General features: G+C 47.9%; 7 protein-coding genes across 11 annotated transcripts in view; 3 read left to right on the top strand and 4 right to left on the bottom strand.

The window, feature by feature from the left end:
* Positions 1-22,092: 22,092 nt before the first annotated feature.
* Positions 22,093-36,192, top strand: YWHAB (tyrosine 3-monooxygenase/tryptophan 5-monooxygenase activation protein beta). The gene is made up of 6 exons (XM_080627655.1): positions 22,093-22,271; positions 29,918-30,218; positions 31,178-31,301; positions 32,281-32,444; positions 33,776-33,871; positions 34,354-36,192. Exons 1-6 carry the CDS (start codon positions 22,102-22,104, stop codon positions 34,408-34,410), a joined length of 912 nt encoding a protein of 303 aa, XP_080483781.1. The 5' UTR covers positions 22,093-22,101; the 3' UTR covers positions 34,411-36,192.
* A 3,080-nt stretch (positions 36,193-39,272) lies between these two features.
* On the top strand, positions 39,273-49,155 carry PABPC1L (poly(A) binding protein cytoplasmic 1 like; the record flags this gene model as incomplete). Its single annotated transcript, XM_080628103.1, has 14 exons — positions 39,273-39,465; positions 40,202-40,395; positions 40,809-40,924; positions 41,649-41,788; positions 42,369-42,463; positions 42,735-42,872; positions 43,375-43,470; positions 44,316-44,582; positions 45,123-45,213; positions 45,473-45,601; positions 46,832-46,971; positions 47,289-47,382; positions 48,180-48,310; positions 49,072-49,155. 14 exons carry the CDS (start codon positions 39,273-39,275, stop codon positions 49,153-49,155), a joined length of 1,908 nt encoding a protein of 635 aa, XP_080484229.1.
* A 1,488-nt stretch (positions 49,156-50,643) lies between these two features.
* On the bottom strand, positions 50,644-56,961 carry TOMM34 (translocase of outer mitochondrial membrane 34). Of its 2 annotated transcripts, none has more exons than XM_080627634.1 (7): positions 56,817-56,961; positions 56,634-56,733; positions 56,287-56,439; positions 55,492-55,652; positions 55,080-55,224; positions 54,342-54,468; positions 50,644-50,768 (listed from the first exon to the last, which is right to left on the bottom strand). In XM_080627634.1, the coding sequence occupies exons 1-7, from the start codon at positions 56,929-56,931 to the stop codon at positions 50,694-50,696; spliced, it is 876 nt and encodes a 291-aa protein (XP_080483760.1). In that variant the 5' UTR covers positions 56,932-56,961; the 3' UTR covers positions 50,644-50,693. The 2 variants fall into 2 exon arrangements, with proteins under 2 accessions (XP_080483760.1, XP_080483759.1); XM_080627633.1 differs by lacking the exon at positions 50,644-50,768 and adding an exon at positions 52,771-53,824.
* Positions 56,962-56,986: 25 nt separating this feature from the next.
* On the top strand, positions 56,987-106,738 carry STK4 (serine/threonine kinase 4). Of its 4 annotated transcripts, XR_013957844.1 has the most exons (12): positions 56,987-57,114; positions 59,672-59,752; positions 60,582-60,710; positions 62,609-62,723; positions 63,268-63,432; positions 63,838-64,005; positions 64,555-64,692; positions 65,344-65,472; positions 67,738-67,924; positions 81,970-82,127; positions 103,500-103,838; positions 106,251-106,738. XR_013957844.1 is itself a non-coding variant. In XM_080627635.1 (11 exons), the coding sequence occupies exons 1-11, from the start codon at positions 57,083-57,085 to the stop codon at positions 103,656-103,658; spliced, it is 1,461 nt and encodes a 486-aa protein (XP_080483761.1). In that variant the 5' UTR covers positions 56,987-57,082; the 3' UTR covers positions 103,659-104,648. The 4 variants fall into 4 exon arrangements, 3 of the variants coding, with proteins under 3 accessions (XP_080483761.1, XP_080483763.1, XP_080483762.1); XM_080627635.1 differs by lacking the exon at positions 106,251-106,738 and having other exon boundaries at positions 103,500-104,648; XM_080627637.1 differs by lacking the exons at positions 63,268-63,432; positions 106,251-106,738 and having other exon boundaries at positions 103,500-104,648.
* Positions 106,739-112,919: 6,181 nt separating this feature from the next.
* On the bottom strand, positions 112,920-118,361 carry KCNS1 (potassium voltage-gated channel modifier subfamily S member 1; the record flags this gene model as incomplete). Its single annotated transcript, XM_080627765.1, has 2 exons — positions 117,369-118,361; positions 112,920-113,375 (listed from the first exon to the last, which is right to left on the bottom strand). The coding sequence occupies exons 1-2, from the start codon at positions 118,332-118,334 to the stop codon at positions 112,920-112,922; spliced, it is 1,422 nt and encodes a 473-aa protein (XP_080483891.1). The 5' UTR covers positions 118,335-118,361.
* Positions 118,362-133,338: 14,977 nt separating this feature from the next.
* LOC308226270 (caltrin-like protein 2) lies at positions 133,339-134,217 on the bottom strand. The gene is made up of 3 exons (XM_080627841.1): positions 134,086-134,217; positions 133,778-133,939; positions 133,339-133,573 (listed from the first exon to the last, which is right to left on the bottom strand). The coding sequence occupies exons 1-3, from the start codon at positions 134,147-134,149 to the stop codon at positions 133,569-133,571; spliced, it is 231 nt and encodes a 76-aa protein (XP_080483967.1). The 5' UTR covers positions 134,150-134,217; the 3' UTR covers positions 133,339-133,568.
* Positions 134,218-138,223: 4,006 nt separating this feature from the next.
* MATN4 (matrilin 4) overlaps positions 138,224-139,531 on the bottom strand; it is a gene marked incomplete at both ends in the record, with an annotated part of 6,277 nt that continues 4,969 nt past the window's right edge. Inside the window, 4 exons of the mRNA XM_080627940.1 lie at positions 138,224-138,274; positions 138,423-138,538; positions 138,904-139,056; positions 139,396-139,531. The exon at positions 139,396-139,531 is cut by the window's right edge and continues 278 nt beyond it. Coding sequence (XP_080484066.1) covers positions 138,224-138,274; positions 138,423-138,538; positions 138,904-139,056; positions 139,396-139,531 — 456 coding nt within the window. The remainder of the gene's footprint in view (positions 138,275-138,422; positions 138,539-138,903; positions 139,057-139,395) is intronic.

Genomic DNA, 139,531 nt, shown 5'->3' on the forward strand with positions numbered 1-139,531 from the left:
AGATTATCTAAACCACAAATCAAGCTGGTGAATTCCTCCTCTAGAGACCACTGGACGCAGGGAAAACAGAGGAGATCATCTAAATAGGGCCATAGAAGAGGGGGATGAGCACACACAGACCTTCCTGTTCAAGCACAGAGAGCAGCTCCAAGTGCTCTCCATGGAAGTGGAGGAAGTCAGAGGCAGGAGGTGATGACAGGGAGGGGTTGAGATGTGGAGGTTGGTCCTTCTCCTCCCGACCTTTTTTATTAGAGCTATTACATATTTCTTATGCTCTTTTCTAGTCTCAGGAGAGCCAGACCCTGCTCTGTGTTTTGGAGAAGCCATGAGCTGGACAGGGGCAGGATTTCAACTGGGGACAAGTGTCTTGGAGGAAAGATTAACAGTCTGGTATTAAGGGCTGGGATGCTCATGCCTCCTGCTCCCTGTGCCCTTGCTCCTGCAGCGCCTGAGCAGAGGTGTGAAGAAGGGCAGCCAAGGGGGTCACTGATACAAAGAGATATAAACAAAGGATAATCTTTCAGGCAATAATTCATCATTTAAAGCCAAAGCAGAGAAACAGTTTCCCAGCTAGCACAGCATTAAACAGATGGACTAAACCACTTTGGCAGCAAGCAGGTGTATTGGGGCTCAGAAAACCCATCCAGCCACAGCCACAGGGCAGTTATCTGATGACTCAGGTGTTTCCAAGCCTGGATGGCTAAATCCCTCACTGTAGCCATTGCTTTTATTGATTTATTTGTTTGCAGGAAGGGCCAGTGATGTCTCTGGAGGATGCCTGCAGTGGTACAGCCCATGCCTGAGGAACAGATGCTCTTCTGACAAATCATTTCCATTTGCAAGACTTCACATCAAGAGAGCAAACATGAGCCATTTGTGCTGCCTTCACCCCAGCCTCCTCCTCTGTCCTTGGCTCTGCCCTGGCCTTGCCACTGCCAGAGGTATGATATTGTTTCAGTGTCAAAGCATGCAATAACTGGTTTAGTCTCCTGCTGATTTGCCTGGTTTGCTTCTGGCAGAGCCCTTAGTTCATCCAGGTCATGTCAGAGGTGGCACAGAAGCCAGCAAGAAAAGGGGGAAGGCCCAGGAGGAGTTTGGTTAGTGCTGCAGTCTGGCACTTACACATTCATGAATTTTCTGAAGGCAGAGAAGGGGCTGTGGCTCAATTACTGGGGTACAGCAACTCCGAAGCCATGTGGCATGAGTGCATCTTTCCTTTCCCCCTCTACCCAGGAGTGACCCAGGCAGAGGGAAGGTGGGTGCTGGGGCAGCCACTCATCTGCTCTGAATCCTGGCGAGGAGGAGGAGGAGGAGAAGAGCTCAGAGCTACCCAGAGGCGGCTGATGCTGCTGTTGCTGTTGGCAGGCTGTCACTCTGACACCTCACTGCTCAGAGCTCTGACGTCAGATGCCTCTGACAAACTTTGCTGTCAGTCAAAAGCCTTTTCACAAACAGAGGCAGTGGCAGTTTGCAATGCAAACAACAGTCCTCGCCCGGCTTCTTTCCCTTCTTTGCTGTTTTTAAGCACACAGTTTTAAATTTTAAATCTCTGGTCCATTAATGGCCTCCTGAGCAAATGAACCTTCCCGTGGTCTGTAGTGTTGTGTCCTCTCCTCTGCCTGGCTCCTGCCTGTTGCCACAGCCCTCAAACTAGCCCTGGCCCTAGGGAGCCTCCCTGCAGCAAACCAAGAGCCCAAAGCCTTGGCTCCACCAAAACCACAAATCTCTCAGGAACCAGGAGTATGGGAAATGGTGACCAGAACAAAAGCCTCATCTCCTGAGGCTGACCATGCTTAGCAGGTAGCCGAGATCCTGCAAAGGCTCACTCATTCCACCTTCCCCTCCCATCCATTTTTCTTTTTCTCCCTTTCCTCCTTGCTGGAGGAAGCAATGCTGGCCCTTCTTTGGAGATCCTTGGTCCTGCAGTATGAGGCTCTGGGGAAAGGCAGAGGTGATGCAGTGAGGCAGCGCAGATGGGCCAGGCAGCCAGGCTGGTTCCCTTTTCTCCTCCACCCTGAGCTGTATTGAATCCCAGGAAGTGTAATATTTGCTCGAACATGTCGGTAAATCCCCCCTGCTCTACAGGAGGTCACCTTCCCTAATCTACGATGTCCAATTGCGTAACTGAGATACTGAACAAATAGCTTAAATTTAATCTTTGTTTGCTTCATCTCAAGCGTGGCAAATCAATTCCTGGGCAAGCAGAGCTTCAGTGCAGGGCTGGGAACACACACTGGTCACGTCAACCTCCAAAAGAGCAGAAAATATAAGATAAATAAACCAAGTGAGGTTTTACTGCCTGTTACAGCACCTCTCCTTGTCAAACATCATGCCAGGGCTGGGATTTCAGTGCCTGCAGCAGCAGATTTGCAAGGCAAGGTCCTGGGGCCAAGGCAGGAGATGTCAAATGTCAGATGGGTGTCAGTGTCATGTGGCACCAGCTCTCTGAAACTCTCCCACCCCATCCACTGCCAGCAGGAGTGTGGCTCCCCCAGTAGACTAAAGACAGCAGGGAAAGCGACAGGATACAGGGAAGCAGGACTGCAGCAGGGCTTGGAAGGCATCCTGGTGGCGATGCAAGTGATGGGAAGCAGAAAGTGATTTGATTCTCTTGTTTCCCTCCCTGCTCATTTTTCTTTGGTTCATTAATGACCTTTCATACAACAGCAGGGATATTAATAGGATGCTTCAATTCCAAATGTCCCCATCTCCCCTCCCTGCTCCGCCTCTCTCACCACTTTCTGGCACTCTGACTTCTTTCACATTAATTAAAACAAATAACAAGCTTACACATCTCATCAGGGGAATTAACCTGAACACACCAGCTATTTATTGCCCCAGTCACTGCAGATGGAGCAGAGCAAAACCAGCTCTTTTCTCCCTGCCATAGTTTCTCCCTTTCCCAGTTAGAATAAGGATGTTCTTTAAATATCCATCCCCAGCCATCACCATGGTGGGTAGGAAATGCTGTGCTTCTAAGGAGTCCTGCCTGCTCTGCTTACCTGTGCTGAGCTGCTCTGGCTGGTGTCAAGCAAATGTCATGAGCTGTCACTCTCTTCTGCATGGCACGGATGTCCCAAGCCCTTTGAAGCCTGGTTAGCTCTGCCTCACTCCCTTCAGCACAGCTCAAGGCTGCATCTACCCCAGCTCTGCAGCAAGGTCTCACTTACTGCCTCTTTTATCTATTGCCCAGGGCGCGGGAGGGATAAATAGTACCTGGCATGCTGCAGTTTGCAGCTTGCCCTTTAAATGCAGACTCCCGCAAAGCCCCTCTGCATCTGGGGCTGCAGCTCAGCCCTTTGCAAGGCAAACACAGTTCAAGTCTTATTGCTGCTTGTGGCTTATTTCAGACACCAAAAGTTAGGAGTAAATTCATGTTGCCTCCTCCCTTAGTAGAGTCTTAGTGTGGGCACCCATCAGACAGCGGAGACGGGGCCAGGTTGCAGTTATCTGAGGGCTCAGACCACTTTCAGAGATGGAAAATCATTCCACAAATGCATCCCAAGCAGCTGGGGTTTGCCTGGGCACGCACGTGTGTGTCAGGAAAGTACCTCCATGGCTCCAAAACTGGTGCTGCCAGGAGGCAACAAGAGCAGCAGCGTGTGTTTCTGAGGGAAAAACTGCAGAAATTGGACGAGAAGGAGCACATGCTCCTCTCTCTGGGGCTGCAGGGAAGCCCTAAATCTGCCCCTGGAGGCAGCCGGAGAGCAGGAGACTGCTCCCCACCCCACAGAGCATCTTCTGCTCAGGAACTGAAAGCGTCAGCCTCAAATCTCCTAATTTACCCTGAGTTTTTCTCTTTAATAGTATTCATAGTAGGAGCCATCTGGACCAGGTACTTTATTAGCTTAGAATAATTCAGCTGCTTGGTTAATCTCATCCCATTCCATAGGGTTTGCTCCAGTTTCCTTGCGGTGCAGCCCGGGACAGAGCAGCGCTGCCGCCCTCACTCTCCTGACTGACATCTGTCCATCAGCCCGGACCCTAGTGGGTCCCTGGAGTCCCTTACAAAGCGTCCCTGACCCCTGGCAGAGGCAGAGCTTGGCAGTCCCCAGTGGCCCAGCCATACAGTGCCACATTCCACATCAGGGGCCTTCCTCACCCTCCTGGGAGCCCAGCAAGCAAGACTGCTCCTTGGTCACGGCTGCTGCTTGCTGTCCCGAACACTGGCCTTATTACAAAGCCATAATTGAGCCCTTATCAGCCTAAATGATTAAATTTCTCTCTATTAAGAGAAACCAATTTGCCAGCAAGTTTCCTTCTGCTCTGCCTGTAGCAATAAGTGGTCTGCAGCTGGTGCCAGGCTTTCTGAGCATGCATGGTGGGGATGGCTGTCATGGACATCGTGTTCCTGTCCACTCCTCTCTTTTCCCCCTTCCCTCTGCTCTGCCGGAGAAATAGCAGGAACCACGTGAATGAGATCATCTGCTCCAAAATTACTCACACTGAATTAATCACCAACAATGGCAGCAACCGCAGTGGGAGTGAGCCAGGGTCACTGGAGAAGGCTCTGGTGCCTCGCGGAGGGGAAGCAGCCCCATGCAGGGTTGGTGTTTCCTGGGCAAAGGTGCTGGAGGCAGAGGCCCTTGCTTTTCCCTCTCTCCTGACCCAGGGCTTGTGCAAGTCATATAGCAGAACTTGTGTGCAAAGCCCAGAGGGCACAGTGCTGTGCACAGCCCTTTTATCCTCCCAGGAGGACATTGGGAGCAGGCGGTGTCAGCAAGGTGTGTGAGCTGGTCCAGTGCTGCATCCCTGCAGAGGTTGTATTGCAGTGCCAGGGAAACAGCACCTGAGGACATGGGAGAGAGCACCAGGTCTGTGTCCTGATGGCTCTGGCGTGGCTGTTTCCCAAGAGAGTGCCTTCTCCCATAGCTCCCTCTATGCAGAGCCAGCGCCCTGCACAACAGGGACTAAGTTATAGAAGACTGATAGAAAACTGGCTGCCAGAAAACATCAAATTCCTTCCCTCTGTCACCATAAATCAGAAGTGTTTGTCCTGACAAGAGAATCAGGCTTCTCTCTAATAGGAAGCCAGTCATGAGCTAGGTGAATATTCCCTCCTGTTGCCTTCCTGCTGCCCGGAGCAGTGGGCAGTGGGGAGGGAGGGTGGTGCTGGACTTGGAAGGATGCTGCACCCTAGCACGGCTGGCCCAGGAGTAGCAGCCAGCTTTTGTGAAGCTCTGTGACAGGAAGGGGACTTGGCCTGGGTCAGCCTGTAGTGGCAGGTGATCATAACCATGGTGACAAGGAGAGCATTTTCGTAGCAGTAGGTTACCACTCTGCTCCTTGAATGTTTAATACATCCCAGTGCCTGTCGTGCTCTCAATGGGTGCAGCATCAGGTATCCACACCAGGGGTGCTGCTCCAGCTTTTCCTTGTCCTCTCCCAAAGGAAAATGCAACGGGGAAAAGGTCTTTGGGACATGGCACAAGCTGGTGTTGCCCAGACTGACCCAATCTGGGAAACAATGTGAGTCTCAGCAGGAATAAAGCAATTGCACTGGGATGGAAAGGGCAAAGCAGCTAACGAAGCCGAGAGGAGTGACCCAATGTAGAGCAGCTGGTGAGCCAGCAGCACAAGTGAGAGGTGACAGGGAACAGACCATTTCTCCTGCTGCTGTGTCAGCTGTCACAGTTCCCCAGTGGGGTCTGTGCAGCCTGCATGGAAGCTGTGCCCACAGGGACATGTCATGGCTCAGCAGAGGGACACAGCCTCCTCCCGCTGCCACACCAAGCACCAGATGCCACCAGAGCTCTGGTGCAGCTTTGATCCTCAGCCAGCAACTGATGCAGCAGGGAGCCAGAACAGCAGCAAACGCATTTCTTCACAGCTAAGCCTGAAGTGTTCCAGGTGCCATGGGTCTGACTCACAAACATCTCAGTGTGTACTTAGTATTTTGCTCCCTGTCCCAGACTGCTCCTTCCTGCTCCCAGCTCCTGGCCTCTGTGGTTCATTTAATCACTTGTGATTATATCATTGTTCATCTGGCACAGACCTGCATTCCTGCCAGATAAAATGATGGTCAATTCTCAGGTCTGGCAACAGGATTGAGTTATTTCCCACAGAGGATCTCAAAGCATTTTGCATTTGTCACACCACTTGCAGAGGTGCAGGGACATGAACAGGTTTGTTAAACATTATCTAGCAAGATGAGCACTCGTGCCCAGGTGACTGGCACTAAGGATGAGCTGCAGGGAGCTGCTACATGGGGACACAGGGACCAGCACTGCCTGCGTCAAGCCACAGACACTCAGTTTTACTTCCCCAAGTATTTTTGCAGGCAGTGTTGTTCCAACAACATGACAATATCCGTCACACACCCGTAGAGGGATGCTGCACTGTTGCTGGGGACAACCATCTCCATTCAGCTCCAAGCTTAGCTCCCAGTCCTGGAGTCAGTTATGGAATCAGCTGCATAAAGCCACCTAAATCTGAGATATCAAAGGGGAAAAGCATTTGTCCAAGCTCCTGCTCACGCCCCTACAGCTATAATGCTAACTCTAAATCAGACATTTGCGTTGCACACCTATGTCCTTGCACACCAAGACATGATGTTGGTGTGTTTGGATTAATTTATCAGATGGAGGATATTCACCTGCAGACCCAGCCCTGGCCGTGAGCCCCCAGCAGCTCCCCATCTCCCCTGACTGCTGCAAAGCCACTCCATGTATCCAGCCGGGGCTGCAGAGCCCAGCAAAGCCCAGCAAAGCCCATTAAAACCCACCCAGCATCTCACAGAAGGAGCTGGGCTTCGGCCCTTGAGCTCTGAAGTAACAAGGAGGTTGTGTCCCTGCAGCATGTTAATACTGAGATCAGTTCAAAATAGGGATGCTCAGACACATGCTTCCCAGTGTGAGTGCAGGCAGGAAGGGAGGGCTGTGTGTACATGCTCAGGGCTTCTTTGGGGTTTTAGGAATACCAGGGAAATTAAGTATTTTTTGCCTCCTTTTGGTGCTTTCTGGAAAATCACATGCAGTAATGAAATGCTGGTGTGTGAACTCTAAGCAGTCAGTAGCCTAGATAATGAATGTCCAAATGCACTTTGTTCGTGTTTTGCCTGCTTCAAAGAATCCAAACTATTTTTGGGGATTTATGCCTATCATAAACCCAAGCTCCTGTCCCAAACCAGACATAATAAGGTATGACTGAAAATATAAAGATTTAATAAAAACTTGGCAGTAATTTGGCTCTTAATCCCAAACACAATCTCTCCCCTCAAATAACTGCAGTCCCTGCAAGATTAAATTCTCCCTACGTATTGTTTGTAAGTCTGATACCTTCTATCAAGCTCATCTGGGTTTAAGTTCTTAAATCATGGCTCTGTAATTGCACATCTTATTCAGTCTGTGATGCAAAGAGATCACAGGGAAGCTTCTATAAAGACTACTTCATATTTGGCAGTAGTGTGACACTTGTATGTATTCTGGAGGCTACACAGTGTAGGGAATGCAAGGGGCCAATGCCTTCTAAAAGCAAGAGGAGGCTGTGGCTCATGTTGTCTTTTACCACTGAGCAGCAGGTCCCAGAAAAACGAGGACATCTGCAAACTGTTCTTGAACTGGCTGCTTCCTAAGTGATGGGGAATCTGTTCCTCAGGCAGAAAGGGCTTGGGAAAAGGTGGGAATAGTCACCCCCCTTGTCCTGGTCCTCATTTTCTTCCAGTAATTAGCAAAATCCCAATTCACAATGGATAACTGAATAGATGTTTTAAGTGTGGGCTGGGAGGAGAAACAGGCAGTGATGAAAAGAGGTCTGAAACTCAGGAGACCTGGTACAGCACCAGACTCTTCCAGATGATCTCGGGCAAATCCTTTGATCCTTGTATCCCCCTGGAAACACCAATAAGGAGCCTTTCCTCTCCCCTTCTCTCCTCAGCTTGGACTGCAGCCCTGCAGGGTAATGCAGTGCTGAGCTCTGGGCTGGCAGGACAATGGTCCACATCCACCTGGAGCTGTAGTGTGAAAGAGACAGGGCTTGTGAGAGGGGATGCTCACACTCTTGTTTTTAACAGCCTTCCTCAGGCCAGGAATGTGCAGTGTTCCCTTCCCAGTATTTGGATTGCTTTGTGCAGTGAGGGCAACTGGCAGGAGAGGCCAGCTGCAGTCAGGGCTCAGCCTCCTTCATCTCCTGCTACTTTATCCCAGACCTCCCCCTCACAGGGTCTCATACAGGAGCCTTTTTCTTCCTCTGAGGACTGTTTCAGGATCCAGAAGCACATTGCTGAGGCCACAGGCAAAGGCACAGGGAGGGGAGATTACTGAAGGAGAAGACTTATGGATGAAGCTCAATCCTGATTCCCTGTTTGGATCAAGAGGTCTTGTCTACATCAGCAAGAAGGTCCCCATAATGTGGACTCTTCTCAAAGCAGCTGCTGGGGAACAGTGGGAAAACACAGCTTCAGCACAGGGAAAATGTCCCTCAGCTGTATTGCACTTTGCCTGGACAAAAGCAGGATCCCACAAAGGAACAGTCATTGCAAAGGACCCACTATGTTGGTTTTGTCTATGCAAAGCCCTCCAAAACCCCTGTTTCCCTGGAGCTTGATGAAGAAACACCCTGCAAACTGTGCTGCTGCAATAGGCAGGTCCTTTCTGCATGTTGCTTACTCAGCAAAACGTCACAGCCTGGTTATATTTAAGTTTTCAGCCTGAATATCACTGTAACCTCCCAGGCGATCTGCCTGGGCAGTGCCATAATTAATAGTGCCCTTGCTCAGAGTACAAGTGGAACATGTGATGGCTCAGCTAGCTATAAATCACGACAGAGTTTCCATCTGGTCCAGCATCTATTTATACCTCACCAGCCCCAATTAACTTTGAAACTTGGGACTTGTGGTTAAGGAGAAAAATTGTTCTTGAAAAGTGTGATGGGAAATGCAGTGATATGGATGGAAGGAGGAGATGGTGGTGGCTGCTCACTTCTCCGCAATGGGAACTGCATAGCCCCATGCTCCAGAGGACACCAAAACATAGCTCCAGAGACTTGAGATGGCTTTGAATCAATTCAACACCAGCTGCAAAATCCCGTGGGAGACACAGAAGTTCAGGGTTCATAATAAGTCCTGGATCCTAACACACATCCCCTAAAGCCAGCCAGTTGCCCTCCTGCCCTGGGCACTGCCAGCCATGGCTCTGGTCCCATGTCTCAGCTAAAGCCAGCAGCTCCACCGGGCCAAAGGGATTGTAGATAGGTCTGGCAGCACCAAACAGAATGAGCTCTTTGGAAAACCATCTATGGGTGGTGGGACCAGGGTGAGGGTCTCCTCCATGAAGAGGCCTGGTCTGCAAGGCTGCTCTCAGTAGAGATTTGGGGCACTGAAGCCTGACATGAGCCAGCCGAAGGAACACAGCAAAGTCCTGAGAAAATGTCACATCATAATCCTGTGTTCATCCAGATTCCTTCAATACAGGCACAAAACTGAGCCAGGAGGGCTCGGCCCAACTTCAGAAAGCTCCTCAGCAGAGACTCCAGCACTGCCTCCCTTAGAAAACATGAAGGTTTTCATTCTGGTTTAGAGACCTGCAGGGCCACTTTCCTGATGCACACATGAGCACTGTTAAAGAGCACAGCCTGACCTGCTGCTTGACAGCTCTGAAGTATCTGGAGAAGTCTGAATTCAGCAGGTTTCATCCAGCTCTGAGAAAGGTCACAGAAGTAAGGCTGAAGCCACTTTGGGTCCGCCTCTGCAAGCACAGCCCCTGCCACTGTTTTCCCAATGCTCCTCCTGTAACAGCAGGTTCTTGCCACCAGCTGAAGGCTACAGCTCCCTACTCTGTCCTCAAACTATTTTGTGGTGCATTGATGCAATCAAGCTACATCTTTCTCACCAGGTTCTGGGGCTGGTTTGGACTCAAGTCCTTATTTGCCATTCCAGCAGTGTTCAGGTGTGGCTGCAAAAACTTACCTCAGGACTGGAATGGGTATAGAATGACCCAGTACAAAGAGGCCAGCAGAGCTCCTGTGGACTCCAGTGTGAGGGGCTATGGCTGGATCACACTGGTGAGGGATGGTACAAGGAGTACCTGGGCCATAGCATCCCTGCACAGATCCCAGCTCCACAGGGCAGTGGAGTGGCTGGGGAAGACAGGATGTGGAAGGCATTCTGGGGACCACATCTCTCTCTCCATCCATGCTGGATGAAAACCTTAGTGAAGGGCACAGTGCAGAGATGTTGTGCTATTGCCTTCCTAAAAAGAGTCAAATTCTGCATCTGGTTCTTTGGTACCAACCTCCTCCGTCCCTCTCCCTCCTCTCTTCCCTCCTGGTTTTCAGCTCTTTTGCTTTTCAGCAGTATTACTCCTGGAGTCCTGGCTGGCTCCCAGCTCAGGTAATTACACGCTGTCCTCTGGTATTTGAACAGCATATTTGTTACCCTTGATTTCCTGTCCTACACGCCTGTGCAGTGTTACAGGCAGCCTGCCACCCTCCACGAGTGTATTTCCCTGGCAAAGGCAGTCATTCCAGTGTGTGTCCTGCTCCAGCACTAAGTAGGCATTTTGTAAATATGGGATTATGGAGCTGCCTTCCCCAGGGAGCACAATGAGCTGTAGGACTGGACACAGTGCCTTGTGCCAGTGTGGGGCTGCAGTGCTATCTCCATCCCCAGCAGGACCCCACTGAGCCTGGATTATTAGCTGAGAAAGCTCCCAGGTCCCTCTTTAAAAGTCTGTGGCTCACACCATGTCACCTCTTCTTTCCTTTCTGTTTACAGGATCAATCTCCAGCACTTACTGCACACACCTGGTAGGAAGGTAAGAGAAACAGAGTTAAGATGTCTGCCCTGCTTTAAAATTCACCAAGAGATCATGAACAGAGCAGCCATCAAGCCCTTTGCCTGCACTCCAGGAACTCTGTCACCACTGAGCGGGAGCTGAGGATCCTCCACTTACCCCTGGGCTTGTTTCCACCACGCTCCCAGGCGCGGGTGGATCACCATGCTGCAGCTTGCTCTATGGCAGTAAGAACAAGCTCTAGGGATGGAGAAGTCCTACTTTCTAGCAAGTCAGATCTGTTCTTGTGCTTTACTGGACTCCCTGGAAAGGAACCTTGCAGAAAATTTGCAACAGTTTGCTTTTTGCCTCCGAGTTTCTAGAGCAGAGCTGTCTCATTAGCTGAAGGCTCCCAGCACTGCAGGGAGAAAGATGTTCTTAGAGAAAAGTGGAGCATGGTCCTGTTTCCTGAGGGTGGAAGAGAAACGCCCTGGATGGTGGAACTCAATGCTATGCTGCAAGAAGCCACCTTTGCCCCTGCTACCTGACTGTAAAGCTCACTCTGCCCTCTGGCAGGAAGGCCAGATTGGCCCTGACACAGGAATCATTTTGGAGCTCGATGCCTTCTGCCTTGTGGTGTGCACACAAAGCAATGCAATGATATCAGCTTCATGCAGCTGCATGTGAGTCGCAGTTTAGAGGGTCAGGCAAGGGGCAATACTACACTGACAGCTCCTTCTGCCCAGCTCCGGCTGGCTGCAGCACGGCTCCAGGCTTTGCTGAAGTTGGCACTGTGCTGCTGGGCTGCAGGTGATTAGTGTGAAACACTAGAGAGGAAGAACTGAATTATAAAGCCACGTTTTCCTTCCTGTAAGTATTCCAGAAGATTGGCATTCTTCCTTTGCAAAGTCTCTGGATTTGAGCTGGGTGGTAAAGAGATGCCAAGCAGCCTGGGAACCAAGCAAGCTGCCTGGCGCAGGTTTGCTCCATGTGCAAGAGTGGTAACCCAGAGCAGCCTCTCTCTGCCACCGGTCTCAGCTTCCCAAGTGAATGGAACACTCCAAGAGGATGATTAGGCTGGGCCTGCTATTTTCTCACTCAGTTCCCATGAGGCTTCCTCATCCTGGTGCTTGCAGACTCTGCTGGCTCACAGCTTCCCTGTGATTGGGACCGCCTGGAGATGCTATTATTGCAAGGGCTGAGCCCTGGGGCACTCAGAGCAGATGGCTGTCTCCAACAGCAAGAAAATTGGGAGAGGAAAGGGAGAGGGTGGGGAAGAGTAAAATCTGTGACACCCTTAGTGTTCATCAGTTATTGTTTCTTCTTAAAACAGCAAATTCCTCTAGCTCCAGAAGAGTTGTTCTGGGCAGTAAAGAAGGCAATAGAACATATGTGTGAGAGTGGCCCTGTAGAAAACAAAACACCAATTCCAAGTTTTCTTGTGCACCCGTGGGAGGGACCAGTGTTGTGACTGGAAGGCAAAATCAGACCTGCAGCGTCTCATGCGGCAGCCAAGGCTGTCTGGGCTGCAGAAGATGAGCAAGGCCTGCAGAGGAATCAGCAGTTTGATAGACCCCTTGCTGGCAGTGAGAAAGCCACAGAAGATGGAACCGTTTTGCGCCAGGGAGATGGTGTTGTGTGAGTGCTGGGTGCTCAGCAGCCCTTGGCTTCAACTGTGGCAGCCACTCATGGCCCGGTGCTCACAGGATGCTGTGCAGTTCACCTGCCACATCTCCCGGAGCACGCTCGCTCCGCCTGCGTGGGGTGAGATTCGTTACTGGCCTCCTTCTCATCGAGCTAATTTGCAGCCTTGCTTTGCAGAGCAGCTCTGCGCTGAGGCTGTGCTTGGGGACGGCTGGCGGCAGATGGTGGCGAGGCAGTGCCACGTCACCAGCTCACTGAGACATTTGGCCAGGCTTCCTGACAGCCGCGTCCCACCACGCAGGAGCTCAGCTTTCTGGCAAAGCCAGCTCTCCCCTTCCGAGCACTCTGCTCCCCGTCACTGCGCGGAGCCGGCATCAAATGCTTTATCTTTGCTTCCTTGCAGGCGAGAGGCTTGTTGGTCGATGGGGCTTCTGCCCAGGACCAGGGGAGTCTGCCACCACACAGCCAAACAGGGAGCGATGGCCCCTACCAGTCTGGGGGACTGCTGCATCACTGTGTGCTCCCTCTGGTGAGGAATATCTTATTTCTATGTTTTGGGGTAAAACCCAGTGCAAGCAAGCCATAACTGATGGTAGATATGACATCTAATGATGGTCATGGGAATGGTAGTCATTAAATTAAGATTTCATGAGACCCCACACTGTTATAAATGTTGCTGAGCTCATTTCCCTCACTGGGCAGTGATTTATTTCACAGGCTTGATGAAATGACAAAGCTAAAAATGTCACTGAGTTGTAAGTAAAGTAGCAGGTACAGGAGAAGGACACGATGGATTTTTCTACCAAGGCAAGAGCATTAATAGATGGTTTTTTTCCTGATGTTCTCATTAGTCCTCTCTCGTTCATCCTCAGGACCTGCTGAGCGCAAATGACACCACCCAATCTGCACCAGAATGGAGAGCAGATGCCCCCATACAACCTTCCTGCCTCTAAACTCCCTATAGATACCCATTTCTATCTCGCTCTTTAGTAGCTTATGTATTCAAGGGGAAGGAAACAAGAGATCAAAGTACTTAAAGAACCTTGTATTCTCACATCCAGCCTTGTCTCCTGAAATTTTTAACATCTTCCAGCAGGAATGGTTTGGAGGAGGCAAGTGGCAGCACCAGTTTGCAGGACATGATCCTTTCTCCCTCTCCATCCATCAGTGCAGTGGATTACATACACAAATGATGTCCTGGATTAATTTGCCTTCCTTTCTGTCTGTGAGTAGGTTGCAGACTCCTCTACTTCCTTCAAATCTAATCAAGAATATGTTGGGTTTTTTCCTTGAGTCCTTACTCGAGGAATGGATGCCAAAAAATTAGCTCTGTTGCTTAGATGTGACTGATCATGAATGACATTAAAGTGCTTCTGTTCCCTTATTGGACATGCTGGCTGATTCCTGGTACGCGCTATTGAATAACTGCTCTGACAGAGAAGAAATAGCAACTGAATGGCAAGCGAGTCTGGAAGATCCAGGGAAGAGGCAGATTTGGGTACGTCACAGGACCACAGATCTCCTGGTTTCCCTAATAATCTATTATATGTGTAGGAGTGCACTTAGACCAGGAAGGGGAGCAGGGGGTTCTTGAGGCTTTTCTCTGAGCTTCCCAAAATCCCAACCATGTGTTAGGGGTACATCCAGAGCAGTCCCAGGGTCCAGCAGACCCCAGAAAGGAAGGACCTGCTGTGCCCACTCAGTACTGACTCACTCTGCGTGTCCAGCAAAGCTGTTTTGCTTGGGTTGTATCAGATGTATCACGCAAGAGCACAGCCCATGTGCAGGAAAAAACAGAGAAAAGAAATTATGGGAGCCCTAACACAATAGTCCATCATAGCAGAAGGCTTCATATAAGCCGAGATATAGTTGATCATCATAAAGGTTGTTCAGAGAAGAGCTAGCCAAGAATGGGAGATGCAAGGAGGTTAAACGTGGGCTGAGGGAGGCCCTGTGAGTATCAGAATGTTAGAAAGGTGTTTGTTTCTAAAACACTTCTGGGTGGAAGGATCACAAACTGCACTTGAGCCATTTTCTGTTTCTTTCCTCTTAGTGAGCTGTTCACATCTTTCTCCTGGGTTGCACACAGAATCACAAAACCTGCTGAATATTATGGCAAAGCAATTAAATGAAGGGAGAAACACTGTGTGTGTATGGAAACTTGCATCACTGCACCTTGCTGAGCAAAGCCACTAAACCACAAATGAGGAACAGGAAAAGAAAAGCAATGTGACATTGCACACCACATGCAGATCACATGGCTATAGCAGCTTGACAAGAGCAGAAATACTTGTCTTTATTCTGCTCTTCCATATTGTTATTCTGAGGAGCTTATTAATGCTGAAATGTTGGCTTACCCATCTCACTTTGCTTTCCTGTTGGGGTAGCAGTGTTGCTGTACCCTGGTTTAAGAATAAAGCAAGACCAACTCTGGGATGTAGAAGTTCTTCTTCAGATCCATCTGTCCAGATTCCTTATTTCCTTGCACCATCACAGCTACAAGGCCTAGAGAACCTCCTCTCTGTTTTCCAGCCAAATCAGTTTGATAACAGATACTGTCTCCTGCACCACCGGTGCCTTTCCTCTGTCTGCAGCTGGTGGGTTGCAGGTTTGAGTGCAGCTCTGGGACATCTAGTGGCTGGTAGCACTTGTAGTTCAAGGGCTCATGCAGTTCTGCAAAGCTTCCTACAAGAAATCTGGCAGAGAACGGATTTGAAACAGAAAGACACACTCTGTCTCAGCTCCCGGGACCACAACTGCAGATGACTTCACTCCCTGATACATTTATGTTTGCAAAATATTTAGGTATGAATTTATGATGCGTTTGTTATCCCTTTGCAGCTCAGAATCCCCCAGCTTGGGGAGCCATCTTCTGCTGGTTTCATTTCATCATTTCTTTACCACACTTTATTAAGGGATTTTTGGGTTTCAGAGCAGCTGGCATTAACATGGATAATTAGATGATGTTTTGGCAATCTGAGGGTAAATGCATTTACACGTTCCCATGTCCTGGCCTTTGGCTGAGCTCTGGATATTTGATAAATGAATCAGGCCTGAAATAAAGATGTTTTCCAGAAGCTGGCAGATCTTTAATATGAATAGGCAAGTATCAGTTGGGATTTTCAAGAAAGCCTCAGGCTGTTATGGACCCCAATCCTTATTTCTGTAGGATTCACCTTAGACAAGAACCTGAAGGAGTCAAAAAAGAAGCAACACTCCTGGTATATTCTGAACGGGGATAGTCTCAGATGACCTGTAGCATCCTGGCCAGAGAGCTGGTGACAATTAGTGACTTCCTGGGAATTTGAGCAAAAATCCAGCTATATCTTCTCTTCAGCCTTCAATGCAGCCTGTTCCTTCTCATCCTGATGACACCTGTTAAGCCTGGGCAGAGGGAAGAGTGTATCTCAGGGGAGGGGAATGCCAGGCTGCCAGGAGAAGTGATAAAAGGTGGGTATCAAAGATAACTGATCTGGGGAGTTTTGCCTGGAGTCAAAGGGCAGTTTAAATAGTTTCTTAAAAAGCACAAGTGAATCTGCAAAAAGCCAGCTTGCACTGAAGACAAACCTCAGGCCATCATGAAGAAACTTCTTGGTCACAGTGTTCTTCACTTGTGCCTGGGATAAAAACATGGTCTGTGCCTGGAAATCATAGCCTGGTTTCCAAGTCCTATTCAGTAAATAAGCATCAAAGCTAAAGTGAGTCTCAGTTTTGGATTCTCTTTTTGGTTTGCCAGATCAGACTCCCTTACAGTTTGGCAGGGAGATGGCATCTTGTTTTCTAAATACCCACAGACAGAAGTTGAGATTTTCCTGAAAGGCTTTACAGCTTTGTGGAAAAGTAGATCATATCTAGTAACATATTGAGTTTGGTTACTGAGATTTCAGGAAGATCAGTCCGATGAAATGTCCTTACTTTGCCCTTGGGAGAAATGGTACTTCCATTGTAACAAAACAGCTCTTTCATATGGAAATAGCAGGTGGCAGGAGTAAAAACAGACTTTCATTTTCAGGGAAACAGACGGAAGGACTCCAAGAAAAGTGGAATAGCAGGGCTAGGCTGGAATTGTTCACAGCTTTATTCTGCAAAAATATTCCATTTTTGCCATGATAGAAGTGAGAGCAGGTGTCACCCCATACCCCCTGTGTTTATGAGTTCAATCAGGTAATCTGGTTGACTCAGTATACAAGAGCCTACTGCAAAGACCTGTATTGAAATGCAAATCAAGAAGAAATCCAGTTCAGTTTGTGCCTATCCCAGAGCTGCACAAGGGGGGAGAAAAAGCAATTAAGAGCACTAAATATACAAAACAATCCTTAGTGACAGTGTCAGGCTGAATTCCCAGCTCTCAGTGTGTGGTGATTTATTAATCCTTTCATCAAGCATGTGCCATCCTCTGAATTCTTTTCCAGCTCCGAATGCTGGTAAGTATTTCCTTGGAAGCTGTGGATTGTTCAGCCATTAATGGTTTAGTGGTAGGTGCTTATTAAGAAAAAGATACCTTGAGCCACAAACAGGAATAAAGAAGAGATATCCAGTGATATCTACAGTGATATCCAGTAGATATCCAGAGATATCTACTTAAGAGTTCTCACCATGACTTCTTGGAGAAAAATAGGGGGGTTGAGAGTCGTTTGCATGTGGAGGCACAGGAACGGTCATCTCTTCCACATTGATTCGTCACACACTGGAACTATAAAGAAACTCTTCAGAGCTCTAGGCAGCTTGTACAGTTCTTTAAGCTTCAGATTTTTAGGCCTTCAGATAGTTCCTATTTAAAAGGAACAAAGCAAACACCAAAAACCCAGGCTGGACTTTGAAACTGATACATATTGCTATGAGAGAAGCTGCCTTTCCCCAGAGACATTCAGAGCAAACATCATGCCAGGCTCCCCTATGCTTTATACCAAAGAAGGAGCTTCACCACTCTGGGTATTTAGGAGAGAGGTTTCTCCCACATTTGCCATAATGGGCCTAGACTTGTCTGAGTTGACCTCACCAAACCCCAAAGGGATCCATCCTCCTGCCTAATGGAGGTTTCTCCTTTGGCTGCATCTCCCCATGAAGAAGCCCAACTGCCCTGCTGCTGCTGAGGAGTGAAACGTTATTGAAACATTACCAGACCTAACTCTGATTAGAACGTGAAGGTATATTTCTTCTGTAGCTAGTTTTTTAGCAGAAATCATGCTTAAAGGCACCTGGAAGATAGCTGGTAGTGAGAAAGCTGGAGCTCTGTGAGCCCCAGGCAGCCAAGCCTTGGAACTGACACTGGCTTGGAAGAGCTTCGCAGCAGACTGGTATTAAATACCAAGAGAGAAAAAGAATGAGGAATCAGGAATGGAATAGTATTGGTATTTCCTAAAGATCAGAGTATAAAATGAACGCTTGCCATGCAATTTCAAAATATCAAGACATTTGCCTTTCTTTCAGGCTTGTAAGAAACAGCTAATAAATAAAGATCAGAGCCTGAGAAGTTACCTTGTCAAACCTCTCTTAACATGCTGTTTGAAACTGGATTTCCTTAAGGTCTTTGAGTTGGCAGCTTCAAAGGGCTTGCTATGTGTTCCTTGGCTTGAATTTGTTTTAGGCATTACCTGGCATCAGATGCACACAACAACTCGACAAGTCTCAATGGCTACAGAATTTAGAGCAATATATTCTGTTCCATTTCTGCTTGGATTTTGTACTGCCACTGTTTGTGAGCCAAACATAAATTACCTGAGTTTAATTCATGAGCCAGAGTTCAGAGCATTTCACCAGAAATAGCATTCTCTGTTTGGGACACTACTGCCAAAATTGCATTCCTGGAGCTGAATTCCTATCCCATCCAAGACATTCGTTCTACCCATATTTCCCATCATGCTATTTTACACTATTTAGGTCATTTAGAATTTCATGCTCCCACACTTATATGTTTCTTTGCAATTATGCTCTTAACTGTGTTCTCTAAAGTCACCTTAAGACCTTTAAATACCTTCAAATTAAAATAGCCATTTGACTTCAGTCCAAATTGCATTTAATAGAAAAGCTGTACTAAACCACTTGCACTCCTTGGACAGAAGGAAGAACTGAAAGATGCCCAAACAAAGTCTTATTTAGTCTACCATTTAACTGGCAGGGCCCATGAGGAAAACCTGCTGCTCTTTGCTTTAAATGTTGCTTTAATTAAAGCTAATAATAATGCTAATACTAATTCTATCTTATGCAAGATGTTTAGCCCTGATCCCAGTTTGGTTGTAAATTTAATTCTAACTAATGGAATTCTGGGTTTAATTTCATTACAGCTGTCTGTATCGTCACAAGCACATTATGTACAGAGAAAATACAGACATGAAATGTAGAAATTTTTCCCTTGGGGATTTTTTTTATTTCCTATTGAAGAAATATTCATGAAACCATGAGCTGTTGTAAACCACTATGCTAATTCCTTTTAGGATCCATCACTTAATGTGTTATCATAGAATCACAGAATGGTTTGGATTGGAAGGGACCTTAAAATCTCATCCAGTCCCAATGCCCGCCACAGGCAGGGACACCTTCCACTGGAGCAGCTTGCTCCAAGTCCGTGTCCAACCTGGCCTTGAACACTGCCAGGGATGGGGCAGCCACAGCTTCTCTGGGCACCCTGTGCCAGCGCCTCAGCACCAATCTACCCTGTCAGGTTAAAGTCATTCCCCATTGTCCTGTCATTATATGCCCTTGTCAAAAGCCCCTCTCCAGCTTTCTTGTCAGCTTCTTTAGCTGCTCTAAGGTCTTCCTGGAGCCTTCTCCAGGCTGAACAACCCCAACTGTCAGTGATATTGTTATTTAGTGACCTATGAGATCCAGCTCTACAAGAACTTACTCTCATACATAGAGCAGAAGACAGAGAAAATGAGTAACAGAGGAGTCAAGAAACGAAATATACTTAATCAGTAATGATTACACTTTTTGAGTGTTTTTCCTACATCATGAAAGTGTAACACCTTCCCTTTTCTTTCAGAGGAAGACTGTTGGATATCCAGGAAGACACCAGTTGCAGGGACAGCAATCATGCAGTGCCATCAACTGTTTGCTTCTGGTATGCACATCATCTGAGACCTACTGATTTCAACAAAAATGACCGAAAAAAAATGCCAGAATTGAGCAACTCATCAAGATTTTATTTCTGAAACAAATTTCATCCATTTAAATACAATATTTTGCTACAAATCTCACGATCACTTCTCTCTCGCAAGAACGCGAACACCTGAGGGCTGTTACCTTGCTGCTGAAATCAGCAGTTGAAGCTGCTCAACCACTTGTGCCATCTGCTGGAAACAACGTATTTTAGCTGCTTGCACAGGGAGCACAGAGCTAGCGGCCGTCTTTGCTTGCCACAGGCCACCCTTGACAATGAGCTTGTTCCGCTTCTTTTGACTATTTTCGATTCTAAGTAAATTTAATGCTAGAGGAGCATTTTTGAAGATTGAAATTCTCTCTCTGGAGCGAAAACAGTTGCAAAAGACTGGAACAAACTGTCCCTGCATGCCTCAGCTGCAGGCTAAGAGGCTTTTTTCAGAGGTGAAGTCTATTATAAGGCCAGGAAAGAGCATACTTTGCACAGTTTTGGCAATGAACTGCTCCTCTAACAAGGGGTCTCCATCTCAGCCATGGGCTCCTTTACTGGAGCAGAATCCTGTGATTTCCTTCCTTGCAGTTTTATGCCTCAGGTGTCTGCAGCTCACCATGAGCACACCAGCAAGCACGCCACACACAGCCGCTCTGCCCTCCATAGAGCAATGACTAGTACAAATACCATTCGTACTTCTTCACTCTTCTTCACCTGCAGTGTGCCTCTGGGAATACGCAGAGCATGATTTCTACTGGAGAAACTGTGTTGGACTTGTTTATTCATGGATTGAGCCTGTTCCTGAGATAAAGGTTGTGCTTTCACCAGGTTTTGGATCTCCTGTCTCAGATCCTTTGAGCTGCACTTCCTCTTCTGGAAGGTAACACTGTGAAAGACTTGCTGCTGTTGCAATGTGTTTCAGAGCTTAGTTTGGTGTCAGTTCCAGCCTTCACCCTTCTGTGCCTGGAGAAACTGCAGGTCCATTGCTTATCACTTCCCCCAGACCTGGCATACAGGGCTAGGAGGACCCCAGGTTAAGAAGAGCTCATGGAGGAAAGAACTGCTGAGTGGCAGCCTGCTCTGTGAAAGCAGAGGGTGGTATTTTCACCTCTGTCACTACACAGTGCTGAATTGCTCTACCTGAATATTGAGATGGAGGGTACATGGTTCAAAACTACCAGCTAAGAAGGACTGCAAGCACTTCAGAGGTGATGATTAGAATCTGGTCTGGGCAGATTGGAGTATGAAGGGAGCTGGGTGCACCTCGCTGGAAGCAAGAGGAGTGAGCTGTGACAGCACAGGCAGGGCAGGGATGAGCTGGAGCAGGCAGCGAAGTGAGAAGGTTGAGGGAGGTACAGCAGGTGACTGACCGAACGGGTGTTGACAGTACACTTATACAAACCACGTGTTGTATGCGGATATACATGAAAGGGGTGTTGAATGCAAGTAATTCTGTCACAAACCAGCACTTCCAATGCCTCAGCAGGAACACTGGGAATGCCCCAGACAGAAACCAGGAAAATGAGGGCTATGGAGAAGATCAGGGGGAAAAGCGAATTTCACCAAGAAAAGAAAAAACAAGAGAGAGATGACAATAACTGATCTCCCTGAATCAGTGTCTGCAGCTTAAGATAACCAAGTGCCAAGTCATTTTCTTCCTGACTTTCCAAAGTAATTAACCTTTGAACCAAGACAAAGCAGGAAACAAATGAAGTCCTTTCATCACCAAAAAGGAATCTGACAGTGACTCTGACAGGACCATGATTGTATCTGAAAGTGTAAGAGAAAATAAGGCTCCAGCATACTGTAATTGAACAGAGTGCCTCTCAGCCCCAATAATAACGCTTGGACAAGTGGTGCTGCTATAAACTTGAGACTTGGGAGCAGGGAAGGTTGTGCGTTCAGTCACTTCTTATCCAAAAGGATTACATGCATTATAAAATTGAACTCTTTTCCTTGGATTCCTTCTTGGAGACCAAACTAGACTTTTCCTCATCCCCAAAAAATGCTCCCTGTCGCCATTTCTCTGGTAAATTCGCTCTCATTTTATTACAGATGCATAAAACTTATCTAGCTGATAAGGATCTTGGTATTTTACAGTGAAAATACGCACTATGAATTGTGGGGAGGATACGCCACTGAAGTGCTTAAAGGTGACCTTGCAATTCAAAGGATTCATGAACTTACATGACCACATGGCACCCATTGCCTGTGCTCTGTGGAGATGTTCCTTACTGCAAGGTTCAGCCAGAGAACAGTACTGAGAAATGGCAACAAAACCAAATCCTCTGCCTTCTTGTGGCTCGGGAAGCCGCTGCGCTTCCCAGCCGGATCAGCTCTCCTCTGCCCTGGATTGAGCTGGCCTTGCCCAGAGGCACACCAGGGATTACCCCACGGCTGTGAATCGAGCTGGAGCAGCACACAGCGCTCGCAGCGGGCAGGGCGCCGGGGTGTGACAGCACGAGCAGGCCTCGACCCGACAGCTCCGCGGCCCCCCCGCGCTGAGGAGCGGAGCCCGCCCCGCTGCCTGCAGGGGCCTCTCCCCCGGGGGGCGACGGTGGGGCCGGGCCGGCGGCAGCCGAGGGGCCGCAGGGGACTGAGCCCCTCCTGTCGCTATGGCAACCGAGCACCGGCTGGCGCCCGCCGCCCGCCGGCCCAATGGGGAGAAGGGAGGGGCGGTGGTGCCCCTGGCGCCGGAAGGGGCGTGTCAGCGGCGCCGGAAGCGGGCCCGCTCGCCGCAGGGTGTGTGTGCGTGCGCCGAGCGGCCGCCGCGCTCCAGTCGCCTCGCCCGCCGGGATCCAGGCCGCGGTGCCGCTGCCCCCCGCCAGGTGAGGGTCTCGGGCCCGCCGCCGCCTGGGCTCCATTCCCTTCGCCCGCCGCCGCCGGCGGGACTGGGCCGCGCCGCGCGGCTGCGGCTCTGCGGGAGCGTGCGGGGGAGGCCTCCGCGGCCTGTCCCCACCTCCGCCTCTCCGCAGGCCGGACCCGTTTCTCCCCGCTGGCCGGCCCGGTGAGGGGCTCCCAAAGCAGCAGCGGGCCGCGGGGTTTGCCTCTGGCGCGCTGCGGGAGGCTCCGAGCGTGAGGGGCGTGGGGGGGGGCGCGGCGGGTCCTGCCTCCCCCTCCGAATAACGGAGTGACCCTCCCTCGGCTGCCGCTGCGAGGCCCGGGCGGTGCCGCCTCCTCCCCCCCAGCTCCGGGCACTGCCCCGCCCTGGGTGAGTCACTCGCTCCCCGAGGGCGAGGCCGACCGCGCACACCTGTACCGAGCGTCCGGGGCAGGGCCGGTCACAGCCCTGCCCTTTCTGAAGGCTCCCGCCTTCACCGCCCCAAGCCCAGGAGAAGGGGTTGGGGCGTCCTCAAAGGATCCCCAAAGCGGGAGCTCTGGCTCTGCCGGAATGTTGGGCCCTGGGAGGTGCCATTTCTGTGCCGGTTGCTGTGAGCCTGCTCACGTAAGCCTCAAGGCCATCACTAAAATGTCCTGAACGCTTCAGAAAGAAACAAAATGATTTTATTATTATTTTCGAATTTGGGTCGTTTGTGGCTATTTGCAAATAGAGATGTGCTTAGGGAGGGTGCCAGAGGGGAAGAAGATTGCTTCAAGCCAGTCCCAGCCTACAGAAGGGCTGGGCAATAGCTCGCAACTAACAACTGTAGGTTTTATTAGAGATGTGTACAACCAGGCATTAATTGGGATGATCAGATATCAGTGGTGTGCATTCACTGTGTTAGCATACACGAGCAAAAATGCATCTGATGCAGTGATCACAATATTGATCTGTTGCTTTCAGCCAAATTCCTTATTAATAGTTAAAATACCTTTTCTAGTGGTAGGAAAGCAAAAAGCACATCATGCAGCACTGGCAAAAGTGAATTCCTAGGTAAAAATAGCAGAGATTTTGAGAACGTTTGTAAGGTTTTGTAAGTTCAGCTGCTGTGGGAGTAGTTGTCTTCACCCATTCACTGCTGCAGGACACCTCAGTCAGAGATATTTAATATTTTGTGGAAAGCAAAGCCTTTATTTTATAATAATAATGAGAGATCAACTGGTTTAGAAAAGAAAATAAGCATGCCAGGGCTTTTTCACTCTTCATGTTAAAGGACTGGAGAAATATACTGTGTATAATATTTTGTTTATTAAATTGGTGCCAATAAAGTGATAGACTCGTTGGACAGATGGGCCTGGTGCAGTTTTCTCCACCTCATTATGTCAGTACCGCATGTTCTGATCTCTGCTATTTTGATGTTTTCTCTTTTTTTCCCTCTGAGCAAGGCCTTTGCCAGTCTGCAGCTTTTTGCACTGCATGTGAATAAACTCTGATGAGGAGGAGTTGAGTAAATAATGATTTGAATAATGAGGTAAAAGCTAGTACCCTAATCAGTCTGGTATTCTGATACCTCTAGGATCAGATATAAGACCAGGCGTTATCATAGCATGTCTCTTCTATGGCCATGCTTCTTGCCCCACCCTGTAATAGAAATGTTCTCAGTTTAGTATTAACAAATGCGATTTACCTGTGATATGAATACATTAGTTTGGCGTGAACTTTATGCCTGGGGGAAGATTTCTGGGGATAACTCACTATTTCTGCCTGGACTCTAGCCAAAACCAGTTCTGCTAGTTGGAACAAAAAGGTATTACCATGTAAGTATGTTGTACTTTGGAACCAGGTGCTTGTCTCCACCTGCAGCTGTCCAATGTGAAGTGCCATGGGTATGAGCAGCCCAATCCCTCATTTAAATGACATCTACTGTCGCTACGTTTAAGTTGTCTGTACAATATCCTACATGCTATTGGTACTTGTCATCGAAATTTCTTAATTGTCTGTGGAGCTTGGAAATTGTTGAAGGTCACTTTATTCAAAAATTGTATTGGCCTTTAGGAAGCAATAAGTAGCAATGGCAGGAGATGGCCAGAGCAGGTTTAGGCATGGCTTTAGGGAGTGTTCATTTTATCTGAACATGTGCAGAAAGGTTTGAGCTGAAGGCCAGGGCAGACGTTTAATCAGGAGATGCAGAGGAGGCTGAAGTTACGTGCTGCACAAGGTCAGCAAGAATATCACAGCTATGAAGTAATTTTCCTTTTTCCCTCATTATGTTTGCAGTATATTTTACTGAACTTGTTGTTTAAGCTCTTGTCAGGAAGATTTCACTGTTCAGCTCTTACCAGGCACATTAATTTTCTTATCAGTTATTTAGCAATAGGCTTTGAGGGAACCAAAATAGAAAAACACAACTAATAAAATCAAATGCCTGATAGTGCAGTCAAGCAAGGGATGTTTCTTGCACTCCATTTAAAGAGCTGATTCCTTTCCTATAAAGAATATCTCCTGGGAGCGATGTCAACCTGACAGTGAATGCCATCAACGTCATCCAGATCCTTGGGTCAGCATGTGTGTACCTGAATGATGGAGAAGGATTTTCCATTTGGTTTAGAAATAGTAACTCCAAAGCTCTTCCTGTCTGTAATTATAGAACTGTAATTCAAAATACCACTTACCTCATGTGAATGTTTAATTTCGGAGTGAATTGCCCATCCAGGAATCAAATAAGGTATGTTCGCGTACTGTTGGAAGATGGAACGACAAATTCTGGACCAGTCTGCTGCTTTTCCTGTTACAATTTGAATGGACTTGCAGAGTTGGTGAATGAGAAGTATGGTCTCGCATCCCATCTCAGCAAATGGGGTTTTACGTTCCTTTTGCACAGTGTAATGTGGAAGTCTGTTAACCCACACCTCTACTTGACTCATTAGGGACCAGCATGTCAAACCAGTAACCACACTGCTTTCTCACCAGTGTTTTTTTTACAGAGTGAAAGTGTTTGTCTGATAGATTCTCATGCTTGCTGTAAAGAGAAAACCAGTACACAAAATCAATGACTTAATTATCAGAAGAACAGGTCATCAGCCTCAGCAGACTTCAGGCCAATGTAGGCTTATTGGTGTTGTCTTGTCAGTTCAATATGTTACATAAGGCAGAGTTTTTTTTCAGTCTCAGTTTTCGTTTGATTTCTGCAGACTTTAAACACAGTTGCTTCTGGTCTGTTCTGGCTTTGTCCTAAACAGCTCATCGAGATTGGAAGCAATATGAAGCAGATGGGGTAACTGCTGAGTAGTAAGATGTAGTTCTCCAGCTCCTGCAGTCTTCTGAAGAACAGTATCTGTATGTCTTACTCCTCAGCTGTTACTGATATGTAAACCTCCAGTTCTGTGTGTCCATCCACTCCTGAAAGATCTGTGTTCTGAATTCAGGTGCTGTTCCCAGGATGGTCACACTATCCCCTTCATACTGTGTCTTCCGCTGCAAATAACAAGGCAGTTATAGACTAATGTGTTTTACAGGTTCCTGATACATTTCAGCCTTTTGTCTACACAGGCATAAAGCTTTTCCGGGGGTGGGAAGTAAGCACTTGTAACGTTTAAAACCTGCATACATGCTCTTCAGCATTTGTAAGAGAGATTGAAAGAACTCTAGGCTGTATGGGAGGTAGAGGTAAAAAAAGGTAATAAACCACATTTTGAGTGTGGGATTTAGGATGATACAAATTTCTGGCAGCTGCTACTATCAGCTGTGACTGCTGGTGGTTGGTGTTCCTTATTGTAACTAGGGTCCAGCCACTTCCTTTTGGAGGGCTACTCAGTTGTGGTTTGACAGATTCTTAAGACAGTGTCTTAAGAATTTGAGATGTATTAATGCATCTATTATGAAAACCTTCTGCTTAGAATGAGCAACTTCCAGGACTCCTCTGTGGCTGTGATCTGCACATGTCTGCTCCTTTTTCCATCTTCCCTCTTTTCCCCTTGCCAACATGGCATGGCTTCCTTAGTGCTAGAAGAGATCATTCCTGTCAGCCTTCTGTTCATCACCTCTGTGTGTATTGCTCCTAGCTGCAGGTAACCTTTGTTAGATGGCTTCTGTTTGTGGCCTAGGAGTATTTTTAGCTCTAGGCTTTGCTTGTTTCAGACTGTGGCACACAGATCCATTGTTAGTGTGACTTTCATCTTCTCTGTGGGAGGGACCAGTTATAACTGATAGTTGCTTCTTTGCCTTTTCAAACATCACTCCTTTCCTTATATCTTTTTTCCTTCTGGCAAACACTTCCCTCTTTTGGAGCTCAAGCCAGCATAGCTCTGCAAAGCTCTCTCCAAGCTTCTAACAAGGTAAGCAATGGAGAATCAAACTAGGGTTTTAAGTGTTCCTTTATGCAGCACCCTGTGAATGAAATCATGGCAGGCTTACTGTTAATTGCAGATATTTTGGTGTCGACCATTATTTTCTTACTGCATTTAACTTCTGTTAACTCCATACTGTTGAATAATGCTTTGTGTTTCATAGCAAACCTCCTAGCAGTGCAGGTATTAAGGTTAACTAAACAGCTCAAGCCCCTGCGTACTGAATTTTTATGTCCAGATGAAGCCAGTGAAGTTCTGAGGACCTCCATCTTCAGTAATTGGCTTGAGTTACATCTAAGATGTGCATAAATTAGATTACTGAAGAAAGTTGTTTGATGAGAAACAACATTCTAATGCTTTGTGCTGGTATTTTGCCTGTATAATTGATATGTTGAACTGGTTTCTGGATCTCTTTTATCCATGAAGTCTTTATGCCCTTGTAGTTCCCTTTGTTATTTCCTTCATGTGTCCTTATATGAACCCATTGACTGTCCTGAACTGACTTGCATCTAAAGATAAATATGTCATTGAGCTTGATAAAACAAACTGCACCATTTCTAAACTAAACTATAATGTTTGTAAACAGAATTCTGCACTGATAACTTGTCTAGGAATTAGACCACTATTGGCAAAGTGCAGATCAAAATTAAAACTGACCTTTCAATGGCCAAATGTAAACTTTGTTGGAGTTGCTTGCCTCTGGACTTCCACAAGCAGGCTTTTCCTACGTAATAATCACATTCCATAAGAAGAAGAGGAGAAGATAAGACAGCCGCAATAGAAATGCTTCTAGAAGCTGTGCAGACTGTGAGGAAACTAGAACTGCTCTGAAACGATTTTGTTTAAATGTCCTGTTATTTAAAGTTGGCCCTTGTAATGTAAAAAGCATTCTTCCGGTGTACTTTGTTCATGCTCAGATTTTAGTGAGAAGGTAAAGAAATGCCTCTCACAAATTGCTGCCTGCATCAAGCGCATAGTCTAGGTTTAGTGCTGAGATAAGGGAATGTTTATGAGGTTCAGCAGACTCCACAGTGAAAAGCGGGAGGGTTCTCTTGATGGTAAATGGTCTGATGATTTCCTGAGGCTTGTTATGTGTTGGTACTATGAAATCCTTCAGAGCAGGGGAAAAGATGCACATCACAAGTTCCACTTACCCCTTCGTGTCCTCAGGAACTATTCTTTTGATAATTCCGCAGAAAACAATGGTAATACAACATGCCCCATGGTAAAAGCCTCTTGGGGAAGAAAGAGCCAAATTAATCATGCCTTACAAGACCTTGTCACACTGCTACCTACAGTCAGTCTGTCTTGTCAGAGGTTTTGGTGTGAAGTCTGTGTGTCACCTTTAAGTAGGTGGCAGAATCCACTAGTTTAAATTTGAAATAGAACTAAACTACAGCCCAGTTTTGCTTAGGAGTCTACAAGAGGTCTCTCTCTAGGAGGCTGGTTTTAGTATTGCATAGCCTTCCTTGAGTGCCTTACGTGGCTGGATGCATTAGGCCAGATCTACAGAGGATCAAATGCAAGCAGGAGTGAGTGTGACTTGCAAACGTACAGCAGGTAGGACATTTGATTGCTGGGTTTACTTGAGCTTTCATGTAACATAACGTTGACTTTTTATCTTGGATGATTTTTTTTTGCTAAGGTGGAGTATCTCCATCTGGAGGGATTGAATATGCTCATCTCAATATAATCGTGTAGTTAGGACTCCAGCCTTGGCAATAACGTACTCTGAAACTGCTCATGCACACGATGGGAGTCTGGGGGGCTGCAACTCATTGTCCTGGTTCAGGTTTTAGGGTAGGAAACTGGTTTCTTTGCATGGTAGTGTGGTAGGTGATACTTGGATTAAAATACAAGCTGAGCAGCGTGTGTGAGACGTTCTCCATCAGGAACCTGTCAGACTGGGATCAGCAAAGGAGAGAGCCAGGAAAAAGGCTATAGCAATCACTTTCGGCCTGTTTGTTCATTATAATAGGGCTGTAGATGTTTGTCTAATGAACAGAAGTCTATGAACAGCAATTGTAAACTTACTGTTCTTGTTTGCTTTTTATTCTTCTTTTAGAAGTTGTTTTCAGGCTGTTAGGTCTCAGCCTGAAAACTTCTTACCTTGGACATTGAGTGTCCTGGCTGAGATTTAGGGAGTAGGAGAGGAACATTGTTGCTCAGTACTGTCAAGAATAAATTAGCCTGTCCCAAAGTGAACCTACATGCCTGAAGAAACTCTACTGAAGAAAGAGTTCGGGGTGTCTGGGAGTTCATGAGGTATTGAGGTCCACTTACTTTGATAAAGGCAAAGAAACTTGTTTGAGTTCTGTGAACCTGGCCCTAGGTGGTTGAGTATAAGGTTGGAAGCTCGATGGCTGAGTTAATCATATGTTAGCATCATCTTGCAGAAATAAGCAATGCTGAGGCTGCCTCACTGCCATGTTCTGTACTAACTTCATTTTTCATTGCTTAAGCTCTCCAGGGGCCATGTAGTCACGTGATGTGTTTTTCTTGGCTTCAGTTGCTAAATTGCCTTATCAGAAATGATAAACAAGTTGTTTCCGTGTAAGCAATTAGTTCTGCAGTAGTGACCATCATGTGAGCCGTGTCCGTTGGCTTTTTTGGGAATGTCAATGTTATTTAAAAAGCTTTTGAAAATGTGAGGCTGCAGCCACCCTTGTCGTGTAGAATAATCTATGGAATGTACGTTGATGCATGTATTAAACTCCAGTTTTCTGGCAGAACAATATAAATGTACTTCCCATAGTTGCCAACAACTACAGCTTTCCTGGGTATGGTTTATTTTAAACCCACAGAAACATCTCTCGTAGGGTGCAGGAATCTTCAGTGTGAGGAGGAGCTGTCCAGGGTTTCAGTGCTTCCGAGGAGTTGATGCTGTGTAATAGTGGAGGGAAAACCAACCAAACAAAAAATCAAACCACAGCTGTACCTGCTGGTTTCTGGGTTAGAACGTGCAGTGTTTCCTAAGCTGAGTGTGGCCAGTCTAGGAAAGGGGAGACATTTACATAAGGAACATATTGATGTGCTTAATGCCAATATGAATTTTGGTACATTTTGAAGAATAATGCTCACATATCTTCAAGATTGTGATTAGTCATTAGCACACATAGAAATTATGCATATTTGGCAAAAGGTCAGGTAAATTCTTAAAAAGAAACCCTTTGTATTACTTTTCTAGAGTTGATAATTTCCCACTTATTGGTGACTGTGAATTCTGCTTCACCCTTCAGCGTGAGCTTCCACAGTGCAGACAATCAAAGAGACTTTTTCTCTTACTTGTATTCCCCACTGATTACAGGAGAGCCATGGATAAAAGTGAGTTGGTACAGAAAGCCAAACTGGCTGAACAGGCTGAGCGTTATGATGACATGGCTGCTGCTATGAAGGCTGTCACTGAGCAAGGACATGAACTGTCCAATGAAGAAAGGAATCTACTCTCAGTTGCCTACAAGAATGTGGTTGGTGCCCGTCGCTCGTCCTGGCGTGTCATTTCCAGCATCGAACAGAAAACAGAGAGGAACGAGAAGAAACAGCAGATGGGAAGAGAATATCGTGAGAAAATTGAGGCTGAATTGCAGGATATCTGCAATGATGTTCTGGTAATAATCCAACAGCAAAAATAACAGTAGTTGGTACTGCAGCATTCTTCAGAGAGGCTTAAGGAATCTTGTGCTGTAGATACTGCAGCACCTTAGCAAGAGAATAATTTTGCATAGCCTCAAGCTTGAGTACAATTCTAGCTCCTAAGTTGTCTAGTTTGTTTCTTAGGGAATTTGTTAAAGCATTTCTATTTTGTCAATAGAAAAAAGCAAACAAGGCAGTGTTGAAGGCCCCTAGATGCTGGCTAGGGATCACCATGAAAAGAAATTTGAGATCTGGGGCATTGGCATGAGTCCTGCCTACCATTTAAATTCTTAAATGCTGACATTCTGAGGCATGTTCAGTACTTTTTGGGATGGAGAAGGTGTGTAATTCTTCCCCAAACTGGTTTTGCTATTTTTTTCACTTAGACAAGGGATTCTTTTCACTGCTGTTCAGTTTGCTAGAGATCAGTCAGGAGCAGTTGCTGTCGGTACTGTCTTACATCTCTGAATGAACATGTGCTGACCACTGTTCAGCTTTTCAGCTGGAGTTGCAAGTAAATCAGGTTTTCTGTGGGTAATTTCATTGCTCTATATAGAATTCAGGTTTGTGGCAGCAAAAGTGACCTGACCTATGGTAATGTCAAGCCACTGCTTTTCATTAGCTTGGTTGTGGACATAGGTTTGCATCAGTATGCTTCAAGGAAGATCCTTGCAGTCTTAAGCCACAAGGTTCTGCAGGAGCAAATTGTGGGTAGCCTCAACAGAGTGAGTTTTCTGCTTTCCAGGGATTAGGTTACCAGTAATTCTTCTTTTGTTCTGAGTTTAGACAACAGTAGGCTAAGCGATTAGCGCTTGAGTATATATCAGTCATTGTTAAAACATAGCAGTTTGTGCTTACCATTGTAATGAAGGCTGTTTCAGACATTATTTTTATGACTTGGGAAAGAAAAAGAAAGTGATGTTTCCTTTCTCAGGAACTTCTGGATAAGTACCTTATTGTCAATGCCACACAGCCAGAAAGCAAGGTCTTCTATTTGAAAATGAAAGGCGATTACTACAGATACCTCTCAGAAGTGGCATCTGGGGACAATAAGCAAAGTAAGTAGAGCTGAAATCTCTCATTCTGCTGGGGGCCGTGCAGAATACTTGTGTTCTTTTCCCTGTAACATGAAGTATTTATTTCTTTTTGCTGCTGCTCTCTAGTATTGAAGACGTGCAGTGCAAGTCACTTGTAGAGAAAGACTTCATTGCAATTAATAGACATTCATCAAACCTGTCAAATTCTGTTTGCAGCCCCTAACCTCAGTGATTAGTTTTTCAAGCATATTTGTCAGTGTAAAATCCTATTCCTGGAGAATGTGGTTTTTTTCTCATGGAAAACGCTTTCCTATCATATCTTGTTTAAACTATGAATTTAGCTCTCAACTTCTCACTGCTTGCAAGCTTTATGAATGCAAATATAGGATACTGGGTTGCTGGGTCCAAAGCCAATTAATCCTGAGGTGATAAAGCAATACTGAACTGTGCCTGAATTTCTGGTGTCTCATGTAGTCTGTCTTGCAAACTCAGTTTGAAATGCCTTTCTAGAGCTTATTGTTACCCATTAGCCAGGAAGGAACTGTTGTCTTTCCTCTGAAATGTGAAACTGAAATATAAAGTTCATAACCCAGGTGTTAAATGTTTCCTCCAGTTTAAAAAGGTAGTTCAGATACCTCTTCTCTTTGTGATTTTTGTCTGGATTTATTATTCAGAACTACTGCTTCCTCAGCTAGGCTGAAAGGAAGTATTTAATCACAGTATACTTTGACTTAGGTAGAGCTTCTGTGCATTCAGATTGGTTGGAATTTATTTTGAGTAAATTCCATTTTAAGTCTCTATAAAAATATTGAACTATTTCTGCCTTAATAGTTCAGCCAGTGGTAGGCTTTTACATCTAAAAGCACTGAAAGAAGCATCTGTGCATATGAAATTGTCAGAATTTTTGGTGGCACAGTAGTCTAGACCAAGACTCTAAAAGCTTCCATCATGAAATCCATGATGTATTGTGCATTAATATGATTGTAATTACTTCTTGCAGCAACGGTAGCAAACTCTCAGCAAGCTTACCAGGAGGCATTTGAAATTAGCAAGAAAGAGATGCAGCCAACACACCCCATTCGACTTGGTTTGGCTCTAAATTTCTCTGTCTTCTACTATGAGATCCTAAATTCTCCTGAAAAGGCGTGTAATCTGGCAAAGACGGTAAGCAGACTTTTCATATTAACTATTTTTTTGAAGCCTAAGGAGATAATTACATGGTTACAGTGGCCCTTTTATAGGTTATTATGCTTTTTCATTACAAATTCCTTAAAAATGCTGACGTCTTTACTGTTATCCTAGTATGTTTTCAGGTAAGTTAGCTATACTAGCTAAGCTTCAAGTAAAGCTGATTTGCTAGCACAATTGATCCAGTGAAAGGGAAGACAAAGTGCCTCTTCTTAAGTCTGTAATTCTCTTAGAAAAGGCTTGTGTCACATCTGAACACACTTGGATTCATTTAGCACTTCTAAAGTGAAACATTTAGATTTGAACACTTAGCAAATACATGAAGAGTCATCTTTGTGACTACAGTTGTAGCCCTAAATGTCCTTGTGTATCTGCGTGCATGTGTGCCTCTCTCTCCAGAGACCAAAAAGACTGTGTGATGGGTTGTGCCAAATAAATAGCTAGTCGTTCTTTTTCTTGGCCTTCTCCCTAAAATAGGATTAGAGCCTTCTAAATGGAGCTTTTTGCATCTGTGAAAATTGTCTGGTAGTAACCTGAATAATAAATGCACCATTGGGTGAATCTTTGTGTTCTTAAAATGCACTTGGATAATACCTTGTAACAAGGAGTGATGTTTTGCTGTCCCAAACACTGCTGCTGTTCCTGCTTTTTTAGTTAATGTGCTTACATTGGTTTGAAACCTGAATGAAGAAATAGCACTTATTCATGGCTCTCAGGCTTGCAGCGTGAGCTTTCATGTGTAGCAGATCAATGGGAGAAATGGCTTTATTAATCTCTAGTCAAACATACCTGTTTTCCTATGCTGTTTTGAAGAGAAGTCCAAAACCTTTCACCCCACCATCAAAATCCCCGTCTTCCCTTTTCTTGCTTACTTACTCATGTACTGTATATATCAACCTAATGGTATCTTTGTCTTTTACTGCCAATTTGCACCAGCAAAACCTTCATTTTTAATGAAAGTATTGCTTTGAAGTGTTGTTCTTAAAGCTGACTTCAGGCTGCATGAATCATTCTTCAGTGTGGCAGAGAGTGCACTTGCCTTTTCAGTACTCAATGTTGGCATGATAGTGAAGTTGTTCTGGGCTTTAGCCTGGACCCTGAAGACTTCTGGTTTCCCACTGGTTGTCAAGTGATCTGGTGCTCACTTTGGTTTACGTTTCTTTTCTGTTGGTGGAAAAGAAATATACTGGGAGGTTTTGTCACAGAATTTGAGTAGTTGAATAGTGATGTGGCAAATGTGTAAGCTGTGTGTAAGCATAAGGAAATCCCAGAGCAGAGTGTGAAAGAGCTGTCTTGCATATTTGTAGGCGTTTGATGAAGCGATAGCAGAGCTGGACACGCTGAATGAAGAGTCTTACAAAGACAGCACGCTGATCATGCAGCTGCTTAGGGACAACCTCACTGTAAGTATCTTGGGGCAAACCACTCCATTGTGCACTGTTACTTAGGCTGCTGGACTCTTAAGTGTGACTCAACATCAGACAACTTATGTTGTTTTGTGCCATTAAAAGCCTTTTCTGAAGCATTAACTACATGTGCTAACTGCACTGCTTTTTGTAACCAGACCAGTTAACTTGCTTGTTTAAACCACAAATCACTTGTTAACCACTGTAACAACTCAGAATCTTCTTGGTAGCACAAAGTGGAGTTTGTCTGTTTGCAATAGCCAGCTTTATGTTGAGCTTGCAAACTTCTGCTGCCTTTTTGTTTGTTATCCTCTATTCATTTTCCAGTTCATTATTCCTTAGCTTTAACTGTCAAGTTCTGAATTGCTCTTAGCTGAGAAAATTGCAGAGTTACTGCTCGTTGTGGTATCTTCCCTTTCCTGACAGTTGTAATTAACTGCATGCTGTGAGTATGAACATGTGTTTGTATTTTCTTACAGCTATGGACATCGGAAAACCAGGGAGATGAAGGGGATGCTGGGGAGGGAGAGAACTAATGGCTGTCACGCTTCACTATATGTTCAATGTCACCCTGTATCCTACACATATATCCCTTTGTGCGACAAGCAAAAAGAATAGTACATCGACTTTCACAACCTCAACGTAGCAAAAACTGTCTGTGGGGTAAAACCGGTTGGTTGGTGTTTTGTGTACTTCAAGCGGAGGTCGGTTATTACAATGGCATTCCGAACTTTCCTATTAGGAACATTTCCAGTTATGATTACCGTGTTTATATTTTTAACTGAACACTGTGATTATGGGTTTTGTGATTGCAATTGACTTTACAAAACTCCTATTGGTAGAAAAGTAGACATCAATTATGGAAACTCCGTCGAGCTTCAATTTGGCACCAAAATAGTCGAAGTACAATTCTGTTGTAAAGTTGTACAGAAAGTTATAGAGATTCTATTGTGACACTGGGGCATGGAAAGAAAACAATCCAGTATATGGCATTCCAGTTAGTGACACTGCTATGGGTTAGTTTAACAGGCACACTCTGTAGACATTTGTAACCAAGTCTGAGGCACCGCTTCCAGTCAAAAGCTCACTTTGTCCATCCTGTCTTTCTGGGATGGGATTTGTTTTGGGGAGGAGGGTAACGGGGAGTTAGAGCTTGATTTCCAAACTCTTTACACTGGCAGATAACTGGGATTTGACTTATAAAAGTGCTTTCATGCTCATACAACATGCATGACTCAGCCCCTTCCCACAGCAATAACATAACCTAATTACACCTTACATAGTCTTCAGTAGTGAGGATTCTTGGTTCACTACCATGGACTTGCAATAGGAGAAGATTCAATTTTTTGAATGGCCTTATTAGTTTGGATGATACCATGAAGTGATCTGCCACTTTTGCATTACTTTACTCTTAGGTGAATCAAAATCTCCATGGTATTCCCATTTTGAATTTATCCTGAGAACTTCTGAAGTAATCCACTGAGCCACCTTTCAGTTCCCTTTATAGCAGTTTTTCTCCCACTGGACTCTGTTCATCCTCAACCCTCTCACATGTTAAAACTCCATTAAAGCAATTTTGGACTCCCACACGTGCGTCATCCTTTCTTTGATTATGGGTGATGTCAGGATGGTGGGTGAGACCTGCTCAAGGACAGGTTTCTTTCTTGGATGTTTGAGAACTGCCAGGGCTGTTGCAATCTTCAGCTCTTGTCTGCTATTTTTTGGTAGTACCAGGATCTGGCTCAAACGTTCAGGATCTCCCATTTATCATACTGGAATGCAGACCTACACATTGTGACGCTTGTAATATTTGAGCTCCAAACCTCACCTAGTTATGTTTCAAACATGTCCCATTAAAGAAAACCTAATGAGAGTTGCGTGAACAATGCAGTGGAAAAGATTAGGGATAGTCACCCATCAGTCTCACGGTATCATCCCCCTGCCTTCACATTCCACTTAGGTATAGGCTCCATCTGTTTGTCTATCCATCCGTCTGCTGAAGAGAATTTCATGCACTGATTTTAAAACTCCCCTCTACTAGCTGAACAAATTGTGCAGTTAATACTTGGCGCTTGATAAATGCAGTAGTGAATGTGGAACCGAGCCTGTCTGTATATCTGGTAGCTCTTTTCGCTTTGTTTTTACTGACCAGTATTCTGCCTAAAGTTTGCTTCTGTGACGGTTATATTGCCTAGCACACACGTGGTTGTGAGAATAGTATAGCAAAAAGAAATACCTGGTTATTGATGTACTAGATTTGTGTATGTCTTTTAAACAGTTCTAGTTTCACCTTACACAAAATAATCAGGAAAAGTGTAAAAGAGTTCAAAAGTGAATAATAAAAAATTTTATCAGTTGTTTGTGTCTCTTTTCTTTGCTCTTCTGGAGTCAAAACCCCTGTGGTTGGAAAAGCACCGCTTACTTATATTAAATGCTCAATTCTTGGATTGTGTGGGTTGATTTGGGGTTTCCAAATGCTTCATTACTCAGTCCTTTGCAGAGAGACTTACACACACACAGTGTTAGGCCAGAGTCTAACTGGCTGCTGACTGACTACTGATCTGTCCTGTGCCATGGCTTTACATAGTCATCCCTCATTATACCTGAAATCACTGCTGCTTTGTCATTTTCTTCATGCTTTATGGACATACCTGCTCTTAAATCGTTTCGTAATGTTCACTAACTCCCAGTCTGACTTGTGCTGGTGACACTGTCAGCTCTGAGAAGAAAAACCCCAGGTCCTGCTAGTCCTGTTCATGGGGCCTCCAGTTAACATCTCCCATCTTTATGTCTCTAGGGGGGAAATAATCAGTCTGGGAGACTGATCAGCACTTGGGGACCTTTGCTGAGCCTCAACTCCATAAAGTTGAGGAAATATTTGTATTTTTGAAGCAATTCTACCTTTTTTGGGAAAGGGCACTCCAGCTCCACTGGGAGCCCGGGGGTGCTCCACGTTTAACTGATGTAATTGGTGCTGCTGCGGCTTCTCATTCCTGGCACTGGTGCTCGCCTGACCTCTGGGTGAGGCGGCTCAGTGTGGGAAACCACCAGAAGGCTTTTCCGAAGGAAAAGCTGCTCCTGATGGTGCTGCCGCTGACCCTTCCCAGAGTGTGAAGTGCGGTGGAGCTGAGTGACCACACTGGGATCGGGTGGGCTTGGAAGTGAGGTGTGTGCTGCCCGGAGCAGGCTGGTGTGTCTCCCGAGCAGCATTCCAGATTCAGTGGTAGCAGATGAATTGCCTTTGTTCATGGTATCCAGCAGCCCCCTTTAGCTGCAGTCAACACAAGGCACTCATCCTGCTGCAATCGCTTCCTCCCTTCAAAGTGCAGAAGTAGAGGGTGTGTGTCCGAGGAACAAGTCCAGCTGAAACATGGAGGTGCTGGTGACAGGGGCCCAGCACAGCCCTGCAAACACTGGGGGAGCTGCTGGCGACACTGCCCTGCCTGCCCTGGGCCTTGGCATCTCAGCAAGCTGTTTAATGACAAATCATCACCTCTGCTATACATGCAGCACAGCTGGGCGTGATCTCAGTGGATGAAGGTGACCATGCAACACTCATGTCATCCAGACACAAAGTGATGGCAGAGGGTGGGTTACAGATCCTGTGGGCCCCCGTTGGGTGTCGAGGGAGCTTCCTTAGAGTCATAGAATCACAGAATCAGCCAGGTTAGGACAGACCTTTAAGATCATCGAATTCAATCATTGCCCCAGGACTGCCAGGACCTGCGGAGTCTGGGACTGCGTAAAGCCCAGTGATGATGGGTTCGTACCGAGCTGCTGGTACCTTGCTGGTTCCTGCCTGGATTTCTTAACTTCAGGGAATCACCTACCAGAGCCTGCAGGCGGTTTCCCCATCGCGGGCGGGTGGGACACGCACCCGCAATCGCTGTCAGCGTTCAGGGGCAAAACAGCACCCGCACCTCCCGTTTATCCCCAACGACACGAGAAGCGCAGGCGGCCCCGGCGGCCATTTGCAGACCGGGGAGACGCCGCAGCTGGCTCCGCAGGGACACCGCTGCTCTGCCCGACCCGACCCGACCCGGCCCGGCCCGGCCCGCGGGGCGCTGCCCGCGCAGCTCGGGGCGGGACGGGGCGGGGATGGGCGGGGAGGGTCCGGCCCGCCCCCGGCGCCGCCGCGGGAAGAGGCGGGCAGTGAGGGCAGGCGCAGCCGGAGCGGTGCTGAGCTGTGACCGGACCCGAGCTGAGCCCCGTCTGCTGGAGCGCCCGGCGTGAGTGCGGGGCTCCCGGCTCGGGCAGAGTCTGCTGGGGCCGAGTGTCCGGTGGTGTCTCCGGTGGAGCGGGGCCGGGCCGGGCAGGCTGCTCGCTCCTCGCTCTGCTGCTTCTCTGCCCGTCGCGGGCTGTTTGTGCTCAGCCCTTTCACTGCAGGGGCTCGGCGGCCGCAGGTCCCGCACTGCTGCTGGGTGCGCCCCGCCGGGGCGGCTCTGCGTGCCCTCGGCGCCCTGCCTCTTCACCTCCTCCCCTTTACTCTGTGCCCGGCTTTGCGGGCTGCGGGAGCCTTGGGGGTCCCATCGTGGCTGCCCGAGGGGCTGGGTCAGCTCACGGACGTGATGCGCGGCTCTTGGTGTCCTGCCCGCGGCGGTCACCGGTTTTGGACTGAGGAATTGCTTAATGCGCGTCTGTTATGTGCGTGCATTGATTTGGGGCATCCTTAGGGTACCGTAATTGGTGTTTTGGGTCTTCTGAGCTTGAAGGTAAGAGCCCCAAAGGTGGGCTTGAAGCTTTTCTGTTCCCCGAGGCAGCACCCTGGGGGGCTCAAGCAGCGACTGTCATCTTCAGGCACAACCTTGTACCCAACTAAAACCAGCGAGAGACTGAGCATCGATTTTCCTGCTTTGGGGATTTCATCATCAAGCTGAGAAATTGGGAAGGGCTGGCTAAAACCCGTGTTTGCCTTGCCGGAGATGCTGGGAGCATTGGTGGCAGCAGGGTGGGCTGCTCCTGGGCAGCACTGTGCATCAGAGTGAACCGGTGCTCCCTCCCTCTTCTCTTCCTGAGGGAGGAGTTAATATGGAATTCTCTGGTGGAGAAGGGCTCTGTCCCTTCCGAGGAGTTAAACTCCATTTTATTTCTCTTGGGGTTTGAGTGGGGAAAGGAGCAAATGGAGATGTGTGGTGTGTGATGTCCCTCCGACCCTGGTGTGTGAGGGCTGGGATGTGCACATCACCACAGCTCAGCTTTTGCACCAACAGTGAAATGTCCCTTAAAAACTTGGGGACTGCAGCGTCCTTGAGACATTCCTGGTCCTACTGATGGGAAGGGCATGGATTGCACTGCTGTGGTGGGGCCAGCCCTGGTGTGGGTCTGTGGTTGCTGCGTGCAGCCTGCACCCTGCAGCCTCGGGTCTGTGTTTCTCCACAGCAGAGCTTTGTGGTTCACCATGAACGCTAGCGGCCCTGGCTACCCCTTAGCCTCTCTCTACGTGGGAGACCTGCACCCGGATGTGACCGAAGCCATGCTCTATGAGAAGTTCTCACCTGCTGGGCCCATCATGTCCATCCGAGTCTGCCGGGACGTCGCCACGCGCCGATCGCTGGGCTATGCCTACATCAACTTCCAGCAGCCTGTGGATGGTACGATCCCAGTAACACAGCCCCAAGGAGCTGCCTGGCAGGGGGGGCTTGGGGTGTGCAAGAGATGGCAGTGGGAAAGGGAGGAGCAGTTGTCTGAATGGTTGTACCCATCAGCTGTTGGGGCTCGGACTGATGCATCTGCTGATGTTGAGTTTCGGTTGTAACTAATCCCAGTCTGCTCTCAGCTGGTGACCCATCCCGCTCCCATCTCTTCTTAGGGACTGGGAGAGGATGCAGTAGCTGGGCTTTGGGCTTGTGGGTTGAGGAAGGTGCCTTGCGAGAGTTACCTCCCTCGATGAGCTGGCTCATGGTGCAAAGCAAGATTCCTCTCCTGGCAGGCATCACAGTGATACAGAGCTGTAACAAAAAAGGTGTTTCATGCTGGGGATGGGAAGGTGTTGGGTTAGTTGCCCTGGAGACCATAATCTGTACTGGGAAAATGAGTTTGACATCTGCCAAACTGGAGTGTGCAACGCAGTGGGTGATCCCATGGGAGTCAGACATGCTTTGGAGATTAAAGAAACAGTTAAAAAGGAAGGAGTGATGTGGCTGGAGGGGAGGAGAACAGCCCCTGCCTGGCCCTGCTGTCCTGGGAGGCAGAGCCTGGCCCATTCAGGTTAATGAGCCCTTGTCCAACAGTATCGCTGATTCCTGTGCCCATCTCAGCTGCTGTAGGATGTGAAGGGGATCTGTCTCTATTATCCTCTTTGCCCCCCTGTATTTGCTTCTTTGCCAGCTGAGCGAGCCCTGGACACCATGAACTTCGAAGTGATCAAAGGCCGTCCCATCCGCATCATGTGGTCCCAGCGGGACCCCGGGCTCAGGAAGTCAGGGGTTGGAAACATCTTCATCAAGAACCTGGATGACTCCATTGATAACAAAGCCCTGTACGACACGTTCTCTGCCTTCGGAAACATCCTGTCATGCAAGGTACACGCACGCATGGGCGCTGCAGGGAAGCGCTTGCTGCAGAGCTGCCCCAAGTTCTCAGCAGTGTGCTCTAGCCAGCTGAAGTCGCTTTCTTGTCTTGCTTCCCACAAAGTCTCCTCTAAATTCCCACCTGCTTTGAAGCCAAAAGGCGCTGCTGTGTTTCCTCTGGAAACAGGAGCTTTTCCTTCTGTCCCCTCTTCTTCCCAGTCCCTGCACAGATATGTCTGTGTTCTATCTGAACTGAGTGCCTCAATGGTGCTTGGGTCTTGGTGAGCCACAAGCTCCTGGGAATGGGGTGTCAGGGAGGGCAAATGCCCCTGGGAGTTGAGGGTGGGTTTTGCTGTGTCTTACTTGTGCAGGTGTGGAGAAAACCAGTGTCTGTCCCTTCCCTCCACCTCGCTCGGTGTCTGTAGGTGGTTTGTGATGAAAACGGATCCCGTGGCTATGGCTTTGTTCACTTCGAGACTCACGAGGCAGCAGCTCGGGCCATTGAGACCATGAATGGGATGTTGCTCAATGACCGGAAGGTGTAAGTGCCGGAGGGGAGAGTGTCCCCTCCGCTCTGCGCTTGTCTCTGCTCCTCCCTTGCCTTGGTGCATGCTCAGGAGCTGCCACCTCCTGCTGCTCTCTGCTTTCCTGCCCTATCCCCACTGGGCACAGCAGCTCCAGGGCAGGGAGTCACTTGTGGTCAGTGCCTGGAAGTGTGATAGTGGTTTGGAGCCATTCCTGCTGCTGGGGAAGGAGTCCAGCCCTGGGCTGTGTTTTATCGCTGAGGCAGTGTAGAGTACCCACAAAGCAGGGCTGGTCCTCAGTTTTTGTCTGTCAGCATCAGGTAATCTGGGCAGGAAGAGGTTTTGTTGTTCATCAGCTCTCTGTTAATGTTGCATCATCTTATCCTCTACACCCCTGTCTTGGCAGAGACAAGCGGCTTCCCAAAGGGCTTGGGGATACTTTGGAGTAAGAGAGTTGGCACTTGGTGGCATCCTTTGTGGGAGTTTTGGGGTGACATCCCCAGCGTGGGGCTGTGCGCTCCCTGTTTCAGTAGTGCCAGGTGGGGTTTAGATAGGGAAGCACTGGAGTGGGATGTGCTGAGGTTGCTGCATGTGCAACACATGGTGGGTTTAGGGGTGAGCAAAGCACAGCCTGAGGTGACGGGGTCTCTCTTGGCCTGTACCAAGACAGAAGTGCCTGCATCCATCTCCCCTCCGCAGGGAACGGGGAGGGTTTCAGGCTCTTTTCCTTGCTTCCTGCAGGTTTGTTGGCAATTTCAAATCCCGCAAAGAGCGTGAGGCAGAGTTTGGGGCTAAAGCGATGGAGTTCACCAACGTCTACATCAAGAACTTTGGGGATGACATGGATGATGACAGGCTGCGGGAAATATTCTCCAAGTTCGGTGAGCAGGGTTCTTGAAGCAAAGCATCCTCACAGCTGATAAGGTGGAGTTGTGGCAGTTGCAAAGAGAGTGGGGGGGAGTGCTCGATTCAGACACTGAGCCCCTTCTCTTGGCATCTGACTTGCTTAAACACCACCTCACTGAATGACAGAGTGGCTTAAATCATTGGGATGTTGCATGGGTTTTGCTGCTGTGATGGAGGAAAACTTGTATTGGGTTCTTTCCTGAAAAAAAATACGAGTTTTTTTTACTTTCTTGGGTAACAAAAGTGAGTTTTCTTGTTTATTAGGTTTTTAACTGTCCTGAAACCAGTGTGCTGTCTGGCTATGGGAGCCCTGGCAGTGAGAGATGCTGGGTCTGGATTTAAAGCAAAAAAGGCTTTTCAGTTTAGTCCATTACTGGAGGATGCCTCTTGTGACAGTGCTTAGTGTTGTGCCAACCCGTGGATCCCGCTGGCTGTCCTCCCACTTGGCTCTTCCGTGCTGCCATGACTGTCCAGTCTCCTCACTGCACTGGCATCTCGGTGCTGCACCCCTTTGGTGGGCACCCTTCAGACGGGCGCTTTCCTTCCCTATTGCAGGAAAGACGCTAAGTGTCAAAGTCATGATGGACAGCACCGGCCGCTCAAAGGGCTTTGGATTTGTCAACTTTGAGAAGCATGAAGAAGCCCAGAAGGCAAGAGGCTCCTCACTGCCTGCCTTAGACCTGAGCTTGTTGCCTGCTGATGTCTCTCCTTGGAGAAGGAACCTCACTGGCTTCCCGCTTGCCTGGGTGCTGCACTGTCAGGGGTGGCTGGATGGGCAGATGTGGCGGAGGGGAGCAGAGCTGCTGCCCTTGCCCAGGGAGGGCTCTGCTCCTGGTGGGGCTGGCCTGGGGCGGTGGGTGAAGGGTAGAGCCGTGGCTGTTGGCTTCGCACTGTGCTCAGAGCCCTTCCCTCCGCTGGCAGGCGGTGGCTGACATGAACGGGAAGGAGATCAATGGGCGCATGGTGTACGTGGGCCGAGCGCAGAAGCGGCTGGAGCGGCAGAGCGAGCTGAAGAGGAAATTCGAGCAGATCAAGCAGGAGCGAGTGAGCAGGTACCAGGTAAGGGGACAGCGGGATGCTCCGTCCTGCAGGTCTGCACCAGCAACAGGCACTGGGCATCCAGCAGCATCCTCGTCTTGGGCACAGCACAGGGCTCTCCAGGGCAGACCAGTGTGCTGGGTGCTTTCTGCAGTTAAAGACCTGTGCAGGGGTCCAGTCACTGCCTCGTAATGTGCTGGGAAGTAGTATTGGGAAAGAGGAGAGAGATCTAAACCCAAGATGATGTTGGCAGTGAACAAATGGGTCTGCTCTTTTCCAGGAACTAAAATATTAGTCTGGAAACAAGGCAGCTTCCTGAGGTCTTGGAGCAGCTTCATAGCCATGGTCTGGGCGCCTCTTCGCTTGGGGTGTCCCACCTATGAGTAGAGCCCACGTGTGGTTGTGACTCCTCTTGTTAGTGGGATGTCCCATCCTCTGCCTGAGCTGCTGCTGAAACAAGCTTCCAGCTTGAAAAGCTGCCATAAACCTCACGAGCCTAAGGTGCTTTTTTGCCTGTTTGCAGGGTGTCAACCTGTATGTGAAGAACCTGGATGATGGGATAGATGACGAGAGGCTGAGGAAGGAGTTCTCTCCATATGGCACCATCACCAGTGCCAAGGTGTGGGACTGGGGCAGCTGCTGGGGCTCATGGGGTGCGCTCAGCCCTTGGGAATGGATTGGGATTGTTATCCTGTTGAGTTACGGATCCCTGCTGATGACTTGTATCCCAAGCCAAGTGTGAAGCCGTGCCCCTTGTACCCCGCGCTGTCCTGTGAGCTTGTTGATGCACCAAATGTTCCGTAGCTTTGCTGAGTTTCCCCAGCCCTGGTGAGGTTCAGGGTGTGGGACCTTAAAGCCACATCATTCTGAATGCTGCACAGCTGCTGTGTGGTTTGGGACTGATGTGACAGGGATGCAAAAGGAAATGACCCACAAGCCACCTCTCTCTGAGGAGAGCAGGGTGACAGGCTGGTGTTTTGTCTATTGGAGAGCCATAAAAGTGGCAGTCTTGCCACCAAGACTGGTGTCAGCCTTCTCTTGAAGGCTGTGCCTATGGGTGCAGAGGGATGCTCTGGCTTTAAGGTCAGCTCCCTGCAGCCTGCCAGGAACAGTGTCCCGCTGAACCCAAAGCATGCTGGCTCCTGCAGCATTAAGCACTGCAGCATTGCTGACCCATGGGTCCTGTGGGGCTGTGGCACAGATCCTCTGGAAGATCAGAAGCTGCAGGTCTCTGGCTGGCCCGGACTCTGCTGCCTTCACTTCCCAAACCTGCTGCTTTTGCCCATTTTCCCATTCCCCAGAGAATCCTCTCTGTGCAGCCCCAGCCATCCCAGCCTGCACTCGGGGGCTGCAATCGGGTGCCTGTAGCTGGCAGGTCCCATGTCCCCCCCCCACAGCGCGCTGTGCTTCGCGGGTGCTGCAGTGATGTGTGGACTTAGCTGTCTTGTTCTAATCTGATTTTAGGTGATGACAGAGGGTGGCCACAGCAAAGGGTTTGGCTTTGTATGTTTTTCCTCCCCAGAAGAGGCTACCAAGGCCGTGACGGAAATGAACGGGCGGATTGTCAGCACTAAGCCTCTCTACGTTGCACTAGCTCAAAGGAAAGAGGAGCGGAAAGCAATCCTCACCAACCAGTACATGCAGAGATTAGCCACCATGAGGGCCCTGCCTGGCCCTCTCCTGGGCTCTTTCCAGCCCCCCCCGGGGTACTTCTTACCCCCTATTCCTCCGGTGAGTCCCAGATCCCAAATGGCAGCATCACACAGGGGCCAGGATTTGCCCTGGGCTGGAGGAGGGAGGTGGCCGTCGGGCTGAGGAGCATCTCTCGGGTTGTGCAGACTGGCATGTGGGATTGATGGGACTGATGGGATCAGCACCAGGGTTCTCCATAAGCAGTGGGGCTTGCCAAAATGCTGGTAGGATGCAGGTGCCCCAGGCAATGGACTGCAGGTTTAGTAGCTACTGACTGCACCCCAGAGGAGGGAACCAGGGAGGAGTTTGGTGGGAGGGTGTGAGCATGGAGACCAGGTCTGCTGATGAAATGAGGGGAGGGAGAAGGGTTACAGAGGTGCCAGAGCTTGTGAGGAGGAGATAAGTGGAGCTGCTGGAGGACACAAGGCAGCAGGGCTGGAGGCTGATCTTTCAAGTGCTCTGGCACACTGCAGAGCCTGGGTTTGGCTTGCGGGCCGTGCGGCAGCGGCTGGGATGCTCTGGGTTAGACGTGGCTCAGCTCGGCTCCCAAGTCACCTTGGATGATGTGTTCTTTCCCAGCCACAACCCAGAGCTACTTTCTACAGCTCCAGCCCAGTTGTCCCGGTCCGTCCTGGCACTCGCTGGAGTGCGCAGCCCTCCCGGCCTCCCCGTGAGTCAGGCTCTTGGGGTGGGCTGGGCTCAGCCGGGCACCGGGGGTCTCTCAATGCGGCACACAGTGTGTATCCACGAGGGGCTGTTGCCTGGAGAAGTACACAAGGGTTTGGTGCAGGGGTCACGGTGATGGGCCCTGGGGGATAAGACATGAGGTTGACCTCAGAGGTGAGGTGCTCCTGATCTTTTCCCCTGCTGCAGTCACACATCCACCCATGCCTTATGCTGCCTTTGTTAATCACACTCCGTCTCTACAGCAGCATATCCTGCAGTTACTCCCATCCTGAGGGCTGCCGTGCAGCCCCGGCGCCTGCTGTCCAACATCAGCACCGTGAGACAGGCATCCACCCAAGTGCCCCGTGTGCCCCCCCAGGCACAGAGAGTGGGTAAGTGATGGAAGGACCCAGCTCGGGCATCACCCTTGGCAGGGGAGCACTCTGTGAGCTTGGGTCTGCCTCCTATCATGGATTGGTTTGTGGGAGTGCTCATGGAGGAGCCTGGATGGTGCTCGTGGATGTGGTGGGACTGGAGCAGTGCCTGTGCGTAACTTTGGGGGAAGGTTGTGGTCTTTCAGGTAATGGGATGGGTCTCTAATATGTGGATTGGTGTTGGCTGCTGCTCACTGAGTACGTTCAGCGAAGATGATGGTGATGCAGCCACGGCACCCTAGGCTGGGTGCTCAGACTGAGGTGGAGGTTGGGACTCTTGGGCAGAAGCAGAGGTTCTCGCAGGCTGCTGCCAAGGGCAAGCCTCCAGTAAAACACATTCACCTTAGAGGTGTTTGGAGCTGTGGCCTGAGAGCCAGGCCTTGCTGGTATGCCCAGTGCTTGGTTGTGCTGTCCCGGTGTCCCCTGCACTGTGCCAGCATCACGTGGCTGCGCTCCTGCAGGGCTGGGGATGTGACCTAGAGCACTCCTCACCCCGAGAGTGCTGCAACCCTGTGTCTGCCTTTGTGTGAGTGAGGAAGAGGAGGATGCTCACCAGGGCTTACAGTGTTAGCCGCCCCTGGGGCTCCTCTGTGGACAGGCTTTGAGGGGAGGTTCAAGTAGTGCAGAGTGGAAGCTGCTCAGCTGGTGGGTGGGTGAAGGGCTGGTGTCCCCTAAAACATAGAACTGCCCAGTGCAGCAGCATCTCCTGCAGCCCCAGCTTTGTGTGGTTCAGCCCAAGTCATCTCTGGCATTGGGTGTCTTATTGATGAACTGAGTGGGTGGATCAGGACTGTCCTTGGCTTGTCCCTTCCCTTTGTCCTTGTCCCTCCTTTCTCTGCTCTCGCTTCTCTGCAGGAGGGGTGACTCAGGGGACAGGGACAGGGGCTCTTGCAGCCAACCCGCCTCATGCTGTCCCTGTCCGCTGGCTGCTGATGCAGAGGGGTATTTCTGGAGCTGAGGGTGCCTTTGCCAGTTCTCTGCCCTCTGCGCACTCAGACCAGCCTGGGCTGGGTGGCCGTGCCCTGCCTGTCCTGGAGAAGCTGCCTTTCATTTGGAGGCTGTTTTGAGCCCGGGAGGGGGTTTTTCAAGCCCTCTGCCTGAGCTCACTGCCCTGGTGGCTTCAGCCTCCTTGAGCACAGGCGCGTGTTTATCAGGCTCCTCCTTACTGATGTTCCTGTCCCATTGCAGCCAACATCGGGACGCAGACGGTCAGCGCTCGGGTGCCCTCCTCGCCCACCCTGCCGCGGGGCACCCCGCAGTACAAGTACTCCTCAGCCGTCAGGAACATCCAGCCCATGGGGCACATGGCGCCTGTGGTGGCCCCGCAGGTAACCACAACGTGCATCAGTCCTGGTCCTGCTCTGGGTTAAAGTGGCTGCTGACCCCAGGCAGCCCCATGGCCCTGTCTGTGCCTATGGGAGGGATCCTTCCCAGGGGGCTGCTGGGGTAACTGGGGCTATGGATTCAGTAGCCACACTGCCGTGATGCCTGGCTTCAGCTTGCCTGGAAGCTGGCGTTTGGGTGCAAACAGGCAATGCCAGAGTCTGCATCAGCATCTCAGAAGGTTGAAATACCCTTCCTGCAAGTGAGGTAGCTCACGCATCCCTTCCAGCCTTTGATTGCTGCTCTTCTGTTTCTTCTCCAGGTGGGAGAACCTGCTGTGCATGTTCAGGGGCAGGAGCCCCTGACAGCATCCATGCTTGCAGCAGCCCCTCCTCAGGAGCAGAAGCAAATGATAGGTGGGTGTCACGGTTGCTGTGCTGGAGTAGGCTCAGCTGTGAGGCTGTGCGTGCATGAGAGGGCATGTGGACTTGGATGCACCAGGGAAAGCGTAGCTGCTAGGAGAAGCTGTGGAACTGTGTGGGATTGCTCTGAGATGCTGCTTAAAAAACCCAAACTAAACATTAATGAATTCAGGCTCTGTTGAAGGGTGTGGAAGCAGCAAACTCACTCCTTGTCTGTATCAGCTGCCTGGCAGTCAGTGTCTGAAGCTCTGCAGGAGAAGCAGGGCTCTGTGCTGCCAGGGCGTTTGTGATTGGAACCCCGAGCCATCCTGCGTCACTGCTGCCAGGCGCTGATGAAGAGCTCGGTGGCTGCAGGGGTTAGGGTCAGCTCTGCTGTGTGGTTTGTGGGCTTTGGGTGCTGGCTGGCATCCCAGTGGTGGAACTGAGTGTGCCATGATGTTGAAGGGGTCTCGCAGCTTGTGCTTGCCCTGCTCTGCCTGGGAAGAAACTGCTCCTGCAGAGGCAGGTCCCTTCACGTGCATGCTGCAGCATGGGCAGCATTCCCCATTCCACTGCCCTGCTCCTATGGCAGTGCCTGCTGCTGCCTGGCTTCATCCGGCTGCCTCCCTGCCTGCAAACACTGTTGCTGTGAGATGCTGAAGTTTGCTTGTGAGCAGTGATTTTTCCATTGTCATCCTTGTATCCCTTTTCAGTTAAAGGGACAGAAGTGGGAGGGCAGGAGGGCTTGTGCTGGGTTTGGAAATGCTGGAGTACTAGAACAGCACTAATGTCCTCCCTGCTGTTTGGAGCAGGTGAGCGCCTCTACCCTCTGATCCACACCACGCATCCCACACTGGCCGGCAAGATCACTGGGATGCTGCTGGAGATAGACAACTCTGAGCTGCTGCTGCTCCTGGAATCACCTGACTCCCTGCACTCCAAGGTAAGGAGGCATCAAACACATCACATCCCAAAGGGCAAACTCCCTGCTGCTGCAAGGAAAGGTGACCGTGGTGCACAGGAAGAGTGGGAAGAGAAGGAGCTGCTGGTTTGGGGGGTTTCAAGTGAAAAATGAGCAGGAAGGGCCCCGAGTTGATTGTTCTGCACCCAGAGCCTGAACCCTTGCCCCCCTTCAGAAAGAGGAGAAGCTCAGAGCAGCTCCCTAAAAGCACAGGGAAGTGCTGAGAAGTGAGGGGGGGGGGAAAGCAGAGCAGGTGCTGCCTTGAAGGAGATGAGGATATGCTCTTTCCTGAGAACAGAACCCAGACAGGCGCTGCCTGTCTGCAGCGTGTCTTCAGTTTCCTCCTTAATCCTGGTGAATATTTCTCTTTGGTTCCCATCAAAACAGTTGCAATGAATTGACTGCACCTCCACTTTGCTCCTGAGAGGCAGGGCTCACTTTCATCCTTTCATTGATGATTTTTAAAGGAGCCTGGGCTCCTTCAGTTTTGCCTATGGAGAAGTCAGATTTCTCTCTGGCCAAGTCCTGACTCCTATAAGAAGGTGAGATGCTCCAGCATTTCCCTAGGGAAGACACAGAAGAGGTCTTTGGGCTGATCAGTCTGCTGCAGAAGCAGCGGCTTGGATTTTGTCATTATGATTGAAGTCCTTTATGTGCCAGATCAGGGCCTGGAATTTCCTGGGAAGCACGCTCCTACATTGGAGCAACTCAACTCCCTCCCCTCTTGTGCTCTCTGTTGTAAGATTGAGGAAGCAGTTGCTGTTCTCCAGGCACACCAGGCTACAGAGACCTTGCACAAGGGCAGCGCTGGGTTGTTCCTGCAGTAACCCAGGTAGGTGCGGGACCTGCCGCTGGTGTCAGCGGGTGGTGGTGTGCTCAGGGGCTCTGGTTTCTGCCTCTGGAACTGGGCATTGGGTTTCTTGTCCAAACCAGGCAAGGCTTGATAAGCATCTTGAGTATCTTTGTAATATCCCGTTTCTTCAATTGCATCTTTCATTTTCCAGACTTAATCATACTGCAGAGACATGGTTCTGTGTGGGGTTTTCTTCTATATTGATGAGAGCAATGTCTGTGCATCCAGGAAGGAAGATAGGAAAAGACCTGTCTATAGACCTGTCTGTAGCTCTAGTGGGGACCAGCACAATCTTTCCTGGGACTTCCCAGTGGGGTTTTTTTGTAGAACCTTACCAGTCGATACCCTACAACATATCAGTGGTGCTGTGTGGGCTTCATCAGGAGAGCTGCCCCTGCTATTGAGGCTGGGACAGACACATCAACAAGCAATTCAGACTCATGCACTCCTTTGAATAGATTATTTCTTGGCATGTGGTCTCAAGGAAACCCTGTGTTAACCCACGTGCAGCTGAATTTCATCTTGTCTGAATGAAAACTTCCTAGCAGTTGAAAATTGCATGTGTGGGTTCTTTTGTTTCCTGTAGACTCCAAGAGAGCCCTGAGAACGTTGCCTTTGAAGACCAGCAGCAGCAACCCCACCGTGCCTTGGAATCGTGCCTGTAGAGTGACTCTGGCTTGTCTTCAATGCCCCATCCTATTTCCTGTGTGTATTGTAAACCTTGCCAATTGCTTCCTCCTGCACCTATAAAGAAATTACCCCTGTTAATTCTCTTGTTTCCCCTGAAAGCACATAGCAAACAGTAGTGTGGAACCCAGCCTGGTTCAGTTGCCCAGGAAATGGCAACTGATGGTGAATCATCATTTTAGTGAATTTATTGGGTTCAGTAGTTTTATTTGTTCTTGTAGCTGGCACTAATAAAGAATTGATGCTTTCACCCCTCAACACATGGGTTAGTTTCCTTTGCAGAAAGACAGTAAATACTTTTCTCTGTTTCATGCAGAGGGAGGGAGGGACTGGAGTCGGGCTGCTGTTGTTGGTGTTTGAAGCTTTTGATGCTGGTGGAGCAGCAGTCCTGAGAGCTGATGGGAGGGCACATACAGGATTAAGTGAATGAATTCCCAACCAACAGGGTCTCCTTGTCCTTTATGACTCTAGAAGAATGGCTTTAAGCAAATTTCATACAACCTACATGGGTTTTATCCTTTCTAGGTAGCTGGTTTTAACTTCCTTTTAAAAGGCATCATCTTCCTGTGGTTTTCCTTTTGTAATGGACCCTATAAGCCTGCAGGAGTACCGGCACTAAGCATCTTCTGCTGGTCACCACACCATGTGTGTATCTGGTACATGGGACCCAGCTTCTGAGGTACTGTGGAGTAGCTGTAAATCAAAAGCTGCTTCTCCTCTGTGCGTTCCTGACCAGTGGTTTCAAGGAATTACTGACAGGACTGAAAACCTTCAAACCTGCATCATCCCTTTGGGTTGCTCCTTGCTTGCAGCTGGGATCCATTATCACCGTGTTCTGCTCCCTGGGCCTCTCCCAGAGCATGCTGCTGTCATCATCCTGGCCTTTATGTTCTGCTCTTCCTAGTTAAGAAAGGAATTTCAGTCCCTAGATGCTTCGTGGTGCTTGAGACTAGCGATGCATTGTCCTTATTTGACTGCTTCCTTGAGCTGACAGGAGCACACCTCCGTCAGCACCACCCACCTTGTGTGCTGGTGTTGCCATCTCCATCTTCCTTCTGTGCTGTATCATACTCCCAGCTCAACCCGCTGCTGAGTCATCCCTCCTACCTCTTGTTTTCCTTCCAGTGTTTTAATAGAGTCGCTTACACATTTCTTCCTGCACAGTGTCTGCTCAGCTGGAGCTCTGCCCTGCAGCTTTTCATCAGTCCTTTTTCTTGCCTTTATTTTGTCAGTTCTTCTTCTGACCTCCATAAATAATTATTTTCCACATAGTGGACACCTCAGCCTGAACTGTGCATTATTTAGATATCTCGTTCTCTGTGAGATGCTTATAAAGGCTTTGAATCCACTTAATATACAAGACCTTCATTGGTTATTTCTCCCAAAGTGTAACTGGCTGGAAGCTTTTATGCTTTATCGCTAAAGGAAAAATAGATATTTGCATGAGTGTAATGCACATAAGGAGCTGGAGGGAAACTGTACAGGTGCATTCTGCTGTTTGCTGGCTTGTCTGCAACCTTTGTTCAAGTGTAACAGGGAAGTTCAGATGTGCTGGGGACACTGCCATCACTACTAGATGGCTTGGCTGGAGAAGATGGCTGTGAATCTAGCGGGAATGCAGATTGGGACCAAGGAACACAGGGACATCAGAATAACTTAAGAAAGGATGTGAACAAGGACCAGAGGTTTATCAGAAAAGGTGCAGCTGTAGCTTGGGTCCCCATGAGTACTGCAGAACTGGTTTGCAGAGTAGCTTCCCACCTGAACTCCTCAGGGAAGCCTGAGGCTTTAGAGAGCTGAGGCAGGAGCTCAGCAATGCAAATGTAAATCTGGAGTCTCCAGTCTGGAACAGCTGCTGTGGCTCTCGCAAGGGGTGGATGCACGTTTGCCTCCGTGACAAACACTCACTGGCTGCCCATGTGGACAGCACTACCATTGTGTAATGCATGAACAGCAGCACTGTCGCTGGGACAGAAGGGGAGATAGCAGCAGAAGTGACCCTGAACTTTGAGCACAAGACTCACTGCTTCATGTTTGTCTACCTGCAGGCATTTGGGGGAAAGTCTTAGAGATGAGGTACGAAAAAGCAGTGCTGTTGCTGAGAAGGAAAAGAGGTGAATGCTGCTGCTTAGAGGTGTTGTCACATATTGCTAAACAGTGCAGGTATCTGCCACTCTAGATAACCACAGGGCTGTTCAAAGGATAGCTGTTCACTAAGTAAAGCCAATCTTCCTGCTGTATGCTGTGACCTTCCTCTGCTTATCTGTGTACCTCTTCTGTGCTTCCCCACCCTGACATCTATCAATCAATCAATCACGCCTACTTGCTATGAGCTCAGGCAAGCACTGGTTGCATGGGAGTTGCAGTGCTTACAAGTGGAATGGAGGGAATGGCATGATCTGTGCCTCTCAGTGAGTTGTTTTAAGCTCTAGCCCATTACAGCTGATGGAGTACAGCCCTGGGACCTACAAAAAGCTACTTAACATCAGACTAAGGTAAGAAGTCTTTAATGGCATTAGAGGGATTGCCAGCTTCCTAAATTCACTTCAGTGGGGTACCTGCCTGATACACTGGCTCCTGGGAGAAGCAAGGTGGGAAACAAAGGTATTTGAACCCTCACTTAAGAGCTAGCTTTTGGCTCCTGGTCTGTACTGTGAGTTGGCTCAGCTCTAGTGTTGCCCAGCATCTTGACCTAGATGCACTTAAAGCACTCTATCCATGCACAGTGTGCAAAGCTGAGCAATTGTCAGAAACCTTCATGGACTGTCACTATCTGACAGAGTCAAGGCACTATACAGCAGTGATTGAAGACCTCTGACAAAAGGAGGAGGGACAGTATGAAGTGGTTAAAATGTTCCAGTTCCCCTATACCATCAGCCACATAACACACACAGCTCTAAAGTGAAAATAAACATGGCTTTAATGAGAAACAGTTTTAATGGTTTACAGGATAGCTCCAAATATCTCTTCACCTACCATTTCAAGTCAGTGCCATCAATACCAGATAAGCAGAAGAGCACAAAAAGTATAAACATGCATTGAAGTAGTAAGCCAGGCCTCACTGGGATGTTAACTGAATATCCCCCTCCCTGTAACACCATGTAGCAACTGCTCCAAAAGGCACAGAGGAGCTAGAGTGGTTTAAAAAAACCAACCCAAAACACAAGAAACCAACACAAAATAACAATTGTAAAATTCCCAAGCACCCATAATCTTAAAGAAGTAGTGCACAGTGTAACAAGGCAGGCTTCACTTGCTGCTATCTCCTTAAATGTGCAGAATAATTAAAAGAAAGTTGCTACTGTAAACACTGCCCAGCCACACTAAGCAGCAGAAACTCAGCTGAGGGCCAGCAGGCATCAACTGGGACAGAGAACAAGCTTGGCCCTATGCAAGTAACTGTGCTTCTGTTACAAGAATGGTGCTTGGTGCTAGGGCGACTGCAGCAGTTCCTGCAGCATTTAAGTAATAGCAGCACAAATGCAGCAGAACTGTCACCTGAATAAGGACAAATAAAATCTCTGCAGCTCTTCAGAAAGAGAATAGCCACATCACATGCATCTTAGCTAACATGAAAAAGAGTCCCTGAGGCTGATGGTTACAGGGAAGTTAACCTATATGCCTCTGAGGGAGGGGCATTAAAACTGAATGATCTTAGAATCAGATAATAAAGAGTTTGATACAGATTGTGTGTCTTAACATTCATTGTGCTGCCACAGAACTCGTTACATCTCAGCAGCAGTGGATGATGGATTTCAGTACTGATCCTGATTAAGACTGGTCCCTGTAACAACACCAGAAGGGAAAAAGCTTTCTTCTGCAGTGGAAAACAAAGCTTTCCTTGTTGCTTGGTTACCCTAGGCTCTGTTCAGTTCCTGCAGTAATCTCAGTGCAGCTGTGTTCTTTGGTTCAGTTTTCAACAAGCTCTTGATATCTGCAATACTTGACTTGTAATCCTAGAAGGAGAGTATTTCTGAAGTGTTAATGTATTAAAAATTCGGTCCGAGGAATTACTACCCAGCAACAGAGGCAAAGGCAACACAACTAAGCCTGTGACTCCCTCTCTGCAATTGCTTAAGCACTGGCATCAATGTAGCTGTTCTAAAACATGTTCAAACTAGGGCTGAGAAGACAATTTTGTCACTCAAGTGGATTCCAAGTCCAACATGCATACAATATCATCCAGTACTGCCTATAGAATCTCTCACCAGACATGAAGAGGTAAAACTCTACACAACACGTAGCTGCTCTCAGCATCTCTAGAAGCAGGACCTGATGCTGAGAAACTCACGAGATCCAAATAGCAAATAGTGATGTGAAAGAATATCCCCCCTCAGCCAGTACAGATCCCAGCTATCTGACAGCAGATAGTGTCTAACACAGAAACAAGTTCTAAAGAGCATCTCTGGTTCTGATCATGCATGAACAGGCTTCTAGTCCTAGCCTAGAAGTGTTCAAAACCTCCTGACTTACCTTCAGTTCTTTCAGTGCCTGCGCACGTCTGTAGAGCGCCTTAACATTATTAGGATCTAATTTCAAAGCTTCTGTGCAGTCCTCTGCTGCCTCCTTGTATTGCTTCAGAGTCAGGTAACAGAGTGCTCTGCAATACAGATACCTGGTTAGAGACCTCTGGCTAGAAGCAGCATCTGCTGCTGCAATACATGTAGCAGATCTCAGCTGACCCCAGTGCAGCACAAAGCTGGACTCCAAAACTGTGCTGTCATCTTACTCCTTGAGCTCAAGTTTCAGTGAAAAGCAGAAAAAAAAAAAAGGAGTTTTTCAGTCTGGAAAATAAAGAGGATTTTTAGAACAATCCGCTCTAAAACTAAGAACCTGTATTTCAATATGCAGGTTCCTGTCTACACTAGTCAGATGTGCTCTGCTTGCAGCAATTGCCTTAGAAGTACTTTAAGTATAGCAGTCTGCAATTTGTGGCTCATGGGGCAGCAGCCACTACTCAAAATACCGCAGTCCTGGCAGACAAGCATTAAAGAGGGAAATGCCTGAGCATCTCCAAGGGTTTTTGTAGTACCTGATCATAGAACATTATAGAAACTACAGGGAAGACTGCTCTTGGGGTGAACATGCATGGTGCTTTTGTTTTATTCATTTGTTTGGGAGCAAACATTAGCCAGCTCTGTTGCAAGTACCATGTTGGCTTTTATAAAGGGCCAAGAGCAATGAGCTCTTAGGCAATGAGCTGGGTAGTACCTGTTGGTGTAAGCTGCACATTCCTGGTTGAGCTTTAAACTCTCACTGTACTTCTCAATTGCTTTCTTATGGTTTCCTTTCTTTACAAGTTCATTTCCTTCTTCCTTCAGAGTTCGAGCTCTCTCTGGGTTAGCAGCAGCCTTGTCTGGAAACAGCATGAAAGAATACAGAATGCTATAAAACGGACAACAGCAGCGCAGCCTCCCAGAAGGCAAATATCCCCATACCAGAGGTGAGACACAGAAACATCAGAGAATTCAGAATCAACAGAAAAGGCTGTGGCAGAACCAGGCCCAGATTTCTCCAGGCCTCAGCCCCAGCTGCAGGCACACCAAGCCGGTGTGGCAGCACTCTTGCTCATCAGCCTCCTGAGCCACAGGGCTCTCTGCTCTGCCCAAGGGCACACTCTCACCTGGTTCTCTTTGTGGTGCAGTTGCAGGAGGAGTGTTTGCCCCAGGGGCTCCGGCAGAAGGAGCGCTCCACCTCGTCTGGGCAGAAATGGGGACTGAGGGGATTGGTGGGAGCTTCTGGCGCCAGTTCACACCATCCTTCTCCAGGAGGGCTTTAGTCATCCTGCAAGTAAGAGCTGGCACTCACCCGTCTGCTGGCAGGGTACGCCATGTAGTAGCCAGTCCCTTTTTAACCTGTCTCATGTATCAAGAACAGCATCTCTCCAGTAATCCCTTTACACGTGCATCTAAACTAAGTTCCTTCTACAGCCAGGACATTAATGAAAGGACCTTTGTACCAGGCAGGGCTAAAAATATCGAAGGGCAAGACTGTTAGTGCTCGGGCGAGCGAGAGATGTGTGTGTTACTCCTCAGTCTGGCAAGTGAAGAAGCAAAGCAGACAGGTCCAGGCAGAGAAAAGGATAACAATAGCCTGTAACCCCCGCCAGCACAGGAAAGCTTAAAGGGCAGGGTGCTGGAACGTGCAGATGATTATTTCCTTCAAACCAGGCACTGAGCAAAGCAGAAACAACCCTATGGAATTAATTCCCAGCCTCCACCAGCGTCTTGAAAGGAGCTAAGGGCACTAGCAGACAAATGGAGCATGGCCAGGCCCCGTATGAAACATCAGAGGCCTCCATTGCTCCGTTCGTGTGCTTGGGACCCACCTTGCTCCTGACGCAGTGGCAGAAGCAATGCATGGCTCACCGAGCTGCCGCGTTCCCAAGCCTTTGGGCGCTGCCTGCAGAGAGCATTACCTGTTGACACCATCGTGTGCCGCCTGTACGGAGCAGTCCACCTGCAGCACCGTCTTGTAGTCCACGTAGGCCTGCGGGTACCTCTCCAGAGCCTCGTACGCCGCTGCGCGCCTGAGGAGGGGCTTGATCCCGAATGGAACCAGGTCGAGAGCGCTGCGGCACAGAGGAGAGGGCGGCCGGGACGGCGTCAGCCTGGGCGGTGTGGGAGCCCCGGCACGACGCGCCAGCCCAGGCCAGCGTTGCTCCCTACTGGTCGCCGTCCCCGCCGTGCCTCCCGCCGTGCCTCCCGCCGGTGGGGAAGCAAGCGAACGAGCCCCGGCCCCACTGCGGGCTCCACCAGCGCTCACCTATTGCAGTCGGCGACGCAGAGGCTGCAGGCGCCGTCCTTGAGGTGGCAGGCGGCGCGGTTGGCGAGCAGCACGCTCCGCTCCTCGGCGGCGGCCTTCCCTGCGCCGGGGCACAAGCAAGAGAGGTGTTGAGCCGGCGTCCGCCCGCTGCCCGCCTCCCGCCCTGCCCGGGTTGTGCCGTACCTGCGGTCTCCAGCAGCTCCAGCGCACGGGTGTAGAGCTCCGCGGCCGGCCCGTACTGCCCGCGGCGGAACTCCTCATTGCCGGCCCGGCGCAGGTCGCTGGGCGATGCCGCCATCGCGCTGCTGCCCGCGCCGGGCCGGGAACGCCCCCCTCTGCCAGGGCGGGCCGGGCGCTCCCCGCTGGCTTCCGGCGGCGGGCGGAAGCGGCGGTACCATGGAGGGGTGAGGGAGTGACCGGCCGGAGGAGCGACCGCCGCCCGCAGCGCCATGGAGGCGGTGCAGCTACGGAACCCGCGCCGGTGAGCGGCGGGGTTATCCCTGCGGGGACCGGGGGTGCTGCGCTGCGGTCGGCCCCGGACTTGAGGGGTGTTGGTGCGGGGCCTGACGCCGGCGGGAGCGGGGCGGCCGCGCTGGGCTCCTGCCACACCGGCCCCGAGCTGGCGGGAGGCGGCCGGGGCAGCGCCGGGGCTGTCGGCGTTGGTTGCTTCGCACCGGGGCAGCGCCGGTGGGGCCGTGCTGGGACAGCGCTGAGCTCAGGTGGTGGAAAAATGGCTTAAAGTGAGGTAGCGGAGAGGACGCTGGGTCCGGCAGCTGCGGAAGCTCCCTTCGGTTAACGTGGTTGTACCGAGGGCGCGCTGGTGTAGCGGCTGAGCCCGCGGTTGCTTACTTTTCCAGCTCTTTGGGTGAGCTTAGCGCGGGTTTGTCACCGTCCCGGTGTCCGTGCTGAGCCCAGTCGCGCCAGCAAAGAGCGAACCCGGTTCGCTGAGGCGTTTTGGGGCGATCTCTGTGTGAAGCCGTGAGCTCCGTATCTCGGGCGGCCAGGCTGCAGCGGAGCAGGGCTGCAGGGGAGTAATCTGGAGTCAGCGGCAGTGTGAATGCCCGTCGGTCTGTCAGAATGCTATCGGTGGTTTGCAGCTGGGTCCCGGGGAGCGCTTTGGGCAGCGAACAAAGGAAGCTGCTGGCTCCTGCCTGCAGTGACAGCCGCCTTTTGTTAAGCAAACCAGCAGCGTGTCTCCTATTAAAGAATAATCTGGTTTTATTCTCTAATTGTTTAGGCCGGTGTTTAACTGGAAGGTGATTCAGATTAGATCTGGATAACGGCTTAGACGAGATGGGGGTTGTGTTGCTGTTCTGTCCGCGTTGTATAAACACGCCGTGGAGAGGCAGAGCGCGGCTTTGACAGCAGCGAGTGCGCGGGACGACCTGGGCAGTGCAGAGTCAGTGTGCTCCTGCACTACAGCAGAAGCGAGGCAGTTTGATGCAAGCAGAAGTTGTCCGGTTGTTGTGTTTGGTTTGTGAAAAGCCTTTTCTTGTTTGTTTTAATCGGATATGGGCCTCATCTTAATGTCACTAAAAAGGATTTGCCCCTTGCATCGCTGCTTTTTGGGCTCCTTGGAAATGGTGGCTTGTGTGGTCACTGATGCGTACAGGTTTTTTTCCCTTTCCTCCTCTTCCCTTTGCCTTTCTCCTTCCACGTTCTCACAAGGACAAGTAACATTCTGTTGGTTAATGCTTATCTTTGCAGGGAAGCTAGTGACTGCTTCAGTATTTCACCACTTCCTGAGTCTGCTTCTTTATGTTTCCTTTGCTTCAGGAAGCCATTGTATATACTCCATGCGTGAGCTGCACCTCCTGTATGGCTTTTGTACGTAAACATAATAGCCAGGGGTCAGTGAGTGGTTTCTCATTCTGTTTAAGAAACTGGGGAGAAAATATATTTAGCATGAGAATTCGCATGTCCTGTGGTGGAGTCATGATCTTAAAAGCAGTAAGAGCTTTCAGTAGTTATTTGCAGTTGCAGGCAACCACGCATGTTTCGTTTTAAGTGCTGCTCGCTGTGAGACCAGTAAGTTCTGAAAACTCTGAGAATAATGAGTTTCTGTGTTTCAAAAACTTGTAAAAGCTGGTTTGGGGCATTCAGAGGGTTTTTTTGGGTGGTTTTTGTGTTGTTTTGTTGTTGTTGTTTCAGACTTTAGTTGTGGGAAAACCAAAGAACACTCATTTGTGGGCTCTTGTTCGACAGTAAAATGCTTCATTTTCAGCTTATTTTTTTCCTATGTAGTCCTTAGCTGTTTCAGGAGGTTTCTTGATGAACAGCTCTTGGTGTGGTAGAGGTAGACTGAAACAAATGTGGTCGATTCTTGTTGCTTTGTGGATGGAATCTCCCTGAAAGTTGCACTGGAGACCAGTGAGGCTGAGTGAAGGATCACATAGCATCCCTTCCCTACGAAGTATTTCAGCTGACTCTTGTTATTAATACATTTAAGAGGGATGGACCAAGCAGCATAAAGATCCTGAAAGATCAGTTTCCTTTTCTTTTTTTCCTGTTAGAACTTTCCTAGTATATGTCCAGGCTCACAAATTTAAGATGTGAACTTCTGGTATTAGAAATGTACGGACAAGATGAGTATTGCGTCCTTCCTTCTAAGAAATGTATCTCACACATGCTCCAAATGCATTAGGGAAGATGATGTTCCCTTTTGCATGGCCCTTAGCACGTATTCTTCTGTTCAAGACTTTGAACTTTAGCAGGTGTATCCAATAGCTGCAAGACTGCAGTGCTGTGCTGGGATTTGACCACCAGCATATAGATCCTGAGGGGTGTTTCTTCCAAGAAGGACTGTGATTTGTGTGCCAGATCGAATCCTGTTCTCTGTAATTCCCAGTCCTCTTTTGCTGTTTGATGCTAATAACATTCAGTCTCCTGGTCGGGTGAAATAAACTTAACTTCATAATCAATTTACTTCTTGCTAAGCCTTGCATATGTTTAAATGGTGCTGTTTATTCTTCTGTTTCAATAAAGCCCAAACTGCTGTACAGTTAAATGTAATAATTTCTCTATTCTTTCATATGCAGGCAGCTGAAGAAGTTGGATGAAGACAGTTTAACCAAACAACCTGAAGAAGTATTTGATGTATTAGAGAAGCTTGGAGAAGGGTACGTGTTCTATTCCATGTGCCCAGTGTATGTTTCTCTGAGAACAGATTAGTGTAATGGGTATGTGTTCAGTGGTCTCTGGTTTTTCACTTTTGTCTTGATGCTGTTGTTGCAAAGGTATGGACTAACATAGCAACAGTGCTTGGTTAGTAACAAAATAAAGAATTTGTTTCCCAAAAGTACGATATCTTAACCCAAACAGTAGCTTACTGCTCAGCAGTAGGGAGTTAAAACACTGTTAAAAGATGCTAATTTGTAGTCGATAGGGCTCTGTGGGATCTCAAGAGGTTTTGTAGTTCATCCCTGGTACCTCCTGTGGAAGCTGCGGAAATTAACTTCTGTTTCTTGGTAAGGCAGAGCAGCATGTGAACACTCAGTGAGTGACGTGTTTGCTGCCTTAAGCAATTCATTTGAACAAAACCCGAGTTGTAAATCTGCCTGGATGTGGGAAGAAGCTGGAAATAAGATGGGTAATATCTGACAAGAACAAGCAAACCTCTGTGACCAAAGCTGTAGTTGTTACTGATGCTCAGCTGGTACTGTATGCTGGAAAAAGAGAGAATCTGATTTGTTGGGTTTGTGTAGGTTTCCTAGTTTTCCAAAGCTACAGGCAATGTGATGGTGGTTGGCTCTTTTCTGACCATCTCAGTGTGCTGCAACTTACTTGTATTAGGTTTAGAAGCTAGTGGACTGATTATTTACATTAAAGCTCAAAATACTCTCAGCAGAAGGACCGTTAATTTTTCACCTGATGGCTGCACTTGCAAAAAGCATTTGCATTTTTAAAATGTTAATGTATTCAGTGTTTGTTTAATATTTTGTTTCATAGTTCCTATGGCAGCGTTTTCAAAGCTATTCATAAAGAAACGGGTCAAATTGTTGCAATTAAGCAAGTTCCTGTGGAATCTGACCTGCAAGAGATCATAAAGGAAATATCCATAATGCAGCAATGTGACAGGTAAATGTGTACTGCAAAACCCATTATCGTATGCAAAGAAAATGGCATCTAGTCAAATAAAAGCCATGATGTTGCCTTAAATGTTTTTTAAAAGGCTGGACTTGTACGATCAAGTTACCTCGTATCAACTGAGTCATGTTAACTGACCATTTGGGTAGTGTTAATCCCAGCACAGGTAAGACAACAAAAATGTAGCAATGTAGCTTGCACTAAAAGAGCATTAGGCTGAGTTGAATAACCTTGCACTTGCTGCCAGCACAAAGCTGAGCATGTGAGCGGTTACTGCAGTTCTCCCCATGTGCTATCACTTGTTGAGCATTGGTAACTTGATGGTGTGCTAAAACAGCAGTTCCCGTGTCCAGAGAGGTAATGACTTCTAAAAATGCTTCAATGTGGACATAGAAAACTGTTAGAAGAGGTTTTTTTGTTGGCTTGTTTAAGGGGCACGTGGACGAGAGCCACTAACGCATGACTGCTCTTGCATGTGCATAATCAATGTGCTGTCACCTGCTTGGGTGGCAGAAGTGTCCTTCATAGCCGTTTTCTGCCTGTGCAGGTTCTAGCACAGTACAAGCTGTCTGCTGATGTGAGCATCCCCAGAATAACTTGCTGGCAGCTCTGTGGGCTGATGGTTGGCTCCTTGGGTTGTCTTTGCATGTTTCTTATGGCAAAAGATGTCGTAATAACTTAATGAAGAGCTCAAGGGTGTGGAGGACCTTCTCTCAAAGTGTGTCTTAGGCTTAGTTTAAATACACTATTATTCTTCTGGTATTGTGAATCTGGCTTTAAGAAACACTACCTTTGGACATCAGGCATGGCAAGCCATTTAAAATAAATTGAATTAGCACTATGAAACTATGGGCCCAGTCGCTCACTCTAACTGTGCTTCACTCTCACTATCTTTAAATGAAGGTGACTGGTGGCAGACAAAAAATATAACTTGAAAACAATTTGTTTGTGAAAAATCTTACTGTGTGACTTGGAAATCATTACTAGGAGTCTCTTTCTTTAAAGAAATTAAATATTAACATTGCAAGGACCTTACAGTTAAGAGCAGCAGAGGGAGCGAGTCACTGGAGCCTTGATTAAGTAGGGACAAGATTAAGGGACATTGTGCACTGCGACTAACTTGCCACTTTCACAGTTTTTCCTTAGAAAAAATTCAACTGAGGATAGATTAAGTGCACTTTTGTTTCTTAGCTCTGTTCCCATAAGATCAGGAGCAGTCTTTCTGTTAGTGTTCTGCTGTACCTTTCCAGAGGACAGATAGTTATTCTGACCAACGTACTTTACTAGGTTTTTGGGTTTTAGGCAGCCAGAGATCTGACTGTGAGAGGCAGTCCTAGGTTGCACTGGATTCCTAAAATACATCCTGGACTAAGTTGTGGAAACAAGTGGTAGTGGGGAAACATTCATATTAATTAACATGATAGCTATTTTCCAGTGAACTTTGGACCTTATTTAATGTTTCCACTTGGTTGCAAATGCTCTGCAGCAGCTTTACTAGGGACTGCTGTGGTCTGTTTCTCATTCCCTTGTCTTGCCTTCTTGCTTGCCACAGAACTGACCTTGTTGTAATCCAATTCAGGGAGCTAAACCAGATTGAAGCTAATCACTTCTTATTTCTATAGGATTTATTTTCAGATGGTTTAGCTCCCTGAACTGCCTTACTGGTGGGTCAGATGAGCACCACTCTGGGGAAGAGGCTTGGCAGGGCTGCAGCAGCCTTGTGCAAGTTCAGACTGGTTTGGAATACTTTTGATCAGGGTTTCAGTGGCACTTCAGCTCTGAATTTCTAAAGCATACTTAGGGACTCTGCAGTGTATTGTGCTTGTTCAGTTATGCTGGTTACTGATGTCTGATCCTTTGTTTTCTTCTCCTTTTTTCACATTTCCTAGTCCTCATGTGGTGAAATATTACGGCAGCTATTTTAAGAACACAGACCTGTGGATAGTCATGGAATACTGCGGCGCTGGATCTGTGTCTGATATTATTCGATTACGAAATAAAACCGTACGTCCTTTCTTCTTTGAATGTGTAAATGGCAAATAGGGGTGTCCAGCAGCTCAGGGGGGCTGAGTAGTTTGGACGTAATTCTCATGGTGTTCAATGCCTGATACAGACATTGGCCAGAACTTGAGATGCAGGTCCTTTGTTCCTCTGAAAATAAGAAAGTTGATGACATTGATCGAGTTTTGGTTATCTGGATAATGTAATCAGTAGAGCAGATTTTCGTTTGTTGGCTTTCCTGAAAACCCAGACCAATTCCAAAGTAGAATCTGTAGTCTGTTTGACTTTGCCTTATTTTGGTTATTACAGGATAAGAATGATTAGTTGAAAAAGGGTTATGGAATGTGAAATGGTACATGTGTATGCTGACTGGCATCTAGTTCTACTACATAATGCTGTAAGTCACTGACTAATTTCCCATTAGTATAGCAAGCTTTAGTGAAGGCAATTAAATGGCAATTAGTGAATCTCAGGAAGCATAGACTGAAACACAATAGTGCGATGTCTCAGCAACTGATGGCTTGGCAGTAACTTTTATTTTCTTTAGCTCACAGAGGAGGAAATTGCTACAATAGTGCAATCAACACTGAAAGGACTAGAGTACCTGCATTTTATGAGGAAAATACACAGGGACATCAAAGCTGGAAATATATTGCTAAATACAGAGGGACATGCTAAACTTGCAGATTTTGGTGTGGCAGGACAACTTACAGTAAGTAAAACCAAGATGCTTGTGTACACGTCAGTTTATCTTTTTAACCTGCATGTGAGTATGACGTGCTTGTGGAGACTTTGAGGAATTGTTCTAAACTGGGTTTTAGCACTTTATAGCAATATAATAAGATGCTAAACCAGCGACAGATTAGAGCAGAGCTTCCTCTGTGGAAACCTTTATACCCAAGTAATGGCTTGCGGTAGCATTTGCTGATTTCTTCAGGATATCTGTAACTTCTGTAAGCACATTTCAATTCCTCTTTGCAGCTGTCTGTATCCCAGTCTTGCTGAGCCTAATAGTGTGCATGCAAATGGAGGATAATTAGAGTGATAATTCATTAATGAACATTTGTGGCTAATACAGTTGCCTTTGCCTGGATCTTTATCCTGTTCTTCCTTTCAGGACACCATGGCAAAGCGGAACACAGTTATAGGCACCCCATTTTGGATGGCTCCAGAAGTGATTCAAGAAATAGGGTATAATTGTGTTGCAGACATCTGGTCTCTGGGAATCACTGCAATAGAAATGGCTGAAGGCAAGCCACCATATGCAGATATTCATCCTATGAGGGTAAGGACTGTGGCCTTTTAAAAGGTATGGAAAGGACATCTTGCTGTTATAGCTGGCTGAATAACATCTCAGTGTGCTGCCTTGATTTTAATTTGTTTTCTGACAGTTGTTTGCACTGTTGATTAAATGAAAAGCAGGTCTTTGAGAAAGAGAATCTGCATGGGAAAGAAAATCATAATCCTCTTCCATTAAGACATAGCTGAAGCTCCCTGTGTTAGGTGTGAAGAAATATATTTTCAGCTGTATTATCCAAAGTGGTTTTTTTTCTTTTAATGCAAGCACAAGTATTTTAAGACAAAAAAAACACATTTGCATCTCTTGGGGCACAAAATGCCTCAGACAGAAGTGTAAGCACCTAGTGAGAAAAGCCTGGTTTCTTGTTACTTGATCCCTCTTAGCAAATTTATGTATAATATTGGCACAAACTCTTCAGAAGCAGCAAACTCAATGTCTATTGTTCTTTGGTACCAGTGTCTCTGTGTGTTCGTGTTGTATTGCTGAAAAGCATTAAACTTTGTTTGCAAATCTGGACTATTCTTCTGGTTTTAGGCAATTTTCATGATTCCCACCAATCCGCCTCCAACATTCCGGAAACCAGAGCTCTGGTCAGACAATTTTACAGACTTTGTAAAGCAGTGTCTTGTCAAGAGCCCGGAGCAGCGTGCCACTGCAACCCAGCTTCTCCAGGTGTGCCTTTTCTTACCAGTACATAAGCTCTAGAGAAGGCTTTCTAGAGCAGGCAGTGCCACGTGGCTGTTGAGATCTTGGTTTCATTTCTTGCTACTCCTGCTCACTATAGACTTTACTTTTTAATATGTCATTTTGAAAATCTTACACTCAACTTCCAACTTTTCGGTTCTTCTCTAAGGACCAATCTGACTTCAACTTCCCATCTGTGTCTTCTCTGGGTTGGGTTTTTGTTTGTTTGGCTTTTGGAGGGGTTGTTGTTGTTTAGTTTTGGTGGTTTTTTTACTTTCAAGTTCTCACCGGCACTGCCAAGAAACTGCCTCTTGAAAAAGGAGAGGCTAAATGAAAGTGATTGCTCTGAATGGTCTCAATGGTGATGATCTGTGTGACTGGTTCTTGACAGCTAAGCTGCTGAGGAAAGTAAGTAGAGTTGTGGAAGGGAATGAGCCAAAGGTCTCACAGCAGTAGTAGGGCTTTTGGGGCATGGTCTTGTTTGGAGGTCTCCCTCCTCTGCCAAACAGAAGTATTGGATTTTTATTTTAGTAATGTATTAAACCTTAATTTTGATTGGAAGTAGACTGTAGTAACAATGTTTTACTGTTAGATCTTGGCTCGGGTGCAGTGCTTATTTGTTTTCAAAATCGTTTTCAGCATCCTTTTGTTAAAAGTGCCAAAGGAGTGTCAATTCTGCGAGACTTGATAAATGAAGCAATGGATATCAAGCTGAAACGTCAAGAGGCACAACAGCGTGAACTGGATCAAGATGATGAAGAAAATTCAGTGAGTATTTAACAGCAGCTGTGTACAAAGTCCAAACTCTTGCTCCTTTCATAAGGCTTAGCTGCTTTGGTTTTTGTTTTGGCAATATTTTATCCAATTGCCCTTGGATTTTATGTAGTTACTGAGGTTTCTATTTAACCCAATGCTTGGTCCCTGCTCAGTCTTTGTAGAGTGGGATAGCAAGCATGCATGCCTTGCTGTTTAGCTTGTAGTGTAGCTCCAAACTTGTGATTGAATAGGTCTACAAAGGAGTGTATGCAGAAGACTTGATATATTTTCCCAATTGGATTATGTTATTTATTCAGTAATGAGAGTTGTTCATTGTAGATTTAGATCTCAGATTGCTCTCCTGGTATAAAATAATAATATCAGCTGTGATGCACTATGATACAAGTATGTTGTGTTGTTTTACTATTGTTGTGCTTTAGAACCTCCCTTATAGAAACTTTCTACTACACAAGAGCAACCGACAGAAACCTGAGGTGAGGGCATGGCAAGTGTCCAGGGGATTGCTGTGAATTGAAATTTGGGCTTCTTGTTTCAGTGGTTACAGCATGTGAATATGGAAAGCATGTTGAAAGCTGTTTTTCGAGCCTCTGCCTGCTTCAACCTGAATGAATGAAATGTGCTACAAAAGGCATTATATGCCAGACCTTTTCAGAGGTTAGACTTAAACAGCATGGTCCACAGTCTGGATGCTGAAGACATTGTTCATCTAGTTCTCCAGTTTAGGACTGCCTATTTATTCAGTGTGGAAGTAACTTTACTGGTCATGTTGCCATGATGTTGGCTCTAAGAGTATTGTCCCTACTCTGTATTTCTTCATTTCTGACTGATCTGGAGTCACATTGCTGAGAGGTGATGTCTATGTAGTGGAGTTGAATGGTCTCTGTCAATGTGTGTGTTCTCCTGAAGCTTCTCTACTTCGTGTCTGATAGCAAAAAAGTGTTCCTAAGCACTTCCCAAGTGCTATGGAAACTCCTGCTTTAGTCCTTTGTTAAATGATGTGTAGCTAGCAAATCTATTACTTCCTCTCACCCACTCATCTCCACATAAAATTACTTTTCCTCCATTAACATTTCATGTAGTTTTCTCTCCTCTTGCTACTGGTTTTGACGCTGAGAAGTAAATTACATAGACACCCTTGACAGAACAGATAAAATGCATGGACCAGAACATGGAGGGGTGTACTTCCTTTCAGTGGCATTGAGATGGAGTATTACAGCTTGATGTGCAAGACCTGTGTTTTTCCTCTAACACTAATACAGATCAATAAGGCCATGGTCGCACATAAAGAACTGTGAACTTTATCCTCACAACCAAAGTTGAGTATCTCATCTAAGGTGAGATGCCTGGAAACCCTGCTGTAAACCTAGGAAGTGACTTTTGTTCTTTTAGTTGAATAGCTGATCCACGTTTCCAAGACTCTAAGTAGGTTGTGGAAATTTTGACCTTATTCTTCATGAAATCCTAGTCACAATCTAAACTTGGTGAAGCACACAGTACTTAATGAAACTGCCACCTCTGCCTGACTGCCTGGGCCAGGAAGTTGTCTGACCAGAATTCGTTTCAGGAGCTTGTGTTTTCCTACAGAGTCAGTCTCTTGAGCCTTGATAGCAATAACTCAAACTTGTATAGCATTAGTACCTGTTAGGAAGTGAAAAGATAAGAAATAGTTTTCATGCAAAAAAATTGCTCACTTTAATAATTTCTTTCATTCCTTTTAAAATAATTTCAAATTCAGTTCATTTTTATTCAGTGCTTCTGAAGTTGATAGCAGGTAAAATTACCTGAATGTTAAAGACAGGCTCCTAATAATTTTTCTTCAGTGTGCCACATGCACTCTAGACTTAGACCTATTGCTAATAACTAGTGACTCCTCAGTGAACTGTGCCACTTGAGACAGGGGTTTTAGATCAACTGTTAAAACTGGTAACATGACTAGGAACAGTAATGACTGAAGGAGTGTAGTAATCTACTCTTACAGACGGGTCACCAGGTCAGAAATGAGATACAACTTGCATTGAGAAACTTCTGCTGATCACTTATCTGTTCTCTTACTTATTACACTGGCAGAAAAGTGCAAAGACTTTCCATTATCTGTTTGGAGATGACAGGGAGAGAATTAAGTGCATAAAACAAAATGTTGCTTCTATGTGTATTTGTAAATATCTCTGGATTAGTAAGACTTGTCTGTAATCAAGGACACATTCTTCATGGTCCTTCACCACCATCAGTAAAAATGGATTTGACGTCCTTGTACAGGAAGAAGATGAAACTGATTCAGGTACCATGGTGAGGGCAAGTGGAGATGAAACTGGTACCATAAGAGCTGTCAACACCATGACTGATGGAGCCAACACAATGATAGAACATGATGGCACCTTGGAATCCCAGCTGGGCACAATGGTCATAAACACTGAAGAGGAAGAAGAGGAGGGCACCATGAAAAGTAAGAAAACATCTTTAACTTCTAGAATATTACTTAAGACGTAATGCAGCCTATGATGTATATTTTCCAACCTGCTTTGATTTTTTTGTGGTTGCTTTCAGTTGCAGGGAGCTAGAACTCTTAGGTGAATGCCCTCTGGCAGTGGAGAAGAGACCCTTTCTAGGTCCAAGTTTCATGCCATTCTTTTTAGTCTTGCACTTGGTATAGCTGATGAGTTGTGCACAATTTCCACCAGCTTCTGTGGTGAACAAAACCCATCTGATTCTAACTAATGTGGGGGGTTTTGTTGGTTCTTAGTCTTTTTCACAGAATGCAGATGAGTGAGACTAGCATAGCGTTAATAGAATAAATTGCGTCGCTTTAGAAGGTGATCTGGCATCTGAAAACAGCATGTATATGTTGGAACTGATGCCTCAAATTAAGGGCTATGTTTATAAAGCGACAAATACCTCGCAGGTTTCAAGCACAGAAAGGCATGCAGTGGGAGGAAACAGCATGTCTCTAGACTGGTGTGTTTCTTTAGCGTTACCTTAATCACTAAGGACAACTGAATAAACTGTGTTGCTGTTCTGAGGCATTCAAGTTGAAATCTGTTCTACCCTAAAATAGACAAACTTACAAAAACTACAAGCCTTGTCACAGGATGGAAGGTTTTTAAATGATGTAACTCATGGATGTTTGCTCAAGGACTGAGGAAAGTGCTGAGTGGAGGCTCAGCAGTGGTTAAATATGACTGTCATAGGCAAGGCTTGTTCTCTTGCACTCCTTCCAAAGACTTCCTTGGCTATCTGATTTTGAACCTTCAGCTATTGTGAGAGAGGAGAAAAGTTCTCAACGTGAGTTTTCTTAGAATTTTTCTGTCCAAAGCTTTTTCCATGTGGGGGCCTTCTAGAGCTTGTGGAAAGATGCTGGCTTTGAGAGTGAAATTTCAGCAGAATCTGTTTAAAAAGTTTTCAAACTTTGGCAGCCACTGATTCAGCACATGAAAAACCAGATGTGTCAGCCCGTGTAGCAGGTTGTGGCAGCAAAGACAATGGAGTAATGCTGTCAGGCTTTGTGGAACAAGGTAGCTTTGGCAAGGAGACAAAGGAGTGCTTAGAGTAGCTAAAATGTCACCCAAAGAGTGGGACCTGTCAACAGCCTTAAACCTAGTGCAATTGCAGTTTCTTTACAAATAGACAACACTGTTAGTTTCTCATCACCAGTGTGTATTGTTCCATTTCATGATTCATGATAACAGGGGGTTTACTATTTGTGGTGCTCCTGTCCCAGCTACCAAAAAAGGTGTGTAAGAAAGTGCCTCTTCAGTTGATCTTATTGTATTTTACAACTGCAGCGCTTGTAACTCGAAAATATCTAATGCTGACTACAAACTAGTGTGCAGAGATTTAGAATCATAGAATCATAGAATAGTTAGGGTTGGAAAAGACCTTAAGATCATCTAGTTCCAAACCCCCTGCCATGGGCGGGGACACCTCATGCTAAACCATGCCGTCCAAGGCTCTGTCCAGCCTGGCATTGAACACCACCAGGGATGGAGCATTCACAACTTCCCTGGGCAACCCATTCCAGTGTTTCACCACTCTTACAGTAAAGAATTTCTTCCTTATACCAAATCTAAACTTCCCCTGTTTAAGTTTGAACCCATTGCCCCTTGTCCTATCACTACAGTCCCTGATGAAGAGTCCCTCCCCATCATCCTTGTAGGCCCCCTTCAGATACTGGAAGGCTGCTATGAGGTCTCCACGCAGCCTTCTCTTCTCCAGGCTGAACAGCCCCAACTTTCTCAGCCTGTCTTCATACAGGAGGTGCTCCAGCCCCTGATCATCCTCGTGGCCTCCTCTGGACTTGTTCCAACAGTTCCATGTCCTTTTTATGTTGAGGTCACCAGAGCTGTACACAATGCTCCAAGTGAGGTCTCATCTTTGAAGAGATGCCTTTGATAATATCTTTTGCAAGGGCATAGTCTCATTTTGAGTAGAATCAGTTACTAGAATATAGCAGTGTCTTCAATATAGTGTAGTATCTAACCTCGAGAGGGAGCTCCAGAACAAGCTCTACATCTCTGTGACTTGAAAGTCGAGTTATTACTTTAAAGCTTCCTTAGACTTCAGACTCTTAAGCACTCTTCAGCTGCTGCTGCATCATGGTATTCGAAGCTGAGTATGCAGCAGAAGCGCCTGAGCAGCTCTGCCTGCTGGAGGAAGTGTTCTGAGATCCTAGGTGCAGGTGATGGTCGACATTGTACCACATTCATGTCGATGGGTGCCACGCAGTGGTATCCAGTGAAACCCAGCTGTGCTCGGCACACTGCTGCAGGCTGTGCTGTGTTTTCATAGCTGGTACCTGCATTCCAAGAAATGTGATGTTAATGAGTATTACTGTACCAGACTAAAACTTCATTTTTAACAGCATATTTTCCTCCTTTGCCAGTACTGTAATTCTGGAATTCAGGCTGCTGCACAGAGCAGTTCTGTGTGTGTTTCTCAGCTGCACTGCAAGGCAGTGTCTTTGAGCAGCTTGCCCTTCATGTGAATTGCCTGTAGCTCCATTTTTCAGCTTGCCATTTCGATATTCTTGTTCTCATAACATTCTGTTAAATTGATTTAATGGTGAAGCTCATCAGCCTGCTGCAGAATTCTCTGGAGCAAGTTCTTTTTGTAATCTTAAATATAAATGTAATAATGCTGTTTGAGGTTGAAGAAGCTTCATTGATTCGTATTTTTAAAGACATCTCTATTTCATTTGGCAGCTTGTGTTATGACTTACAATAAAATCTGGTTTAGGTCAATAAAAAAGTTCTGATTTTTCTTGTATGGCATTAGCAGAAGAACTTAGCTTCCTTACGTGTCATGGGTTTTTTAACTGCAGGCTTCTGAGCTTGTTCTCTAACCCTTCTTCCTACTTCCAAAAAATAAATCTGTCTTCACCAGTTTTTGGTTTGGTTTCATTTATTCTTAATGTAAAAAGTGTTTATAGGATACTGAAATACAATGCTTTCGGTAGGATTGTCTTAGAAATGTTTAGCGAATACCTTTCAATAGCCTTGAAAGTGATTCTTGTCGTAAATCAATTAATGACTTTTCAGGCTCAAAGGAAAAGCATTCGTAAATCCCAGTATATTACATTGCAGGGGAAGTTTTGTTTTGTGGTCAATTGAGCTGATTCCGTTTGCTTAAATTCTTTCATTTGCGTGGTGTTTTTCTGGGCCCTCAATATAAATACTCTGTCAGCATTAAAAATGTCACCGTGACGTTCTCTTATTTGTTTTGAAAGCACTCAAGTGATTGCCTGAAACCGCAGATACTAAATTGTGCTGCGATGCATTTTACTTATAAATCGATTGCTAACAGATTACTTCTGGATTGCAGTTAAACTATTCCAAGGAAACTTTGGAAGTAGCTGAAGAGCTATGGATGAACAATGATTTGTAATAAGACATTTCCATTGCGGTTGAAAGCTGGAATAACTTTTGAACTGTTAGTATGTCTGAAAGAATCTTTTCCCCATTTTTCTATGAGAGAATACATAGTGCTAGTAAACAGTGCAGCATTTTTTACTCTTTTTGCTTTTTCTGCTTTATTTGCTATAGGTCTTTAGATAGTGGAAACTTGGCATGAGTTTTTCTCTTCAATTTAGAGAGTGGAACATAATTTTATAATATAGCAGATAAACATATTGCCTTCCTTGGACACTGCAATACAATCAGATCCAAGTGAAATAGGATCTAGTTTGTCTAGTACTATAATCTGTCCTATTTTCTGCTTTAAAGGGCCTCTTGCTTGTTTAAGCACCAAATAAAATGACACTGGAGAATGCAGAACTGCCAGCGGTGGTGTGAGTTGGATTGTCTGGTTTTGGGATTGAAATGAATGAGGGATCTGGAGATGGTGGAAGAATTGTGGGTGTGGGGCTTTATTAATGCAGCACGTATTCAGTAGTGTCTGCTGCAGAGGTAGACCAGAAGCTCTAATAATGCTGTTGCCTCTGTCTTGATAATGTAATGTGCAGGTAAAAGTTCCTCATAGTTTGTGAATGTTTGAAATAAAGAATTCTAGGCTTCGTTCTCATAATGCAGTTCTGGGTGGTTTGGGTTTTGTTGTGCTTTTAGCGTGCTGACACTGCTAAGTGTGGTTGTGTCCTTTCAAAAAGATATTTCCCCTTTTGGGGGGAGAGTGGATTTCATTAGCAAATTAAATGAGGTAAGATGCAAACTTCACAATTTCCCATTAGAAAAATGACTTGGAGTAAAGCTTGTTGGTCTTGGTGGCTTTATGAGACATCCAGTGGGCGACACTTAAACCTGAACCAGAGAAGTGTTACTGCCAAGACTTAGGAAGCTTTTTTTCCCCCAATAATTAGCCTGTGACTTTTCAAGTAAAGCAATGACTGTAAAAGCTGTAACATGAACAGCAACAGGAATATGGAAGCTTTATGCGATTGTGTTAATACTTTAATTGAATGAAGTATTACTGATATGTAGCTGAGGTCTTTGGTGTAATATCAGTATTTGTCCAAAAAAGCGCAGATTCATGTTACCCAAATATCTGATGCAGGTACTGTAGAGAATTGCTCTGCCTCTTGTCAGGATTTACATCATGTGGATATCAAAAGATGTTGGCTGTGTTTTACCTCTGGTTTCCTCTGTAGACAGTAGCTCTTTGTAGCAGCTTCCCAGTACTTAGTGTTATTAATGTCCAATGGTACAGTTCTGTGTTTAAAGTAAATTGGACCATTTAGGCATCATTGGGCCATTGAACACTCTTAGCATTATGCATTTAAGTAACACACTGTTTATAGAAACTCCTACACTGATTAAATTCTTCTTGACTGTAATAAGCATTGTACTGCTACTCTCGAGATGTGGGGAATACAAATCTTCACATGTAAGTGTTCCAGCTGTGCTACTTTCTGACTTCTATTTTAATAGCATCCTTGCTGGCAAACTTGAAATACACAGTGACCAGCACAGTTCAAGGATATCAAGTTGTGTGGACTGCAGACTGTGGTTCTGAGCAATGGGAGGAGTTGTATATGCTGTCACTTTGTTGTGGGGTTTGTTTTTTCTCTTTAAAGAGTGATAGGAGCTCAGTGCAGGGTGTTAATGATTGAAATAGTGGTTCTGTGCAGCCTGAAGCGTGAAGTGATAGCCGGGATCTAAGTTGGATGCTTGTCCACCTTTGGTTGTCCTGAATATTTGACAAAGCGTTAACACTAAGACAGAGTTAATAATCTGTTAATATTTTTGCTGAGACATTGAAATCGAAGAGATGTATGCGTTTAACACAGCTATTTTTGCTGTTCCTAACACTTTAAATACTCCTGCATTTGTGATGAGGGGGATAGAAAGTAGAGGAGTTATTTCTTTCGTTCTCTGAGAAGCAGCTTTGTCTTGAAGATGGGAAATAGGACTAACAGAGTCCTGAATAATATATAGGGGACAGTATGCTTCAGGAGACTCAACCAAGAGACAGAGTAAATCACTTAGTCGGTATATCCATGACCCATACCCATGCATATATTTGCATGTACAGGCAAACTGTAACCTACCTGTCTCTTCTAAGAATAAGCTTACTTTCTACTGGATCAAACTAAATCCTGGAGAAAGCTTTCCTCCTGAGCAGGAATGAGAAAAACCCGATGTAAAATCCTTAACTGCAGAAGTTTAAAACCAAATGAATTTTTGCCAGCAAACTTTTCAAGCTTCAGGAAAAAAATATTCCTTGCCATGTTGTTTTCTGTTCTCTCTAGATAAGCAAATGAGTTTCTGGGTTATGAATAGAAAGGGTGTTAGCAAATGCTTACTTGGTTATATGCCCTTTGGGGATTATCGTGGTTTAAACCCAACCAGGCAGCTTCTTCACTCACTCCCCCCGCTTCCTCCCCCCACTCCCGGAGAGATGAGAAGGAGAATTGAAAGAATGTAACTCCCACTGGTTGAGATAAGAACAGTTTAGTAACTAAAGTATAACACAAATCACTGCTGCTACCACCAATAATAAGAATGATAAAGGAAATAACAAGAGAAGAGAATTCAACACCTCATGACCCGCCGACCGATACCTCACCCCCACCCCGCAGTGAACCAGCCCTTCCGGGTACTCTCTGTTCTACATCCTGGGCATGATGTGCTGTGGTGTGGAATACCTCTTTGGTTAGTTTGGGTCAGGTGTCCTGTCTCTGCTTCCTCCTGGCTTCCCCTCCTCCCTGGCAGAGCATGAGGCTCAGAAAGTCCTTGGTCAGACTAAACATTCTGACCAGCAACTAAAAATGTTGGTTTTATCAGTGCTGCTCCCAAGCTGAAAGTCAAAACCACAGCACTACACCAGCTACTAAGAAGGAGAAAAAATGACTGCTACTGTTGAACCCAGGACAGGCAGCCTGAGCTGTTACCCACAGCGTGCTGGACCTGACGACAGCATACCTGTCGATGAGGTTGTTTCCCTGTTAAGATTCATTAGAACCTGAGCCAGATGATGCAGGGTATGAAATGTTCACTTCTTTCTTGATGCACCTTCACATCTCCTGTCTGTGACATGTTCTGTGGTTGCTGGACTAAATTAGCAATTCAAGCTAATGAGGTGAAAGACGTAAGGTGTCCACTGAAAATTTGTGCTGCAGGTTTGTTCCTCCATTAGAAATACATAACAGCTTTCTTTGCTGAGTTTTTATGTAAAAAAGATTCAAAAGGAGATAACCTGGTCTTTAGCAGCTCTCATTATTGTGAGGATTTCCTCCTCTTTCAGAATGAGTCCTCAATTGTATACACTACTGCTTTGAATGAGTGTTGGTCCTCTTCTCCTTCGATGATTTTCATAGAATTGTAGAATCATTTCATGTCTTATATTCATTAAAAGAGAATAGTTGGGATACCAAGCATTGATTTTTATGGTAATTTAGGAGCTATTTCTTGATAGCAACACCTGTCAGGTATACTCTGGTTTGATTTAGTTTGAAGTAGACCATAATTATGGGAAGACTTGTCCCCATAACATTTCCTATCTATTGAAGCTTATGTGGTCTGCTTTTCATATGAGGAAATCTCAGCTTGTATCGCCAGTAGATGAATTCATTAACGATGGAGCACTTTTTGCTCTGGTTGAATAAATTGGCATCTCTCTGCTCCACTGCATAGAATCATTCAGTCCTGATCATACCGTACAAATTACACTGTTCAGCTCCTAAAGTTAATCTGTGATCTCTTAAGAAACAGCCTGAAGCAAGTGAAACTGCTGTTCCATTTAAAATTTAATATTAATGAAGCATTGCTTGCACGTAATCGTCAGGCAGTGTTTTGTGCATCCTAAATACAGGTGCATTTTCAGTCTTAAATTCAATCTAAAGCAGACAGCAGCTCACCGAGAGTGCTGGTGACTGAGTCTGTGAGAAGTCAGTGACAGATCTGTGCTTATTTAGACCTCTAAAATGAAAGATGACATTGGATGAGAACTCCTTAAAAGTACTAAAAAGGGCAAGGAGGGAAGGTGAGCACTGTAGAGGATGATGGTTTGAATGCCAAAAAGCTGAGGCTTGCTCAAGAGCAAGTGCGTATACACTGGCTACCCATAAACTGCAGCCTGGAAATGCGAGGGTTTATGACTCCAGAGGAACAGCAAGCCTGTCAACAGCAAGGACAAGGCACCAATTGTTTTACAATAGACCTTGATCCCTCTGCGAGAGAGACTATATAGTCTTGTATATGGTAGCAGAAGGCTGTGCTGCTTGTCCCAGCGGATCCTTTCTGGCATTACAGCTGAATAAAAGCAGGTAATAGCTCTGCTTCGTCAAAGTTAACGTGAGTGCTCTTCACTGTGTCTGCAGAGCTCTTTTGAACTCCTGCTTGCGGGGGTGCAACTTCTGAGCTTTGTGCAGGGTATTTATGATATTCCTAGCACAAGTCAACTTAAAACTTGTGTTGCTCCTGACACCTCATTGACATAAACCCAACTGTTATCCATTGCTGAGGCCAGTTGTCCTTCTAAAGGTTGAAGCCTTCTGAAATCTTGACAAATACATGTTCCCAGAATCAGGTTTTAGTTTGATGTTGCTAATGTAGTAATTGATCACTTTGTTGTTGATTTACATTGCCATCTTTGTATATGAATTTGTAGCATGTTCTCATGACAGTTCCCATCCATAACTTTAGCTTCAATTTTGTGAAGGGAGGAAATCTCTCACCATGGTTTCCAGGATAGGTATTGTAAGTATTAACTGTATAAAATGACTTGAGTAGAGAGTACACAAAAAAGTGTTCCTGAAGTTATCTTACTTTCTCTCATGACAAGTATTGCGACTCTAGAATATTCACCCTACAGGGATAACAGCAATCTCTTTCAAGAGGAAAGAATAATAAGTCAAGGATCTTCTGCTGTCAATTTTGAGTAGCGAATAATAATTCTAGAGAAAAGCAGAAATTTTGGTTTCATTACTCAGCAAGCTTGACAGAAGGACTTTGTAAATCCCACTTTCCTTTTGAAGGCATCCTTTGAAGCTTAAGAGCTTCTGAAAACTGTTGATTGTGAGAGCTAATTTGACAAAATCAACAAAATGAGTGCTTTGATTTCTGGGATTAGATGTTACTGAATGATCTGGTTTTGTGGATGCTCTTTACTGCTGGGAGAAAAGAAAAAGGTAATTCTCCTGTTGGTTTAATTGACTGTGTTGTTCCTTCTTTATCATTCTACTTTCTCTGCAGCATTGTATGGAAATACAAATGGCCTGAAGGCTCTTAACACCCTCTTTGTCATCTTTGATGTAAGGCAGTATGTTGCAGTCAGCCACTACCCCTGACCTCTTCCCTTCCTTCCAGTATTGAGGCTGGTGATGTTTTTGGGAAGGGAGCACGTTGCTGTTTAAGTTTTTCTTTAAAACTTGCCCTTGCTATAGCCTGGCAGAGGAGAGGCTCCAGCGTGCTGAGGCCACTGGCTGCTGCTGATGTTGTCTTGCTGGCTTCTTGCAGTGCCCTGTATCTGTCATTCGTCTTTTGTCTGATCTGGACTGTTTGTGCTTTGGGTAAGGTCTGTCCCATCTTTCGTGGTACCACATGCAGTTAGACTTTGCTTTCCAGTGCTGAAAGGGTACACTTAAATCAGTGGTAAGCTTAGCATGGTGCTCCCTTAAAAGTAAAAATCTGAGGGGATATTTGTTCACAATTTACAGCATTCTCTACCTTTGGACCAACCAATTTCACCTCTTCTGTTCTCACACACAATACTGGTGTTCGTAGACTTCTCTAAACATGACTTTCTACCAGCCAGCACTTGTGAGCTTTCCATGGAGGGCTCCTGCCAGAGCCTGTGGCTCCCTACAGCCAGCCCAAACCTGCAATTCTGCAGTCAGCTGGACCAGCTCCAGCAGAGCTGTGGTGTTCCATTTGTGTAATTAATACAGCTCTTAAACGATGACTGCATATCTAAATGGTAGACCGTTAACGGCTCCAGGGACTTCTCGTGGCTCATCCTTACAAGCAACTCTTTAAGTTCCAAAATAAATGCATGATGAAGCCTTTCTTGTGACTGCAGGGTGACCTTCTCATAAAAGGCTCTTCTCTGCCACAGCTGTGATCTCACTTTCTGTCAAACCTTCATATTTTAGTCTAACCCTATAAAACCAGGAAGTTAAATGCTTTTTGGCACGGACACATTTAGTGCTCTGTCATCTTTCAGCAGCATCTGCTTCTGCAAATAGCAGTGATCGATTTTTTTGTCTTCAGCTGCCTGCTATCCAAATTTTAAAGATATAGCAGTGTGATTCTTGTGTTGAATTAATAGCAGATCATCTTTGGAAAGATGACACTGATGTTAAGCACCTATATTAACGAAAAGAATTCAAGTTGTGCTGAGCTGATAATTGATTTGCTATAATGTCTTTGTCTCCAGAAGTGTTTCTGTTGGTCTTGCTGCATATGTACCCCTACTGAGATCATAGCAGCAGCTACAGTTTCAGGCATCTTAAATCTCTGTTCTGGCTATTTTTAATTTTATCTCTTTTTTTCCCCCATTTTTTTGTCAGTTGGCAATCTCTATTTTAATCAGTTCAAACAAAAACCAAACCAACACTAAAGATGCAGTGTTACATGTTGATGTGTAGAAATGTACTAAAACTGGTGACTAAATGTACTGAAAATTGGTGACTAAAGGTTTCAAGTGCCTTAAGTGAGTGCAGAGTTAGAGGTGTCTGACGGGGTGTGAGGGATGTTAGTCACTGCTCGGCAGGGACCTTTGAAGGGCATCAGTCTGCTTCCCTGTGCCATGGCTGGGACCAAGTGCAGTGGTTGCTCACAGCCTTGCGTAGTCATTTCATCCTTGCTGTGTTGCACAACCATTCCTGTTGTGAAAACTTTCTTCAGCTGAGTTGCCTTTGCTGCTGTTCAAATCCTTCCTCTCACCCTTTGCTTGGCGAGAGTAGGGCTCTGATGTCCCGTTGGGGTGGGAGACCGCAGTGAAGTCTCTCCTGCCCTCCATATGCTGAACAAACCCCCTTCCCTTCCACTCTCTCACCATGGCAGAGACCCCTTTGGTGTCATGACAGCCTTGTACTGCAGCCCCCCACCAGCTTTTTGGTCACTGGTAGGGGTGAAAATCCAGTTGTACTCTTCAGGATTATAAACTCACCACCACTGCTTCATGTGCTTCCTTCATCTGTTTCATTTCTGCATGAAAACAGACATTTCATTAAATAAAGCTTGGGTTTGGCCATGCCTTTCAATAGTGCAAGTTGCCAGGGGAGAGGAACCTCAATCCATCTCACTGTTAGCAGTTTGATGCCAGTGCCAGCAAGAGCTGCCCAGAGTATGGAAAAGGGATTGCAGGTCAGCTGAAGAGCAGCACAGAGGAATTCCAGCCACTCCAGCAGCAAGTCAGCTTCATGCAGGTATCCAACTTAAGTACCTGTATGCAAATGTATATAGAGTGGGGAATAAACAACGAGTTTGAGATCCTTAGGGCAGCATGGAGGGTGCGCAGCAACCCTGGACTTCAGGAGAGCAGACTTTGGCCTCTTCAGGGATGTGCTTGGTAGAGTACCATGGGACAAAGCCCTGGAGGGAAGAGGGGCCCAAGAAAGCTGGTTAATATTCAAGGATTACCTCCTCCAAGCTGAGGAGTGGTGAATTCCTACAGAGAGGAAGTCAGGCAAAAATGCCTGCATGAATAAGGAGCTCCTGGACAAACTCAAGCACAAAAAAGAAGCCTACAGAGGGTGGAAGCAAGGACAGGTAGCCTGGCATGAATACAACCCAAACCATTCCATGATTCTAGGATAATTCAGCAATGCTACAATAGGTTATTGTTCAGTAGATGTAACCAGTTGTTTACAAATCCTGCAGTTGGTAACATGCAAGTCGGGAGAAATGAGCATGGTTGTTTCAATGACACTGAATTAAGCTCTGGCATGAGCAAACAGTCTTTAAGGAAAAGAACTGAAGCAAAACACTTGCTTTCAGAGTCTCCTTGCTGCAAACATTTGTTTTCAAAACATAGAGTACAGACTTGATAGAGATCTTCTTTCTTTTCCTGGGAAGCCTCACTTACTGAGACCTAGGCTGGCTGTGTATAGGTTAGCATCGGTAGTTATGAATTCCTCTATTGCCACAAAACTTGTTGGTGTTTAACATTGCTGTGATTGGCCATAGCAACTCACCTCCTGCTTCCCGCAGGCTGGACTGCAGCAGAATCCAAGGGGTGCATTTACTTTGTTCTAAATAAATGTTTTATCACTTAGCAGTAATTGGATTGCTATTGTGTTTCAGTAATTATTCCCAACAGCAAATCTGTTCTCCATTTCATAGACGTGTTCCCTGAGTGACCTTCACGCAGCTTGTTTTGAAGGTGTCTTTCTTGATCTAATTCTGGATGTTGAGGGGTTTGGTTTTGTTTCTTAAAAGAAGGGGAGCTGCTGTCAGGGGTAGAATAATTTGTCTTTGCTCCAGTTGTTACGGTGCAAAGTATAAGCACTTCAGTTCATGCTTGAGCTTTTAGCTGACCCTGGAGAGGCAGCACGATGCAGTGCTGTTTCAAAATGCATCGTGACATTTCGTGCTGTGTAGAACCACGCTTCTCTCAGTATCACAACCCAAATACCCTGCCAAGGTTTCTTATACTTCATGGAAATTTGTTCTGTAATGTGTCTGTAGACAAATAACCTCCTAAAGTATCTCACAGCTGACCAAGGAATTCATACACTTGTCTGAGGATCAGACAGAGTCTGTCAAGGAAGCTCTGGATCACTCAATAGCAATTTTATGTGCAAGAGTAATACTCAGTGATTAAATTTTAATGGATTTTCAGAGCAGCTAATATTTTTTCAAGAGGAAAGCAGTGCTGAATGTCCTTAGCGAGCAGTCTTGTGATAACTTGCCTTCTCTACCTACTCTTGCAGGAAAGTCTGCATTATGCAGACTCCACAAGCCCAGGAAAGAACAGCTCCAACCCCTGTGGGCTTATCTGAAGCTCTAAACTTGTGGTTCATTGCCTGCCTGATAGACTATATTTATTTCAAATGTATGGCATTCACAGTGAACTGATTTCCACAGTCCACAATTAGGCTATTCTGATGCCATTTTTGTTAACTCTAGTCCTACTCCTGCTTTCTGAAAATGCTGGTTTCTGTATCGCCTAGGACATCCATTTCGAGTAATCTCCTTCAGTGTCTAGAGAAGCGTGTTTTGTCAGAACAACAACGTTTTACTAGGTACTATCACAGTGCTTACTTCCATTATGCTCACAGGTTTTGTGAAGCATTTTATCATAACGAGCAGCACAGTGGTATTAAGCTGTGAGTAGATTTTAGTGGCATTTGCAGCTGTCATGGTGTTGTGGTGCAGCCTGTTAAAGCGTGTTTGCTGTGCAAGACTGCCGCTTCATTTAGATTGAGACTCTTTACAAGACACAAGCTGCACTCGAACACACAAGCCAGGCCAGGTTTAAGTGTGAGTAGTCTGGGCAGCATCTGATGAACCAGTTGCACTAGTAAAGAAATCACATTTGGAGATCGCAGAGAGGTTTGGGTTGGAAGGGACCTTAACCTCATCCAGCTCCAGACCCTGCCATGGGCAGGGACACCTTCCACTAGAGCAGCTTGCTCCAAGCCCCTGTGTCCAATCTGGCCTCGAACACTGCCAGGGATGGGGCAGCCACAGCTTCTCTGGGCACCCTGGGCCAGCGCCTCAGCACCCTCACAGGGAAGAATGTTTTCCGAATATCTAATCTCAGTCTCCCCTCTGGCAGGTTAAAGCCATTCCCACTTGTTCTGTCCCTACAGGCCCTTGTCAAAAGTCCCTCTCCAGATTTCTTGTTGGCCCTTTTAGGCACTGGAAGCTGCTCTCTAAAGTTATTTTGACTTCTCTGTTTCTCTTTGTACCATTACCCATTTCTTATTACCACAAGTTTCTTAAATGCAGTGTGGAATTGAATGGTTAATCTATATATCTGGCTTATTGGAGTAATCCTCTAAGAAAGCGTGTTCAGAGTACTGACTGACTGCTTATATAAAGAAAACAAGAAGCTTTGCAAACTAATTAAGCCTTTCTACCCTGAAATGCAGAACTACTTCTACCCAAGGGGAGTTATGTGGTATTTGTATGGTAGACATGGTTTTGAAAGCCTCACTTGTGTACTGTTCTATTCATAAAGATGAGTTTCTGCTTGTAGAATAACGCTTTGTTAGTTTTGGATCTTTGCATATTTTGCAGTGTATGCAACCTGGCTGGGATGAAAAAACCCAGCCTCTCTAGTTGGTAGCACTTTAATTCTAGTGTTCAGTGCAGGAAGCTTGGTCACCTGGTCGCATGATTTGATGGATGGATTGCAGAGGCCAAGGCCTCCAGCATTGTAATCACTTGTGTGGTGGGCTTTAAGCTTCCTTTTTCCAGTTTCCTTAGTGCACAGCCAGTTTTATGATTGAAAAAATAGTACTTTAGCCAGCACTTTATCAGTGCTGCGTGATTTAGTGTGTGCTAAAAAAAATAAAATCCCTTTTGGATATGATATATAACCGAAAATATATTTTTCAAAACACTTGTTTGATTTTATTTTTACTATTTCTAGGGAGAGATGAAACAATGCAGCCAGCCAGACCCTCATTCCTGGAATATTTTGAGCAGAAGGAGAAGGAGAATCAAATCAATAGCTTTGGGAAGAATGTGTCTGGCCAGACAAAGAATTCATCTGATTGGAAAGTACCACAGGATGGAGACTACGAATTTGTAAGTCTATACTTTGAAATTCAATCAGTGTGACAATCTTTAAGAGTTTTAGTCAGAGCTGCTATAAGGTTATTTCTTGTTTTGACAGACTAATGGAAACTTGAGGAGATTCTAATTGCTAATGCTTTTGGATAGAGCATTTTGAAGCACTCATTTACTTTAGGTATTTCTTGTTAACAGGAACCAGTCATTATCTGTATACTTGCCTTGTTTAAAAGCAAGCAAAGGAACAAAAATGAAGGTACAAGACATCTTCCTTTACTTCCCAGTTCTGCATTTAAAACAAAAAAATAGAATTCCAGATGGCAGTTGGAAAATGCAAATCCAGAATGCGTAGTGTTTGACAAAGAACAGTGTCAGAACCATTGAATTTCCATGTTTTTCTCCAGCTTTGGCACTGGGCTTTGTTCTGTTATATAAACATCAAACTTGTCTTCATTCTTGCAGATCTTCAGTTTCAGTCTTTCTAACTAAGATTCACGTGCTCAGAATTTTCAGGAACTTTTCAGAAGCCCAGAGAAAGATAATATATAAATTTGGTATCATTTTTGTGAGGATGGAAAATTTCCATTTGGGGTTCAGAATGCCACAAGATTCATGCTCTGCTGAACGCTGCTCCCTCCGCTGTATTTTCTTTCAATAACACTTCACTGCAAGCACTTTGTACTTTAAGTGTGTTGTGCACCTTTATGATGTCTGTTGGTGTTGCCCGTGGTTCAGGTTGTCACGCTGCATTCAGTAGCTGGCGAGATTCACTCCACCTTTACAAAGCAGTGTGGAAAGCGAAATCCTGCTGCTAGTCACGACTCTAGGAAATGCTTTACTTTGGGCTGGGATAATAGCTGGAGCTTTTCATTCTCTTTGTGCAGCTTGTATAGACTACTGCTCTTACATACGTTTTGTTGTCTGTGCTGCTGCATCTCAAATTTTCTTATTTAGACTGAAAAGGACGGGTGGCTGAAGGACCTGCTGTATTCTCTCTCTTGTAGCCAGTTGTGGTTTAACCCTAGCCAGCAACTAAATACCACGCAGCCGCTCGCTCACTCCTTCCTCCCTGTCCCATGTGGAATGGGGAGGAGAATTAGAAGAAGGTAAAACCCCAGGGTTGAGATAAGAACAGTTTAATAATGGAAGTGAAGTAAAATAATAATAGAAATAATAATAACAATCATAGGAAAAAGAGAGAAGGAGGAATAGAATTTGGGAAACACAAGTGATGCACAGCACAGTTGCTGACTACCTGCTGACCAATGCCCCTGAGATGTGATCAGTGGCTTCTGGAAACATCCTCCCAGTTTCTATGCTAACTATGACATGCTTGGTATGGAATATCCCTTTGGCTAGTTCGGATCAGCTGTCCTGACTGTGCCCCCCCCCCAGCTTCTTGTGCCCCTCCTCACTGGCAGAGCACGGGAAACTGAAAAGTCCTTGATTTAAAGTAAGCACTACTTAGCAACAATTAAGACATTGTGTTACCAACATTATTCTAACACTAATCCAAAACACAGCACTGCAGCAGCTACTAGGAGGAAAATTAACTCTGTCCCAGCTGAAACCAGGACATAGCCCTTTGCTCCATGTATCTTTAGCCTGATGGCTTAAAGTCTCTGCATAAACACGTTTTGCATATGTACACAGGCAGCTTGCAGGTTATCACAGGGTCTGGGCCAAACACATGATTCCAGTCAAGTCAGATACTTCATTTATCTCATTCACCTTACATGCTGTAACTTAATTTAATGATAAACAATTATCTTTTAAATGTGTGACGTTTCCCAGGAAACGTCCTGGGTTTGGACTATCTTCGAAGTCCTTTGTAGTCTGCAGAAGATGGCCCAAGGGAAAATTTGCTGTAATTATTTTACTTTCTAATTTGGTTGATAACAAGTTTACCAATTACCCTTATTTCCACTGAGTACGATGTGTTCCACCCTCCATACCGTGAGCTGTAGGTCCAGGCTGCACCCAGTGAGCAGCACAAGCAGCGGGGATGACACAGGAAAGGTCGGTGCCATTCTAGCAAATGGGACTTGCATGTATTTTTAGAACGTGTGAAGCAACTGTTTAACATACACGTGGCCTTGTTTTCTGATTTCCATTAGTACTGAAGTATTGCCCTGTGCATAGATTAGCAGTGCACTGGAAGCAATAAAAGCAAGCAATAAAAGCTAGCAATAACTCAGGCTTTGGGTCACCTTCGTTTCGTAATTTGTAGAAATTTCACTTCCCAGCTGTATTTATTCCTCCAGTTCAACTGTGTATGAATATCCCAGCCTGTCTTGCATGCCGATTTAGTAACAGAGCTACTTTCTTTTCTGTAGGACAAGAAAAATGTATGAAAGCAACCTTTATAAATACACGTGGGTATTTGTATAGCTCTTATCTGAGGGTTAGCAGTAACTTCACGTTGTGTATTCAGAATTAAAACTGGGTATTTTTCCCCTTTGGCTAAAAATGTATCAATTTGATGGCTAGCTCTGGGTAAAAGTCATGTTTTTTAATGCTGTATTAATTGAAAGCCTCAATGTAATAAGCATTGTGGAATGCGAAAAAAAACCATTCATTAGGTGCATCAAGTCCATCTGTCCTAGATACGCCTGCAGCTATAACTTACTTCTGCATTGTCAGAGTGGGCAGGTTTGAGCAGACTTGGTAGAATCTGCAGGGTTCCAAGTGGAGATGAGATCAGTGAGGTGCTGGGTGAATACAAGTTCCTCTTGGGCCATAAGAAATGATTGAAGTATTATTGCCTTGTTCTATTGCAGACTAGATAAATATGCCTTCTGTATTCTGTACTCTCTTCTGTATTCCTTTCCCTCCGATGTGACTCGCACCTGGAGTCTCCTGTCTTCCAAAAAAAAAGGGCAATACTAAATTACCAAAGATTTCTGCTCTCTTCCCCTGTGGGAAAACCATTTGACCTTTTCTTAACTAACATTGTTTCTCTGAAGCAGGCAAATAAGACACTCTTTATATCACAATGGCAATGTCATGTTAGATGGGGGTTAGCCTGAGTCAGCCCCATCCACTGCAGAGCTGAAAACCCCAGAGATCCTGTTCTGAAAGGTGATGAAGTCCGTTACTCCAGACGTGATGCTCTGGCTATGTCCTGGCTGTGATCAGAGGTGGCATAAACCCAGTGTACTTCCAGCAGTGTATTTCCAGCCTTGGATTTCTGAGGTAGAAATTATTATTAACTGATTAGTCAATGCCTGATGGTGTTAATGTTCATCCCCACTCATGTATGAACAGGGATCTCTTAAAGATTTAAGCCCTGCTTGATTACAAAAAATGTTTTCAGGAACATTATGATTTATTTAATATGGGGGGGAAAAATACTAATTATTGTCAAAAATTTTTGCATTTAGGAAGAGTATAACAAACTCTAATATGAAAATGCTGCCAGGGTAGACTGTTAATGGGCAGGCTGCAGTGTATGTGCAATTCCTAATTGCCATAATCAGATCTCAGGATTTTTGTAGCTGAATTTCATTTTGCCAGTGAGTGTTAGTCACAGACTGCTGCACAGACTTAAATTAATAATGCCAGAAGATTTGTTTAGACAATGTCCTGCATTTTTTCACTTTAATCTTTCAGTAGTACTGTAATATACAGCAAAATTAATTGTGCAGCGTTTCCTGCCCTTAGACACAACAAACCCTTTGCTTATTCCTATTTTAAAAGCCTTTTAAATGCTTTGAGTGGGTTCTAATATCCCTTGCGGCTAAAGTGGGATCACTTCTTCTGGCTGTGCTTGAAAGGCCTTCAGTCTTGCCAAACCTATTGTAGCACATATTTGTCAATCATCCAGAATGTTGGGTATTATATCACTAATCATTTCACTGAAAGACTATTTTGTTAGCAAATTAGCAGGTTCCAGCCATTCATGGCTTATGGCAGCTGTGACAGTACTGAAACCTTTTCGGTGTTATTTCATGCATGTGGCATCGCCTGTGGTGAAAATGAGTGGCAGTAGAGCCCCTGTCAAGCTTGAGTTTTGCTATCATGATGCAGCTGCTGGGTTTTTAATACCTGCAGTGTTGAGCTTCGGTTTTTCTGTAGCTCTAATTCATAATTTCTCATGTATCAGTGAATCTATGCAAACTAACTATCCTAGGGGCTTGTTTTGGATGTGGAGTCAAATAGAACCTAACTTGTAACAGGCACTAGAACAAGAGTACTGCAGGACATCAAGTCTTTCTGCAGGCTTTATACAAGCAGTTGAAGCTATTTGCTCCAAGGCTTTTTTGTTTCCAGTACCTGTGTATGTGCCAGCCCTTCCTGGCCCGTGCAGCGCAGCCGATCAAGAGCTTAATTGGTACAGACACTTCTGCATTGTCTTTAGCTGCTCTTGCTATCTGTGCTTCACTGGAAGAACACCAGGTGACAGCTGAGCTTTTGAAGGGAGGAATTGCCACTCACCTGCAGGACCTCAGCGGAGAACTGCAACCATCAGAAGTCATTTTCTGCACTGGCAATCTCCATCCTCCTGCTGCAGCTCTGGGGAGGAACCTAACACTCAGAAACAAGGTTAATGTCTCTTTCCTAAAAAGTACCCTGGTTCCTTTGGAAAGACCTTGATTTGGTTGCATCTGCTCAGTCTTGGTAAATGAGACCTTTCCTTTTTCCTATAGTTATCAACAGCCGGTAGTTTGGGTCTTTCCTTCTCACTCCTTGGCTCAGTGAAGGGGGTCTGCCTTCACAAGTCGAAGCAGAACTTTGGAGGAGGACGTTTTTCCTTACAATGTATGTTCCCGAGAGTGTCAAGGTTTGCAGAAGGGAATAGACAGGGCAAATTCCTTAGCTTTCTATGGAAAGACTGTGGGAGATGGCAGTTGTCATGGCCTTTGTTCACAGTTCAGTGTGCTGCGAGTGAACCTGTTTCAGCTCTTGTGTTTCCATGCTCCAAGTGCTATTCTCTGCACTAGCTCATCTTTTTAGCTCCCTTTGAGAAGTGTCTCGTTGGCTGCTGATGGGAATTTCTTTGGACAGGAATGATTGGTGTGATTTCCCCCAGTTCCAAAACAGACTTTAACACTTTTCAGTGCACAGTGTCATCTGTTTCTCTACTGCTGGGGAAGAGCATCCTGCAGGCAGTGGAACTGTTGCATCTCAGATTTTTACAGAGTGAAAGAAGGAAGATGAGCAGGAGGTGTTAATTGTCTCTAATAAGGGGGAAGAATGGAGGTGCTGATCTGCTGCCACTTTTGCCATGGCTGCACAGTTAGAGCCCTCTTGTACAAGTAACAGTTTTTGTCTCCACCTCACCATCTGCCAGCAATGGGCAGAGGAAGGACTTTGCTGAGTTCCAGGAGCAGGAGGGAGGGCTGGGTTTGATCCCACAGCTACGGATCTCTTTCCAATAACTGGTTTTCTAGCCTCTTGCTTCCAAAGTGTGTGGGCCCCAGCTTGCTGACCTCCCTGCGGATTGTACTCCTTAAAATTGATTGGGTTTGAAATGAGGCATTTTTGTTTCCAGAGTGTCTGTAGACTGCTTATTGTGGTCTTTGGGTTTGTTTAGGAGCTCTTGCTCCAGACAGAGTTCTTCTTTACACAGAGCCCTGCCAGGGGCTCCTTGGAACACGATGCTGTAGGAGTTGGATGGTTCACCAGCCAGGGGGACAAGGGGAGCGATAGAAGCATATTTCACAATTGCAATTGCAATTAGTTCAAATAAGAGACAAAAGCAGTAGTCTGACAAACTGTTGGAGCAAAACATCAAGAAAACACGTAAAATTTAATGAAGTTCAGCTTCTTAAAGTATACTCACATCTTTTAGAGTTACTGAATTATATGTACTGCAAAAGTTGGTATTGTGACTGCAGTCTCTTTTAAGTAACTTTGAATAGCTCTATGTCCATTTATACTTACTTGATAGGAAAACGTGATCTTTCTTGTGTGTCTGTAAGCAGCTTGTAGGCAGAGCTTTTAACAGCTACTGCTTTTTTTACAAGTATAATGGAAATGAAAGCAAGCTTTCCTCTAACCTGAGTGGAGATGTAATTCTTTTCTTTGAAGTAGTGAAGGGAAATAGAATTTTCTGTTTACTGAGTCAATGTTTCATTATCCTGCTCTCATCTGGGATATACTGGTTTTTATTAACATTACTTCTATGCTTTTGCTTAGTAGTTTGAAATATTACATTGGAAACAAAGATTTTAAAATAGATAAATAGGTAAAACCACTTCTGATATCTTTACCATCCTCCAGAGAAGGAAAGTGTGTTAGCCTAATGGTGTCTTCAGCTTGTTCAGTTGAGCAAATGGCTGCTGGTTTGCAGTGGAATCCTGAATGTGAATCCTTCTTATAGTTAGACAAATTGGGTATTGGTGTGATAGCAAGAGACTGAAGAGATTATAGAAAGCTTAATTCTTTCAAAGCAAGTCAAATCGCATTAGGATCATATTGTATTTGTGAGTCTGGTGGTAGACACCAGCCTGACAGTGCCTGCAGATCAGGTGTGGTTCAGGCAGTAAGAATGCCAGCCCCAACGGATCCCTGCAGGCTGGAGTCCCATCCAGCACAGCACAGGGACTTCATGCAGTGATTGATGCTCCATACACTGCTCAGCCCTGCCATGAGTCTGCAGAAGTTGTGGCTGGTATCATGGTGCACAGCCATCTTCCATCACACTGCTGCTTCCCCTATGCCACTATAGAACAACTACAGTTCAATACAGGTGTCACAGTGTATTTCTTCTCTCAGCTCTGGACTATGGTGAAGAATGACTGTGTATTGGAACCATCCATTTCCTTCATTGGAAATGATTTATGGGGATGAACTGTTAGAGGGCAGGTGATTTATTGCTAATCAATAACAGTAAACACATTCTGCTTTACAATGAGCAGGGTGTCTAATTTATTGTATTCTGTCTGTGAGGGTGTCGTTTGTCTTGTGAACAGCTTGTTGTCTCCAGTACCTGGAACATTCAATGTCTTTGGTTTCTTTGAACATTCATTTGGATAGCATTTATTAGCAATCTAATATTGATGCTTTATAGCTTTACTAGCTTTTGTCCTTGTAAAAGGCCAATCGATTAGAAACTTGGGAATATTTTCTGTATAGTTGCAGTCTTTGGAAATGATGGCAGACTAAATAATTGGCTCTCATTCTGCTGGAACTGGTCTTTGGGTCTTTTTTAGCAGTAGGAGGAAGGCATGCTGAGGATACATGGATAAGGCAGATGCCAGAAGAAAAGTACTTGCATTACATGAGTAAGCTGCTGTTGTGTGACTTTTTATAGTTCATCATTTTATAGTGTTTCCCAATTCTACTGTGGTCCTCAGAGCTTTATCTTCTTTTTACTTCTGTCTTTTAAGCAGCTTGGTAAGGGTGTCAGATGCAGGCCTCTACACTAAGCTTTCTGTTCCTCCTTTCTCCCATCCAAATTACACAAGTGAATAATCTGAGCTGGTTACTTAAGACTCCAGAAAGTCCCTCAGTGTGGACAGGAGCAAAAAAAGCTTTATTAGAGTGTGCACATTTGCCAGTCATTTAAATGGGATTATTTGAAGATCAAACAATCTTGAGACTTCTGTTGAATTTATGAAACTGGGAATACATTCTTTATTTTCTAAGAAAGCAATTTGCCCTGACCCTTGTGCGATGAAAGAAGGGTGATTGTTCCAAAACTTCATTTCAATATGCGTAGTTTTGCATAGAAGGGAAAAAAATGTTTGGTGAAAGTAGAGCTTTTCTCAATAATGTTTTTTATGAGACTAAGCCAAACACTTTGAGTGAATCTTCAGGGATTTCTCTGGCCAGAACTTTCTTCCCTTCATCTATCATAAACTCTCCTTTTTCCCAGCAGTGGATGGACTAAAAATTACTTGTCAGGCACTGATTTCTTCCAGTAGTTTTACTTTGATCATATAGAGGACTTATTTGCCAGGGCATTCATCAGTTTGAGAGATAAAGCCAGATCTGGGATGGCTGATAGATAGCTTTGTCTAGGTCCTATGCAACTAGGGCAGATTCTTAGTTGGGAAGCAAGTAAACGCAAGGAGATACTTCTTTGTATCTTTATTCAGCCGAGCTGAATGTAAAACAAAGCTTGCTTTCAATGGGAGAGCATTAAGGCCATGGCGGGGGGGGGAATGTCAAACCACATTCAAATAAAAAGACTATTTTTTTCTGACAGCAGAAGGCAGTCCAGAATAGACCCTTTTCGAACCTGAAACCGTACCCCCATGGTATCTCCTGCTAATTGAGGAAGATCTTGAAGTACTTGTAGTACCTGGATGTAATTTCCACTGTGAAGTATGATTTATAAAGACACGCAGGTTTTGAGATGTTTTATACATTGGTTTTAAATGTCACCTGCCTTGATTCATAACATGCGTATCCCTTAAATGGATTTCCTATTTTTTTCCTTCAGCCATCTGCCAAGAATTTTTGAAGCCCTGCTAATTGTTTGTGTTTCTTCTAAGCATTACCCTTTCAGCATATTTAGTATGTTCTTCCCAGCAAATACTTTGAATTTGTGACATCTTTATGAAAGAAAATGGTTCATTTTGTCACTTTGTAATCAAACATGCAGTCCTTTTAAAAACAAGCCCAGGAACAGCTTGCTTATCTCTCTTACGGTTTGTTAAGTGGCCTTGAAATCTTTTGTAACATTTGCATGATGAAGATACTCTGAACCTTACTGCAAACCTCATCAAATTCATAGCGGCTTCAAACCACTGATGTGATTCGCAGCAAGCTCCATGTATGTAGGTTTTACAAATGTGTCTAAATTCCCTTTGTAACAACAACAAAACCCCCCTTGAAGATACCACCTCTGGGTTTTGAAATCGTTAGCAATAGTTGAAATTCAAAAAGGGAGCTCAGTGGCTTCACTCATATCTCCTGTGGAAAAGAATAGATTTCTGCTCTCTTCGGTTTGGTAACAGGGTCGTTGCTCACCACCTGCTTTCACTTTGGCACATACTGACATTGATTGCAAAGCACTTACTGCCACAACCTGCTGTCAGATTTTCATTTTTTGCTATATTTTTGTATGTAGCGGGCCTTCTGTGACATAAGGCTTTTAAAGGAAACTTTCAGTGAGTGGGAAGTAAAGTGAGTTGCTGTTGTGTTGAATTGCTTAGGTCATAGCCCTTAATGGAGACTGAAATAATGTAATCTGGAATCAGCTTCATAATGAGAGTGCGCGGACTTGTAAATTCCATATCCTGGACTATCTTTGAGACCCCTTTCCTACTCTTGTGTTTAATCAGCTGAGACATTGACTGAAAGTTTTGTGGATGAGCTAACTAAGAGAACTTCACCCATGGTCTTTGATCGTGGGATTTGTTCCACCAGCACTGTGTGTTTAAGGTCAGGCTGCAACGTGCGTTTCTGCTTTGGAAGAAAGGGAAGAGGAATTAATAATTGAAGGTGATACATTGGAAAAATCTCTGAGCGTACTGAATTCTTTAGAAACCCTGTTTGAGCCTTGTTATGCCTTGAGATCTGTTTTCAAGGCTGGGTGTGTTCTTGGCACAACATCTTCCTTAAAGAAAGAACACTGCTGCTCAGACAAGATCTGTTTGAAATGCTTCTAAAATCTTGCAACTCATCTGTCAGCACAAATGTTTGTGAAGGGTAATGTAGCTTAAAATGACAATCTCGTCCAGGTTTTTCTCATCTGTAGCAAAGAGTGCTCCTTTTGGGGACCCTTTGCAGCAGGAGCCCAATGGGGCTGCTCTGGATTGCCTCTTGGAGGATGGAGTCTTTGGACCATAAGGGAAAAGCCTGGGGATAAAGTCTCCATCAAGCCTCTAAAAGTGCTGTCCAATGGGCAGGGTCTCATCTGGACAAGTGCTTGAAATAAGGTACTGCAGAGGAGCAAAGTTCTACTTTTTCAGTAGAAAAAGTAGTGTTTTATTCAGGCTAAGTAATCCTGAATAAATAAATTTGTTAATCCTTAAGTGAGTAAAGTCCTTAGGAGCAAGGGAGAGAGGAGGATGGGGTATACTGGCTTGGAAGGAAGCTCCATTACAGACCCGTGTACCCATCCTAGCAGAACTCAGTTAAACCTCTCAGATCTATAGAGAATTTTATTTGATTTAAAGGAATCAGCGTTTTCTGACAGATTGCTTTTCTGAAAGAAAGATTAAACCCCCACACCGGTCAGCTGTGTACTTTACAGTTGAATCGTGCAGCTGCCAGATCTTCAAAGCCCAATGCCGTGATTTATTTTAGCATGTCCAGAGGTATTTTGGTACTCTTACTTAAGAAAATTAAAAGCGTAATCACTTAAAGAAGGGCTCAAAACCTCTACTGTGTTTTTCCTTAATCGAATCTCTGGCAAGCAAGTGTTTTTTATACGCAAGTGATGCTCTTTTTTTACTTTTCTTGTCCAGACAGGCTGACCTTTTAGTTTGGTTTCTAATTCAGTTGCTGAAAAAAGCCCCAGTGAGATAACTTGTCTTTGTGGTTCCAGGATTAGTCAGCCACTTTCTAAATCCCCAAAGGATTTTGAAGGTTTGGACTCCTTGAAGTTCAGTGCTGCAGAATCAAACTGACACAACTTGTCATTTCCTTTGTTTAAGTTAAGCGTGTACGGTACTTGGGATGATTCTGTGAGTGAATAATGTTATTCATACTCATTATTGATACTAAGGCTAAAAAAGGAAATCTAATCTTGGAGCTTGGAAGATTAAAATGCATTGCTCTTTCTATTACTGCTTTTTTTAAATGACCACTTACATCAATGAGTAGAGCTTTGGATGGGTTTTCTTCCTTAATATAACCTCTGTACAATGCTGAAAGTAATAACAGTATGGAGGGGTGATATGGTTGTGCTGGCCATAACACCAAAACTTTCTTGAGCCTTTCAAGGATTACAGTAAGGATTACTACAGTGCAATTCTTGTCTAAGAGCAGCTCAGGGATGCCAGCATTATTGGTGCAGGCTGTGGTCTTCCTGCAGTTGTGCAGCCTCTTCTGCTCTGTGAGTAACCGCTCTGCATAATCACTGCGTAGTTATGTCTGGGTAGCCAGGCAGATCTGGATGTTTGCTGTAATCCTCTGAAACTGGTTCCTGTATTGGGGGATTTTCTGATATCTTGCCCTGGCTCTTACAGGCTTTCAAGAAATGGGGGGAAACCCCCAGATTGTGGGGAGGGTGAGAAAGCAAAGCGCCACCACCTCTTAGCTGGTGAAGGAGCAGTTGTGTGTCTCTTCCATAGTGGTCATAGGAATTAACTACTGAAAGTACACTTGAGTTGTTGCTGAACCAGCAGGATCAAACATGATGGGTGCAAACATAGCCTGAAACAAGAGATAGTTGAGTAATAAAACTATGGCTGATCTGGCTAAAGAGCAGTGACCTCAGCAGCCACTGGTGAGTGAGACTCCATCAGTGGTACTGGTGCTGTGAGCAGCAGTGTCCCAAATGCAGGGGCAGCTTCCCACGCAGCCTGTCAGGCTGTGGCTGTGTGGCAGCTTGAGAGAAGCCTTCCCAAGCTAGCAAGATGCTAAGCCGAAAAGAGAGGTCTTGGCAGTAGATTTTCCTGCAGAGGCAGGACAGAGGGAAGTTTCCGGTATAGATGTGATCTCCATGGTGCGTCTGGCATGAAGGAAAATGGCACACGTTGCCTTCCAATAATTCTGCAGGAATAGTACAGACACAACGGTCTGGTATCATGCAGCTTTATTTTAATCAAATAAGCAGAGCTACATAGAAAATATCTAGGATCTTTACTAGTATTGTAGCAGTAAGATGTTTCAGTAGCTATAAACCTCTGCATTTCTGAAAGTAAGGCAGGGCTAACCCAAAAACATCATCTGAGAAGGCCTGGCTCTCCTTTGATATAACTCTCTATTAAGATACTTCTTTCCAGTTCAGCTCGAGATCAAACACTGAATGTGTGTTAGTGTCCATCTGTCCTCCACAAAAAGTGATGTTGTGCTTGTAGTCATTTATCTGTTTCAGCTGCTTGACTTGCACTGACTTAAGCTGACTTAAGAGTCAGCTCTAGAGCATGTGATGATCTAGCTGAAAGTTGAGTGTTCTTTCTTTGTGGGAAGTCACCTGCTGTCAAGATGAGGTGGCCTGAAACAGCTGTCTCCAGATGTACACTGACCACAGCCCCTGTTGGCTTTCTCTGGGAAGTTCTAGCCACATTGCTGTTTTGACTTGGGCTGGGTGCTGCAGTCCATGATGTGTTTTGCTAGCACATTGCCTAAATAATTAAGATGCATTAAAAGCAGAAGCTTGTGCTGCTGAGACTTATTTTTCAAGTCCTTTGAAAGATTAATATCTGTATATTTAATCTTGCATGAAATCCCATAGTGAGCGCATTTCATCCACTGCTTTCATAACGGTGAGGAACTTCAGACATGCTGAAATGCTAAAGGGGGGAAGTCAAAATCATCAGAGTTTGTGTTGGCACTGGGGTTTGTTCTGATTTACTGTAGCCCCTCTGTAGCGTGGCTGCATAACAGATTGGTAGAGTTGTAGGGACCTGACAGTCATGATGAAAAAGTGGGTGGTAGGTGCCTCTACATTCTTAGATTCTGGCATCCCTTGCATTTCACATCTTATAGTGAATAAATAGTTAATGCCTGCTCATGCATTACATCAAGGCCTCCTTATGCTAGAAACATTAAAGAGAACAAGGCACTTAATTTTTAGATCAGTGATTGAAAGTCTGCCAGATGGTGTTGAGCCAGCATTTCAGGAAAAAATAGAATCCCAGAATCATAAAGTGGCTTGGGTTGGAAAGGACCTTCAGGTCATCCAGTTCCAACCCCCATGCTGTGGGCAGGCACACCTCACACTAGACCATGTTGCCCAAGGCTCTGTTCAACCTGGCCTTGAACACTGCCAGGGATGGGGCACTTACCACTTCTTTGGGCAATCTGTTCCAGAGCCTCACCACCCTCACAGTAAAGAACTTCTTCCTTTTATATCTAACCTGAACTTCCCCTGTTTAAGTTTGAACCCATCACCCGTTGTTCTATCACTACAGTTCCTGATGAAGAGTGCCTTCTCCAGCATCCTTGTAGGCTTCCTTCAGATATTGGAAGGCTGCTAATGCTAAGGAAATGCCAAGAAAATGCTGAATGCTAAGGGAAAAAATGGCTTGCTATTCCAACATCAATTTATATCAGTATTTTCAAGACCTAAAGTCTGGTGCACTGCTTAGCATGAGAAATCACCCTCTACATTTAATTTTGGCCAGAGAAATTGAATGCTTTTTTTGCTGGTTTAAAAAAAGTGCATAGTACTATTCAGTAGTCTGTTCCCTCAGAGTATATTTGATACGAGCATTTAATTGTTACTGTGTTTAACCAGTCTTTCAAGTTACAGAAGGCTAATTCCAGGATAATCTCGGTTCTTACACTTGTCAGAGCTCACATTCATGAATGCTTGAGATTTGACACCTCTCCTTAGCTTATGGTCTTCTATCGCACCCATGCACTCCCGCATGCTGCAGGCTGAATTATGCTCCGAGGTGGTTGCTACAAATAGTTGCAGCAAGTGGCATCCAATGGGTGATTGCCTCCCAAAAATAAAACTCTGCTTGAGGAGGTGATAGAAGAAAAGTTCAGAAGTTGAGGTGGATGCGCATCAAGCTGATCTGCAGGATCATGGCGAGGAACTACAAGTGTGCCCTTGGTTTTATCAGAAGGGAAGCATCTTGATAGCATTGCTGATAGCCAAGGTCAAGTGAAGGGAGAGTTTAATTAGTCTCTTCTGTCAAGAGCCTCCCATCCCAAAGGACATCTGAACACTCAATAGACTACTTGTGGGAATTCTGCTGTACTTATCTCTGGTACGTAGCCACTTCTGATGTTAAACATGATCGATTGGCTTCTGTGAGTGGCTCAGATGTGCTTCCATACAATTGTAGTCCCAGTTTGGTTGGTATGATTTGGTTTTGTTTTTCCAAAGTTGCTTTTTGCTACTTTATTACAGGGGTAATATTTTTCATTATCTCTAGCAGCAAATTCCTATTTGGCATTTAATGTTTAGCATAGCTTAGGTAACTTGGTTTGGATAAAAACCCTTCTCAAGTCATGTTTAGATTTTGCTTGTCTAAATAAGCACAATTAGATGAAACGTTGTGATCCCTACTGATATGACTCAAGATGCCTTCAGTTTCTTTGGGGGGCTTTGATCACTGGGCATGCAGTCAAGAACTGACAGATTGCAGCATAAAACTAGTCAGAAAAGGAAGATACAACAACGAAAGCTATGCTAAATAGACAATGAATTTGTTTTGTCTTTAGTTCCCATCTAACTCATGTCTTTTCTACTAAAAATTTGTTTCCCAGTGTAGCGTGGGAAGCTGCAATTTTATTACTTCTGTATTTTAGTCTTCAAACTCCCACTGCCCCTTATGAAGTGATAATTGTTAAAGCCAGTTTTTCCAAAGGCTGTTTAAAAGCTGGAAGTTTGACGTCAAGTTATGTTAAGCAGTAAGTGCCACCTGGAATATTTGAGTGAAAGGCAGACTGCTGCAGCTGGGTGTTCCCCTTCTAAAAAGCCACAGGCTACTGGTGGTAGAGGTGGGAGGATATTCAGAGAACACTCTGTGTGAGTATGTGGAAGACAAGTGTTTGAACTCAGCTATCATGGTAAAGGGGTATGACTGGAGGCCTGAGGAAGGAGAGAACAGCTTCCTGATTTTATTTGTAGGATCTGCAGTACACCAAGACTTGAAAATATCCTCCTCCTGCAAAACTGTTCAAATCCTTCCACTGTGAGGAAAATAACCTCATCTCACCCATGTCATATATATTCCAGTTTCGTTCCAGAAGCCAGGATCCATCTGCACGTTTGAAAGATGACTGTGGAACAACTGCATCCCCTCCCTGGAAATGGAGGGTTCGCATTTGCCACAAGCTTCAGGACTTCAAGATAGTATTTAAAATCAAAGCCCAGATAGCATGAAACATTGCAAAGGTGCAAAACAAAAAGGCTTTGGGCTAAATCTAGGGATCAGATTCAGTGTCAGCAAGAGGAAAGTTGCAGGAGGAACATGTTTTTCGCTTGCCCCAAGATAATATTTTTGATTCCTGTGCAGCTGGTAAGTTAGTGCTCTGCCGAAACTCTTTGTTGGGCGAGAAATGTGTGAAAGCTGCTGGGAAACAGCTCTGTTTCTATTTGATGCTCATAATTCATGCAGCAAGAGGATTTTGCTGGCAGTGTTTTTTGGTAGAGAAGCAAGTAAGAGTGATAGCTGAAGTGACTTGGGGATTACTGGACGTTGTATTCATGTCAGTAGTGCAGACTGGTCTGGGGCAGTGGTGACCTTGTGCTGCTGAAGGGCCATTGAGGGACTGGAGGAGTATGGTAGGTCCCAAACTGGTCAATCTGTAGACCCTACTGTAGGAAAACCGGGCATGGGTGCACTTCAGTGTATGGACTATGGGTACAAGAGAACTAAAATCATTTGCATTAGCTTCTAATTCAGAAATTTTTCACTTATTTCTTGTTTGCTTTTCTTGGGGACAGGGAAGGGCTGAACTCATTCTTTAGGCTTTGTCTTTGGCAGTAGATCTTGTGTGAAACATAAATCTGGCATGGTCTGTTTAATAATACTGCGGCAGGTTTTTAGACTGCCTCTTGCTCAGGACAGAAGTGCATAGGTATAAATTTCAGACCATGATGCCCTTGAGTATCGAGCCCGTGGCTCTCTCTAATATGTCTGCAGAGAGCCTTTATTTATCCTCCTTTTGCTGCTTCGATTTTTGCATTCAGTAGAATATCATGTTGCAGTGACATTTTACCTGACTATAACAAATGCTTTCTCCCTGTTTTTAAAACACTGATTTGAAACGATGACAACTCAGAAGTTGCTGAGGTGAACGTTGTTCAGTGGAGTCGTTATCTGCAAGTCTGAAATGCTGGCAAAGGGATGTCATGAATAGCTTACAAATCTGCTCCTTTAGGAAGAAATTGTGTATCAAATGATCTGTTCCTGATTTGCCCATCATTGCTGCATATGCATGGAAAGGCTGTAGGTTATGTCTTTCTGAAAGATGTAATTATATACGTCCATCTGAATGACATAGTAGAAATCATCAGCATATTAAGACATGATGTTGCTGTCAGTGGTGTTTGCAGCCTGACGAACAGCGAACAGCTCGTGGCGGTGAGGTTTTCAGGTGAACACTGCACCTCTGGTGTTTGCCTTCAGTTGAGCATTTTTACGGAGTTAAGATTGTTCTCAAAACCTTGAGAAAAATACACTATTCATGAAATGGTTAAAAACCAGCTTTCTGCACGTACAGCGTTGCTTGAACAGTTTCGCATCTCTGCCTCCTCTCCCTGTTGATAACGTGTTTGATCAACCTTAGAACAAGTATTTGATATCAGTCTTTACATTTGAAATGAGATTCCTTCCTTTAAAAGTTTGTCTTAGTTATTTATCACTGTGGATGAAAATAGATAGCTTTTACAAAGACATTTAGAGTTCTTACACAGAAGAACTGCTGAGGAGAAGCGAGCAGAGGAATAGGACTGAGCCTGTGGCTAAAACCAGCTCTAATTGCAGCTGTTCAGCACTGAGACTTTACCCTGAGTAAACCGTCTGTCAGGAGATGCTCTGTCCTTGTCCTTCTTATTTTGCTTCTGGCATTTCTCTAACAGAATAATGTCAGTATCCCAGAAGTCTGCCACTGCAGAGAGAGATATGCTGGAGTTTAAAAACTTCATTTCTGGGAGTGAGTCTGTCTGTGGCATGGGTTTACAGTGAAATGTCATGCAGTGAAGTGGAGACCATCAGGTATAAGCAGTTCTCTTTTTTTTGTGCTTTTAAAGATGCATGTGCAGGTGGCAGGACAAGCTGAGCACCAGCCCAGCCGGGTCCCAGGGCTCATGTTGTTTCACAGTGAGAGCAGAGGGCTGAGCATCCTCTGCAACTGCGTGGGCTCTGGCTCTCATCAGTCACTGGACGCTTGTCAGTCTCTCATTGGTTCATCTCTGGTGAACAGTCACGTTCTAGACCTTTACTAGTGTTGCCCTTTGGCTTTTCGTCCTCTCTCAGGAGTAGCATGGCATTCACGGCCACACTGACATTATTCCGGATGAAAGCTCTGTAATTAATTCATCCACATAAGCACACAGCATTGCACACAGGATGGTTTTCTGTGCTCTTAGATTTTTCATTGCATCGACTCTCCTCACTTCCTTCTCCCATTATCCCCATTCTGTTTAACCTGTCATCAGTTTCCTGAAGTAGCTGTAAGGAGTACATCATCTTCTTAAGATGCAGTCATTTGTTCTGCATCACCCACTGTGCAGGTAACCCACGTCTCGATGTGTTCATATTGATGTATATCTGTAGGCTTTTGCCCACTCCAGACTTAGCTGTACTCCAAGCATCTTCCGTACCGTTTGCCATCTGTCCTGGCAAACATAGTCCCAGGAATTGTCAAAACCATTGCATCCCTTGGCAGGCAGCTGCTTACAGTTAGCAGAAAGACTTTGTGTGTCATTATTGATGAAGGATGTCCTGTGATGCTAAATCATGTTCCAGTACATTAACAGGGAAAGACCATCACTGCAAATCTGCTCTGCCCTCTGCTCTGCCAACTCGGGCAATTTTTTTCTGCCTGTAGGCAGCACCCAGCACTTTAGGAGGGTGTTGGAGAAGGCTCAAAAGGCATCCATGGAAGATTGCAGCCCTAGGACAATTTCTGACATCTAATAGTTGGTTTAAGCCATGAGCAAGCTCTGTTAGATCTATTCCCAAACTCTTAGTAGTCTAGCACTGGGTACTGTGGAAGACCTGGCAGCCATTTGTTCCACTGTAGCTGCTTAGTGTATGTGTTCAGTACTTGAATGAATGTTTTCTATTCTGCATTTTTATTTGACTGTTCAATTCCCTGGACTGTGAGGAAGGGAAATGTTGAATAATTACCTGCTCCACAATAAATTAGTGTGAAAAGGCAACTGGTGCCATGCATCAACTGAAACTGCTGTCTAGTAAAGTTGCATTAATGTGTTTAAATAATGTATAGCTTTGTGGAGGAAGTGCTTTGTCTTTCTAATGAACAGTTGCCTGATTGGAGAGACCCGAAGACTGTGTACCCTTGCAGGAAAGGTTTTGGTTTGTGTGTGCCTGGATTATTAATGTGGATTTGTGATCCTGTAACTGCAAGCAGGAAATACCTCATTTAGCAGAATATGCTGAAAAATTTCAAATGACCTTGTGAGAAATCTGCTAGCAGATGACTGTGGTTTGGGGACTGGTGTCTCTTCCACTGAAAGGAAGAAAGATCAGGATTTCCATGTTTTAGTGTTTCTATAAATTTTAAGGACTGATGTAAACTGCCATTAAATATCCAGTAATTCAGTTATTGCCTTAGAACAGGCATCAAGCATTTCGTTGTGTTTTTTGATTCAGAAATAGCTTGAAGAATAACTGCAGTAGCTGACTAATTTAAGAGCTAAACCAGGACAGCAGCATCACTTGCGTTTAACTGAAGTAAAGATAAGTCACTCAATTACAACATTTGTTGAAAGTCTAAAAATTGACACTTCTTTGTTCCCAAAAAACCCTCCTGTGTTTCTGGGAATCACGTGGCCTTGGATGGGAAAAGGACTGCTGCTTGGGTGAACATCTGAAGCACTTCCAGTGTCTGTACTTCCTAACATTATCCTGAACTCTTGTCTGTTCCACGGGTTATACTGTTATGTAAAAGGTGTAGCTATGGAGATCCTAGACTGTCCCAGGTCATGCTTGGCATCTCTAATCACAGAATAAAACTTTCCTGTGCCAGTTCTCACCAAATTGGCACACACAAGAGAGCCAATTAAACAAAGGGCAGGCAGATAGGGAATTCAGTGAAGGGAAGCTTGTCCACACGAGCCTGACATCTTCACGTGTACCGTGAAAAACAAATTGTACTTGCATATAGAATCATAGAATCATAGAATAGTTAGGGTTGGAAAGGACCTTAAGATCATCCAGTTCCAACCCCCCTGCCATGGGCAGAGACACCTCACACTAAACCATATCACCCAAGGCCTCATCCAGCCTGGCCTTGAACACCGCCAGGGATGGAGCATTCACAACTTCCCTGGGCAACCCATTCCAGTGCCTCACCACCCTCTCAGTAAAGAATTTCTTCCTTATACCCAATCTAAACTTCCCCTGTTTCAGTTTGAACCCGTTACCCCTTGTCCTGTCACTACAGTCCCTGATGAAGAGTCCCTCCCCAGCATCCTTGTAGGCCCCCTTCAGATACTGGAAGGCTGCTATGAGGTCTCCACGCAGCCTTCTCTTCTCCAGGCTGAACAGCCCCAACTTTCTCAGCCTGTCTTCATACAGGAGGTGCTCCAGTCCCCTGATCATCCTCGTGGCCTCCTCTGGACTTGTTCCAACAGTTCCATGTCCTTTTGATGTTGAGGACACCAGAACTGCACACAATGCTCCAAGTGAGGTCTCACGAGAGCAGAGTAGAGGGGCAGGATCACCTCCTTCGACCTGCTGGTCACGCTCCTTTTGATGCAGCCCAGGATACGGTTGCTTTCTGGGCTGCGAGCACAAACTGAAGCTGGCTCACGTTCATTTTTCCATCGACCAACACCCCCAAGTCCTTCTCTGCAGGGCTGCTCTGAATCTCTTCTCTGCCCAGCCTGTAGCTGTGCCTGGGATTGCTCCGACCCAGGTGTAGGACCTTGCACTTGGCATGGTTAAACTTCATAAGGTTGGCATCAGCCCACCTCACAAGTGTGTCGAGGTCCCTCTGGATGGCATCCCTTCCCTCCGGCGTATCAACCAAACCACACAGCTTGGTGTCATCAGCAAACTTGCTGAGGGCGCACTCAATCCCACTGTCCATGTCACCGACAAAGATGTTGAACAAGACCGGTCCCAACACCGATTCCTGAGGGACACCACTCATTACCGGTCTCCAGCCAGACATCGAGCCATTGACCACAACTCTTTGCGTGCGGCCATCCAGCCAGTTCTTTATCCACCGAGTGGTCCACCCATCAAACTGATGTCTCTCCAATTTAGAGACAAGGATGTCGTGTGGGACGGTGTCAAAGGCTTTGCACAAGTCCAGGTAGATGATGTCAACTGCTCTGCCCCTGTCCGTCAGTTCTGTAGCCCCATCATAGAAGGCCACCAAATTGGTCAGGCAGGATTTCCCCTTAGTGAAGCCATGCTGGCTGTCATCAAGCACCTCCTTGTTTTTCATGTGCCTTAGCATGCCTTCCAGGAGAATCTGCTCCAAGATTTTGCCAGGCACAGAGGTGAGACTGACTGGTCTGTAATTCCCCAGGTCATCCATTTTCCCCTTCTTGAAAATGGGGGTTATATTTCCCTTTTGCCAGTCATTGGGAACTTCACCTGACTGCCATGATTTTTCAAATATGATGGCCATTGGCTCAGCAACTTCATTTGCCAGCTCCTTCAGGACCCGCGGTTGGATTCCGTCAGGTCCCATGGACTTGTGTACATTTAGGTTTTTAAGATGGTCTCGAACCAGATCCTCTCCTACAGTGGGCCTAGGGTCTTCATTCTCACAGTTCCTGTGTTCACCTTCCAAGACTTGGGCATATTGTATCAGTATGAGGCTGACCCAAACTGACCTGTTGTGTGTGTTCTGGGGTTCCTCACCATGGCTGAGGTTCAGCCAGATTGTACATAAATGCCTTCTTTTTTTTTTCCAAATGCAACTGAAGTGAATGATTTTTTTATTCCTGTTCACCTACAAGAAAGCTGGAGAGGGGCTTTTGACAAGGGCAGGTCGTGACAGGACAAGGGGAAATAGCTTTAAACTGACAGAGGGGAGATTCAAATTAGACATTAGAAGAAGCTCTTCCCTGTGAGGGTGCTGAGGCGCTGGCCCAGGGTGCCCAGAGAAGCTGCGGCTGCCCCATCCCTGGCAGTGTTCAAGGCCAGGTTGGACACAGGAGCTTGGAGCAAGCTGCTCCAGTGGAAGGTGTCCCTGCCCGTGGCAGGGGTTGGAACTGGATAATCATAAGGTCTCTTCTGACCCAAACCATTCTGTGATTCTATGATTCTGTCTCCTTTTGTCGCTTGTCAGAAGGAAGTTTAGTAGAAAGGGGAGGGGGAGAGAACTTTGCTTCTGTTCCACCTCAAGTACATTTCTGTTCTAAGCCTGCAAAATGAAGTGTTAGAAAAACAACTGAATGGGGGTCACATTTCACTGGGTTTATACACTCTGTCACTAAACAGAGCACGTAATGTGCCTGTAAAATGAGCAAGGGCAGCCCAGAATCCTGAGGTTCATGCCAGTCTAATTGAGAGCAGCAGTCTGGAGCAGAGCTGTTCCCCCTTCTCCTACTGGAAGATGCATTGTGACCATCTGCTGGGCAGCAGAATCTCCATAGATGTGTGGACGGTGGCTGCACTGATGCTGATGTCTGTTCTTCTTTTGTCTCCCTGCTAGCTGAAGACTTGGAGTGTTGATGAACTTCAGAGGAGGCTCTCAGCCCTGGACCCCATGATGGAGCAGGAGATTGAAGAGATTCGCCAGAAGTACCAGTCGAAGCGGCAGCCGATCCTTGATGCCATTGAAGCCAAGAAGCGGCGGCAGCAGAACTTCTGAGCCACCAGTAGAATATTCTTCCATTCTCAAACAATCAGCCTCTTGCTTTTATGACTACTAAACAGATTGATTTCTATTGAAATACGCTAGCAAAAAATAGAGGGCAATACTTCTGCTCATTTATTTTTCCATAGCACCTTTTGTGAACTCAGGAATGCCGTTAAGTGGAAAATCCTGATGGTATGTTTTAATGTTAGACACGTATTTAAAACATTATTCCGAAGGAGTTTCGTTACTGTTTTTAGGGGGGTTGTTTTTAAATGGGAGGAACAGATAGAAGTAGGCTAATGGAAGTTGGCTCAACTCTCTTTTCAACTGAACTTTCAGTAGTCCGTTCTGGTTTTAAGTTAATATGGATTGTGGTATTTAACGGCTGCATCTTTTGTGGGGGTTTTGTTTGGTTGTTTTTCTTTGTGAATGCACAGACTCAATTTCAAGCTGTTAGCTGTATCTTTCTACTGTTAAGGTACTGATGAGTTTTAGGTCACTGAAGAGAGCGGGTGAGAACACGCTCAAACTGTTCCAGCCTTTTGAAAGAAACTGAAATCTCATTTTAAAAGCCTGTAATAAGCCCCATGCCTTACACTGTGTGCTTTAAGCAAGTGTGGTTTCTTCAAGACCTCAGTTTTGTCCTCTTTTTGTGTACATTATGAATTGATACGAGTAGATAAAGCATGTTGTGCCTCCATCAGAAATTGCATTCTGCAATTTAAAATCCACACCGACTTAAAACCAAAAGCCAGTCGGTGATCTCATTCCCCCTCGTCTGTCTGTTTGGAAATGTCCTTCAGGGAAACCCTGCTGATGGTGGAGTGCTGGGAAAAGGAAACAGTATTGGAATGGGTGGAAGTTGTGTGAACCTCTCTCAGGAATTAGGTACTTCTGCTGTGTCTGAGAGGACTTCAAAATCTCCAGTTTGTGAAACGTTTTGTAGGCTTCATTTTGGATTTACATCTTTAGGTGCTTGAATAAAAACTTAATTTCACGATCCTTTACATTTCTGCGGGGTTTAGCACATCAGAAAAGTTGAACTGGAAGTGAAGACTTTGTTGAATTAACAAAGATGTGCATTTATGGTGGTGGAGCAAAGGCGGAGTTGATCTGCATGAGAAGACAATTACTGATGCCCTACTGGAACAGATTGTATCTCTTATCTTCCAGTTCCTCTGGACGATCTTGTGTTCTTTCTTTAAATTTCCCTGATGTTCCTGCCTGGTATAGCTCACTCAATGAACATGCCCCAGCATGTACAATCGCTGTGAGGGTGGTGCAATTAACTCACACCGGAAGAGTGGAGAGTAAAATGGAAGAAGCAAAGAACCTCGTTGCAGGGCAGAGACCAAGTGGTGCCTCTGCCCCATGGGCTGTAACAGCAGAGGTGTGTAGGTTTAGCTGTATTTAGCATATGATGAAAGATTTGGACAGAGCAAGTATTTCTACTGATTTATTTTTATTTTCACTCTGATGGAACAGTTTCCCTGTCACTCTTCTGCAGGAGGCCTTGATACATTACCTGGATACTTAAACTAAATAGCAGTGTCTCCTGAATCAAATGCTGCTAGAGAGGTGAAGTGTTCATTTCATGCCTCTGTAGGCTCTTTGTGCCCCTTGGAGCAGACTCTTGGCTACCGTTAACAGGTATTCTCCATTGCTGTGAAAGGAACCAAGCCATTTTTACCCCCTCTGCAGATCTGGTTGCATCCATTTGTCTCATTTGATCCACGGTGTGAACAGAGCTGTTGTGGAGACCAGCAAACCAGTCGTCCCTAAGGGCAAGGGGAGGCAGTAGGCAGTGTCTCTAGGGTGCTGAAGGAAGAGTCCATCCTGGCATAACCAATGAGCTGATAGCCTCAAGTGTTGGGCAAGTTTTGAATTGGCAAAGCCAGGTAATTAAAACCTCATTCCTGTTCACAGACTAAAATCCCTTAGTCTGGGCCTTCCAGTGAGGTCTGGTGAAGTGCTGTGTGAACATCAGGGCTCGCACAGTGCTCATCTGGAACCTGTGCAGTATGTTTTGCCCTGGGCATGTGTTCATTATGAGTGTCCTTTGCATCAAAGAAACTCCTGCATCTGAGGAGGGAGTTCCCTGACCAATTGTTGGATCTTGTGTTAGTCACTTGGATGGATCTGGCCCAACATCTCTGCTGTGAGAGACGTGGATATGTGACATGGTAAATTGTGCGCTGCTTGCATGTGGATCAAGCAGATTCTACTGGGAGTAGTTTTACCTCTGCACTGTGTAGGTAACTTTCTAGTGATTGGAGGGCATTAGAAAACCCAAGTTTTAGGTGAAACACCACAGGGTGGTGTCTATTTACAGAATATGCAAGCTGAGACTGCTGTAACTGAATGTAAGCACTCTGGAAATACTCTGCTTTGTTGATGTGATTGTCCTAAAATACAGCAAACGAACCAAAATAAGTAAATCTGGTCCAATGGCTTAACTGTCTTTGAACCTTTCTTAAATGCTTGCAGTGGCTGAGACTTGATGATGTTTCTTGCACTTGGAGCTCTAATAAAGAGGAATTATTTTCTCCTTCACTGATTTTCAGTCTGTTAGAGAAAATAATTCCCTTTTTGGTCTCTTTGTAGAGTGGCTGGGAGCATAAATACCTGCTCACTTCTCAGAGTCCTCCAGGCTAAGATCAAGGCTTGTTCCATCAGGGAAAGCTGTTCCGACAAGGTTCTTAAGCAAAAAGCCTGCTGAATTGTGAAGCTGCGCTCGTGTGCTCCTTGGACCCATCTGCATTGCTGAAAGTGTTCTGGACAAACCATTGTCTTTGCTTCTAAAACCCAGAGATACTGATGATGTCAGTCATGTGAGACTTAAAAATGTGAAGTTTGTAGCTTTAACTTTTTTTGTAACAAAGAAATTAGCAACACTGGCATAAAGTGCTGACTTGAAATGCTATTTTGTAAGATCTGGCTGTTTGTATATAATAGTGTTGGGTCATTAGTTTGTATATGTATGAAACAGTAACTTTTATTGCATTCCTCTGAGTTTGATACAGGAGATTTTGTTTGATCTTTCTCAAATACCTTGCCTTATTTGTTCTAAGGTGCAAATAAATTGTCCTTACCTGAAAGCATCAGTGTGGTGACTCATATTTATGCATTGAAACACTCTGGTGTATTATTGCTTATGAGGACAGGTTTTAACATGACATGTCTCTGGTCAGCCTATGTATACAAAGTTCTGTAGGAGCACACAAGCAGTGAACACGTCAGATACACGTTTTTATGCAGGCAGCTCTTTAGCCTTAGAATGTTGCTCATTCTGCACCTCAAGAGGAATCCCAGCCTGGTTTGTGTTGGAAGGGACCTTAAAGCTCCTCCAGCTCCAACCCCTGCCACGGGCAGGGACCCCTTCCACTGTTGCAGCTTGCTCCAAGCCCCTGTGTCCAACCTGGCCTTGAACACTGCCAGGGATGGGGCAGCCACAGCTTCTCTGGGCACCCTGTGCCAGCGCCTCAGCACCCTCACAGGGAAGAGCTTCTGCCTAAGAGCTCATCTCAGTCTCCCCTCTGGCAGGTTCAAGCCATTCCCCTTGGCCTGTCCCTACAGGCCCTTGTCCAAAGCCCCTCTTCAGGTTTCTTGTAGCCCCTTCGGCACTGGAGCTGCTCTGAGGTCTTCCCTGAGCCTTCTCCAGGCTGCCCCAGCCCAGCTCTCTCAGCCTGGCTCCAGAGCAGAGCTGCTCCAGTCCTCAAATATGAAAGCTTTGCTTCAGTTCAGGGGCAGGCCCACGTGCTGCCGGCTCCATGGCACTTCAGCGGGACACACTGTGGACCATTTGGGAAGTTTCCCCACAGCTGGAAGCATCGTCAGCCCTTCCTGGAGCTGCAGACACACAGGAGGTTCATTTGCCCCAGGGAGTGCTCAGCAGATGGGCACAGTGAGCTCTGCTGCACCTATTTGCTGTCTCTGCTCTGTTACTTCACACTGCAGCAACTTTGCCGTGCCTGCAGTCAGGTTTGGGACTAGGTACATGTGAATTTATCCACCTCCCTTCACACCAGGTGAGGCTGGAGGCTCACACTCCGTACCCTGACTGATTGGCTCCACTTTCAGCTTTCTAGCTCAGAAAAAGATGAAGCTGACAGTGAGTGGGAGCTGCCTTCCATGGAGAGCTGCTGGGTTCTACGTGGTTTCCCTGAGCCGTTACTAAATCTGTCCTGGAGGCATGACTAACCGAAGCCGAGATCCAGGATTCATTCAGGAGTCAGCCTTGCTTTAGCAATCCCAGAAGAAACAAAATAGATGTGAGCTTTTAAATGTTAGAGGAAGGAGCGTGGAAATCAAAGGGAGGGAGGCTGCGGGCACCTCTAGTAACTGGGAAAGCCTGCAGAGATTGCATTTCTCAGCAACATCACAGCCTGCTGTGGAGCCCCAGCGTGAAGGAAGGGCTGCATTGCCAGCACTGCAGCCATACCAGGGGAGCGTTGCCTTGCACTCCCTTCACGCTGGAGTAGGACACCTGCTTGCACAAGTGTTAGTCCCATACAAGTAACAAACCCAACGCTGACAGGCAGCCATGAGCTGAGGCTGATGTTTAGCCAGCTTTCTCATCCCCAAGGGGGGAAAAGTCAACTTTCCACGGAGCCTAGAGCAGCAGCAGTTTTTCTCCTCCTCACATAATAATCATCAGTACTAAGGTCCAGGTATTGCTGTGCCAGTGTCCTTTATGCCCTTTATGCCCAGAGTATTTCCTACACCCTCCTTTTGTCCCATTTCCTCCTGTCCACAGGCCAAAAGAGTCTGAGCGTGTGCTTGAGATAAATGCTTTGAGTGTTGGCTGACAGCCCTGACTTGAGAGCAGACAATTTTTCATTGCATTTATCACCCTGGCAAAGCTCTGAAGAATCAAACCAGGGAGCACCCATCAGCTCTTTCCACACTGAAAGTGACTTAATTGCCTTTTAAATTTAAGAGGCAATACAGGGATTACAAGAAGTGCTGATTCAACGCGTACCTACTCAAGCGCTGATTTTTGACCTCCTGAACTGTGCTGAGATCAAGATCCTGTGAGCAGGAGACCTCCCAGAAATGCTGCCATTGAGGAGTCTTCTCTCCCTACAGATCCATCCCTTTAAAATCTCCCAGTTTTCCAATACCCAGCTGAGTGCACAGCCTATGCTCAGAATAGTCACAGATTGGAAAGCTGGCAAAGGAAAAGAACTTTTAAACCTAAGTAATGAAGTTTACTTTGTCTCTTCGAGCAGAGGTGTCTAATTCTCAGCTGCATGAAAGAGCTTAATAAGGTCACTCCTTATTGACCATTCCCGGGAGGCAAAATCCCCTCTTTCATCAATTGTGTTGTGATTGTGGAGAGCAGCTTCTGTAGAAATAACCTGATGGAAGCGGGTAATTGATTTACCCACTGTACCAACTGAAAATGCGGCTGCTCTCGGGAAAACTGCTTCGGAATTAGCAAAAGAACATGAATTTCCTACTTGCCTTAGAAATAGCAAGTCAGACCAGTCCTGGCAAGCCATTGCTGCGCAGAAGTGCCTTGCTAACGCGAACGTGGGCTGTGATCACCCACTCCTCTGCTGCTGGGCACCTTCCTGCACCCAGTTCTTCCCTGCTCTGCAGAACTCGAGCTCTGCTAGATCTGCCTGCAGAGCAGTGGGAGGATTTTCCCGGTGCGGTTACTCAGAGCCATTCAAATCCTGGTGTCTTCACCGAGAGCAGGAGCCTAAAAAAAGGAAAACATCTTTCGTGGCTTTCCCAAACCTGAGCTTGGAGCTCGCACACACCAGCCCCCTCCAAGGGCAGCCCAGGGGCTCACGGGATGTCCTTCGATGCCTTGCTTCGAACCCCCAAGTCAGGGGAGCTTTTGCCTTGGACAGATCAGCTGCCGGTGGGGGGTTGGGGTTTTTTTAATGGAAAAACTCTCAAAAGGAATAAAGATTAAACTCTGTTTTTAGCCCTCCCCTCCTATCACATCTAGCAGAGGAATGTGCTTGACACAGGAAGAGCAGCAGTAAGTCTTCCCCTGCAGACACACAGCCCAGAAACACCCTCCCATCTCAAGAGCATTGGAGAGGCTGCATCAGGAGCTAGCTCAACTTTCTCTGCTGCCTTCAGGATGAAGGAGGATAAAGCCAAAAGGGCACAAACTAAACCCCCTGAAACAGTGGAGAACCAGCTCCCAGAGAGCAGCCACCCCTTTGTTTTGGACACACTGGTGTGATATCTGCTCTCTGCAGAGAACTGGTGCTAGCCTTGCTCATCCTATGAGAGATGCTCAGCCTCTGCTCCAAGGGCTTAAAACCTCCTGCAGGTGCAAAGGCCTTTCTTCCTTAGGCAGCCTGGTGCTGTGCAGTGCTCTCCTTAGGGCTCTTCTAAACCTTCCAAGGGGCTAAGGAACTTCTCAGAGCTACAAGCAGCGTTGGCCAGAGGCAGCCTCTGATGCTGTAGCTTAATCAGTGAGAGCCCTCATCTGCTGGTGACTGCAGTCCCTATCGTGGGCAGTTTGCTGGCCAGACACTGGAAGCTGGGCTGAGCTTTGTCTTTGCAGCTGAGAGCCATTGGGAACACGCACACATCCTCCAGCCTTCTGCTGACAAAGGGGTGCCTGAACCGGTGTTTAACCAAGTTAAGCAAAGGACTCTTGCTACTTGAGCTGTAAGCTGTATTTCCTTTGAAAATGGAGCTTTTTCTCCTTTTAGCCCAAAGCATAACCCGTGAGCCTGGGCATAAAATGAGTTTCTTTATACAAGAGTGGCTACTAGGGGGAATAGCAACCACTGCTCCTCGGCTGCCAGCACTGGCTTAGCTCTCACCGACAGCTCAGCTCTGGTACCCCGGGGTGTTCCTGATCACAGTGTGTGGGTTTCTGCAGATTCTTGCTCTTCCTGGAGCCTGCCGCCTCCAACCAATTCCCTCGCATTCCCGGGATGTCCCATTCACTGGGCCTGCAAGGAGATGGGTTATCCAGAATTCTCCATCAGGGACAGCACCAGTGGTGCAGGCACAAGGACTATCACCCACCAGTGGGACAGGGACAAGGCAGGGGCTGTATGAGTGGGAGCTCTACTGTGCACCAAGAGGGTGCTGGCGATGGCTCACAGGGATGGATTATCCCATCTGTTTCCCAGGGCTGCTTGCACCAACCGTGCACCCAGCCCCACACCGCCACGAAACAAAACCAGCGTGCAAAGTGGGTCACTTATGTCTTTAATAAAATATACAGTATGTATCCCATGCATAGATAGAAAATTAATTTACATGCTCTTTATTATTTGCATAATGCTTTTTAATCAATACATGTAATTCAGTCTTCACATTTTAATACATTTTGCTACTGGAATACTTATGGAGAGAAGGGGAAACTCCTTCCTTTATTCAAGTAACAGTGCAGTGGGAGCTGGTTGGAGCGGATGATGCTGCTCACCAGTCCCAGCTTGCAGTAAGAAGGAGCGCAGAGCGGACCACAGACTGTCAGTACTGGAAGACTTGATGATGCCAGGAGGGTGAGCACCCCCCATCCCACACCACTGTTCCTTGGGGACCCCTCCCCGCATCCCACTGGGGTTCATGCTGGCACTGGTTTGTCTTTTCTTCCCTGTGATGGGCAGATGGCTACAGGCAGAGCCAGCACCGCAACCATGGCTGTGCCGAAAGCCAGCCAGGACAACCCATGGCAAACACCAGGATCCAGGCACCTGGGGCCACCCTGCAGCCATCCACCTATTTTTGGGATGAGGGGGTGACTGCAGGGTGCACATTTCTCCTGCTCAGGACTGGCACTGCAGTACAGGGTGTACTCCTCTGTGCACAAAGGAGCCACACAGTTCCTAACAGAGAACTGGGGGGTGAAGGGAAAACGCCATAGGGAATTAATGCTGTGCTGGGAGCAGCTCCGAATGTGCTCAGCCAGGTTGGGGATCTGGGCAGGAAGGGGGCCTGGTGCTCTGGGTGGATCTCCCTGCCCGCTGTGAGGTGCCCAGAGGCTGCAGTGAGGGGGAGCAGAGCAAGGACCCCTCTGCCCTGGCCTCTCACAGACATTGGGGTGCTCCCTCCCTGCAGAGGGAAGGTGAGAGCATCAGCACCCAGGGAGAGGTGATACCTGGGACAGTGTGATCCCCTGCTTAGGCACTCCTGCCCCTGCCTGGCCCCAAGGCAGGGAGGGACGAGGCAGCAGAATGAAGCCAGGCTGGAGGCTGTGGCGAGGGGGGCCAGGGAATGTGCTGAACCCGGCTGGCTTTGGTCACCTCGTCCACCCCGTCACGAGCTGCTGCAGGCCCTGGGCTCCCTGGCAGCTTTTCCCGCAGTGGAAATCACCAGCATACGGCAATGGCACAGGCAGCTTCTCTGTGCCCAGGAGCATCCCCCCGTGTCTGCTCCCTGAGAGCCCTTTGCAGGGACTCTGCCTCCTCCCTGCCCTGGGAGCTGGGTGCCAGCAGCCACACAGAGCAGCCCTGCGCTTGGGAGCCCCATGGAGCAAAGGGCTGGGGGGACTGAGCCCCACTGGGGGTAGCCCCTCGATTCCCACAGCTTCACCTCCTCTGGCTGCTCCTGCCTTGGAGGACAGGGTCCCTTTTGTTGGCCATCCCTGACTGGTGTCCCCCCTTCCTGGACGGTGCTCCTGGTGCAGCCTCAGCCCCACATCCCTGCGGGTCCCAGCGGTGGCAGCTCAGGAGACCGGTTAAACTCCAACTGCAGGGGAAGGAAGGCGAGGTCCAGCCGATCGCACTGCAGGGGCTGGGAACAGCGGGGCTCACCCTGAGCTGGGCACCACCTCTCCTCCCATACAGACTCATTTCCAGCCCTTTTCCCCATGGTTGCTGGGACAGCTGAGCTTTTCAAGGCTGTTTCCAGCTGAGGCAGGACTGGGGCTGAGCTGATGCCAAACTTGCACAGGACCTGCAAGGGCAGCCAGCGTGGTCGGGGGCTGCCTCACTCTCAAGCTCCTCCTGGAAAACACAAAACCTCAGGGCAGAGGAAGATTCCCCCTTCACACAGCCAGGGCAGAGCCTGATCAGGGTCACCTCTGTCTCTCGATTTCTCACTCCCTTTTTGGCAGGGGTCCATCCAGTGCCGCAGCCTCCGTCTGCATCCATCGCTGGGTGAAGGCTGAGACACATCCAGGCGGACCCAGCCACTGCATCCCAGGGGCTGGAAGCAGATGGGCATCTCCTCCAAGCCCTCCTTGGTCCTCTGCAGGGCAGGGGCGATGCCAGCCACCATGTGCTGGTGCAATAGCTGGATTGTGCTCACCGTGAGCAAGCAGGTCCCCGGTGCGGCGGCACAGTGGGGTCAGGGTGTGTGGTGGGAGCCGGGGGTCAGACCGCGGCGATCGGGGCTGCCTCTGCCCATGGAGCTCTCACTCAGAGCCTCCGAGTCTCGGTCGTGGCTGGAAATGCTTTCCGCATCCTCGGGGTCCTTCTTCCCGCTGTTCCTCACGGCCGCCTCCAGCGCCTTCTGCTTGCGGTAGAAGTGGGAAAACTTGTTGAAGATGATGGTGATGGGCAGCGCCACGACCAGGATGCCCCCGAGGATGCAGCCTGAGGCGGCCAGCTTGCCTGCCACGGTGACGGGCACCACATCACCATAGCCCACAGTGGTCATGCTGACCGTGCCCCACCACCAGCACGCTGGGATGGTGTCAAAGCCAACATCTTCCTCCTTCTCAGCGGTATAGGCCACACCAGAGAAGACAGAGACCCCCACGGCCAGGTAGAGCAGCAGGATGCCCACCTCCCGGTAGCTGTGCTGGAAGGCAAAGCAGAGCAGTGGTCAGCGATGATCGGGGGGGGGCCACCACCCCTGTATCAGCAAGGACACTGAGATGCTGCAGCGCAAATACAGCCCTGCACATCCCCAGTGCCCCTGTCCACCTCTGCCACGGGATGTCCCCTGGGGCTGGGCTAAGCAGGTCAGGGGACTCATGGGTGACCCACGTGAGTGGGGCAGTGCGGAAATCATCCTGGCACCCACAGCCACCCTTCTGCCCTCCACAGCAGTGCTGGGAGGGAAAGGTGACCTTGTGCTTCCCAGCCAGGGCCCCCAGGCAGAGGCTACTCCCCTGTCCCAGCACTCCCTCCAGCCTGATCTCAGCTAACAATGTTTAAACGCATTGTCCTGTTATCTTGGTGGGTTCCCAGAAACTACCTTATAGGCAGCCTCTAGGTGAAGCCAGGCCAGGCCAACCACACACCAGTGCCAAAGTCGCCATCAGCCTCACAGCATGGCTGGTCCACTCGCTTTTTGATGGTCACAAGCACATTTCCTGGACGTTTCTGCCCAACAACCTGTCAGCTTCATTTTCATCTTCTAGGGAAAGGAAAGCAGAGCTCTGATAGGGTTTATTTTCTCCCAGTCTCCTAAGAGGCAGGGAATGCTTTACTGGAGACCACACGATGACTAAACGGAACAGCATTTGAGCAAAGCAAACAGCAGAAGACGTGGGAAAAGAGCTTCCACGGTCAAGACGAGACATAAAAGAGGTGGATTCTCAGTAAGGAGCGAGAAGACTTCACTTTGACTGCTGGCAAAAGATGCTCAGCTATTGCCAGCTATACCGAAGGGAAATAATCTCCTCCTCCGCCATCGCCTGTGGCTGCAGATGCACTATAGCAGCTCCGAGGGAGCTCCTCGTGAAGGACAAACAGCTCAGAGCCGTCAAGTTTGTATCACTTGGCCATGAAAGCCTTGCTCCTGGCTGGAGCTTAACACACGTCTGTACATCCCAGCAGGGGAGCAGCAGAGCCAAATCACCTTACGCATTTTTAAAGGGTATCAGTTATGGCCCTGGGATGTGCTGGAGGGTGAAGGGGAAGTCAGGCACCCCAGTAGATCCCACTGCTTTAGTTTACAAGCATAGGAGTGGCTCCAGGAATCCCCCAGCTGATCCTCAGGCACCTATTTGCAGCCAATTATCCTTGAAATGTGTGATTTGCCCATTGACCCAGGGGAAGGCAGCTGGGGTTCAGGTGGAAATGCACTTTTAGCCATGGCTTGGGTGGGATGCCTTGGGAGATGCCATGCTGGGCAATAAAAGGCTGCAGCAAAACAGGCACCCTGGCAGCAGTCTCCTTGGGTTCCTGACTCAGCCTGAGGTTTGCTTGCCCTTGGGACAGTCAGGGGCTGTGCGTGGGCTCCTTCCTCTGCTGAATGGACATCTTTTCTCCAGTACAGCAGAAGACAAATGAAATGAAAGAGCATAGTCTGAGCCTGGCTGGAGACACCAGTGCGGGGACCAAGCACAGAGATGGCCCATGGTAGTGACAGCAGGACAGTGCATCTGCCATCTGGGGACGTGCAGCTTTGGATCTTCCAATCTATTTGTGTGTTCAGGCCCCTGAGGGGACAGAGAACAACTCCTGTAGATCCCTGCAGATGCCTAAATTACTCAGGGCCTAACATCTATTGACTGCCAGTGGGAGATGGGCACCAAGCCCACACTGGGGAAGCTGCAATAATGGTAATGGATGTCGTGCATGGAAGGGGAAAGAGAAGACGTGTAGGAAGCCTCTTCTCAAATTAAATAGACCCTGGATCAGGCCCCAGGCAATCTGAAGACCGTTCAGGGTTTATGGTGCACAAATGGCAGAAATCCCTCTGCTAGCACTTTCGTGGTAGGGGAACAATTACTCAGCTTGCTAGAGCCATCGCTCCCACTTCCTGGCTGTTAACAGCCTTTACTCCTCTGCAGCTGCTTTATGCTCTGGCAAGAGGAAGTAAATTATGATTAACAAGATGCTGTAATTTATGTGCCCACTAAATCACAACACCAAGCTGCTGCGTCAGATTTGTGTCTTCACTCATCCTCGCTTACAGCCGGCTCCGGAGTCCCCGGGAAGCGGCACTTTGGAGCACGTCACTCGGTGAATCAGCGGCTCGGCAGAGGTCGGAGCCGGGATGCTGCTGGCTCCCTGGATCTCGTCTGCTGCTTAATATCATGCAGATGAGCCCATCAGTCCCCGCTCTGCTGCAATGTGCTGTTCACGCTTAAGTGGAGCACAGGAAGGGTTCAGGGAGCCCTTCCCAAGTGTACAATTTGGTTTGAATTTTGCAAGCAGTGTTACACGGGTCTGTCGCTGATCGCTCCTTCAAGGTGAGGTGAGTGTTCAGAAGCGTGATGCAGGTAGGACTTCAGGCATCTTCATTTTGAACAATCCTCCCTGGGTGCTGTTTTCAGCAGGCTTTGAGGATGCCCTGTGAGCTTTGCGGGGTTTGGGCTGGGCTGGTCCTGCTTCACAGCAGAAGTTGGCAGAAGACCTTTCCTGCTTGCTGCCCATCCCCAGCCACACTCGAGGGTTGCTTTTCTCCATGGTTTACACTTGGGAATGGGTCCAACCCTGGCAGATGAGTCCTGCCCATACCAGGACATCCTGTGCTGGTCCTGCTGTTGCTGCAGCAGCAAGAAACAGGGTGTCCCCCTTCATCCCTGCCCTTCAAAAGCAGCAACACCCAGAGCTGCCAGACACTAAGTGGGAGGAGAGGGTCCCTTTGGTTGCATTTCAAGCTCTGTTATGAAGATTGCTTTCCTTGGCCATTTTTTTGGCACACTGTTTAAGGGGGTGGGGGGAACACTGAGGTATTTGCATGAGCAGTGCTTGAAAAATAAGAATTGTGGTTTGATTGTGGGGCTCAGAGGCAGTCCCACAAGGAGGTGCTTGCCCTGGTGACCATCCCCCTCTACCCAGCAGGAGCCCTGCATGTTCTGGGGCATTGGGAGCGTGTGTTACCCTGCATCTTGGCAGGCTCAAGAATGAGCTTTTGGATTTCTCTTGATGTGGTCACCAGGAATCAGACACAATTAAAGGCTGAGTTGAATTGGCCTCTGCATCAGGCTGGATTTTCTGTGTAAGCACAGGAGGTGGGGGGAAAGTTTCACCTTCCCCATATCTGAACACATGGGCCTCAGCATGAGGGGCTGGAGGAGAGCAGAGCACGACACAGGGCACCACGGCTGATCCATGCTGCACAGCTGGGCCACAGCACCAGGCTGATGAGGAATTCCTGACAGCTTCATGCTTTGACTCTTGTCAGCTGCTCTTGGTCTGCCCAAGGAGGCTGGGGGTGCTGCAGAGGGGGTCCAGTCATCCCAGGCCCTGCAACTAAACCCTTGTTCTTCTGTTGTTGCTTTGTGCCACCCATGGTTTAGCCATTTGCCAGTCCCAACCTCATCATATCCTAGAGCATCCAAGCATCAGCTCAGCTGGACCAGGATCTCTGTCTCCGAGATGGGCAGACACCAAGCAGCATGCCCTTAGAGGCTCCCCCTTTTCCCAGCCTGAGGACAGGAGCAGCTCTGAGCCACACACTGGTGCTGGCAGTACCCAGCTGCTCAGCAGGTCAGTCACAGCCCAGCGAGGCACCAACCCACATCTGGTGGGACATCACCATTCACCCATGCATGCCTGCCTGAGTCCATTCCAATACCATGCAACGAGGCTTGCATGCCATGGTGGGGACGGGAGGGTTGAGTCCTGGAAGCACCGGTTCTGCATGAGCCAAAGTCTGAAAACAATGGATGAACTGCTTTTTGCACTGAGACTGTGTACAAAGAGGACTCACGCAGTGCTCCTCACACTGGCTTGCTTTAGCAGGCACACAGCAGCCCAGCCCATTGACCCAGGACACCCCCCAGAGGTGGCAGCTTATTGGGAATGGGTCTGTCCACATCCCCAGGCCATACCAGAAGTCTCCTCCTTGCCCAGTGACTAAAGGAGTAGATAAGGAGATAAAAAGCCCGTTTACCTTCAAGGTGGCCCCCAGCGACCTCAGCCCCGTGGAATGCCGAGCCAGCTTCAGCACCCGGAATATCCTCATGAGCCGAAAGACCTGCACGACCTTGCCCAGGTTGCCCAGCTCCGAGTCACTGCCCACGGTCAAGTCCACCAAGAGGGTGAAGTAGAAGGGCAGCACCGAGACAATGTCAATCAGGTTCAGCGGGTGCTTGAAGAACTTCCTGGGGCTGGGGGAGAGCAGGAGGCGGGAAGACACTTCGAAGGTGAACCAGGAGATGCAGAAATACTCCAGCTTGTGCAGGATGGGTTCATCGAGCACATTGCCGTTCTCATCCGCCTCCTGGTACTCGGGCATGCTGTGAATGCACATGGTGGCGATGGAAACCAGCACCACGCTGATGGACACGAAGCTGAAGAGTTTGCTGGGGATGGAGTAGCCGGGGTTCTCCATGGTGAGCCAGAGGCGTTTGCGCATGTTGCCGCAGCGCAGCGTGCTGTAGTGCAGCAGGTCGTGGTTGATGTCAGAGATCTCATCGGGGGACGTGTCCACGCTGCTGACCTCGCTCTCCTCATCCCAGTTGTGGTGCCGGCTCTCCAGCTTGCGCTCGTGGTAGCGGTAGCTGCAGCAGGAGTCCAGGAAGAACTCATTGATGCCCCAGTACTCGATCTCCTGGCAGAAGGAGAAGACGCACAGCTCCTCCATGACGTGCAGCTTCCCCGTCTGGTAGAAGTGGAGCACGTAGAGGAAGAAGCCAGGGTTTCGATCAAAGTAGAACTCCCTGGCGCTCACGTCGTAGTCATCGCAGAGCTGCAGGATGGACTCCTCCGAGTCGCAGGAGAGCAGCCGGCCCAGGCGGGTGTTGGGGAACTTGGAGAGGGCGCTGGAGCTGAGCCGCCTTCTCAGGCCCCCCACGTTGATGTTGATAACGTCCTCCTCAAAACTGGGACCCCAGTAAGTTAAGGTCTTGTTGACCATGATCAGCAGAGCGGGAGCCGGTTCCACCTGCGGGTGAGACACAGCGGGGCTGGAGGGGACGCAGGGCTCCCCCCAACCCGGGTGCTGTCAGGCGGAGGGCAGAAGCACTCTGGGGAGTGAGGAGGGGTGTTTGAATGTTGAAAGGTGAGGACCAGGGAGAGGGGAGGGGAGAGAAACAGCTTTGGGCAGTGGATCTTCAGGGTGTATGGAGGGCAAGAGGAGAAAAAGCCAATGATTTTTCCAGGTGAAACTTTTCCTTAATTTTTACCTCTTAAAGTTTCTCCCTTCACAGATTGCTAATGGAAAGCAGCTTACTGCACCCCCAGCACCTCATCATGGGGCTTTCCGTGTTCAAACAGGTAATTAGTCACTAAGAGGATTTATCCCCCAGAGAGCCTCCCCCATGGAAAAATATCATCATCATCAACTCCCAACCGCAGTGATTCTGTCAAAGAGCTTTGTACCCCGACTCCTACATTGCTAATTAGACCTGGTCAAAAAATTCTTAGATGGTGCAATCTTCCCAGCAGCAAAGGCAGTTTTGCTAAAATCAAAGTGTTTTCACAGAAGGTGTCACTTTTAGAGGGGATTTCAGTGAAAGAAGTGTCAAAACAATTCATCTGCCTGCTTTGTTTCCTCTTGTGTGTTCTGTCATGTAAAATATTAAGATTGTTTTAATAAGGTTGAAACATAACAAAAACATGGTTCAGAATCCTTGATGACTGAATTAAAGAATGGGTATATTGGTAGGGAAATAAACACCCAAGTTTTGCTTTCTGTTGTGTTTCAGGATTTTCAAAGTTTCAGGGGGCCGGGCTTTTCCCTGCAGCAGAAATTCCCTTTTTTAATGAGAAGCAGTTGAAGCATCTAACAAAGAGAAGCGTTCCCACACCTCCATATGCATTTATACCTCTCAACCAGAAGCTCAGAATAAAAAGGCAAATAAAAAGGTTTGCATCCATTTGAAATCAGACTTCTCCACCTACCTTATTTGTCAGAATGCCTGGGGAAACACAGAGCAGCCCCGTACCCCCACGGTCCCTCTGCTCCTGGCACCAGCGGACTGGGTGTCCTCTGGAAGGACACTGCATTGGCTCTCTTGGTTGAGGAATTACACTTTTTACCCACACACCGATTAATTGGGAAGAACCCTGCTATTAGGCACGACTTGCTCCTGAGCTCTGCACTTCAGGGTCACCGCTGGTATCAACAGGACTTTTGCAGTCAATGATGTTTTATGCTGCAGTGGGCACTGAGGCATTTGTGACCTCCAGACTGGCCTGTCTCTTGTCTCAAAGGCTTCCTTTCCTGGGTTTAATCAGCCAGCATCTTATTAGGAAAATCCCTCACCTTCTCTGTCTTGTGTCACCCACTGAAGTCTTAAACTTTTAGGTGCTGCAGGGATGGAGGCAGCAGGAGCCAAGGGAAGGGCTGTAGCAGTCCCTATGGTGATGCTGAGGTGCCACCAGACCCTACATGGGACAGGCTGCTCAGACAGCAGACACCAGGGCTGAACACCAGGTAAGTGATATGAGGTGGGTCCCCCTCACCCCCGTTCCCCTGCAGACCCCATTGCACCCCAGCCTGGCATTGCTCACTGGGCATCTCATTGGGTTTTGGGGGCAGGAAAAGGGCTCTGCATGTTTTCCAGTGTCTGAGAGACACAGCATAAAAGGTTGTCCGACTGGGAAGGACCTGGGGTACCCTTGCACATCTAAATCTGGAGGTCAGAGCAGAGCTGGAGATGGGCAGGTAATGGAGTAATGGTTAGAAATAAACCCGAGAGGCACATTTTTAAGCTGAGCAGGGCTGTGGGTGCAGCAAATGCCAAATTTGTGTGAAATAGCCTGGCAAAGGCATCTGCTAACTCCACTGCATCTCCCAGCCAGGGCTCCTTAAAGATACAGGCTTTGCATCACAAAGCCAGCGCTTCCCACTACACCCTGTCTGAAGGAGGCAACTGGATTGTGGTAAGCCTCGAAGCTTAATGGACTCACTTGTCTTGCCTTTCAAAGGAGAGGGGGAAAAAAAGAGAAGGATCAACTTTTTTAATGGTTAAGACAAAAGCAAGGGAGAAAAAGGGGTGTAAACACTCCTTTTCAGGGACAAATTGGAATTCCTGTGACATAAGCTTTTCCAGGGAAGACATCACACAGCCCATCTGTGGGGTGGGGATGACTAATCCAGGTTCCTTCCAGAAAGATGCTCATGCATTCAGGCTACAAACACACACACAGGGGCCGTGCAGATGGGTCTGTGGGATCCTGCTCATCCCACACCCATCCTCAGCCTCTCTTGCACCCTCCCTGTAGAGCAGCCGCTCTGGGAAGCCAGGCCAAATGTCATTGTAATCAAAGGCAAGGTGGTCTTGGGGCTGGGCTGAGGCATGGGGTAGCCCAAGTGGCTACCAGGGGCTGCACTGGGATGGCAGGACAAGGCCAAAGGGACGCTGCAGCTCAGCAGAACCATCCGCAGCGCATGGCTGTGCTGTGCCACGGTGGCTCCGGATGAGATGTGCCAAACCCCAAGAGCCAGGAGGGAGGTGCCTCACAGCTCAAAAGAAAGCCAGCAGGTATCAGGCCTCTGTGAGCCTTTGTACCCAGGGAAATCCCTCCTTCCCCCCCTGCATCCCACGCAGGAAGCAGCACAAGGAGAAGGGTCACGAACTGAGATGCTCCTTTCTGATGTTCGCTTCTGAATAGAGCAAATAATTTCTGCCCACATACAGCTTTCATGTGGGAATCTAAAGCAGCAATTAATAGTTTTATAACTCTTTTGTCTACTTGTTTCATGACCAGCTAAGCTCAACTTTAGAACAAAACTGGGGCTTGAATTCAGACCTGGCATGATCTCCCCTGTGGATCGTCACAGCATGCACCCACCTTGCATTTGCAGCGGTATCTGCTGGGAAACAGAAGCTTACTTTGGGAAGGCTGGGTGGTTGTTTTACTTTAAAGCGCAATGGACAGAGAATACAAATGTGTCTGTCTGCAGTGATGGGAATTGGCAAAATTTCCCTTTAGTCAACCCCAAATTTCTATGGATGATTGGAAAAGAGAACAGAAGAGACCCAGTCTCTTTCTGGTCAATTTTGAAATATATTGTAAGCTATTCTAAAGAGACAACCATCAGAATTAGACAAGCCCAGTGTGAGCTGGGTGTTGGGTGTTCAAATGGATCTGCACCTCGTGGAGGAAGAGATCTCTGATGTATGCATTTATGACAGTGAAAATATAACAACAGATCAAGCATTTCTGTAAGAAATGCGAGAAGAGTTTCCCTTGACAACATAATTTTTCTTAAAGGCTTTCAAGTGGAAGTTAGGAATATTTATTCTAGCTGGCAGAGGGGAACCAAGGCAGTGGGAAGGAAGGTGCTAATAGACATTCAAGTGAGGATGCAGCAAGTGCAGGGAGTATTGCACACTGGGGCTTTTCCAACCAGGTACAATGGATTTAGATTAACGGTCCAAAAAAGAAGCCCTGTACTTCCCGCTCAGCGAGACTTCCCAGCAGGGATTCTTGCGGTTTGTCTCAAAGGAGCCATTAGAAATGCCTAGAGGAGGAGAAAACCCTTATCCTTTGTCTGTAGTCCCATCCTAAATGATCTTGTCACCCCGGGCGACACCTGCATGGCCTGGGGGTGCAGGTGTTGTGGCTGCAAACCACTGCAGAAGTCCTGCATGGGATGACCATGGGGGTGGGATAGGTTTGGGGGTCCCCCACTGGGTACCCGATGGGGGGAGTGGGCTGGCTGACCTCCCAGCTCCTGCAGGATGGTGTCCTCAGCAGCTGTGCGCTGGGTCAGGACTGGAGAGAAGCCTGCTTTCTGCTTATCCAGAAGTGCCCCTGCAGAGCCTGGCACTGTACCCATCGGCCTGAAGATGCTCAGGACCAAGCCCTTGCTTTGGAGGTGAGCAGCAATCCAAGAGGGCAGGAAGGAGCATGGAAGGGGGATTCCCATTGCTGGCTGTTCCCTGCAACAGAGCATAAGCTGCTGCTGTACACTGAAAAGCTACCACTGAGGGCTGTACCCTGGGGGCTGGGGATGCAGCTGGCAGGGGGACTGCTCGCTTCAGGGTGCAGGAGGGGGTCATTACCAATAGCTCGGCTTTCTCCTGCGAGCGGGCAGCCCAGGACTTGCTGCGGGTGATGCTTTGTCCTGAGCCAGCCTCTGCTCCCAGATCTCTCTTAGCGGGTGCACAGCTTCCCGGGGGTACCCCCGCACTCTGCCCTGTTCCCTGGAGAGGACGAGGGATGACCCCTGTGATGAGGAGGCTCCAGGGAGAAGGACTCTTTAACCCCCGCCTGCAGAGGAGTGTACCTGCACAGAGGAGTATCCCTATGCTCCGCGTCCCAGCAGCATCCCGGCATGTGGGCGCAGCACGGCGGCTCCCTGATCATTTCGGGATATCGGTGCCTCGCTTCCCCGCTCATCCCCGTGTAGCTTCCCCCATCCCTGCTCACTCCGGCATGCCGCTGATCTCTTTGCCCTCTCATCCCGGGATGCCGGTGCACCGGGTGCCTGCCGCGCCCCAGGGTGCTGATCCCTGCAGTGCCCGGGGATGCTGGTACCCCGCGTTCCCGGGATGTCGGTGCCTCGCTCCGCGCTGTTGCCTGGGTTGCGGATCTCACGGTCCCTGCCGCGCCCCGGGATGCCGGCACCCGGGTCCCCGCGATGCCGGTGGCTACAGCACCCCGGGATGCCGGTTCCCCCTTCTCCACCCTCCCTGGTGCCTGTGCCCAGGTCCCCGCGATACCGGAGCCGGGCCCCGCGCCGCCGCTCACCTGCCTCGGCGCCGCTCCCGCCGCAGCGTGCGCGCCCGGCGCAGAGCCGCGGAGCCGCGGGCTGAAGCTACGCGGGGCCGAAGGGGGGGTCCCCCTGCTCCCGCCCGCCCCGCCGCCCCTCCCGGGGGTGCCGCCCTCCGGCCCGCCCGCCCGGAGCCGCGGGGAGGCGAAGCCGGTCCCATTCCCGGTCCCTCAGCAGCAAGCGGGGGCCGGAGCAGCGCGGTCCTCCCGGGGTAACCCCCGAGCTCTGTGCAGGGATGCCCCCGGGGCAAACCGGGGCCAGGAGTGGGTACAGCCGCCACGATCGATGGCCTTACCTGCTGGAAGTGCCCTTCGCAGCCCGTGGGACGGCGGATGGGAGCCGCAGTGGACTACAGCACTCACAAGTACCTTGCAAAGCTGCTCAAGGGGCAAGTGGGGCCCCGGGGGGCTGAGCAGTGTGGTGGGCAGCGAGCAGAACCTGACCTGGGTGTCAGGCTGAGCAGGGCCCCAGTACTGGTGACAGCTCGCATGTGGACAATGCACCTCTGCCCTTGCAGTTGCCCTCCATGCGATCCAGCTCCATCTTCCTCCTTGGGATGGGGGGTACGTAGGGCACCGGGACAGCCACCCGGGGAAGAGCCGCCCTGGCTTGTTGAGCTCGCCGCTGGCTCTTGGAAGGCTCGTCAGGAGGTGGGTGAAGGCTGCAAGTCCTGGGCATGGCACACGCTGGGTTTCAGGTCACGGAGCTGCTGTCACCACCTGGAGCCATCCCCACACAGCCTGGCGATCGGTGCAAGCACACCAGCTCCCCCAGAAGTCAGCTGCTGGAGCAGAAGGACGTGGAAGAGAGGATGTGAGACCTTCCCGAGGTGATGGCTGGGGCTGCCTGTCCTCGCAGCGATGGTTCATTGCAGCCGTGTCAGGCAGGCAGCTCAAAGGGGGTGAGACTTCACGCCACCCTCCTCATTGGGTCCATCGGCTTGCTGATTCCAGCCCGAGGGGCTGGATGGAGCCTGTGGGCTCTCACCCTTCTCCAGGCTTGCCCGAGGCCGGCTGGGAGCTCTTTTTGGTGGCCAGCACCTTTCCCCTGCCCGCACACCCGCCCCCCTCGGCCGCGTGTGCTGTCAGCCCCGTCCCTGTGCCAGGCAGCGCTCTCCGCTGCAGGGCCATCAGCGTGTTTCCATGTGTGTGATGTGTCAGACTGTGTGTGCCGTGTGCTTGTTTACATGGGAAGGAGGCAGCGGAGGGAGGGGGAAGGGATGACTTTGAGGGAGGCCTCAGAAAAGAAAGAAAAAAAAAACAAAGTGAGGAGGAAAAATAAAACAACCCTGGGGGAAATTCCTCTGTTCTGTGATAGGAAGCAAAAAGCATTTATTTTTATGGCAATTAGGGATGGCTGAGCGTCCCTGGAAGCTGCAAGATAAACATGCCCTGCTTTGTCTGCTCCAGGCACTTGCCAGCCCAGCTCTCAGCGGGTGCTGAGGCCCAGCGGGGTGCAGCCCATGGGGAGGAAGGAAGCCTGGTTCCCACATGAGCTTTTCTCTGCCTGTCACTGACATAAGGGGATCAGGGTGAATTTCCTTTTCCTTTCTGAAAACATTTCTCATCCATTCGTTTTTCAGAGAAGGAGCAGTGCCTCGCACTGCAAGGGCCCCCACTCTGTCCAACACTTTGTTTCTGCACCAGAACCTCCTTTCGGCACAGCCACAGGGTAGACCTGAGCCCTGTCCCCCCAAAACCAGCTCTCCCAGCACTGGGAGGTTTGCTGACTGTCCCCTAGGCTGTGAGAAAGAGCTGAAGCCTGAGCAGGAAGCAAGGCAGGGCTCTGCCTGTAATGCCCCCAGGATGGAGGGCTCACCTCAGGAAGGGAGACACCTCTATGTCCCCTGCTGCAGCTCAAAGCCTTGGCTGCAGGAGAGCTAAGTTCACCTTCCAGGCTACTGAGGCCCCGCATAGGCTTGTGCTGGCATCGCAGCATCCCTCGGGGGGGACTTGGCTGTAGCATCAGTGGCACCTGAGGTGAATTTTCCCTTTGCTGCTCAAACTCAGGAGCGAAAGGCCTGACTCTCCCATCAGCCAACCAGAGCTTGTTGGCCTGACGCTGACACTGGCAAACTGTGGCAGGAAGGGGAGATTCCCATTTTAAGGCTCTTTCACAGCAAACTGAGGTGCAAGGGCCCTTACACAGCGGGGTTTGCAGCCACGCTGGCAAAGCGCAGCTCCCCATGGCACGGGCCAGCCCTGCGCCTCCACCACCACTCCTCAACCAACTGACAGTGATGTGGAGACAGGAACAGGCAGAAAATCAGGTCAGCTGGAAACGCTTCGCCATCTCTTCCTTTCATGTCTGTCCCCATCTTCCTCTCCTGGGGAAGGCAGGTCTCCTGTCGCCAAAGCCTGGAGGGATTTTGTCCATGACCACACAGCAAATCCTCAACACATGGATGGGGGGAGAAGCCTCTCACCATGGTCTCTTCTGCAGTCTGGAAGCAAATCGCTGAGGCAGGGTGAGTCTGAAGCCAGCAGCCATTTCAGTACTGCAGTGAGTCATCCCGAAAGGCTCAGCTTGTGGCAGCTCCCTTCCTTTCTTCTTTCTGCCTTATTTTATTTTAATAGGTGATGTAGCAATAAATTAAATAAATATGGGAATGTATGTATGAATATAGCATGTCTGCAAGCTCCTTTAATTGAAAGAAAAATCTTCAAGCACTTTTCAGCCCCTTGGACATCCCTTGTGAAAGGCCAGAGCTGCTGGGTATGTACCACGTAGGAGATGGGATGGAGAGAGATGAGCGCTGGCACACCTGCAAGCACTGGGGGATCTGTGGAGCTGGATACCGACAGGGGCTGTTTAATGCCAGGGACATGGCCACAAAGCATTTCACAAATAGTCCTTTCCGGAGAGAAAGAGCTAAATTAGGGCAGATGCAAAAGCCTGCTCTTGAGATTCGCACTGACAAAGGCTTAATACATGGGTTTTCCTTAATACTCTTTTTTTTCCCTGGTGGTTTCTGTGCTTGCTGGTGTGTTTGTGCCCCCCAGGCCTCCCATGAGCTCTGTGAGGGGGTTGCTCTGGCTGGATGGGTTTGGGCTTCTCCTTCCCATGCTGTCAGCTGTCCCCGTGCAGCCTTGCCTCTCCCCAGAGGCAGCCCACAGGATGGTGAGGAGGGAAAGCCGAGCCATGATGGCAGCATCCTCTGAGCAGGAGGAGGGGGGTGAGGACCACCAGCTCTGGAGGTTCCATCCCTACAATCTCCATCTTTCCCCTCATCTTCATCCCCCACCTTCCACACTCCAGCATCCCATGGGGCAGATTGCTGATGCTGCACCTCCATCAGCACCAAGTCCTGCTCCTTGGCCTGAAGTGTCCTGCCCATGTAGGGGTGATGTCTGCAGGAGGGAGAGGCAGAGGTAGACAGAGAAAACCAGCAAGTCACCTGGGAATCCTTCAGAGCCTCAAGACGTGAAGACTCTCTGACGTCGGAGCCCCTCTCAGTGCCTCCAGCACTGCCCTAGCCTCTTGTAGGGGCCCGAAATACAGCATCCTTGTAGAAACGGGCGAGCTTCTTCCCCTCAAGTGAGTGTAATTCTGTCTACACTCACACTCCTGCCAGCACAGATGGAGCTGGAGGCAGAGCTGCAGCAGGAGCCCAGCGCTCCCCTAGAACCTAAAGCCACTGGGGCACCTCCACCTGCAAAACAACAATAGTGACCATTCATCAGCCATTTGTAGGTTTGGCTTGACATTTCTAGCTGTGTCACCACAGCTGGGCAGGGACCGAAGGGACCCAAACCCAGTGGACACTCTTTGTCCCCAGCTGTGGTGGAGAGCCAGAGCCCCAGGGCAGGTTTGCTGCTCTCACCAATGCCATCCCCTCATCTGTGCTTGCTATGGGATGAAAGTATCTGCAGGATCCACTGCCTCCGGGAAACAGCATCTTTATCCTGACCCTATTACTGCATGGCCCAAGGAAGGCTGCAGAGCTGTGGCAGGGTAGCAGGGATATCTGATGGCTCCTTGGCCTCCTGATAGAAATTCCTTCACTGCTGCACAGAGAATCCTTGCTGTCTTCATGTCAGAGCACAGATTTTGGATGCCAGCTATAGATTTTTCCCTGCCGTACAGCTGGCCTGGCTGCTTGTCACTGTAGTTCTGAGGGGTTTTTAACCAGGATTATTTGAGCAAGCAGCAGAGGAGCAGCCAGGGATGCAGAAGGAGACCTAAGGATGAGAGCTTGCTGGCTGGTTGGGAGAGGCATGGGCCTTCATTCCTGCAAAATGCCCATGGGATCCCACTCTTCATCGCCTCCTTCCACAACATTGCCATGTTGAGGGCACACATCACTTTCCCCTTGATTTACAGGGTTCAGGGCTTGCCTTTTTAGGTAGATTCGGGTACCCAGACAGGACACATCTATCTTCTTTCCAAAGTCTTGGAGCAGTGAAAGAAGCATTTGCATCCCAAGGAAATACCCGCTGGTGGCCAGCCTGTGCTGGAGTGCAGCGTGGCATCCAGGCAGACACCCTGTTTTCCTGCACCGTGGAAGAAGCCTCCTGGTGACAGTTCAGACCAACATTCTATTTTGAGTGGCCATAGCGCACGGAGCCAGGGATTCAGTACGTGAGAGCCGAGAGCTGGCCCAGCCCCGTGCTGGAGACCAGGATTAATGTGAAAAGCAGTTGTGCATCTCTGAGGGTGCTCGAAGCAGCAGCAGGCTGCCCTGGGCTCATTAATGTGATCGAGTCACAGGAGCTCCTGAAGCAGAAAGGTATTTGGGCAATGGCCCGCTGCCTGCTTTTGGTCTCTGCTCGGTCAGGCTCCAGTCATGTTGGGACCCGGGTGTTTCTCTGATTAGTACCATAGCTCTAATTTGTGCCTTGAAGGTCCAAACCTCTCCTTTTGCCTGCCTGTGCAAGAACACAACAGGGCGGTCTGTGATGCTGCGCTGCTTTTGCCCATCTCCCCCTGATTAATGTGAAACCCAGCTCCATGAATCATTCATGAAGCTTTATTTAGTATAATGATTTCTGACATCCAGTGCCTGGGAATAGCATTTTGGGACAGACCGCTTGCGACCGGCGAATGAGCTGACGTTTATCCCATCTGAACCGGGAACATACAGAAGGGGAGGGAGAGGGGCGAAGCAGCCGTGCCTCCTTCCCAGGGAATCACAGGTTGCTCTCTAATTAGCCAAACGTGTAAAAGCTAAATATTGACATAGCTTTGCGGCTCCCTGTGTCTTGCAATCACATTGCATGTTATTAACCTACATAGTTGTTGGGGAAAGGAGCATCTGTGTGCGCCTTGGCACAGGCAGGGCTGAAGAGACAGGAATTTCCCTGTGTGATGCTGTTGGTGCTAATGAGGAGCCAGTGTGGGGCCCAAAGGAGCTGGGAAATGGCTTCCCCTCCTCAGCTGGAGCTGGGGAGTGGCAGGAGCTCATTTGGGCTGCCCTATAACATAAATAGCCCACCCTGTTCTTCCACAACACCTTGCTATGGGGAGGCAGTGGTTTTAGTCGAGAAGGGTGTCTCTGCAGGTAAGTGGCCCTATTTGGAAGGGGATGTGTGGGTACCCTGATGCCTGTGCTGGTGGATTTGGGGGTGATGGTGAGTTTATGACCCTGACCTTGCCCAGAGCATGCGTGTGGGCCATGAGTTGGGAACTGTGCATTCATTTGGTGTGTGAGCAGGGGCTATTGCAAGGCGGGTGCTTATGGGAGACGCTTTGCTTGCTTCTGGTTCTTTCCTCACTGCAAGCTGCTTTGTGTGAGTCTTCAAGTGCTTTGTCAGCCTTTGCTAGAGCTGTTATTTCCTTAACATCCCAGCTGCTTGTCTGGATGAAGGCATCAGCCTGAAGAGAGGCTGTGGGTCTGGCCCTGAGGCTCCAGAGAGGGCATGGGAGAGGAGCCCGGCAGCCCTGCCTGTGCTGCTGCCCAGCCTCCTGTTGAGCTCTCACATGTGCCTTCATCCACAGTGACTTACTGCAGAGGGGAGATACTTCTGTCTTCTCTGCTCTCTTTCTGCATGGGGACAAGGGACTGCTGGCATGCAGGGATCTCCCCCAGCTCCGGGGTGCTGCCGAGCCTCATTTTTCTGCCTTCCTTTCCTTTAGGTTCCCTGGCTCAGGAAACTCCTGCCAGTATCTGACAGACTTCCTGGGTGTGCAACCTTGTGTGGCTGCAGCAGAGAGCAGCCTGGTGAGGATTCCTGCTGGGATGAATAGGGATGAAGCCAAGCAGCTCGGCACGGCTCTGCTGGCTCTTGGCTGTCATGGGGCACGCAGAGCTCCTTCTGCATCAGATTGAAGGGCTTCATCACAAGCAGCTTGTGAGGCTTGGCAGCACTTCAGGCAGGAGAGACACTGCAGTGAGCTGCTCTGGCATCCTTGCACCATGGCACCATCCCCTGCCAGACCCTGCTGCTCTGGAGCTCCCCATCAGGCAGAGGCTGCCTGCAGTGCACAGCTGGGCTGATGTGCTCGAGCCAGGCAAAAGAGACTGCTTCCATCTCGGCTGTCTCAAAGCTTCCCAGGTGCAAATGCAGCCTCCCTCCACTATGCAATCCAAGGTTGAAGCTCTGCCCTCCCACCACTGTGGGGCCAGTGCTGTGTGTTCCCCTCACTGTGTTTGGGGAAGGCATCTAAAAGGGTTATTGGTGCATCCTGGCCAGGCAAGCTAAGGCATGTTTAGGGCAAAGCCCCTGAAGACAAAAAGAGCATCCCTGTGACTTCAGAAAGAAATAGCTGAAGGGCATCAGCTGATGTGAGGCAGCTCCAGCCTTGCCCACCCTTCCCTGCTACTGGAGAGGGACTTGGTCCAGGTGAGGAGCTGAGTTTTCTATAAATCCCCCCACAGAAGGCAGCACAGAGTGAATTTACACATCTGTTGACCTTCAGCAGTGTGAGGACTGCTTATATATATTTCTTTTATGGTGGGGACCAGCATGATATTGGCTCCTTTACCCACTGGAAATACTGCTGCTGCTCTGCAGAGGCGATGAGAGCTGCACGTAGCACCTGAGTATGGGCAGAGCTGCCACCGAGTGAATCTGCTCCTCCTGGGGTATCTTCTCCTCTGGATTTTGATGTGATTGCTGGGACTGCAGCTTCCTGCTCCTGGGCCAGGCGAGCTGAATAACCCTCCCTTTGCAAAGGATTTTCAAAGCTGTAGTAATTCTTGTTAGGCTAGTTCAAATCATCTCTTGGAAAGGTCTTGCATCGCTCCTGCGCACCAAACTGCTCTGTATTCAGACCCTGACCACCCGGTCTCCTGAGCCATAAAATATACAGGGGAAAGGCTCCAGGAAAATACTAAAAAAGATATTTGGGTGTGCTGTGGGTGAGACCTCACTTCTCCATCCTCTGCCCTGGCTCCACCTCAGAGTGGACTAAAGTGCATTTCTGTGGGGAGCAAGGCTGCCTCTGATGTTGATGGCTCCCTGGGGAGCCACTCCGATTCCATCCCCTGGGATGTCAGGGAGTACTGAATGTTTCCTTTGGTCCAACAGGCCCCAAAACCCCAGTGTTGAGGGAAGGTGGAGTAAGCTGGACCTGCTGCATGCCAAAGGAGCTGCATGGCTCCCTGCCCTTCAGTGGTGCTGTGCCATGCTGTGATGGATGTTTCTAACCCAAAGCTGGGTCCTTGAGTGCAGCCTTTGCCTGTGTCTTTTTTCCCCAGCACTGGATCTGGTTGGCTCTTCCCAGGAGAAGGTCCAACAGCACCTACCCCTAAGCTCCCAGGCAGAGCAAATGGACCGCTCCATCTCCAGGCTGCTCTAGCCCTGCCGAAGCAGATGACACAGGAGGAACCCACGTGGAAACTTTTTCTCTCTGGCACAGGGCTCGCTGCTTTTCCTGCTGTGTTTCTGGCACATTCCTAGGATGCAGAGGGGAATTCCCTTCCTCCCCAGAGACCTGGATCCAAAGGATTTTCAGTCAAAGCACGCTGCCAGGAGCTTACCACATCCAGTGACCATGCTTGTCATGATGCAGTGCCCAGCTCCTCCCAGCTGGGTGCTGCCTGCATGGGGAGGTGTGGGTTTGTGATGGGAGCTCCCCAGTGTGGCTGTGGTGGTGAGCTGGGTGTTGCTGGAAGTGCTGTGCACACAGGTCGGGGTCTGTGCCTGTGGGGAGGATTTCTTGATGCAGGTGGATGTTCACAGTTGGTTCATTGCCTCAGGGATTTCTAACTTGCTGCTTTCTGTTCGGGAGCACTGCAGGACTGAAGCAGACCAGATGTCCCCATAGCATCCTCTGGCCCCAAAGCCATCTCCTGTCTGCCTGGGCCAGCAGCTGGGTGACAGCAGTGACATGGGCAAAGCTGGCTCTGTCACAGGGCAGGAGGAGGGACCTTTCCAGGCCATCACATAGAGATGTGGAGACCCCAGGCAGCAGTTTTTGAGAGGACGAACCCCTCCTGTGCTGCTGCCTTGCTCTTGTCTCGGTGAAGGAGCTGCTCCACCATCCAGCTGTGTGGGACCATAAGCACTAACCAGCTGTGAGATACCCCATGCCTGCAGCTCTGTGCTTAATCAAACCAATTAGCAATTTAATCTTGTTAACAAACCAAGATAATTGCAGCATTATCAAATTAGGCAGCTGTATGAAAATGCCTGCTTAATAGCTGATAATAGCTGGTCCTGATGGAGGAGGGAGGGTTGTGGTCTGTGACTAATGTCTGGCAGGAGGTGTAATGAGGCTTCTCTGGGCTGCCTGGGTAAGGGGTGGTTTGGGGAGTGCTGGGGCTCTGCCCCATCACCCCATGGCTTGCGTGGCCACAGGGCTTCCTGCTCACAGGGGTGGGTTGGTGTAAGGGTGGTGGAGTTTTTCCCTTGTAGGATACAGCACTGGTCAAAAGCAAGGTCTGATTTTATGTGGAATGTGGCTGTTGAGCTCCCAGCCCTTGTCCCACTGGATCACCTGGTGTTTCCAGCCTCTCCTGGCACGCAGTTATCCCTTCCCTCCCTTGGCTGCTGAGCAGAGAAGTGGCCTTTCGCCATGAGAGGACTTCCTCCTCCTCAGTCACTGAATAATTTCTGAGTCTTTGCCTCTCTCCAGTTCTTCCATGATGATCCCCACGGAAGGACTTGCTCCATCAGATGCTCCTCCCAGCCTTGGCCAGGAAGCATCCAGTCTCTGCTTTGGGCCATATGAGATGTTGATCCCACAGCCAGAGGCTTTATCCTGCTGTATTTGTGGGTGGTTTTAATATCTGGCCAGTTTGTGCTGCTCCCCAGATGCCTTGCTCATGCCTGGCAACAGGGATCATTAGCTCAGCCCTTGCAACAGCAAGGGACGGGAGTTGGGCAGCTTATGGGATCTGCTTAGGACTTGAAGGAGATGGAGGCAAAGTGCCTCCTCCCTGCTACTACCCAAATGCTCCTTTCCTCCTGTTGCCCAGTATTTGCTCATCATCCTCTCTGTTTATTCTATGCAGACAAACCAGGCTCCTCTCTCAGTCTGGGCTGGGTCTGCTTGTTGAGCATATGATGATGGGATGTGTGAGCCATGGGGCTGGGAAGGGGCTGGTTGGGCATCAGCACAGGCTGAGGGATGCTCTGCCCCTGCAGCACATGTGGCAATGCCTGGCTCTGCTCTTGCACTGGGCACGTCCCTCCGGCCGCACGCTCTCTCTCCTGCTGATGTTTCTTGGCATTTCCTGTTCTTGCTGGCCCCAGCGCTCAGCTGTACAAAGCTGACAACAGCCCCTTTAGAGCTGTGGGTTTGTGCCCTGCCTGGAGGCTTTCACAGGCATTTTTCAGCTGAGTTTTCACCACCAGCTCAGGTTCAGTGAGGGGCTCAGCACCAGCTGGGGTTTGGGTCTATGTAACGCCCCCTCCTCTGCCCTCCGGATGTGCCTTGAGTGCTTGCAAGGATCTGCCTCCTGCGTCCCCGCAGCCAGGCAGTCAGCCCTGTCCAGCCTGGGGAGTGGCTGGGGGGGACGTGCGGCTCTCCAGAGCCCCCCCACCCTGCCACAAGCATCCTCTAAAGTGTCCCATTGTATTTTGCACCAGCCCCTTCCCATTCCCTCTCCTCCTGGGATTTGTATGCCTCTGGATGGACTTCTCCCCCCCTCAAGCCAGCCCCTCACCACACTCTAGGTGTGCAGCTGAACTGCTCTCATCCTCTTCCCTAGGCAGAAATTGCAGGGTGAAAGCAGCAGTGGGAGAATGGGCCTGGAGAGAGGCAGGAGGAGGTGGGGAAAGGAGTCACCCATCACAAGCATCCCTTAGACAAGCTCTTTTATTTGTTCAAGCAGCAGTGGGGAAGTGGTAGCACTGCAGCACTGTCAGCGGTGGTCCTGGAGCTGAGGTGGTCTCTGAGCATGGCTGGTGGCTGTTCCCATCCTTCCATAAGCCAGCATCGGGCAGGACAAGCCTTAGCAGAGGTATGTGCAGCTAGCTGGCTCGAGATGTGGCATGGGCACGCTGAGAAGGCACCTTGATCTGTCCTGGGAGCAGGAGCTTACACTGGGGAAAGGGGAAGGAAAGAACAAGCTGGTTCTGGTGCTCAGAGTAACCCCAGCCCAAGAGTCTGGCTATCAATCACCTCACCACTGACAGTGGAGGGCTCTGGCAGCCGGACACGGCTCCATGCCCAGATCCACCATCACTGTATCCCTGCTCTGCTCCCCGGGGAGATGGGTGCAAGAGGGGTAGCTCCTGAGGCCCTACCGGAGATCAAGGGGGGGTACGATGGGTGCGAGAGGCATCTCTTGCCGCAGAAGGATGGGCAGCACTTCTTGAATGGCGGGCAGTGCCGGTCGGTGAGGCACTTGTTGGGTGGGTTTTGCATCATGCAGTGGTAGCGGACGGGCGGGCAGGACCAGGCGCTGCCTGCAGGAGGAGGGAAGTGTTGGCCACAGGCTGCCTCAGGAAGATGCCCCCCAGCTTCTCTCCCATCCCTCAGGATCCCTGCTAACACAGCTCCCTCCCCACTCCTGTGCATCTCCTCTCTATGCCTTATTCAGGACATCTCCTACCTGCGGGCAGCTCCGTCCAGAGGATGAGCATCCCTACCAGGAGAAGAGCAGCCACCGACTTCATGCTGCTGTGTCCCTGAGAGGTGCAAGTGTGGAGAGCTGGGGGACATGGGCATTTAAAGCCTTGGGGAGGATGGGGGGCAGGGAATGGGGCTGGGCATGTGCTGATGTTTGTACCTTTTTCCTCTGCTGTTGCATGGAGTTTTCCGGAGACCTTTTGCACAAGATACACTTGGGGTTGCTCAGTTGCTCAAAAAGCAGTTATTCCATTGCACAACTGTGCCCTGCAGCTACACCTGGGGCTGAGGGACAAGCCAAGGGGAGATTGTTTGGGGCATTGTCTCCCAAGCAGGCTGGAGGCAGTGGGGCTGCTTTCTTCTGGGCAGGAATGCTTCTCCAGGAGGAACCATTGTGGTGACCATGCTGCATTCCATCCCGGAGGTCCTTTATATGGGTTTTTCTCTGCACCTTGCTCCCATGTGCACCTGTAAATCAAACCTTTCAGCATGATCCAGATTAGCATGGGGGTGCCTGTGCCTTCCCAGGGATGATCCTTTGAGGTTTTTACAGAGGAAACCTGCCCCAAACCCTCCTGGTTCCTGTCCTAATGGTGGTGAGAGTTACTGTGGGGAAAGCAGCTTTGGCTTAGCCAAGAATGAGTTATTCTCAAGCTCTGTGGGGGTCACCTGAACCTCATAACCTTCTCCGGGAGGCTGCTGCCATGTAGGAAGCAGGTTAGTGCTGAAAGGAAGTGGTTGGCCTCACCAGGGTAGGATAATTTGCTCCATACAGCCCTGTCATCAGCCAAAAATCCCCGTGCAGCACAAGGACAGCAGAACTGAGCCCAGCTCTAGCGGGCTGTAGAGATTAGGGGCTATAGTCCTTGCTCAGATGGCAAAGATCCCACCAGCCTTCAGGCCTCCATCTGTTCCTCCCTCCCAAGGAGACCGTAGCTCCCCTCCAAGCAAAGCTGTTTTCTTCAGGTGCTCTTGGGCAATGGGAAGTTACTCCATTTCCCACTAATGGGCCAATGTTCCCCCTTGCCTTGTGTAATAACAAGTTCCTGGAACCTTTGCTTGGGATTTCTGAGGCTAGCAGGAACTGGAGCTGTGCCAAATCCCCCCCAGTGCTTCTGCAAAGGGCAGGCTGGGGTAGCCCCTGATTTTGCAACCAGGCAGGGCAAGGAGCAGTGAAAGCCTCTGCTCCATGCAGCCCCTGAGCCATTGCTCTGGAGCCCTGCTCTGCATCCAGGGCATTGTGAGCATCTCGCCTTCATTTACGGGATCTCTGTTAATTATTGTCCATTTTCCCTAATGACCTTGTGGCTGTATCTAGCTCTTTGTGAAGTCATTTAATAAATAACTGGGAGGGTATTCAGCCAACCCAAATAGAGTTTGAGCTGTGCACCAACCATTTAGCATTTTTAATGATAAATATAAGCATTGGATGATTTTTAAGCAATTCTCTGGCATGCAGCTGGTGGCTGAGATCTGGCTGAAGGACTTTTAGTAGTGCTTTATCCATAGGAAGTTCACAGAGTGGAAAGTCAGAACCATGCTTCTATTGCAAACTCCCACAGAATAAGCCAGACCATGGCATTTCTGTGCACAGGACCACCTGCAGTCCATGTGTTATACTCTGCCACATGTGCAGAACCTGTTGCCCCAGGGTTCTACAGAGCTGTCCCCATCCCACGCTGCTCATCTTCTCCATGAAAAGCACTTCCAGAGCCTTCTCCTGAGGCAGCAAGGCCAGAGCTGTGCAGTGCCAGGGGTGATGCTGGCTGATGCTCCCAGCCAGGCCAGGGCTCTTCAGCCCCTGTTTCCATGGGATGGTACGGAGGGACCAGCAGTCACTTAGCTCAGGGTCACCCAGCTCAGGGCTTGGCCATGACCAAGCCTCAGCAGGGTGCACAAAGCACATGAGGAACAGCTTGCTTCCCTTAAAGCAGCCCTTGTCCCCTACCAGGTGATGTAATGTGTTCAGCCTAACACTGAGATCCATCTGTCTGTCCGTCCATCCATTCATCACCAGCTCATGGCTGAGGATGCTCTGCTTGTCCCTGAGCCACATCCACTACCTCAGGGTGCCCGGTAGAAGGGGGTGCCCCCAGCCCAGTGGACCCTCATTAGCACTAGTGTCTGGTGCCATCTAGTGAAAAGCCATTAATGAGGCTCTGCTCCCAAATGCGATCCCACATATCCCACCTCAGCCGATGCCTGGCTCCTGCTGCTCCTTCTCCCCTCTCACATTTCCCCTCCAATGCTTTCCTATCCAAGCTGCCAGCCCTCATCCAGCCTCTCCATCTCGCTGCCAGCCCAGCATCATTTTGTCTACAACTTCCCCTAGTATTTGCCAAAATCACACTGGGCCAGCTGAGGCTTACTCATGCCCTTAGGGAGTGCCATTATCTGCTTTAATCATGCCTGTTATTAAGCCCCAAATTCAGCTAATTGCTTCTTTTTTCCCTGCAGTTACTGTATGGTTTAGGGAGCTGCATGCACCAGGGAAGTCCCATATCTGGGACTGTGGATTTGGGATCATTGCAGATTGGTCACTGCACTCTGTAGCAATAGGATTTGGCTCGGATGTGGCTTGTGACCATCAGCGCCTTCCCAACCCCACACCCCTGTCTTGTCTGCTGGGTTGCAGGGTGAGAGGGATGGGGGGTTATGGGGTGCAGGATGGGATGTGGGGCTGATGGGTGTGATATGGGCTGGCAGGAGGGCTACGGGGCTGCTAATCAGCACTGCTTCATTTGCCAGCCCAGTACACAGATATAATAAGGCTAAAAATGCCCCACTCCACCCCAGGTAGGACAAGAACCCCCCTCACAAGCCATCAAATCCCATACTGACCTGGGGAACCACTGCTTTCAATTGCACGTGGGAAAAGCTACTCTTCAGCTCATAGAACAAGTACCTGAGCTCTTCCCAGCTCCTTTCCCCAGAGCAGTCCCAGGAAGCTCCACAGCCCAACCCAGGCCCTGCCTTCATCTTCCTGCTCCTCAGCTCCAAATCCCAGCCTCAAGCACACAGAAGATAACCACGTACCAGCTCCTCGAAGCCTGAGGACAGAGTTCTGTCCTCTGCATCGTTTCTGCTGATGCAGAGATGCCTCTGTGGCCCTGCAGCCCAGCCGAAAGGAGAGGAACGTGTCGTACAAATCTTGAGGGTGTTTATTGTCAGGATAGAAATTTCTTTATATAAAAGAAGTGTTTAAAATCAGCACTGCCCCGCTCTCAGAATGAAATATATATACACACACATGGATAGCTATGGAAAGAATTATTACCATTTTGCTATGTGATTAAAAAACCAAACAAGATAATGACCGATTCCAGACCAATTCTGCCAAAACAGAGATAAGGGGATCTTCCTGATTCCTGCCGCCTGCTTCCCCATGGGTGCACACCCGGGTGCCACGTGGGAGCTGGTTGGGCTGCATCCGTCCCTGTGCATTGCCCGCAGCTCTCCTGGCCCCAGCACTTGGTGGCTCCCAGGGTATCATCACTGGAGGGGTTTTCTCTTGCGGAGCTGGGTGCTGGGGGCTGTGCAGGGGCTGGTTCATCCCCGTCGCTCTGGGAAAAGGCTGGGTATCAATGCAGAATCATGGAATCAGCTGGGTTGGAAAAGAGCTTTGAGATCATCAGGTCCAACCATCACCCCAGCACTGCCAAGGCCACCACTAACCCATGTCACTGAGGGCCTCATCTACACAGTTTGTGACCACTTGTAGGGACGGTGACTCCAGCACTGCCCTGGGCAGCCTGTTCCAATGCCCGAGCACCCTCCCAGCGAAGAAATTGTCCCTAATATCCGATCTAAACCCTCGTCCAAAGCCCAGCCTGCCCACGCAGTCACCCCACCTCATCGCAGAGCTACCAGCTCAGAGGAATGAGGCACCGACTCTGGCTGAACCCCTTGGCTTCACTGCAGGGGCTCTTGCTCAAGTTCTTTTTTTTTTGGATTTTTTTTTTTTTAGGATTTTGGCGTTTTTAAATACTCTCCACATCCCCCCGGGGGTTTTGTGGTACAAGAACAAACACTGATGCTTTACAATAACCTAGCAATAACAATGCCACGTAGCTACTGTACATCCCCGTGCCCCGTACGAACGCTGCAGCCCTCTGGAAGGATCACTTCTTCTTGGCAATCTGCTTTTCCAAGTCTTCAAGTCTGGCTGTCATCTGAGCGAGTGAACGTGCTAAGGAAACAGTGTGAGCCAGACGCTCCCCTTGAGGGACCCTATGATTTTCCCTGTTCCCATTTATCCATCCCTCCCCATGTGCGCTCTGTCCCTGGGCTGCCCTGCACCCCGGCAAGCCCAGGCATCACCCGAAGGATATTTTTCTCGGTCAGGCTCTGCAGGATGGCCACAGTGTTCGTCTGGAACTGCACCAGCGCGTCGCACTCGCAGGGGCTGCGGATCTCAGTCTCCCCTTTGCCTTCCTCTGTGACCATGGGGGTTTGGGTGCAGTCAGAGCCACGGCCTCGTGGTGCCCAGCTCTCCCCTGCTCCCGCACAGCTCCAGTCCCTTGTTCCTGCATCCACTCCCTAGGGCAGGACCTGAGCCTTGTGGCTCCTCCCCACATTTCCCCCTTTTCCCAGCCTCACTCCTTTTTGCCAGACTGCATCCCTGCTAGCCCAGGAAGCTCACTGCCAGGCATCACCGTGAGAGCCAGGGGCAGCCTGGGCTCGCACCAGCCCAGTCCTGAGGTACATGATGCAGGGTGACAGAGACAGAAACCACCCCACTGGCTCTGTAGGGAGAGGAGGGCTACCCCGACCTGGAGCTGTGCCCCCCCCGGGCACCCACCTGGACAGATGTTCAGCTTGAAGTTCTCCACGAGGTGGGTCATGGTGGTGAAGTCTGCTGAGTAGGAGAAGTGTTGCTCCACCGGCTCGGAGGCGATTGCTCTCAGTTCCTCTTCCACAGCCTTACCAACACCCACAGCAAACATAACGATCCCTGCATGGCAAGCATGGATCCTGAGCACTGCACTGGCCACCCCACATCCCGCAGACCAAAGGGAGCAAAGCCAAGGATGCAGGATTTACACTGGGCTTCTCAAATACACATCAGGAATTTAGGCAGGAAACGGCAGCACCTCTGTGGTGCAGGTTGCTGCATGAAGGATGATGCTCAAGAGCAGCCTGAACCATGGCAGAGGCACTTCTGCCCCTGCAGATCGGGGTGATGTAGCACACCAAGGCTGGATGCTGCAGCCTCCCCCCCGAGCCCAGCTCCCTGAGGAACCATCCTGCGGTGCCCAAAGCACTGCAGTTTGGGGTTCTCCAGCCCTCATACCTGACTCCTTTGCTCTCCTGGCCCATTCAGAGATGTCATCCTGGGAGCGCCCATCTGTGAAGACAAGCCCGATTCTGGGGACATTATGGGAGAGAGGCCTGGCACCTTCCAGCTCGGAGAAGCTGTGCTCCACCAT

The sequence above is a fragment of the Psittacula echo genome (assembly GCF_963264785.1).
Source record: "Psittacula echo genome assembly, chromosome: 12".
NCBI classification, from domain to species: domain Eukaryota; kingdom Metazoa; phylum Chordata; class Aves; order Psittaciformes; family Psittacidae; genus Psittacula; species Psittacula echo.

Excerpts from the sequence above, each read along its gene's own strand:
- YWHAB (XM_080627655.1), top strand. The coding sequence starts at position 22,102 with ATGGGGAGAAGGGAGGGGCGGTGGTGCCCCTGGCGCCGGAAGGGGCGT. Across the intron at positions 31,302-32,280 it reads ATCTGGGGACAATAAGCAAA|CAACGGTAGCAAACTCTCAG; the intron begins GTAAGTAGAGCT and ends TACTTCTTGCAG. Across the intron at positions 32,445-33,775 it reads CGTGTAATCTGGCAAAGACG|GCGTTTGATGAAGCGATAGC; the intron begins GTAAGCAGACTT and ends GCATATTTGTAG.
- TOMM34 (XM_080627633.1), bottom strand. The coding sequence starts at position 56,931 with ATGGCGGCATCGCCCAGCGACCTGCGCCGGGCCGGCAATGAGGAGTTC. Across the intron at positions 56,734-56,816 it reads GGAGCTGCTGGAGACCGCAG|GGAAGGCCGCCGCCGAGGAG; the intron begins GTACGGCACAAC and ends GCCCCGGCGCAG. Across the intron at positions 55,225-55,491 it reads TGCACCACAAAGAGAACCAG|ACAAGGCTGCTGCTAACCCA; the intron begins GTGAGAGTGTGC and ends TGCTGTTTCCAG.
- STK4 (XM_080627635.1), top strand. The coding sequence starts at position 57,083 with ATGGAGGCGGTGCAGCTACGGAACCCGCGCCG. Across the intron at positions 57,115-59,671 it reads CAGCTACGGAACCCGCGCCG|GCAGCTGAAGAAGTTGGATG; the intron begins GTGAGCGGCGGG and ends TTTCATATGCAG. Across the intron at positions 63,433-63,837 it reads GTGTGGCAGGACAACTTACA|GACACCATGGCAAAGCGGAA; the intron begins GTAAGTAAAACC and ends TCTTCCTTTCAG.
- LOC308226270 (XM_080627841.1), bottom strand. The coding sequence starts at position 134,149 with ATGAAGTCGGTGGCTGCTCTTCTCCTGGTAGGGATGCTCATCCTCTGG. Across the intron at positions 133,940-134,085 it reads CTGGACGGAGCTGCCCGCAG|GCAGCGCCTGGTCCTGCCCG; the intron begins GTAGGAGATGTC and ends CTCCTCCTGCAG.